Here is a 144,179-nt window from a genome sequence, read left to right as displayed (position 1 = left end):
TATCACCTTAGATACAGGGGTTTTATATTTACACTTCGGTTACTCAAACATGTTAATTTTTATAAAAAAATAAATAAAAATATATGAATTTATTTATATTATTTTAGATTAAAATTTTCTACCATTTTATAAATTCAGATTTTTTAATCTATAATTTTATAGCATTGTATATATTCATTTGTTAATCTTAAATTTTCTAGCATTGTATAAATTCATTTTTTTAATCTAAAATTTTCTAGCATTGTGTAAGTTCATTTTTTTAATCTAAAATTTTCTAGCATTGTATAAATTCATATTTTTTGTTTGTTTTTTATATATTTTTTCACATCCTACAAGTATTTGTAAAATTAATACAGTGTTTATAAAGCCCAGGCTCTGAAGATGATCTCAATAAAGATCGAAACGTTGGCACGATAAAGAAAATGTTTTTCTACGTCACACCAGACCGCATCTGACGATGTCCGAATAAAATAATAAAAATAATATTGTGTGACAGTTCGAACCAAGTGTTTTTCATTTAAGCAAAATTGAATTTATTCGATTTCTCCAGAGAAAACTGAAGCAGAAGTTAATTTTTTACTTCATTGCTCTTTTAGCTCACAATAGCACACACAGAAGTACATAGGGGAAGAGAGTGAGAGAAACAAAGATAGACAGAACAATAGAAAGAGTGAGATTTACACTTATATATATATAGTCAGAGAGAAACAAAGATAAATGGAATGTGTGCATTGTAAATAATAGGAGCATATTGACATAGAAGGATTGATATCCAACTGCAGTGAGAGGCAAAAAGTGACCACCATTTTCAATCATCTGTTAGACAATCCTCCATTGATATCTTACAACAATATTTGATCCCTTTTAAAGTATTAGAGGTAAATAAAACACAAATATAATCTGTCTTGTGTTTGCAATTGGATTGTCTAAATAAATCTTTGAATGGTCAATCCCTTTTTCGTTGGTGTTTCTGTAAAGTTTCTTTCTAACGTTAATTTGTTTGCTTTAGAAAAAAAAGGAGTATTGCCTGGGCGCGTTCTTAGACGTAGGCACAGGCTTTCGACCTGGTCTGGCATCAAGGCATACTTTTTAAACAGCGCTTCCTACCCTCTCATTATTACCTTTTATTGAAATCCTACCTAACTGATCGCTGTTTCAGAGTGAGGTGCGGCAATGAATTCTCGGAAGTCAAACAGATACATGCCGGTGTACCGCAAGGTAATATCCTTGGTCCTATCCTATATATAATTTATACTGCAGACATACCAATACATCCTGACACTATTATCACCACCTACGAGGACGACACCACAATCCTATCCTCTAACTCGACCTGTCCAAGCTTCCTCCAACATCCAGGAACACTTTGAGCTTATCAACATAAATGCACTCTGTGTACTTTTACGCTGAAAAAGTAGCCATTGTACATCAACAACAAAGATGACCAGTTTCTCCTGAAGTCCAATAGCTGGGACTATATTTCGACAGCAGACTGACGTGGAGTCCCCATACAAGACTTAAAAAATAAGAACTTAACACAAGACTTGGACTACTACGAAGACTTCTAAGACCGATAAAGACTTAGAGAATTAAGACAAAGAATACATTGCACCCTGTACAAGACTTTACAAAGACCAATGTGGACATACGGAGTGGAGCTGTGGGTTACTGACAAGGCATCCAATATCCAGCGCATCAAGTCCTTCCAATCGAAAGTCCTTAGACTGTCAAATTACCTCATCATCAGTCACTAACCTCACTATCCACAAAGACCTCAACATTCTTTTTGTCAACGAACTAATCCGGTCCAGATTCCAAACCTTCCACACCAACCTTTCGAACCATTATAACCATACTGCTCGAGCCTTTTCCACTCATTACAATCCTGACAACCCACCAGGTCGCCTGAACCGACGGTGGCCTCGGGACCTCCTTAACCCCTAATCATACACACTGAATGCCAGCAATGGTTGGCTCCTTAAAGCATGTGTTCTACCGGTGCAGTGCTGGCATCAGTGCTGTGCTGTGTTATATATTAATATTTGTCTAATATACTATCATGTTTAGGTAACAACTAAATTTAAAAAAATTGTTTGAATGATGGCTTTAAGTGATAAAGATTTGGCTAGAATCATAGAATTTTTGGAAGATGGAAGAAGTCAATCGTTACCCTCGATGAATGCTAATGACCGGAATCTTGAGCTAAACAGGAAGCTTTTGTAGGACATTCTTAAATTATTTAAGTTGCGTAAGTGTTCGCGTGATGACGCAATTGCCCACACTGACCGGTGCTTTTATAAAACATTCCAACGCGACACACTTTCATTAAGTTATATTTTAAAAAAATACAATGTATTTGAAATGCAATGTATATAATACAGGCAGGTACAGTAGACAATATTTTATGTGCAGTTTCACTGTGTAGGTTTTAAAATGTTCTAGATCTGCTTCAATGTCCAAAAACAGTTGGGATAAAAGTATGTAGGGGAAAAGGTTTTTTGAGAAAGAATCTTGTAAACTTACCCAATATTTCATCAACCTGGAAACCACAAATGTGTGACCCGTAACAAGTGAATAACTGAAAGCATTTAATGGTACTTTTATTAATGACGAAATCAGAGCAGATTCTATTAAGGCCAAACTTCGCTAATGGGATTTTTTTAAAGATATGCGGAAGGAAGGAGTGCTGTGAGAGTACACCGAGGTATTTATAACGGTTAGTATTTCAACAATAGTTTCTTTATAAAACTGTTTTTCAGAAGTCGCAAGTCTTTTCTTAAATTTTTATTTCGAAAGATTTAGTGTTTCATAGATTACAATAGGACGCTATGATGTTGATTTATCTGAAAGAAGGGATTGTATGCAACGAGCACAAGATCGTGTAAGGATACTACGCTCAAGGAAGGCCCTCGGCAGCAGGAAGGTTATCTACAAACAAGGAAATAAGGACTGGTCTAAATGATCATCCCTAGTGCACCCTGGCCTTTATTTAAAAAAATTCAGACATGAAATTCACTCGAACAACAATTAAGAGAATATGCAACTTAAAATCGAGCTGGAATCCCCTCGAGGCAATGAACAGTAAAGCCGAGTCTCATATTGATGATTTCCAGGCGTAATAACTTGATCTTCAATGGTCTGAAGATACACGGTCGCTGGATTTTGCAAAATCGGGACAAAAATATAAATCTATTCGTCCCTTGCTTGCTTTCTTTTATGGACTTAAGAATAAAAACTTTATACTAACCTCGTAAAAGAATGTTGGAAGGCACTGGGTTTATTTTTTTCAGCATCTACCAGAGGTCATGCTGAATTGGCTCGTGACACTTATTGGGTCCGTCTTCACTCGCGGGTTTGTTGAATTATTCAAACTCGTTTCGGCATTGTGTCATCTTCAGTGAGGAACTTATTTCAACCCGGGAGTAAATGACCCTAAGCCGGTTCAGTATGAGTTCACTGACTCGGAGACCAACACCCATCATCAACTCAGAAGTATCAAGAAACCGAAGAACAAAGTTTCTCTTAGTAAGGAGAGAAATATTAAGTTTAATTAAAAATTAAACATTAAGGTTAAACAAACATGTAAAAGTGTTACTAAACGCAAATAGTATCCAGATAGACGGTTTCAAGTCCACTTGGTCCAATCAGGAAGGGTTGCTGCACGCAGGTAAAGTCTGAATCACAAAACCCAACTCCCTAACTAAATATGGCATCACAATTTTCATTACGTCACTAAAAAGAGGTTCTTCCTCAGAGATTATTTTTCTACTTCTGCAATTTTAAAAATTAGGTAGTTTCCTTCAGGTCGCAAGAGAATCTTGAATATGAAGAATAAAGCCGTCTGCTAGATATACTTATACTGTAGAAAGCGATATACATGACCATGCAATATCATAGATAACATAACTGACCTAAAATCCAAAGTTAATGATTCTTCTTTTCTCGAGTCGGTATCTTTATTTTGATAGATATATTTGTAATTAAAGATTTAATTGTTTTCTTTCCTATGCATAATGTAATCTGAATTCCTGCAAAAAAGCCGTTTAATCGTGGCCGAGCAAATGACAGCAAAACTATGGTTTAAACGTATTTGTGAAAAGCTGCACGTTTCCTCAATAGCTGGACATCTGTTAAATTGCCTTAATCGCAATAATTTATTTATTTATTGTAGTAAACAATGGGACGGTTTAATTTCTTATATTTCTCAGTTATAATGGATTTGAAGGGCTCTGTGACAGGAAGCGCGGTTTTTCAGCCTTCTGTAATCCTGCCCGCATCGGCCGAGCATTGCGTTATTTTGACAGGGAGGAGAGGGCGAAGTTTTATCAAAAGACACGTGTGACAACTGATACTTCCTCCTAAAGACAGATGTTAAGGCATGAAGGGGCGAAGGGAAGAACAGGTACTTCCTTGCAGGTACCATACGAAATCCAACACTCACGAAATCGTACGGTTTATTATTTCATGTCTTCCGGGCAGTTTTAAAAAATCGTATTTAGGCGTTATTCCAACTCCACTGACATCAAAATTACCGGTGTGTCAAAAAGGACACAAAGAAACAACTGGTTTACGGAGTCTCGGAATGGTAGCCCAATCGACCGGGCGCATAATCACCGGTTCTGACGATCGTTTAACGACCTGGCTGGATGTAAACAACCTGCATCCGTCGTTATTCCCCTTCCGATTTTTCAAATGGAAGATTCAAACACTCATGTAACTTCATTAAACCACCTCTTCATATGAAGAAAGGAAAACGAAAGATAATGCCGTGCCGGCAATAATAGCCTTAGAATAAAAGACTACCTTTAACATAAAAACATCTTTTTGTATTATAACAATCGATTCGTCCAGGTCTATTAGAAACTGGAGAAAGTCCTTCCATACATATTAAACTTGGGAGAGCAGTTTAATTCGATTTTAAGCTTTGTTAATTATAAGTGTTAACAGTATTATAAGAAATGCTGATTATGTGCATAAAGTAAACAAAGAAATGTACCGATACGTTTCGAGATATTTTTTCTGATAAAGGTAGAATCTTTCAACTAGGGAGAGTCGGCTAGAATCATAGCATTATTGGAAGATAGAAGACAAGCGTATGTGGCCAGGGTACATTCCTAGAACAACTGACCGAAGGATCTTCCATCGCTACTAAGATACTGAAGGTTACTCAAGAAGGCGTGGATCAGGTTGCCATCGTGTCACATCTCACATCTCTGAAAGAGAGAAAGATGTAATGTTCCCTTTGTTTCGAATATAATCCGACATTCTACCGCTTTTGACATCAAGCAACGACTTCAACAAGGTATAAATAATGTCCGCTTACGCACTGAGAGACGAAGACTTTCAGAAGCTTGACTACGTGCAAGAAGGCCAGCCATTGGTCGGTTAAGTTTCACAAGAAATCACATCAATTTGTCTAAGCAAGATTAAACTAAAATCTTATTTTTGGATGAATCAAGGTTTTGTTTGAAGTCTACTGTCGGCCGAGAGGGCTTGGAGAAGAACAGGATAGCGATGTTTTCAACATTTTCGCTCCGCTGACGCTATGGATTGTTGGTATGATAGTTTGGGCAGGCATGTCTATGGATGGTCGAACAAACTTGATCTTCATTTAGGGTTCCCTAACAACTTCGCGATACATGAAGACGTGTTGTCAGAAGAAGTTGTTCCCTATATGCCAATAATTGGCGGCGGATTTCCAGACCCCAAACAGCTAGGATCGGTGGTGACTACTTAGAATGGCTAGCATAGTCCGACTTAAACCCTGTCGAACACCTTTGGGACGAATTGTCAAAGAGGGTAAAAAGTCACCCAGTCATGGCGCTGTTGGAGGAGTATGAAAATATTCAACAGCACTAAATTCAAAACCTCATAAAAATTCATGCCCGTACAATGCAAGCTTTGATCAATGCTAGAAGAGAAAATACTCTTGAAATGAATATTTTCTTCATTGTTTCCATAGCAACATTTTTTGTAAAATTGTTTTATTCAGTTTAATGTTTTATTTGGCTACATCTTATATTTTCCTTTAAAAATATCTATTATACAAAATAAAATAAAATGATGACGATTCCAATTTGCAAGTATTAACTTTTTAAAAGCCAGAGTGGCCACCCCACTTTTTTTTACCTATTTATTCTAGTTGGTCTGCGAACTACATACTAATGGATAAACGGACGAGAAAGAACACAGGCCAAGCGCATCAGAAAGGCAAACTGGTATAGAGACGATTAAACTAGATACATTACACAATTGAATTACACCGATTCTATTCCATATTATAAAATATGTTTAAAAATTAACCCAAAACTCTGTGCCTTCACTTTTGAGCTATTTTCCCATCTTGGTTTTGTTGTGTGAGTGAGACACTTCAAAGTTCAAAGTTCACTGTCGTTAATGAATCGTCACCGGATAATGCTGTTAACCTTTCGTTTGCATATTTTATTTAAACGTTCTTGAATTGTATACATTTGCACGATTTTGGGCGCTGAAGGACAAGAAATGGAATTATTTCTTGAACACGATCAGTTAAAGTTACGGTTACGGTATGTGTCACGTCCGGTTGTTAACTCCCAGTAGTTTTCAATCAGAAAACAAAATTCATTGGAAGAATTTTTATTCTCATCCATAGCGAATATATCTAAGACAAAGGTATACAATTTTTCAACGTTGCTACCTATGTGCTATTTATTTAGATAATTATTGCATTTAAAAAAATCTAAATCACAAGTCGTTAGCAAGTTCGTACCGTGGCTGACGAAAGCTAATTGGTTAAAAAAAAAAGGTATATAGAGAATACTGGAGAATACGAAGAGAGGATGGCTGGAAAGTGGAGGCGGCCCGTGATGATATGTTGCATCACTCTGGTGAGAGCGAGTTCGTGTAAGAATCATGACCGTATGACCCGGTGCATCTGTTACTACACTAAATTTGAACACTGCGGAACTTAGATTAGATTCCTTGAAAGCTTCACAAAAATAAATTTATTAACTGTATGGAAAAACTTCTTCAGCTCCTTCATGATCTCTATGGCGCTTTGATTGTTTTACCAAATTAAACATTATACGACAGACACTTGTGTTTGTTGAATGTCTGTTGAAATTTGACGTGTCAAGCCGATCAAATAGTCGCTCTCTCTACCCATGACCGATCCAATTTCGTAAAATCACATGTTCTGGCGATAAGGGCTTGGTGCAGTTCGCCGTTTTGACAAATGGGCACCGATATGTACTGGACCGAAGGTGCAAACGTAATACGTGTCAAGGGCGGTGAGAACGCAGCCAGGATCCCGCCAGGATTGTGCAAGAAAAATCGCCTTATTTGTCCACGTTCACCATATTAAAAGCCCGGTCGTCGGATTGCCTAGTTTAATTTTAAAAGCGACTACGGTAAAGACGACTGCCATAATAGAAAATTAAAATGAAAGATCCTTTCGAAATTTCATAGGTTTCATGACGAAATTGTTTTTATACTGGATTCTTTAGAAAACAATCTTTACATGATCTTTTTTGAAAGTTAATAAATAATTTCTGCCTATTATAGTAATAAGGAAGAAAGGTAGTGACATAAAGTTTAACCAATTCAGGAGCTCAAAAAAATAAATAATTAACTTTAATTGAAGTGTACCATTGGTCTATCAGCGTCATGACTAATACCTGTTCAACAATTGTTGATGACAAAAATGTCGGACCTTTTCCGTTTATGTGCCACTCGACCGCGCTCGGTGACAGAGAGCGAGACTAAAGGTCAGGTCACTGGGTTTCCGCTCTTATCATATCTTATCTTATGTTTTGAGTATACAGTACTGTAACTGTATGTATTGGTGTACTGTGTTGTATAAAATCCATAAAATTTCCAGTTGTCAAAGAATTCGGTGTTAAATAAAAATGGACTTTCTCGCAGGTACGACAAGCGTGGGTGCAAGGCGGAAATGGCGTTAAGAAGTAACTCATATCTAACTGGCTCAAGACTGCCAATTCGACCATCGTGCTGTTCGTATACGCTTGGGTATATGAAATTGTAAGCGTTAAAATCTGTGAAATAGGGTTAAGTATAAACCATAGCAAGTTCGTTGATTGGTGCAACTACATGTACAAAGTCTATTTTGCGCAGACATTCGCAGAAATTGAGAGAAAGTTTTCTAGTCGCCGGACAGATCAGCCGCCACTCTCATCCCTATAATTCGTGATCGGATCGCTACTGGGACTGACATCATCTCCGATCAGTGGAAGGCATATGAAGCATTATCCCAGGACCCTAGTTTCTGCTATATGACATTGAACCACTCTCTCGATTTTTGTGTGGTCTAGGTGGTCTTTGGTGTCTACACGAGAAGAACGAAGAACATGAGATTATATGAACAAATTGCAACTACATATGGACACGAAGCTAAAAGTATACTGAAGGACATCGCCAACAATGAGAAGAAACTCGCATCGGCTCTCAATCAGAGAACTTTTTTTCTGAAATGCAGACAACACAAGGCCCTGAAGATGATCTCAATAAAGATCGAAATGTTGGCACGATAAAGAAAATGTTTTTCTGAAACCTACATCACACCAGACCGCATCTCACGATTTCTAAATAAATCTCTCGATTTTGTCTACCCGACTACCCGTGCACACACGCAGTCCATTGAAGGAGTATGGGGAAAAGCAAAGGCGAGGAACAAATGGCAGTGGGGTAAACGCCGAAGTTTATTGGACTCCATGTATGCGAATTTATGTGGTGGCAGCTATGGACGGCAAGGAATGCGGATCTTTTCGAAGACATTCTTAGTGAAATAGTTAAATTTTGGCCCCCAGGGACTCAAATATGATTTTCTTTACTACCAATTTATACTCTTAATTATTACGGATTACCTAAAATAAAATGTTTCAGTATTTATGATTTCCTTTAAAGGAGCATTTCCTTATGTAACCGGAGAGAGAAATTAGCGGTCGAGTGGGGCGGAGGTACATTAGCGGAAAAGGTCCAAAATGAATCAGCTCTCAAAGCAACACAACAGTTTAGTTTTTGGCAGATTGGTGACAAGTGGATCAAAAGTGCGTTCTGAAAAATAATCCGGTTCGGCCGCGATCATGGGGAAAGCTTAACGAATGTGATTAAACACTTCTTTGAGCTGGGTTCATCCAAATATGACCATGAAATGGATTTGGAGAATTTGTAGGTTAATCCTTTTGAATGAACTGAGTCCAGTTAAAGCAATCAAGATTCATTTTTCAAATTGATCAATATGCTACCAGAGTAGATAGGGAGGTAAATTATTGATATTTCATACAATATACAATACGAATCAAAAACATAACTTAGACATACGTTCGATGACATGATCATGAGTTGTTGCATAGTTATAAACTTATAATTTACATAAAATGTAAACAGTTGAATTTCATGAACATAATAATTTAGCGAGAGATCAATCAAACAAATAATCAGTCATTTTTTATTTAGAAAATTTCTGGCCAATTAATTATTCTTTTATTCCAGTTGAGATGAAACTTTCTTTCGGGATCTTACATAAAAAGAATAATTTATTGGAATAAAAATAACTATTGGCCACAAATTTTCTAAAGATTGTTAACCTTCCTGAATGAATGGTTGGTACATTTGATTGGTGAAGCCGCTTCAACATTGCTTTAACTGGAAAAAAGTATGTGTGTTTTATGAGAAAAGGTTAAAAGTAGACGATAGAAAGAATGCTTACTGCTGGCAAATGTGAACCAGTCCGGAGTTCCGGCAGGTGCAGAAGTGTTTCTATCCTTTTTTTTAATCACTTTTTATTCATGAATAACGTGAATAAAATAAGGATAGAATCGATTATCCTTACTAATACTAAAACGTCAATGTGTGCATTACACATTAATACCTTCCTCTATGTACATTATATATATTTTTTGTCGATGGTTGACAACTATACGAAAAGAAGATTATGTTTTTGTTGCTGCATTATTTTTTCTATCGGAGGGTTCCTTCATCGAGGTCGACGATATACCAAACAGCGATGACCGTTTTACCACAAGGTTTTATTGTCCCGACCGCAACAATGATATTAAAATGACGGCTCGGTTCAGAAGCATTTTTTTCTGAATCAATTATAATAGAAGTATACCCATTAGTACAATCAATCATAATAGATATACACAATAGTACAGAGATATAACGCACAATTTATTTACAAACAGGTTTTTATAATTCATACTAAGAACCTGGGGCGTCGCAACGGTTTAGGCGTTGACATGGCGCTCATCACAGTGAGGTTGTTGTTCCGTTGTTGCGAACCTCCGAAAAGAAGAAGTTGAATGTAGTAAGTTGATTAAATAAAATAAGAATCCATCCCTATCCTCTAACTAATGTTCACGACGGGAATTGTCCCGAAACTCGAAAGCCCTGCTTCATGGTCTGGCAATGCCCGGTGAGTCAAAGAATATTCCCGGCAATCCCGACATCTGTGATACTAAACAGTGTAAGTACAACCAGGATTGTCTGCAAGTTTTTATAGGCAGTGAAGGATAAAAAGCAGATGATGAATGATGAAAGGAACATTAAACATAATCGCTCTGTCCAGTTCAATAATCGATTATATTTCGTGGTCCGATTGACCAAATAACTTCTTTCAATTAATTAATTATTTTTATGTAAGGTGTTGGTTGAAATGAAAAAGTTCTTGTCACCAGCGGGATTCGAACCATTGCAAAATGACAAAAAGGAGGGACAATTCGAAATGTAGGTTGAGATGGGGAGTTGGTGTCCGATTGGATCGAAATCACGATAGGTCAAGTGGTAGAGCAGCGGCGTATTCAGCGGAAGGTCGTGGGTTCGAATCCCACTCGCGACCAAAAAGTTACGTAAAAAGATTAATAACAATAGTAATGACAAGGAAAATAATGACCTTTACCTTAACCCGTACGTTATTTTGTTAATAATAATATAATATAAATGTTTTTATTAAAAGAAACATTTCAAAATTAAACATTCGATTCTTCATTTTCGTATGACAGACCTACTTCGTAGCAATTTAGGTCGTCTGATGAGATGTTGTGAAAAACAACTGAGTCAAAAACAACTTGAACACAACAATTAATTAAGTTAAAAATAAAACGAAATCAACGAACAAACTTAAATCAGAAACAAGTTGTTTCTATCAAGCTTTTGTCTCTTCGACTGCAGAACATAAATATAGTTACATATATGATTGTAAACAAAATAATCTTACATTAAAACTTAAGTATATCGATGAAGGGCAAAAATTTTCACCAAAACAAAAAATAAAGTGTATCTACCTATTTTTTATGTGCTTATCTATGTATTCATAAATTTGTTTTAATTGATTTGATTTAAAAAGATAACTTCTTTTTAGAGATATTGTAGGTTTCTTTTATTGTTAAGAACAGCTACACCCAGTTGTTTTTTTATAAGTAGTTATTTCGAAGTAAACCCGCTTCCTCTTCAGCTCCTCCTCATTCTCCATAATACGTAATTCTATATAGCTAATGAATATACAGATATGTTTGGTGTTTAGTGACCGTTAGTTAATGATTATTTGGAGATCGTGAGATGCGGTCTGGTGTGACGTAGGTTTTAGAAAAACATTTTCTTTACCGTGCCAACGTCTTTACTGAGATTATCTTCAGGGCTCAGTTTTTGTTTTCCGTGTATATGTGTCATTCTTGTCCGTCGTGTTGAGAGTGCCCATGATAGCCGGACATGAAAAACAAACACTTTGAGCCCTGAAGATGATCTTAATAAAGATCGAAACGTTGGCACGATAAAGAAAATGTTTTTCTCAAACCTACGTCACACCAGACCGCATCTCATGATCTCCAAATAATCATTAACTAACGGTCACTAAACACCAAACATATCTGTATATTCATTAGCTATATAGAATTACGTATTTTGGAGAATATTTAATGACAGTAATATCAATTTTATATTCCTCAATCTTAAATAATTAATAAAATGTTGTCTTCCTTATTAGGCAGACTATTCTGTCTTTTTCCTTTTTTTCATTTGTAATCTAATTGTTAAACACATCGCTTTTGGAACAAATTGTAATCAAATTTAACTGTAACATGACATAGAAATTTGGCCCTTTAATGAATATTTTTTGTGTGAAATTTTATGTAGAAACGCCTTGACCGGTAATTGTACCAGGTCGTTGGCCTCTGTGAACGCTTATCCAGGTAAACATTTTTATCCAGGGAAATCTAAATCCGGTAAAAGTTGCAATTTATTAACGGATAAATCAATCCATTCATCAATTTACCTCTGAATACTTCGAAACGCACTTGCAAAAGGGTGTCATAATGAAACCTCTATGATTATTCAGAAATCGTGAGATGCGGTCTGGTGTGATGAAGGTTTCAGAAATTTTCTTTATCGTGCCAACGTTTCGATCTTTATTGAGATCATCTTCAGGGCCTGGGATTTACAAACATTGTTTACATTTAACAAATACATTTAGGATGTGGAAAAGTGAATGATCTCTATGATAGAGTTAAAAATTGATAACTGTAAACATAACACACAGACTTTCTAAATTTTGTTATTAATGAACGTAGAATGCCGAAAAATCGTATACTGAACGAACCGTCGGGATCAAACAATAAAATATTTTGTAGACTTTCTCTCTCTCTCTCATCTTTCATAGAACCTACCAAAAGGATAAACGAAGGGTAAAATGGACAGACTCCACCACTGACTACACCCTCTATATGATTGTCAGGGGTAATGTTAAAAATAAATAAATAAATATAAAATATATATATAAAGATAAAAACCGGCAGAGAAGGATGATCAGTGATGATTGACAAGGATTTTTGTTTCTAGCGCGTTTCTTGAATGCATTTTAAAATAGCTATAACAAGACACGCGCGAATTAATCTCCAATAGAATTGTCTTATGTAAATAAGAGTATTTTTAAATTAATTTAATTTAATCATTAATTGCTCGGGTTTGGTAAAGGGAAGCCAGTGATAAATCACTAGGTGGAATGTCGATTCTAACGCGCCGTTTGAAAATTGAAATTTTTCTTCTCAATCACATCACTTTTTGTCACGGCAGGGCCATTTGAGAATCTAATTTTGTCTTGCTCTCCCACACGTGAAAATCCCCAATACTTAATTAAAAATAACTGTTCAATAAAATATGTTTTTAAAAGAAGAGGAGATCAAGGTGTAAATGAGGCTATTTTTTCAATACGATATCAATCCTTGCCAAAGCCCTTCTCCTATCTAGATTTATCTTGATATGAACACCAATGAGACCAAACAGTCAATATAAGTAGATATTACTTGAACATCCATCGTAAAACATGTTCATACCGGTATCCGGAACAAAAAGGCAACAAAAGAAAACAAAGAAAACAAAAAGAACAAAAGAAAACAAAAAGAAAGAAAGTAAGAGAGAGAGAGAGAGAGAGAGAGAGAGAGAGAGAGAGAGAGAGAGAGAGAGAGAGAATAAATGATAATAAAGCATACTAAGAAGAAAAAAAATAATACAGCTCTACTGATGAATTAAAAAGGCTTAATTTACCAGGTGCGTACCCGTTCGGTACACCTGCTGACATCAGAACGGATTTCTGAACTGCGATTTAATTAAAGAGCAGCTGGTGAGAGGTGAGCAATGCCCTGGAAGATTCTCGAAGCGCTGAAAATGTTCAAAAGAACGTATGGTGTTTAGTGGCCGTTGATTAATGATTATTTAGAGATCGTGAGATGTGGTCTGGTGTGATATTGGTTAAGAAAAACATTTTCTTTACAGTGCAAACGTTTCGTTCTTTAATTATTATTTAGAGTTCGTGAGATGCGGTGTGGTGTGATGAAGGTTTATAAAAACCTTCATTGGTTACGTTGGTGTCCGAGTGGAAATCAAGATACCTCAAGTGGTAGAGCAGCGGCGTATTTAGCGGAAGGTCGTGGGTTCGAATCCAGCTCGTGGCACTAGCTTTTTCATTTCGACCAAAACCTTACATAAAAGGATTAATTAATTGAAAGAAGTAATTTGATCAATAGACCACTAAATATAATGGGTTTATAAAAACATTTTCTTTATCGTGTCAACGTTTCGATGTTTGATTATCTTCAGGGTCTGGGGTTTATAAACATTGTTTAAATTATACAAATACATGTAAGATGTGAAAATGAATTTATACAATGTTGTACACAATATAGCTACATATAGATTACATGTAGAAATTTGAGGTTTAATCTAAGTATTTGCGTTCACTCAACGTGTTTTCTGAGTAGATGTGCCATTGTTGTGTGTCGTGTTAAGAGTGTTAGTGAGATATTAATGAATTTTGTTTGTATACGTTGGATTTTGAAGATGTGGGATAGGAAGTAGGGACAGAAATCCATTTTTCTATGAAGAGTCGGCTTCTTTGAGGTGAAAGGGGCCGACAGTTGGAAAAAAGGGTAATGCTATATTTCGGGCCTGGTTTGCCTTTCAGGATTATATAGATGGGGATTATTATGGAAAGGAGAGGTAAATTGTTGAAGAATTAAACTGTCGAATTGTTTGATGTGTGGAGTGTAATGATTGTTTTATATGTTTTGTGTGATGTGATGATGATATTTTGATATGATGATATCAAAATATGTTACAATTAATTAAGGTTTTCAGTTGAGATAAAAAAATTCAATGGCACGAGCGGGATTCGAACCCACGGTCTTCGGCTTGATGTGTCATGTAGTAGATGTGTCATTGTTGTGTGTCGTGTTAAGAGTGTTAGTGAGATATTAATGATTTTGTGTGATGGAAAATTCAAAAGGTGTGGTTGAGATGGGAGGTTGGTGTCCGAGTGAATCGAGGTCACGATAGCTCAAGTGGTAGAGCAGCGGCGTATCAAGCCGAAGATCGTGGGTTCAAATCCCGCTCGTGCCATTGACTTTTTTATCTAACTGAAAACCTTAATTAATTGTAAGATATTAATTGGTCAAGCGGATCACGAAACTAGTGAATTTATATGTATGTTATTGATATTGAATTTAATTAACGATTACAATTAATTAAGGTTTTTAGTCGAGATGAAAAAAAGTTAATGGCACGAGCGGGATTCGAACCCACGATCTTCGGCTAGATACGCCGCTGCTCTACCACTTGAGCTATCGTGACCTCGATCCACTCGGACATCAACTTCCTATCTCAACCCCACCTTATGAGTTTTCCCTCCATTTTGCCATTTTTCGAATCCCGCTCGTGCCATTAACTTTTTTTTCATCTCAACTAAAAACTTTAATTAATTGTAATGTAATAATTGGTCAAGCGGACCACGAAATTAGTGAAATTAATGATTAAAATGAAGTGGCCATTTCATTTGCCGTCGAGAATCCAATCCGATTACACGACAATTGAAAAATGGCAAAAAGGAGGGAAAACTCAGTTGGTGTTCAAAATGGTGGGTAGCCAGTGCTGTAGGATTTTGTTTTGATGACTTCAGACTTATTTGTTACTGGTGTAGGTTCTTTAATTTTGGAAAAAAAGAGTATGAATAGTTTTATAGTTTTTGAAGGCAATTTTAAAGTTATCAGAAGAAAGAAAAGTGTTTAATTGTGTGATAGGTCGTGAACGAATGTCGTGGATGTGTACGTTGGTTTGTCTGTGTTCGATAGAATTGATGTAGTGTTATTAGTAATTAATTAATCTTTATGTAAGGTATTGGTTGAAATGAAAAAGCTAGTGTCACGAGCGGGATTCCAACCCACGACATTCGGCTCAATACGCCGCTGCTCTAACCACTTGAGTTATCGTGACTTCGATCCACTCGGACACCAACTCCCCATCTCAACCTACCTTTCGAAGGTCGTGGGTTCGAATCCCGCTCGTGACATTAACTTTTTCATTTCAACCAATACCTTACATTAAAGATTAATAAATTGAAAGAAGTTGTTTGGTCAATCGGACCACGAAATATAATTGAGTTACAAGTACAACTCATAGACTCTTCGTAGAAAAATGGATTTCTATCCCTACTTCCTTCCCCACTTCTTGAAAATCCAGCATATATAAACAAAAAGAGTTAATATCTCAATCTCACTAACATTTTCAACACGACACACAACAATGACACATCTACACAGAAAACACAAAACATCATCGCATATATTCATTTTCAGATCTTACATGTATTTGTACAATTGAAACAATGTTTATAAATCCCAGGCCATGAAGATGATGTCAATAAAGATCGAAACGTTGGTGCGATAAAAAAAATTGTTTTTCTAAAACCTACGTCACACCGGACCCCATCTCACGATCTCCAAGTAATCAATTCAAAAGAACGACTTACCATTGTGTTTTTAAAAGACCTGAACGAAAATCCCGTCTTCGTTTCGAAGCCCTTTCTTTATTATGAAACAAGGATGCATTTTAGTCCTTTTGCCTTCCAGGCGATTAAAAATCAAGGAAACACGATTTTGGCTTTCAGATACTTTATTCACCTTTTTTTAAGCACGCTCGATAGAAGACTTGCGCTTGGAGATTTTCCGGAAAAGTGCCGCCCGCTTGCTTTTTGCGAGGTCTTCCGCAAGCATGGTCACCATGCGGTGGAGGTTGGTTTTGTCCGGCCCTCTGGTCATCTTGACATAGAAGCGGAAAGGGTCGTCAGGAAATATCGTCTCTGCCATGATCTTCGTTGCTGCCATTAAGTCTCCAAACGTGTGCCCAGTGGGGGACTTGGTCCTCCCAAATCTACCTTTACTATTGAATCTCTTCGGCCGGGCTATATAAGACATTTCAAAAAACGGTTTGATCGGCCAACATATGGAATGTACGCATTTTTAATGATAAACACATGGTATTTCTATTCTAGCTTTATGTATGTTATTAAGTGCGCAGTCCACTGACTAACCTTTACCATTAAAAGTGGATAAAAAGTTAAATTATAATCTTTTTCAAGTATTTAAATTGTTAATTGAGTTATGTGGTAAGTTTCTTTTTAAACAGTCATTGAGTTGTAGTCGAACATCCTGTAATCGAGAGCTCTGAACGACTTCTCTATAATATTTGCAACTTATGTGATATAGGGTTATACCCACTTATCATAGACGTTGTTGGTGAAGAGAAGAACCCTATTCTGGGTTACCCTGGAAAAACTGAACCCCTGGTTCATTATATGAGGTTCCCAAACGAACCCATAGGAGTACATTGGAATCAGCCGATGTAATGAAATGTACAGTAGACGCTGGTTGTGTCGAGGTTGTAGATGACAGATGATAGAGCAGATAACATCTGTAGGGACCGTAGTCGGATTTGAGAAATTATACATGCTCAGCCCTCGTCATTGTCAGTCGAGATGGACAACAGGGCGTCAGAGAGCTGTTGAGAATGAGCTTGAAGTTTGGTCCGTTTCCTATTATTCTGTCTGCCCACCATCGCTGTTTTGGTCAATTAGACACCCCCATATTCACTTGAGGTTTCTACAGATCAAACCAACAAAGATGGGCAAATCCAAATCAATAATTTCGAATGTCGGTGTGCTAATAATAACATAGGTGCATCCTTATGCCTTGGCCGAGATTTCTGATGAGAAATTATGAGTACAAATTAGATGCCAGTATTGATTAACTTAATTATCTCTATGTTAGTAGCGAGATAAATCTATGGTTATCAATAAAAAATTAACCTTTCAAATAAAAAAAAATCGTAAATTGGGATGGGATAAGGCATGCATTTAAAATACCGGCCTTGAAGAGATTCCGTTGGATTCCACGGTCGACTGAACAGAAGGAATCCACCGGAAACGAGAGGGTGGCCCAGTTCCGGCCACCTTAACAACTAGACGGTTACCTGAGAAATTTTTATTATAATGCACTGACAATAATCACAACGGACCTAATTAAACAGGCTAGAAACTCGATGATCTGCAGTTTGGCACGTTGGTTTGATAGTACGTGGCAGGAATTTCGCTGGACCAGAGCTTAAAATGTTTATTTCGAGAAATCACATGTGAAGAACTTACACGTGTTACTTTACATAACTTTTATTGGTTTGAAAACAAAGAGGCAAATGATCCCGGCTAGTGTTAAAATTATGGCCAGGGTCGCTAACGCACACCATAGTTTGGCGCGTGAACGTTTTACTCTGCTCTCAAAAGTAGTTGAGGAAGTCGCAGGAGTGTTGCGAACCGAACAACTCCTGCAACTCGGTGCCCTTTCAGCGTAAATGTTGTCGCCTTGCTCTTCTTGTTCTTCTTGCTTTTTCTTCGGTCTCAGTACCTCGAAGCCGATGTGGGCTTTTGGCAGTCTCCTGGTGTTGGTCGGCTGCGGCTGCGGGATTTTATTCGCTATACACGACCCAGGACGGACGTAATTGGCTATGTACTGCTGGTCGAAGGTGAAATTCGGAGGCGGTATGAAACTATACCCATACGGGTACATGAACGCAGTGAACCCGTATCATTTTGAGACTTGTGACACGTCTTGTTATTTTTTGTGGATGATTTGAACACCACGCCAACAGAATAAAAACAATTCATATGTATTTTATTCAGCATTTGTTTTTTTTCTTTAAAACCGGTTTTATCTTTTAAACAACAATGCACTACATCAAAATAATTTTATTTTAGGAGCTATATAATTTAATATGGTCTCTACAATTGTGTGAATGTTTTTAAGGTTTACTCGTGCTGCTACATAAGATAATCTTGTTTTATGTTTACTTATTTTAAGGGATACTAATTTTATTTATATAGTGCTCATTAAACGTTACACGATCATTCTGGTTTGGATCGCTCGTTTTGACTATGTCACCACATTTTAGCATAACGTAATCTTCAACAGTCGTCAAGTTTTCAATCATGCTTCTTTTCTTTAAAGCGGATTTTTTACTTAAGTTGTCGCTTGTAGGTTTTTTTATCACAACTTTGTGAATCGGGTTCAATGTACGCTTCTAGGGTGAAAATTTTGTTTTTTCTTTTGTACAAGACCTTTGTTCGTTAGCTTTTGTAATCGTTATACTATGTTTTTTTTGCTGGCAGTTCTTGTTTGTATTTTTCAGTGATAAGTCTTATTGAATTTAATCTACCGATCTGCGATTTGCGTCGAACCTCACATTCACACGCACATTCGCACTCAGTCATACCACATTCGGATTGGACATGACGCTCGAGGAGGGCAGCCGGCTAACTCCTCCCTTGGTCCTACCGCCCGTACTCGTCCTGTTACATCATGTTAGCCAAGTAGACTATTTTGGCATACCTTTGCCGAACTAAGTTCTTGGAATTTAGATCGAGGCAGGCCGGTTTTCGCCTCTTCAATGTCGGGTCGAAGGTAGACTAGGTTGTCCAATTCCTGGTCGCGCTAGATTGTCACGGTGGAATTGTATGCGAATTGACAGGAGCTTGAGGTGATTTAAGATGATGGTAGCTCTGCTTACCTTGTCTGCACTGACTCCTTCAGTCAGGTTCATGTTGTCCTTGACAGGCCCTTCTTTGACCCTCTCTATGTGCTCTTGTTGGAAAGATCCATGAACTGTAGCACCTCGTCAAAACGCTGGTGGTTGTCTGCCTACCTGGGCAGAGAGGTCTGGAAGGTATCGAAAATGTGGATGAGCCGGCTAAGGCTAAGATTGGCAGAGAAGCTCTCACATATCAAGAGCACAGGTGGCCCTCAGGGATTCTGACTCGTAGAAGAGGGGCCATCCACACCTGATTAAGAATACGCCATGCGAGGTTGACACACGCATACTTACTTAAATCCCAAACCAAGGCCAAACCCTGCGTAACTGTCGGGCAAAAAAACGTTGCTCGGTGTATCCAACTTAATTGAACAGTGTAATTCCTTGCTTTCACATGGAGAGTATGTAGGAATGCCACCCGGTATAAGAATTGAGCTTGTTCCGAGTTTTAATATATCAGTACTTTATAGATATTTCGTCTTGTGTTACTTTTATATATTGAGGCAAGTTATTTATTAGCGTGAATGTGTAATGGATGGTTTAACTGAGTGAATGGTTTATGAATAGGAAAGAATGTATTTAAGAGTGAGAGTGCGATGGGGTTTAGATTTAAGAATGTATTGCGTTGGGTACTGAAATGACCTAGCAGTTGATAAGCCCTGGAATCCAACTTAGGCGTCTGGACAGATAAGACCTAGGTCTGACCCCTGACTTCCAACACCCGAGGTGAGTTATTCTCGAGGCCTGCAGGTAATTTGACGTAACAAACACAAAAGCTGGAATTGCCGACCGCTGCGAGAAGTGGTAAGTCCAACCCTGTACTCGTATGTAGTATGTACATCCATGCGCAGGGTTGAGCTTATATAAAATAGTAAACAGTCTAATTCAGTGTACTTCGGTTTTGAAAATATTGGCTTCGTAATGTTTGGGTGAACATTTTTCTCATGATTTCATTCGAAGGAAAGACGGAGGAGGTTTGGGGCTTTGCACCAATTCCCATCCAGTTTTCAACAATGTTCACGTATAAATAAAAGCCAAAGGACTTTTTTTGTTCCGTATTGACCATATGATAGAAATCAACTTTTGTGTAAAACATATGATTTATATTTTAAACGAGGAAACATTATTTTATTACGATTATTTTGAAATAGAAGCCGAGTATGAGGCCGACGGTGATGGCTACGACTAAAATGATGAGGCAGCTGCAGAACCAGCAGAATCCGTCGCAGAGGCGCGCCCGCGGCACCCGCTGACGACCTCGGGCCCCCGGAGGGTACGCGCTATAATCGGAAGAATCTGTCGTCGAAGTGTCCGTAACTTCCCCCCGAATCCGTCGGTGTTTTTGCCGTGGGGATGCCAAGCCCGGGGGTGTGGGCGGCTCCCCGGGGGAAGGTGGACGAACTGGCCCCGCTTGGTGCAAGGGCGGCGGCGGAGGAGATGCCGGTGGAGGTGGAGGTGGAGGGTAGTAGTACGGGTACGGATATGCCATTTTACAAGGCCAATGGTCAACTAACGAACATGATCAACACCGTTTTCACGACGGTCAAAATTCGAAGACTCACCTGCAAACGGTGAGCAGAAGACTCCTTCCTCTTCGCCGCTTCAGGAATAGCAGACCTCTTTACAGTTAGTACTCTAAAGACGAATAACAAGTATGTTGTACTGTTTCAGTATAGTTTTACTTATTAAATCGTATTTTTATATTTTAACACATGTACTCTTGTACATTACTTGGATTACTGACATACACATAAGTCGTCGACGATACAATGCCCTTAGAAATTATAAAATACAAATTATTAAGGCGAAACCTTTGTTTCCGAACTTTCTTTTTTTAATAGTCGTTTCTTTAAGACAGACGAAACACAGAAAGACAGAAATCGACACCCGATAGAAGGCTGGAAAGCAGCTGAAACAAACACAACACCCTGGTTGGTCGGACCGAATCGTGATCAACATCTGATAGAAACAAAAATCCATAATAAGATATTTTAACATAAGTACTTTACTAATTGCTCCTGCCGTAAAATATGTATTGTTTTATTAAGGATTTTATGTAGATCGAATTTTAATTCTTCCTGTTTGTTGAAAATAATTTATGTTATTGCAAGAACATTTGGACCATGTTAAGACGGAAAATCGACTTTATTATTAGTTGTTACTGTCAATACTATCATAATTACTTAAAGTACATAAATGTTTTTTTATCATGTCGTTACACCAGAAATATGTTCTCATAGAAAGAAAAAAATAAGATTCGGAAAAAGTAGTCGAGTACTATCACATTTCAGAAGTTGACTGGTTTTCGTAAGTACAATGCCAACAATTATATTACCCAATCACATATAAACAGAAGGGACTCTATATCAATTTTTATGAATTGCGTACTGTAATATGAACATAGTACTGTTATTTTTATTATTTACTTATTAAATGTTAAATAGAAAATTTAGATTGCTTTATGGAACTGTATATCATACTATAGCATGTAAACCGTAGACACATTACAGTACCTTGTACACAATACTATGATGGTGACATGTATTTATGATATCTCTGTAAATAGGATATTGTATCATTTATTACTATGATCAAAGTTTATGGCGATATGCTATGTATTTATACTTGTACATATTTATTTGGAGATCGTGAGATGCGGTCTGGTGTGACGTAGGTTTTAGAAAAACATTTCCTTTATCGTGTCAACGTTTCGATCTTTATTGAGATCATCTTCAGGGCGTGGGATTTATAAACTTGGTTTAAATTATACAAATACATGTGGGATGTGAAAAAAATGAATTAAACAATGATAGAAATTTTAGACTCTCTCAAAGTGTTAGATTTCCGAGCAGTTGTGTCATTGAGAGTGTCACAGAGACATTGATGTTTTATGTTTATATACTGATAACATTGATAATATAAACAATTGGTTTCTAAACCAGCAAAAACTAACATTCCACCAGAAATCCAAAACTTCCTATCACTTGGTTCCAAACATTCCATCCCTTACAGCAAAACAGATTTCCCAACAGATAATTACTGATGTAGACCATACAATTCAAAATTCAACAAAAACAGAACAAGAAAAAGGCACAACACGATGATCAAAATTCATTAATACAATGACAAATCACTTACAACACCTCACTACATATCACCACAACATATCTCAACAAACATGCATCAAAACAAAAAAAATTTCAAAAATAATCCTGACATACAATTTTTTTTTGGTGATAAAACAAAACAACTGGAGCAATCAGCAAAAAAGAGTACAATGAAAAAATTAACAAAATTATCAATGACACAAACACATACAGCACAATCAAATCAGACCCTACCCCTTCTCTCATCCAACAGACAATCAAAATCCTTCAAGAAACACTTAATCAAAAAGAAATTGACATATACACCTACAAATTACTTCAAAACAATTCTCCAGCACCCCCGAAACCATGTGGATCTTTCAAAACTCATAAACCTGAACAACCGCTAAGACCAACAATTTCAGTTGAAAATTCCCCTACATATAATATGACAAAATACGTAACCAATATACTCAACATCATCACAGATAACACAGTAAAAGATTCATTTCATTTCATTAACAAAATTAATAATATTCACATCCCCTCACACTACTCTCTCATATCCCTAGATGTTTCATCTTTGTTGACCAACATTCCAATAGACACAACACTGTACATTATTAAGAATAAATGACCCAATATAACAACACACACAAGACTTATCAAAAAATGAGACATCTCACAGAAAACAAACACTTTGAGCCTTGAAGATTATCTCAATAAAGATCGAAACGTTGGCATGATAAAGAAAAATATTTTTCTAAACCTATATCACACCAGACCTCATCTCATGATCTCCAAATAGTCATCAATTAACGATCACACCACTCACTTTTTCATATTGTACATAAAATTGTCGAGAAAGGCTTTTCATATCAATTTTGACGATAAGCGTTTTAAGTAGATCTTTCAAAGAAAGAAATGTCTCGGTGAAAAAATAAAAATGCGAAGGGTCAGCGTTTGTTCCGCGTTTCGTTTTCTTTGACCGTTTCCATTTTTGTATTTCTAACGTAAGATCTGTTGTCTTAAAATTAAAACAGGAAGCGGATTCCTAATTAGCAGTTGTAAAAAGAATGAATCAAAATCGGTTCATTCTTATGTTTGTAAAATTCTTAAGTTTCTCAAAAAATTACGATTTATTATTTAAAATATTAGTTTTGGTGTAAAGAAAAAACATTTTTAGAATAGATTTGCTCCTAGTCAAATAGCTAATTGGTTTATGCCAGCTGGGCTCTTTTTAATTTAAACTGGCAATGAGTTTAAAATGTATTCATTCATCATTAATTTGACACGAATAAACAGTTCATGATATTCCCTCTCAAAAGTTTGAAGAAAAACAAAATTTAGCAGTCGACTGCCTATTTGAAGGCATGCCTTTAGTACAGATTATATATACAGGGTGTCCTGGCGATAAGTGTCTAAAATTTCAGGAGGTGTTTCTACTCACAATATGCAACAAAAACTTCCTGTAAACCCCTGTCCAAATCTCAACGGTAAAGAAGTAATTTAAGGTTTTGGTTTTTTTTTAATTTTTCGACTTAGGTCTACTAAATTGTTTATAAACTTCAGAATTACTGACAGTAGAAAAATCTGGTTTGTGCCACTTAAAGAACGTAAAATTTGCTGTAAGGAAACCCATTTACATTGCAGAATTGATGAAAAAATTCTGCACGAAAAATTCAGAAAAAACAACAATGTCGAAATTTGGATTTTTTTAAAATGTTAAATTGGTAACTGTTAATAAATACAAACTTCTGGAGCTTTGTAAATTCCCTCAAAAGTTCTCCATTCAATTACCTTCCAGCGGTATACCTACCTTTTTGGATTGCGCTTCTGGAAGGCCCAAAAATTTTGAATTTTGTTGGGGAAAAAAGAGGGTGCAAAGTTTGGAACGAAATGACTACCATCAGTGAGTGGATTTTTTTTCTCATCTACATCAATCACCCTCGTAAAATGGCAAGGGTGGGTACAATCCTTCCGGACGGAAGGTATCCCAACCTCTCCATTGTGAAACACCAAGGTCTGTACATATACAACAGTATTGTTTTTGAAAGAATTGCCTGCTTTATTTTTCTAATAACCGCTTATCTTAACCAATGTAGGGATACGGATAGGGATAAAAGAGGCGGCCTCAAGGCTTTCTGCACCTCGACCTGAATAGATCTATTGTGCTCCCCTGTTGTTTATAACTCACTGGCCAGCTTCAGGTTATTAACCAGCCTCCACAGCTTTGCCAGCGGCTTCTTGGTGTAGGATCTTGATTGCGGTTTTTCTTATCCTAGTTGCAAGAACCTGCACCTACATAGACCTTCACAGAAACATAAAATGTGTTCTGCGGTGTTCTCCTCTTCCTGGCAGAATCTGCACAGTGTTTCTTCTATCTGCACTCCTATCCGGTGCATGTGCTTTCTTAAGTGGCAGTGCACTGTCAGGAGTCCAACCAGAATCCTGGTGTTGCGGTTGCCTTCCAGTAATTCTTTTGTAAGTTTTTAACCACTTGAGCTATCGTGACTTCGATTCACTTTTTTTCCATCCTTTTTGCCATTTTTAAATGTCGTGTAATCAAGATTCGATTCTCGGCTACAAATGAAATGGCCACGGAGAGCTCTTACTGAAGATATACTTCGTTTTGCTTATTAAATGGAGAGAAGGGGAGTTGGTGTCCGAGTGGATCGAAGTCACGATAGCTCAAGTGGTTAAAGCAGCGGCGTATTGAGCCGAAGGTCGTGAGTTCGAATCCCGCTCGTGACACTAACTTTTTCATTTCAACCAATATCTTGCATAAAGATTAATTAATTGAAAGAAGTTATTTGGTCAATCGGACCACGAAATATAATAGATTTAACAGTATGAATGTTAGTCAATGTCAAGTCTTCACCTGTATGTCTTTTCTTTTGAAAATATCTTTTATTTTTGTATCGTCTCATTAATATCTATGTATCTTATGTACATGTATGTTTACACATATCCTTTACGTTTTATTTTGTTTCGACTAGGTTGCATTATAACCAGGAAACATGTCGTATATGTCGTATTAAAATATTATACGAGATCGACCTGTATTCAAAGTAATGATGATGAGGATGAAGGTGAGGTCATCTACAGAAACAAAACACTAGTTATCCGCCAAGCTTTCGTTATTTTTTTTTTCCTGGGGCTTCCGACATCTAGGTCATTTCAGCCCCCCACTAAGTCTATATTCTATATTCTATACCCGTTCAAACACAACATTCATACAAATAAATACATTCATACACTTAAATACATCCATACAGTACACTCATTCCGTTTGGTCGGTGGAGTACTTGATATTCCTCCACCGACCTACACTTAAACTAAACTAGATTGGGGTCGATGGGGTACTTTTATAAATATTCCGCCATCGACCCCGAACACACACTCACTCGCTTTCATCGTTCGAGGGGCGATGATGACGTTATATTCACCCTCACCCCTCGCCATTCACGCTAATAAATACATGCACACAGACAAAACATATAGACACATAACACATAAGACATACTATATACAATAAAAAAACCCAATTTCCCCTAAAAAGCGGAACAGGAGACCCTGAAACCCGCTACCGTGCTCGAGGACTCTTCTTAAATCCGGCGGCCTTTCGTTATTATAACTAGTATTTTGTTCCTGTAAATCTCACCTTGATCCTGATAATCAATACGTTGTGACATGACGGCAAGTAGATTTTTTATTTACCTGCCTGGGTTACTTTCGATAATCTGAATACATACAAGTTTATCCTTAAGAGAAAAAAATCTAGCTCCTGTATAAAATATTAATCCACTTTCAAAGATAATCTATAACAAATATTGAAATTCATGCCATAGCAATTGAATACTTACTCAAATTAGGTAAGAAATATTCAACTGTTTCACACGGATTTATAACAAAATGGTTATAAAATAATAATATAGAAAGTTTTCTCCTTTTTTTCTAACAATCGGCAGTTTCGTATTTTCTAGATTATATTAAATTAGCATGGAAAGTTAAGGACTGAGGGAAAAAACGCCATAGTCACACCATCAACTCGAACAGTCTAATACTTATAATACCGAACGCCAAGAAGTTTCATTATCTAAGCTTTATCATTTTTATATTATTATAGTAAAATGGTAAATCAGAATGAGTTCAATGTACATGAATGTGTGATTGTATTTATTTGTGCGACTGTATTGTAGAATTTAGTTAGTTTCAAGCTAGATTTTAGTTTGCATGCGTTTGTAGGCTGAAATGACCTGTCGAAAGCCCCCGTTGGAGCTTAACCCGTTTGTTGGGAAGTAATGATCACCTGGTCGTCTAGTTATTTATTTATAACTCCAACAGAATGAGGAACAAGAGGAGTAGTCATAAAAGCACATAAAAACAAAAAGAAACAAATGAGTAATTAAGCAATAATAACAAAATCACGTGGCTTATGGATTCGTGTCAAGTAACTTAATTTAACTTTAAAGGAGTGCAAGGAATCGTGAAATACACCTTTCATTGGAATAATAATTCAGCAGTCTCATTATCCTCTGTAGGGGGGGGGGGAGTTTAGTCCATATTCGGTTTTGCAATGTGAGACAAAGAACAATTTATGGTTCCTTAGGCTGAGGTACACATAGTGATAAATATAAGTTCTGGATATCAAGGGGTCCCATACCACAATTTCCAACCCCAAATGAGATCAGCAGAAATACGGCGGGAGCTAAGCGACTCTAGACCAAGCTAGTTCCATCTTTCCAAGTAATTCAGATTTGCAAGACCAAATCTGAAGGCCATTATCCTGGTTGCTTTCCTTTGTACTTTTTCTAAGTCGCTAATCTCACCAACGTGAAAAGGGAACCACACAACACTTGCGTATTCCAGATGGCTAGAGGGATTGATATAATATTTTAACTGCCAAGACATTTTTAAAATATCTAGAAAACCTAGTAATAAAACCAAGATTGCGTAGAGCCTTACATCGAATTTGTTTTGATATGGTCACTGAAATCGCCCTTTCTGCTGAAAACGACACCGTCGGAGATGGTGTCAACTCTTCCTCTGCCCATCAACGAAATAAAACAAAGTCACGAGGTAGGATATTTTTAGTAAATTTAATCACCTTACATTTGTTAAAATTCAAAGGAAGACGATTCTGCTCACACCAATTAATGAAGCAGTCCAGTTCCCCCTGCAAACTAACACAATCCTGAGCAGAAGACACGGAGTTAAAAATTTTCAAATCATCCGCCAATAAAGAAAACGTAAAATCCTTGAATATTCAACAAACATCATTGAACTATACAAGAAATAATATGGGCCCGGAGTAAGAACCCTGAGGTACACAGAAAATGTTGAAATCCTACTGAAGGTAGGTGAACTTCCCGGGGGGTAAACTCGAGGGTCAGCACACCGGGGTGTAACAACCCTTCGGGGTGAAAGTCCGACAACAAGGTAAATTGTGTCGTAATTATAAATAAGATGTTAGAATAAAACTTTCTTAAATACAAACATATTTTAACTCTTCGAACCTTGGGATGTAAAATCGTTTCTAGAGAAATTGTGAAAATGTCAATAAGACAATGCGCTATGGGTCTGTGAGCATGTGTTTCTGCTTATCGCCCCAGCATGGAGAACAATTATTTTCAAAGAGAGTTTGACCCACGTGGCACTTGAACTTGGCATGTAAATGCTAGGGCAGATGTGGGTGGATGGCCTGGCGTTTGAAACATCTGCTCATTTTATTCTCCACTTTAGGCACGCCCAGGGCGTTTATGCTCTTTTAGAACTGTTACCCGATTTCTTAAGAGCACAGAAAAATACTCAAGACAGTTTCTTAAAATGACAAAACGTCCTGCTTTATCGGCCGATGGCGGATCGAGTTGTAGGGTTGATGAATTGTCATCCTTTCGGCATTTATTAATAATTAAACAAAAATCTTATGAGCATAATAAGCGGCAACGTAAACTAAGACGGGAACTGTTCACTCGGAAAAACAAGGGCCCATTCCTTGCATTTTTTTCATGTTGCATAATCATTAAGATTTTTTTCGTGAGAATATAAGATAAGGTGGCAGACAATGGAAAGAATGCGAGTTGGAGGACAGCGCGGGTCATTTAACGATAACAATAAAACAGTGCGGCTGTTGAGAATCGTTTTGTTATTAGTTTTCAAATGTTGCACTCGACTCTTCTATTAGTAGAATTACACTTGAAATACTGATTATTAAATCCATATGGTGGCGACGCAGTGTAGAACGCGGCCGAGAATACAATTATTAAAATATTAACTATTTAAAAAAATTAAGTAAAGAAATTTCTGTCTTACAAATACTTTTTACATATTATATTCAACTAAAAAAACCAAGGACTGCCGGGATTCGAACCCAGCTATTGTGACAACTTCGAGTCGGACGGCCTCACCACTCAGCGACCACCCCAATTATTAACAATATAGAATATCGTTATAACTTATTCTAAAACTTACATTTAAAATTTACACCACTGCACGCGATAACATGAGTTAGATGTATTGTTAACAAAGAGAATACAAAGAACAAACTACGGGGCGTCGGTGGCCGCAACGGTTTATGCGTTAACACGGCGCTCATCACTGTAAGGTAAAGGTCCTTGGTTCGAATCCAGCGGCCCTGCATTCGAACTCGCCATATTTAAAAATGGGCTTTTTTTCAAAAACACCGGCACCCCGAGGGTTGTATAACCTCTACTGTTGCGAACCCTCGTTAAAAAAAGAACAAACTATACTTTCCATAAAAACGAAATGAATCTGGTTTTTTTTCTGGATTTGGTCAAAACGTAATGTAAACTCTATAGTTTTGTAATTAATCTGTGTATATTTACAAATGAACTGGCTCGTGATAGCACGGATTTATGGTGTCTGATTGCAGCCAAATATTCTTCTCTTAATTAGTTTCTTGTTTGACCGTAATAGTGACATCACATGATAAGCAGTTCAGTTTTTATACTATATTACGTTTATGAACTTTAGTTATTTTCTACGTAGTCTTGAAAAAAATACTTAAAAGCTTCATTTATACCTAGATCTTGTAGTGTATTTCTAAATAGAAGGAAAAATTAGTCTGAGATGTCCACATACGGGTGTCCTTTTTAGATGGCCCGGGTGAATTTCTTTTGAACCAATGACGCTATCAAAAAAAAAAAAAAATAGGTGTTTAGTCTAGTTTCAAGTTTTTACCTTTGTTTTGACGAGAATTATTTAGAGTAGCTCAGGCCCAGTTCAACTTTAAAATTTCATCTACGGCTCTATTCATCTTACACATCATATCAAAGGATTTTTTTACGCTGAAAACAATGGTGCAATCGGATTTTAAATTGGTCAAAAAATGACAAAGTTATGGCAAAAAGAAACCGGCAGCGTAATTTCGAAGAGAAGCTGAATATTTTACTGTTAATGTTCACGAAAATTCGAATTCCTCTCTCCGAAATGTTGGAAGGGTTTTAGGTTTTACAAAAAGTAAAATGAGAGATGTACTCCGTACTTACAATTTTAAGCCGTATCGCTTTCATCTTGTCCAAGGACTTCGGGACTCTGATTATGACAGGTGTCTAACGTTCCTTGCACAAATGTCGAGTTGGGAGGCGGAAGAAAACGTTCTTCCATACATACTATGGACTGATGAATCCAAATTCAACTCTCATGGCATACTAAACCGTTGGAATTTTCGAACATGGAGAAAAATCCGTTAATTTCGTACTCTTGTCATCATCAGGTGGTTCACAGCATCGACGTTTGGCGTGGACTTCTCAGAAATAAATTAATTGGGCCTTATTTCTACGAAAATAATTTAAATGGTGGTCAAGTTCTCCAATTTTATGAGGGTGGTTTTACCAACACTATTAGATGATGTTCCTCTGCAAGAATTACAAAGAAGGTTCTCCAGCTTGATGGATGCCCCGCACACAATTCTTTTCAGGTGAGACGTTATTTGAATCGTCACTTCCAGGATAGGTGGATAAGACCTCCTCGGTCACCCGATTTAACTCCACTTGTTTATTTTCTGTGGGGCCATTTAAAAAACACTGTCTACGCCAATCTTGACACAGCAATCCCAGTTGAAGAACTGCGGCAAGGATAGAAAATGCATGTCAATCCATCTCCCCTCACTCAATCGCTCTGAGCACCGGTGAAGATTGGTTAAAAAGAGCAAATCTTTGCATCTTTACGCAAGGCAGGTAATTCAAACATGAAATGTCATTAATAAATAGCAATCCAAATGACCAAATGACTTTTGCCATAATTCTGTCATTTTTCGACTAATTTGAATACGATGGCACCATTGTTTTCAGCGTAAAAAATCCGTTAAAATGATGTGTCAGGATGCATAGGGCCCTATTTGAGATATTTAGGTTGAACTCGGCCTGTGGTACCCTGTATAATTTTTCTCCAAAAAAAGATAAACATTTGAAACCAGACTAAAAAATATTAAACACAACTTTTTTTTAAATAGCGTCATTGGCGCAAGAGAAATTCAGCCGGGCCGTCTAAAAACGAGACCTTTAAATACTTATATAACATTGTTAGCAGAAAAGTCAGTGTCACGAACGGGATTTGAACCCACGACCCTAGGCTAAATATGCCGCTGCTTTACCACTTGAGCTATCGTGCCAGTAGCAGAGCAGCGGCGTATTTAGCCGAGGGTCGTGAGTTCGAATCCCGCTCGTGCCACTGACTTTTTTAATCTCAACCAATACCTTCATAAAGATTAATTAATTGAAAAAATTTATTCGGCCATTCGGACCACGAACTCTAATGAATTGTTAGCAGGTACATTGTCAGATTCGTATATCGTTAACAGTTTCTTTATGTAAATTGTTATTATTATTGTACTGTATCCATCTCGCAATTTCTACGTTACTTATTAATTCCACGGTAAATGCATGGCAGAGAATATGTTCATTAGGACCTAAATTTAACATTCTGTCCCTTTCGGGATCGCCATCTTTAACTCCCAAGATAACCATAAAATTACGTTAAATCGACTTGTATCCAGCCTCCCTGGATCTTGGGAAGACATAATGATATGCAATGACAAAATCGCAGAAATACGTTTAGTTAAACAGTATGATATTCATTAAATAGAAACATATACATTTTGTTAAATAGTTTGAAATCCACTTAGATAGGAAGGTAAGCATCGCCACTGGCAGGTAGATGTATTTAGATAGTGTATTGTACGCCTAGTAAAATAGTCTGATTTATATATTTATAATTTATCTGTTAAAGAAAGAAGCTTTTAAATGCACAGACAAATTCACATTCACATCGCTAGAAACAAAAGGTTAGGTAGAGTTATGGTGAAAGACTGGTTAGGTTAGGTTCAGTAGGGTAGGGACTGGTTAGGTTAGATTTAATAGGGTTACGGTAAGGGATATGTTAAGTCAGATTTAGTAGCGTTACGGTTAGGGACATGTTATATTACGTTCGTTACGGTTATGGTTAGGAACGTGTTAGATTATATTGGGTTAAGGTTATGGGTAGGGGCGATAAGGTTATACATCCATATATTTTTTTTTAATATGTAATTTTTGAATGTCCAGAATACGAAAATGAAAGAGACAAACTGCTAAAAAATCTGAGCAAAGTCCCAAACATTTCCAAACTAATAAATTTAGAATCTGTCCTAATAAGCAACAATCCATCAGCTTTCAACATACTCTATGGATTTCTAAAGTCGACAAACGTTTCTTTTGATTATCTTCAACCATGAAAATTTAGAAGATGAGAAGATGATGGAGCTGAATGAGTGGGTGCGGTCACGCGGCGGGGACCTGGTCGTGGTCAGCCGATCCCGCTCGACAGTAAAATGAAAATAGAAAACTTCATGGGTAATATGCCAGCGTAAACGAAAAAAAAAAATATATATATATAAGTATGAGTGTGTGTGTTTATGAGAGATCTTATTGATAGCAGGTAGTAATTATGTTGTTTCCTGGAGAAAATCCGTTCCGTACTCTATCTGAAACTGTTTAATAAAAGCTGCTGGAACGCTTCCTAACTCCTCGTAAAGACAATTAAAAAATTTCATATGCGTTTCTCAGCCTTGGAACGCTTGTAAAATAATCGCGGAGCGGAATCCATAAATGTTTTATTTATCGTAGTGTTTTTTGTCTGGCCCTCTAACCCGAAAGATGGCATTGAAGTTTATTTTTTGCTTAATAATTACAAGTCTGGAACATTCATTGTCTTTTAAGATGCAAAGATTTTTTAGTTGCCGAAAGGACCTTTTTTTGGTTACCACTTATACACAACTTATATTTCGTATAATTTTCAAGGAAGATCTTTAAAAACTTAAGTTGCTTGAAAGGGCGAAGAAGCGTGACTTTAAATTACGGCGCCTGAGTTATACTTCACCAACATTTCACATACGTCAACGTGGGTGGTCCAAGCCCGACTCTGAACGCCATCATCAAACTACAACAAAATCAAACAGGATTGATCACGGTGATGATCCTCATTGTTTCTTTATCGACCAATCGAATATACAAGGGAAACTGAGGTCGAAATGTAATTCTTTTCGTTTACATATTTCCTTGGAACCCGAACAACGGAAAGTGGAGGAATATCTAATTTCCCAATTTTAACGCTGATTTGTCTGATCTGCACATTTATTCCACGATCTGCAATTTTTATCATTTAAAAGCAAAAAAAAAAAAGACTTTTGATGACGAGAACAATATTCGGTTAACTATAAATCTCAGAATTTAATTTTGGAAAACTGGAACACTCCGACTAAAGTAGGAAACTAAGGGAAAAACCTTTGGGTCATAGTATTTTATTGCAAACATTGCGTACTTTATGCTAAAGATTGCAGTTCCAATTATATATTAAAGGCTTATATTAATTATTTGTGAATCACAACTGCTCTGTTTAAGAAATGGATTACCACACGGGTATTAGACGAACTGATTGGTACTGACCTTACTAGGACCGTCTATTTTCACTCATACTACATAAAAACAAGCGAGAATAGACGGATCCAGACAAACGATAAGTGTTGATCCGTTCGACATGTGTTCAGCCACTCGCAGACCGACAAACACCATCACCTTCATCGTTAAGCTGGATGAAGTATACGATAGAGCCGTTTGGTCGTTTCAGATAATTTTGGTCTGACTGTCCTCGCTGGTTTTGTATGCCAGACGTTTATCGTAATAGTTAGTGATTTTGCTTTGGCAAGATTCCGGAAAACATTGTTGCCTCTTTAGAAATAACTCGTGCGAAGGCTAACCGTTTGATGTCATTAGGTCATTTTTGATCGTTTTGATCAATGCTGAAACCCATCTGGTAGACGAACACAGGGGATAAGCAGACCAGGATGATCGGAAGCCTCAAAACTACAAATATCAAGAGGGTGGAATTTTTCAAAGGTTAGTATACTTCAACTATCCGTTAAAACTACCTTTATAGCCAAATTTCACCTAGGGTTGTGTTTTTAATTGGAAGGGACACTTAAGTGGCAAGCAATAAGATACGCCGGATCTCTCGAGTTTTGATAGGTTCTTTTAGATGAAAGACGTTAGATGTTGGCCTATCTTATATAAAGATGAGACTTTAATGTGAATTATATATAAATAACCAGAAACAAAAATGGACCTTGTAGAACTTAAGTTTTACTTTTAAACTTAGAGGGTTCGAACGGATAAATTCCATTTGGACGGAATTTCAGGTCGCCTTCTGCTCTGCCACCATCTGCTTCTCAGCATCTGCCTCGTGCCTATTCTCTCCTCTTTCTTTTTTGTATACATGAATCGGTGTAATAGCAGGCTGCAGGGCGAAGGTTTAAGTGGGTCATTTTTTGTCGTGTCGATTGGGTCTGATTTTGATATAACTCATTTTCAAAATTGTTCGACGTTTATTATTTAGGGAATAGAAAAATTAAACCAAATCCGATATTTTCTATTTCAGCATTAAATTGCAGGCAAGTGTGGTGAAGAAGGGGCCGGCGCAGGAAACAGGCCTGCTTTATCTTCTTCCTGTCATCCCGAATACCTCGTGTTTAAGGGCGCGTAACGAACAGATTTAAGCAATTAGTACCTCGCACTGGAACAATAGGCATAACTATTTGTTTTTGTTTTATTGTTTTACTCGCGTTCATCCTAAGAATTTTGTTAAATAAAAGAAAATGTACATCAACTGGGCAGGCGTTGCAATATTTCAGACTTCGTATAGAAAGAGACAAATGTAGTAATGATTTGAGGTGGGGTAGATCAATTCACTTTTTGGAAAAGATAGTTCTTAACTATAACTACTTCTGTGAGTAGAACTGTCTATTTAAAAAAAAAGTGAAGGACAAATATACACTGGCTAAATTTAACGAAAATAAATTCATTACCTTTCAACATTAGTTACTGGTGATTAGGAACCATCTTAGTCAAAATAAACATTGAATAACGCTTTGTTTACTTCCTTTACTTTTGCACTTCTATACTGTCAGTACTTTCGTACTGACAAATCCCATTTGCACAAAAAGTGCATAAAGATCGCTTCCAGTTAATCTTTTTCCTTCGTTGATTTCATTTGATATTACACTTATCCTTAATCCTTTTTCAATGGCTCCAGTCAAGCATTTAAGCGAGTATGACAGTCTCAGGGTCATAACATTATTAGAGGAAGATACAGTCAGTGCGAAATCTCTAAACACTACAATAAGAAGGGTTCTTCGGCGCCTCAGAGAAACAGGGCTTCACACTGGGACAGGGCAGACCTAGGTCTACAGTCGAGAAAGACGATAGATTCATCCGTCATCAGGTTCTACGAAACCGCAGCATTACAAGAAATCTGATGACAAGTTGTATCGAATATTTCGATTTCCTCCAGGGCTGTAAGAAGAAGCTCGATAAAAATAACTTCAGGGGGTCCGGCAACCTGCTCGTGGACGTGTTCTTAACATCAAAAAATGGCTAGGCTTCAATTCGCACGGGATGATGTGAATTGGACATTGGAAGATTGGTGAAGAATTATCTTTACAGATGATGTGAGAATTGGCCTCAAATCTCAGATGGGCTTAATTTCATTCGAAGGCGCTCAGGAGAAAGATACGCCCCATGCTGTATGGTTGGTTCCTCAGGTGGTATTCCACGGTGGGTCAATGATGTTTTGGGGTGACATTTACTCGGGCAGCCGCACCGAATTAGTTGTTGTGTTGTGCTGTTAACTTCACAGAGGTACAGGACATAATCGAAGAATATGTACTGCCATTTGCCCCCATATCGGTGAGAGATTCTTGCTAATACAGGATAGTGCCAGGTCCCATAGATCACTATTGTGCATGACTACCTTAATAAAATTGGAATTGCGTAGTTGGTGTGGCCAGCTCGAAATACAGATTTGAACCCAATCGAACACATTTTGGACCAACTTAAGCCACGAGAACGACGGCGAAACCCAAGTCCTAACACCCTAGAAGAGTCGGAAACAGCTGTTCTTGATGAATGAGAAACAATTCCTCAGGAGTTTATTAGAAATCTCTTCCAAGGAATGCAATGGCTTTTAGCAGACGAGATTCATGCCAGAAGTGGAATACTCGATATTAACAGTGGAGAAAAGTTTTATTTTACATTTTTATTTATTTATTTTTCTTCGCTGAATTTTTTTTTTTACAATTAGGTAATAAATATTTTATTTTTAAATGTCTTATTATTACAACCAAACCTATTTTTGGTATGCAAAATATGAATAAACCTAAATAATTTAAGGGTTGTCCATTTATTTTGTCCATCAGTGTATTTAGTAGAATGCTTTCTGAATCCAGTTCTTATTTGAACCTTGGCATTTTTTATGACTTGGTAGTGCAAAATGCCACATACACGGAGACGGTAGTGGCCTTTCTATCAGGCAGAACAATTATGCTTGTCGCCCTACTTAACACACCGTTGAAAATCGTTTTGCCCAGTGAGGACAGTTAGGATAATGTTTTCCGTTTTGAGGGAGGGCTTGTTCGTAAAATAAATCACCAACTTCCAACTTCAACACCGCCTGTGTCAAAGGACTAGGTAGTAGGTAGCTTTTAAATAAAGGCAGAAAGGGGGTTTGAGTCGGGTTTTTCGAATATGACCTGTCGACCACTCGGTCAAAGACATGTGACCGTACGAAATTACGACTTTGAGGATTCGGAACCGAGTTTTTCGAGACCACACACGCACTCTGAGTGCACCTATTTAACTGTTATGGGCCTTTAACGTCCTATCGTTAAAAAATAAAATTTTCAGTCGGGTTTATATCAGGCGACTGTAAAGTTGAGTAAATGAACTGTTATTTTGACTGTACGTTTGGTGTCTCGTTGCCTCTTTGACCATAAACAGTTTTGGATCCCCAACTTCTGTATGCTTTGTAAATTATGTAGGGCTATTTTTTAACCCTTAATACTCGGTGTAGTTTCCTCTAAACTTACACGCACCATCAGATCGAAAAATGTTAAACTTTCAACTGATAAATTTTTTCTGTAGTTTTTTACTAGTTTTATCTCTTTAATTGAGGTTTTTATTACTCGTGAAAGATTTTTTTTCTGCCCGTTCTGCCTTTCTATCCATATTTCATGGAGGTGATTACAGATAGTTCGCGGCGTGACTTGTTTCCCAAAAGATGAACTGCGACTTCATGTGCGCACATTCTTGGATTTGTTTCATTTGTTGAAGCTTGTCGGACCAGTCCATGCGCTTTTCTCGTGAAACTTGCCTCGTTCTCCCAGATCGTCTTGCATTATATGTAAAAACCAGTCTTTTTATCACATAACGGCTGAACGGGAATGTTTAAGCCGCTTCTTTATTTAGCGAAAGCAATCCTTGCTGAAACAATGAGTCAGCTTTATCTTTTTGCGAAGAATTCGCCTTATTTTCGACCCATCTTTTAGATTTTAAATTGAATTGACAACTGATAGATAATCCTTATTATTCGTATGTTTGAATGTGTAACTCTATGTCTGATGTAATTACAGATCTAGGCAGCTTACTTTCGATTTATTTATATAGATTTTCCATCCTATCCAAAAATGTAATCATTGGATTTAATGAGATTCGATTTTTAACTAACTTAAAATTTCATAAATAATTATTTGGAGGTCGTGAAGTGCGGTCTGATGTGACCTAGGTTTTATAAAAACATTTTCTTCATCATGCCAACGTTTCGATCTTAAATTCACTAATTTCGTGGTCCGCTTGACCAATTAATACATGACAATTTACATTACAATTTTCATCTTAACTAAAAACCTTAATTAATTGTTTCGATCTTTATTGAGATCATCTTCAGGGCTCAAAGTGTTTATTTTCCGTTTAGATGTGTCATTCTTGTGAGTCGTGTTGAAAGTGCCCAGGTTTTAGAAAAACATTTTCTTTCCTTTTTAAAACGATAGTTCGTACTCACGGTAAGTTGTTTTGCAACGATCCGGATTTCGAGCTCTTAGCTCATCAGGTTGAAGGAGTTCGACAACCTGATGATGAGCTAAAAGCTCGAAATCCGGATCGTTGCAAAACAACTTACTGTGCGTACGAACTATCGTTTTAAAAAGAATTGAACACCTCACTCACTCCATCATTCATCATTTGTATAAATATTTTCTTTATCAGGCCAACGTTTCGATCTATATTGAGATCATCTTCAGTGCTCAATGTGTTTGTTTTCCGTATAAATGTGTCATTCTTTGAGCCCTGAAGATGATCTCAATAAAGATCGAAACGTTGGCATGATAAAGAAAATGTTTTTCTAAACCTATGTCACACCAGATCGCATCTCACGATCTCCAAATAATCATTGGCTAACGGTCACTAAACACCACACATTTCATAAATAATTGAAATAATTATTATGCTCAATTATGATCTCTAAACATATATGGATTAAAATGTTTATCCTGTTGTGGATGTTAATTATATTTATCTTTGTGTATCTATTTAACTTTATATTACGTAATTAAACATATATGTTTCAAATGATTTTAGGTAAGCGTCAATTCAACATACGTTATTTTATTACATTGAATCAGATTTTTTTTTGAGAACTGTCTTAATAATCTCGAAATTTGATCAATTTTCTTTTATTACAAAGGCAGAATTGTTTTATGAATCTAAGTCATTAAAACTGGATCAATCTGCGAGCTCAAAATGTGTGTTCTAGGCACGCACGGGCCATAAAACTTCCAATATCACTCATACAATGTATGTAGGATCATAAAGCCCGCGGGACTGGAGTCTTAAGAAAAAATTCTACCTGACTGGCAGCTGGCACACGACAGGAATTTATCTCCTGATCCTTTTGGCTCTTCCATCTGCCCGGATGTTGACCACATAATAAGATTAACAAATAACGAGCCTTACGCTAAATCACATATTTGAGCATGAACTTATGCTATTGGTTCATTTTTATTGGGTCAAATCAGATTGTCAGTTTGGTTTTGCAAGGGTCGCGTAAACTATATAATCAATTATGCTCTACTGGCAAAATAAATTACAAAACTATCTATTTCTTTAAATAAGCCTTCTTCTTACATTTTATCAAGAAATTCAATATTTATATTATGAGAATACACATAATAGTTATATATTGTAGGTTTATTATATAGAAATTCTAAAAGCATGTCTACTCTAATATTCAAAGATCTCAACAATTCATAAAATGCTCATAAAACAATCTTATCCCTCCATCTTGGAACAGACCAATCAGACAAAATATTCTGGCGATGGATTCTTCTTACCTGCTACTAATCTTTGTCCCTGCAATGAACGAGAATTGATGTAATTTTTACAAAATACATTTTCTAAACTGTACGTACAGAAGGAGCGGCATCAAATATTGTGAATGATTCATGGCCCTGCTCCATTTCTAATAGAGAAGCTACGTTCCCGCACCTAAGAAAGTTCTCTTAGTTTGGATACATATGTGAATTATTTTAAGATTGGCTTACCTGTAACAGTAGTTCGGAGCTGACCAGACTGTCACAACTGTATTCCTAAAATGCCACTTGTAGCCTTCAAGAACCAACTGATGAGCCCTTGCAATGTAGTCAACAGAATTGACCATCCTGAACTTGTCTACGACATCGGATCCGTACAAATATCCTGCACCTCTTGGTGAAACTCCCCAACCGTTGAGTTCTAAATGTTTAAAAAAATTATATATTTGCAGGTTAAAATATTTAACCTACTGACCTTCTGGGTCAGACCAGAGGAGATCGCACATTGCACCATGATGTGGTACTTCCTGAAATCTATCTATCATCTTAATATCATCCAAAAGATCAATATTGGGAGATAAACCACCGTGGATGCAAAACACCTGCAAGCCACTGCTTGGTAAAGAATTATTAAATTACTTGTAATCGTTACAAACTAATTTGTCTGATTGGGTCGAGATTTACCTTTCCGTCCACTATTGCGGCAAGAGAAAGCATGTTGAATGTTTCAACGCAGTACCTCCAAACTGTTATGCTTCCATATTTTCTGAGACATTCATCATAAAATCCATAGACTTGTGTGATCTCTCTCGATTCATGATTCCCTCGAAGAAGATAGATTCTAGTAGGATATCTGACCTAAAATTTCAAAATTCAAATCACATATTAATGAAATATGTAATCATGTTAGCCTGAAAATTTGTACAAAATGTTGAGATCCTGAGAGTGCTTTTATTAGCCTCTTCTACAAAACCAGTCGGGCAAATTTAAAATACTTCTAACACACCTAACATTTAACTGTAATACAAACATTGTTTAAAAACAATTACCTTCAATGCCATCATGAGTAGATAAGTCTCAATGCTGTTGTAGCCCCTGTCGACATAATCACCAAGAAATAGGTATGTGGTATATGGTATCAATCCTCCTACCGTGAACAGCTCAACCAAATCAGGGAGCTGACCATGGATATCCCCACATACCTTAGAAAAAATTAATTGCAGCCATCCAAAATCACAAGTTATGCTTACCACTCCAAACTTTCGCCCCGAGTGAAGAACTTACTGTTATTGGTGTAGACAGAACAACCAAGTTGCTATCCTTAATCGTCAGCTCTTTGAATTTGTTGCACAACTCTTTCACTTGATTTTCAGGCAATTTTTCACATTTGAACAATTTTTCAATCTGTTCGTCAAGATTTGCAGCCACCATTTTCCTACTGTATGCTTCTTGTTGTTTTTAAACAATAGAACTACTGCATTAACAAAATTCTACTAATGGGTACACTTTCATAATATTTAAACACCTGTTTTATTGTATAGTGGTTACAATTAAATATATGTGTGATTATATATGTTTTATTTTATAATTCTAGTATTAAATTCCATTTCAGCAAAACTAATTAAAATATTGATTGATTTAAGATCAATTAAAAGATCAACTCTGTACACACATGCCTATATACTGATTGTGATTTCTTGCAGCAAGCTGAGGATTTTTCACCATCAATTAAGCAAATGACCTTGGCCATTAAACAACAAGTAAAACCACACTAAGGCCCCTTACAAAAGGAAATAAGATAGGCTAAAATGTGTCAACTCTAACAAATAAATATACAGGCTTTTACAAGCTGATTTGTATGGTGGCCGTAATAAACACTGTAAAATGGGACATAAAGATAGTAAGACAAACACTGCAAAGATTGAACTGTCTTAATGGCGAGTTTAATAGCAGTGATTAAACAGGCAGAGCCACCTGTGGAAATGCGTTTAAAAGATGTAACAGAAAATTGCAGACATTTGGGTAATCGTGAAATACAGTCATAGCTGACAGAAAATTGCATGATATTAGACAAAAGACATTTAATTAACTGAGATATTTGCAAAGGTTTTTAGGGAAAACTAAAGAATTTTGACAGATTCTTCAACACTATTCAACAACTATGAGATTTTTGGAAGAATAAAATTTCAAAATTTAAAATGGGTGCTTTAGTGTTGTACCCAGATTGTTAAAAAAAAAATAGAATAAAGTGTGGAGATGTAAAACTGTAATCAGAACAACTTTCTGACTGGCAAAAGCATAAAGCGTTTCCAAGCTGAGGTCTATGCAAGTGAACTCTGGGCAGTGGAATTACTAAAAAATATTAAAAAAGAATTAAAAAAATATTAAGAATAAAATATTTAAAAAATATTACATTATTAAAAGATGACCAGATATACTCTCAGACAGCCAGATCTTAATAATGTACAATACTTTTTGTTTATGTACCTTCAGCTCCAAACTGTCTGATATGATCTAACCAATCTACAATACTTGTGTATAAGGTGAAATTAATGTGTGTACCAGGACATGAGTGGATTGAAGGAAATGAACTACATAAAGTTGCGAAAAAAAGCTGAATGATTCACACCCATTGGACCTGAACCACAATTAAGCACACCACACTGCGTGTTGAAAGTGAAACTGATCAAATGGCCGGATTCATTCTATAACCTTTATTTTATGTTTTTTATTCACCTATAAACTTGTTTACATTACTACTTGTTTTATGTTTACTTGTTAGTTGAAAATATTGCAATTTTTGAAATTGTTCTTCTTGTGTTTTTAGAAATCTCTTTAGAAATCTTTCACTTTTTTATAGTTTCATTACTATTTACTAGATTATTCATTAGTAAATAATGTTAGTATAAATATAGTTTGAGATTTCAATTGATAGTTTGGTTGGGTCACTAGTGGCTCAAGTTCAAAAATTTGAAAATAAACTTAACTATTCAATTCTAAGCATTACAGACAATTTCTGACTAGAATTTGGGAAGAAGATTTTATTATGTTTTACTATTATTATTTATAAAACTTAATTTATTTCTAACATAAATACATGTAAGGAGGCATAAAGTCCTATTTGTATCTTTAATATAAATAAATAATAAATATTTTCTTTTTAACTTCTTTTTAATATTTTTACAACCAAACCTATTTTTGGTATGCAAAATATGAATAAACCTAGATACATTGAAATTTAAGGGTAGTGTCTTAAATTTAGACTGAAGGAAAGAAATCTTGCACGCGGAACTCTCATTCGAATATTAGCAGACAGACTTTCAAAAGTATAAGAATTTGGGAAGTATATTTTATTTGGTTGTGCACCCAAGAACGAGCCAAAGCGTCGATGTCAATTTTGTTGTAAGGTATCAATTGACAATTCTCTCTTTGGTGGCGGATACCGGGATCGTTCTTTGAGATGATATTCTTGAGTGGTGAGCGGCGACATTTTTGAAGGAGGGCGGTGAGATTGTTTCCTGGGGTTTCTCCCGCCAATCCTAGGTAAACGGTCTCCAGGTCAAAATTGAGGGCGCCACTTGTTGATCGGCTTGGGTTTCGACAGATCCAAATTCGAAATTTCCTAATCCTCCGCCCCTTTCACCGAGTGCGGCCGCTCGACGTTTATCGCCACTCGCCAGGAGGCCGCCGGAGCGTTTGAAGCGGAGGGCCGACGACCCGGGAGACGAGGACCGATCAAGGCGGAGGTTGGTATTCACGTCCATTGTTCAGTCTCCAAGATGGAGTAAATCGAGAGTCGGCCTCCCGAAAATTGACTCCGTCTTCTTTTCTGCCCCGTTTGAATGGTAAGTCGAGATTCGATACCGGAATCGGTCCGGCGTCTCCGCGGAGGCGAGTCTACAACGCCCGGCGGACCCAAACTCTTCCTGTCATTGTCAAGGATCGGTAACTCATTCCTTCGCGCCGTTTGTGTGTTTGTTTGTTTGGCCCGACAATTGTTTATCTCGCTTCTCTTTATAACATCGGTTCTCGTCGGAAACTCAACCGGTTTACACTCAGTTTTTTGTTTATTCGGTTTACACTCATCTTCCACTGAAAACATCTTGGCCGGATTGACTTCCACCCATGAAGATCAAAATAATGTAATTCCCCCAATAACGTATTTTTCGTTCTAAAACCGCTTCCCTTTTCAAGTGTATCGCATGTCACATGACTTAAATAATCTTCCTAATTTGTACATTTTGTATAGTATACAGAAAAAATATAAATCTTTATTTAGTCAACTCTTAAGCGAAAATGTTAAAACCAGGACACTTAATTCTCCATTTACATGAACAATTGAACAACAACAACAGTAAGAACATGACAAATTTAAATGTAATAAAGAATCCATTTTGTTTAATGACTATTAATTATTTCAATTAATTATTCTTTTTATATAAGGTCTTGGTTGAGATGAAAAAGTTAGTGACACGAGCGAGATTCGAACCCATGATCTTTGGCTCAATATGCCGCTGCTCGAACCACTTGAGATATCGTGACTTCGATCCACTCGGACACCGAGAATCGAATTCTGATTACACAGCATTTGAAAAATGGCAAAAAGTGGTAAAATGCGAAAGGTAGGTTGAGATGAGGAGTTGGTGTGAGTGGATCAAAGTCATTGTAGCTCAAATAGAGCAGCATCGTAGTTAGCCGAAGATCATGGATTCAAATTCGCTCGTGACACTGACTTTTTCATCTCAACCAAGACCTTACATAAAGTGAATAATTAATTGAGTAATAAACAATAGTTTTTAATTATTTCATCATTCAAATGTAGCTTCTAACAGTCCTGAAAGATCCAATTTCTTTTATTAATTTTATCATTTAACCATGTTGCAAAAGTTCCACTGTAGGAGTGTGTAATACAGCTATTGGTTCAGACTCGGCAATTTTGTAGCTATTAAAAGCAACTCGAGTCTGTCAGGAGCACGAGCTACAAAACTGAAGTTTCCGACTTGTGCCAAATTGCAAACGTTAAGGGATTTTATGTCTATTTGTTAAATGTTCATGTTGAAGAACTGTAGTCAGAAGTATGACTATTGCTTATTATTTAACTTTGTATCTACTCTATCTTCCCTCTGCATCGAGCCTTATTAATCTATCTTCCCTCAAGCTTAAAATATATTAATGTGTCATTAAAATTGAAATAAATGTGTAAAGTACGTTGTGTTTGATGACAGTAAAGACGAACCTAGTAGTGTCATTTTAGTACATTCCGGTTCACTTATCCAGTCCTCTGGTCTGTCGATGGTGGGTTTGATAAGGATGTACTTATAAATAAGAAGACCAAATGACCCTTCTAACGGACCAAAATGAAAGATAGATGAGAATGATTTGAAATAATCAAGCTAGAAATTAAATAGAAAATTCAGCTCTAGTAAATGTAATGTTCAAGGTGTACTCTGCACCATTTGAGAGCTATTGTATCCCCATTCTGTACTTACAGCACATTGGTGAGTCCTAGTTCATCAAGAAATTAGATCCAGTTTCAGTGGTTGAATTCATTCTACAGTTGTACTGCCGAAAACACTTCCTGCAAATATGGCACTTCGGTTTGTTAGTTGGTGTGTTTAATCTGCACATGTCGTGTTATACCAATCTTCTTCAGATTATCGCCCATTCAGTCTGCAGTGTCCTGTTAAGAATCTTTTTAGGATTCAAAGTTTTTCCTGATACCTTTGAAGCATTTTGTTTTTCCTTCCTTCCAAAATTTCTTGGATTATTTATGTACAATGAGTGAATTCCACCGTTTCCTCATTTTCATGTTGTCTTTTTGTCTAATGTGTACTCATTGATAGTGTGAATCCCAAAGGGCTAAGGACCTATCATTGGTATGGCAGCAAAAGAAAGCTCCTCATTTTGCATCAATCTATCCTTGCAAGGGTTGTTGTTTTCTACATATCCTGAGTACCAACAGAAAGTGGCCCACATTTGGGGTATAATTTTATGAGATTTCTGTGGAGAAAGATTTAACTCATGCATTTCCGATCAATTTTGTCTTTGTAACCTAGCTGTTTCGGTCTGTCAGATGCATTTCACCTTTTTGCCATAATACAAGCCCACCACTAAACTGGCAAAAAATTGTTACAGAAAATTTGAAACTTGATCATCTTTGATTTCCAGGTCAGGATCGGTTGGTCTGTTAAATACTTACAGTATAAACACACAAACCAACCAACCACTGTCACATATTTCTACCATGCCTGTAAGTTTAAATGATTTGAGATGAGCGAGCTGTAAGTTCAGTTGTTTTGGCTTGTCCAAAGTGTTTAGCATGTCACCATATTCGGTGATGGATTTGAACAAAAATAAAACAGACCGAAATAGACATTCGTCACACTGCAGACTTCAACCAGTCTCACAGTATGGTAAAGATATCAAACACATCATTTTAAAGTATAACTCAGCAGTAAGAGAGTATTTGTTAGAGTCTCTTTTGCTTTATAGAATTGATCTCAATAGTCATCTTGTTGTTGTTGTTCTTCTTCTTCTTGGATTGCCTCTTCACTACTTACAATCCATATTTTCTACAAAATCTGATAGGCTACATTTCTATTCTGCCAAAAAAATTGAGGGTTTCTTTTGAATTCACAGTGTCTTCAGTTAGCCCTTGCTTCTCTCTATAAAAATAAATCAATCCAAAACCGTCTTTGAACTGGTGTTCGAAATCAGTTCCTTGACGACTGTTGGACAAACTGACTTTATTTTTGAAGCCTCTCTTCAAATTCAATTGATCGCATTAAATGTTTCTCCATTGTGTGTACTTTTATGGGAAAGAACTTTGTACTATTGAGTTATTTGATTTTGGGACCCTGTTATCTTGAGTTCAAACAGATCCTTCCTTTAATGACGGGACTTCATATTTGAGCAATATTTCTTTATATTTTTTAAAGCAAATCTTATAGGAATATGGCCTTCCAGGTGCAAATGTGTGGTACTTGACTTAGTATAGGTGTTTTTTCTACCAAATCACCAAGATCTAACAAAGGTTCACAAGTCTGATTATTTTTATACAGTTGAAGAAAGTGTTATTTTCCAATTTTAACTTAAGATAAAATTTCTACATGATAAAATCATCAAAGCTCGGCATACCTGCTTTTGTAACAACAACATTGCAAGGTTAATTTAATTTTGACTTCTCCCTTTAGAATTTATAGTTTTTCCTTTGTCAATACATTGTTACAAAAATAGAGTTTGCGGGTTTCTCCAGACATTTGGAAGTTCAATAAAGTAATCCCTACCTTTCACTTTTATGGGTTGGACAACAAAGCAAGTTAATCTTTTTTTTGGAGGGTGAAAGGAGGCTTTTTATAAACCAATAATACTTTAGAACTGCTTATTGAAAGTACAATTCCCTTTTTCTGTTCAATTTTTATAGTTTTGAGAGGTATTGCAATTAAACTAGTTCTGAGGGGGATAAAGTTTGAAAAACATCAATGGAACAGCAGTACAGTTGTTTTATATTTGGTAAAGTAATTCTTATGCACAATATATTACAAATTGTACAATTAAATGGGTACATTTTATTGGGCTAAATGTATAAATTGTTCTTACCTTATAAAAAAAGAACATCAATTTAAAAATTACAGAACACTCATTTTAATTCATCACTAATATAATTTTGTTTTTTGCTTGAATTTCAGACGTGTTGCAGACAGTACAAGCAACAAAATCATCCAAACTGGGTGCGATGGCGAGGGGTAGAAGGACCAAAGCGGCCCCTTGTACTAGGAATGGGGAGAATCGACTCAAAAGGAGAAATTTGAAGACGGAGTTTCAAGGGAAACTTTCTCACACGAGCCCAAACGGTAAAATAACATCTTATTTTGAAGGTGGTGAGAAAGAGGCCGAATTGAGTTTGTTACGACTGTCACCGAGGAAGCATGCATCGACCGCTTCCATCTTACAGCAGACCAACGGGTTCATAACGACGAGCCCCCATAGAATAGAGATTAAGACAGAAGCCCTACCTGAAGAGAAATTAGAGAGAGCCCAAACTAATGTCGACAAACCTCCGTTGGTGGAGTGCAAGACCGGGAAGCTAACAGACTATTTCCCGGTTAGACGGAGCGAAAGAAAAACTAAAAAGACTGTGCTAGAGGAAAGACAGAAAAACATTGAGGAGGCTGTGCTATCGAAAAGAGAGGATGGTCTCGAGGTTCACATGTTTCCTGGAAAGGGGAGGGGAATCGTAGCCAAAAGGAACTTCCTCAGAGGTGATTTTGTAGTCGAATACGCCGGAGAGCTTATTTCGCTTGAAGAGGCCAAAATTAGGGAAGCCATTTATTCACAAGACCAAAACACAGGATGTTACATGTATTACTTTATGTACAAAAACACCCAATTCTGCGTTGATGCAACTATAGAATCGAGTAGGCTTGGGCGCCTGGTGAACCATTCTAGAAATGGTAATCTTGTAACTAAAACTATTTACGTTGGAGGCAAGCCAAGGCTTGTACTCATAGCAAAAGAAGACATAAAAGTTGGTGACGAACTTACTTACGACTATGGAGATAGGAGTAAAGAATCGTTAAAATACCATCCTTGGTTAGCCCTTTAAGTATTAATTTGATCTGACAACTGTTTTTAACTTTTACGGCTCTTCCCAGAGGTTAAAACTGAATTTTTAAAATGAATGTACAAACTCAACTTATGGTCTCTTTAGGTAAAATATAAGAAATCTGATGTACAGTAATAATTGTTAACTTTCATTCGACAGAGCAGTTGTTACTAGTGTTGATTTATTAAGACTGTTAAAACAATTATTCAAATCATCTTGTAAATTACTGATGTAATATATTTAAATCTAGTTGAAATTTTAGAATTAAAACTATTTTATTATCACAAAGATTGTTCCTGATTAAAAACTTCTTATGTGAATATTAAGTAAATTGTTTTAGTTGTGTTAGCCTTAACCTTTATTTTTAAAATTGCACAAATCAACCTCTATGAATTATGTACACTTGACTATTCCTAGATGTAATTTGTTTAATGATAACAGCCATATTTATTATATTTATATTAAATAAAGTGTCCTAAATATCAATTTTGTTTTTATACTATCTCAGGTTTCACACTTTATGGAGTTTATGATTATTTGGAGATCACGAGATGCGGTCTGGTGTGACGTAGGTTTTAGAAAAACATTTTCTTTATCGTACCAACGTTTCGATCTTTATTGAGACCATCTTCAGGGTCTGGGATTTATAAACATTGTTTAAATTTTACAAATACATGTAGGATGTGAAAAAAATGAATTTATACAATGCTAGAAATTTTAGGTGAAAGAAGCAGACTCATAGAAAAATGGATTTCTATCCCTACTTCCTTCCTCACTCCTTCAAAAATACAAAAAAAAAATAATATGTCTGTCGACAAGTCTCAACATGACACACAAGAATGACACATCTACACAGAAAACAAACACTGTGAGTGAGTACAAATACTTTGATTGAATCCTAAAATTTATAGTATTGTATAAATTCATTTTTTCACATCCTACATGTATTTGTAAAATTTAAACATTGTTTACAAAAACCAGGCCCTGAAGATGATCTCAATAAAGATCGAAACATCAGCACGATAAAGAAAATGTTGTCACACCAGACCGCAGCTAACGATTCCAAATAATCGGTAACTAATGGTCACTAAACACCACACACAACTTTATGGAGTTTTTTTCCAGCCAAAAATGTGAAAATATAAATGAGGTGACTTACATTTGATACAGCGTTTATTATTATTTAATGTTTGTTGCATGTTTTGGGAAGTAACTATTCCTCTCTTATTACAATCTTTTTGGAAAAGATTATTTTCCAAAGAGCGAATTGCCATACTCACCCTACCTCAAATAATTTCTATCTGTATCATATAGTTTTAGTTATATAATCCAAATTTTCACCCTTGGGCTATGTTCAGGGTTGGGGATTGTCTTGTTGCGTATCAATCCAACATTTGTCATTATTGATCCTGACTGTGATTCTGATCTTTAGAACTTATCACAACATTTATTAATTAATGTTCCTTGGCACCCAACAGATTATAGTCAAATTGAATTTTTGTACTAGTTTGTCTTGATTGTAAATCTGTAGATGGAAAGCGTGATTTGCTTCTAGACTTCTAGATAGATGTACCTTCAAAAAGAAGAGACGAAAAAATTCAGACCAATTACTGAAGTTGGTGAAATACTGAAAAGCGTCTGACTGTAAAACCAGTGAAAATAGGTACAATAATACACTACAGGTGTATTAATATTTTTATACATTTTGTATTAGATGTTCTATATTTTTTTGTATAAATATCTTATACATCTTAAACTGACGTTGAGGTTTACTTAGTTGCAATTTCATTTCAATTAATTTTCTTAAACCATTGGACTTTTTTTTATAGTTTTTGTTATTAAATTTTAGTGACAATAAAACAATTCTTTTCCACTCTTTCCTGTATTGAGGTCGCTCCACACAGGTTCTTAATTTATCCCAGTTGTGTAGGCACCCTCTGCTTCTTTGCAGTCTTTGTTTCAGACATTTTTTAGACCAGTTCTCAGCAGTCAGCATCTTGTGGCAATGATATTCTTGAACCGTCTACTTCATTACACGTTCTTTTACCCACAGGCTTTCCTGGTTAAGCATTTATCCATACCATACAACTAACAGTGACCTGCAATTTCTATACTGTTTTCAGCCTATGTCTCGCAGCCATATGTTTATATTGGTAATACTGTAATGACCCATAGTCTGGTCTTCAGCAGAACATCAGCTTCCAAAATAAAGGAGTTTTTGTTCCAATTAAATTGGTAGTGTTATTTCTGGCAATTATGAATGCTTATTTTGTGTCTGAGATAGATCAATTCTTCCTAAATTCATTACTCAGCTGCAGCCCATTCCCTCGAGAAATAACTTTTCCTGCCAGTCGTTAAACAATTCAGTCTGAAACATATGAGTTTTTCTACCGGCTCTAGTATTTTATTACTAATAAAAATCATTACCTTATAAAGCTTGTATAGATGGATGGACAATAGACAAGAACTACTAGATTAGTGAATTAAAATCAAATAAAAATGATGAGAACTTTTGAAATGATTTTTTTTTTAGTTTCTTCACAAAAACAAAATTTTAAAATGTTATAAAAGTTTATTCATTGCCTTAAATTATTAAAATGTACAAAAATTAACATTATGAACATTAATGGTGTTTCCTTTGTACAAAGTCCTTTCTCTGTTGATCTAGGATATTTTCTAGTTGGTTGCACTGCTCAAGAGCCGCATCCCGCTGTTTCTGTACCAACCGAATTGTCTCTTCTTTTTTCGATATCGCCTCTTTGACTCTACAAGTTGCAAAACATAATGTTGGGGGTTTTAATGTTGGGATAAAAGTTAAGCTGACCTCTTGTAAACTTGCTGAAGCTCCTTTTCTTTCTCGGCTTGCAAAGACGCTAGCATTTCCTCTTTTCGAAACCTCTCGTCGGCGAGCTCTTTTTGAAGGGCTGTGATTTGTGAAGAGACCTCACTCCTTGCTATTGCACTCTTTTCACTCGCTTCCCTCTCTACCATTTCCAGTTTCTGCATTGAAATTAATTGTTATGCCATAAAAATAAAATTAAAGTTAAACATTACAGTGCAGAATGACTTTCTAAGAAACTGACCTGCCTCGCTGTTGTTAGCTGAAATTCCAAATGGTTTATTTGGCTTTTAAGTTTTCCAAACATTTCTTCATTTTGTTGATTTTCGTTTCTAGTCTCTTTAAGCTTCTTTCGCAAATCGGCTTGGATCGCCTCTGCATCTTTTAGATCCGCTTCGTACTGTTCCTTAACTTTCCTGGTTCAAAAAATACATTTTATTATATCGTACGAATATATAATTAATTTATACCAACATAAGTTTTGATTCGACTATTTTTTCTTTTTCTTGGGCCTCTTGATCCAACTTTCGTATGACTGCGTCGATATGTCTGTCTCGTTCTTTCTTGCACTGTTCCCTTATCTGCTGTTCTTTTTCAGCAAGCGTGCTCGTCTGGTGGTTCAGCCAAGATTGCCTCTCTGCTTCAATCATATCTCTCATACTTTTCAGCTCAGCCTACGAGAAAATCAATTAACATTATAAGACTGAATATTAGTTTAAAGATGGCAGAGTATAAACAAAATCACTTCATGCTTTTCCTGTTGTATTGCTAACTTCTCGTCCAATTCTTGCTTAGCTTGTTGCCATTTTTCTTCAAGCTGCTTGGATTTTGCCAAGAGGCTCGCTTCGGATTCCCTGCCGACTCTTTCTTTTTCATCTCTTACTTCTGCCATGAGCCTTCGCCTTTGGTCTTGATAACTTCTTTCAACTTCACTTAGTTCATGTTCCAGCCTATAATAATATATAATATAGAAATAAAAAATATCTAGTATAAAAAGTAGGCAAACTTGAAAGAAAAAAAAAGCATGAACAATGCTAATTCCTTGAAATACTTTCCAACTTTCTATTAAAATGTGTGGTGATTAGTGACCGCTAATCGATATTTATTTAGAAATCGTGAGATGCGTTTCTAGTAAAAACTAATATTGAATTTAATTTAACATAAATATAAAGTGTTTTAATTATAAATTTTGTTGTTATACTACATAATCCAAAATTTAACACAAGGGGTGAGAATGGCTCGGATTGCTCTTATATACTTGCAGAAATGAAAATTATCCTTACTTTTTCCTAGCAGCTTCCCTTTCTTCAGTCACGGCCTGCTCTCTGTCTCGAAGAGACTGTTCTCTCGCTGCGTTCACTCTACGTGAGCAGCTCGCTTCCATTTCAGCGAGTTCTTTTTCATGGGCTCTTCTAATTTCAGCTAGTTCTTCTTGATGGGTCCTAGTCATCCGTTCCAGTTCTGGCTCCAAGCCTTTCACCGTCTGTTCCTATTTAATAAAGAATATTCAACATTTGCCACATGTTAGTGTTAAGTCGTGTTACTTTGATTTTTTTTGTTTTCTCCTCGAGCCACTTCTCCCTTCTAATTTTTTCTGCAGCGAGCATTTTTTCTTGTAGCTTTTTTAGCTCTATGTTGTGCCTTTCATCAATGGCTTGAAGGGCTTTTGAATGCTTGCCTTCCATCTCTTTTACCAAACTGGCGCATTGATCAGCTAAAAGTCTTTTCTCTGTAAGAAGCTGCAGTGCCCAAAATGTTTTATTTTTAACATTTATATTTTTTAATTAGTTACTCTGAAATATTACCTGATCTATGAACTTCTGGTGTCTCTTCACAGTTGCATCAGAGTCCAGTTTGTTTTTAGCCTGTTTTTCCTCTATTTCTTTCAGTCTCTCAGTCGTGCTGTGCAAAATTGACTCCCTTTCTTCAAGCTCTAGGGTCATAGCCATCACTCTTTTTGCCAGTTCAGCAGAATCGAGAGCCATCAATTGCGCCATCCTTCCTGTTCCGATCGGGATCGCTGGTTTGGGCGGTTCACTACAATTCCTAAATTGACAAGTCTGTTTTTGCAATTTGTAAATTTGTATTACTTACTAGGGAGGTGAATCATTTTTAGCCTCTTGAACCGGTGGTGCAGTATGGTGAAACTCATTTCTAGAATCACTTCTGTCAAGTTCATCGAGGAATGTCAAAATATCTCTGAAATTTTATAGAAAAAATAATTTTATTTTAGCCGTGGAAAGTCAGGATACGTACTTTGCGCCGACAGCAGGTGCCATGCTGCAAGCAGAGTTGTTTCCACTCCGACTGGAAGAAACTGCATCAAGTTTTACTGGAACAATTTTATTGATTATACCAAGTTAGATTAAACAGAAATACATTATACCTACATATAAAAATTATATTTTGTTTGCTTTGTGAATATTGATGATCCTGTAACTTGATTTTCTCTGATCATTTTTGTTTACCTAACAAACTCACTGGTTTAGCTTGTCAGATAAGCACTTTACCATCGTCGGTCTATAAAGTATTTACAAAAAGGACAAACAAATGGGAAAAAAAGATTTAATTTTTATGACATTTGTGATACTCCATTAAGTGCTGTGATATTACTATAATTTTTGGTCTGTGAATGTACATAATCTTCTTTATTTATTTATTAACTTACTTGGGCCCTCAAAATATATTTTGTGTTTTGTGGATGATCAGAGATGATCAAGCTACAAGCTATATTTTATTTTTAATTACACAATAAATTATTTGTGCTTAAAAATATTTTAAAAGCTTGTTTTTATAATTTAATTAACTTACTAGATTCAACTTCTTCTTTTTCTAATACTTTCAGCATATTCAAAATATCATTGTACGTTGATCCGACTGCATTGTTGACACCTTGCTGAAATAAATATATATATGTTTTGCAACCATTTTTTATTTATTTATTTACTTTTAAAAAAAAGAAAAGAAAATGAATTTATACGTTTTTTCCCATCCATGTTAAAATGTCTTCGGTGTTCAACCCGTTTTCTCCATTTTTAGGCAGTTCATGATTGTTCAAATGTTGATCATTGCATTTGTTCAAGCCCACTTCGCTAGTATCACCCAAATAGTTCAAAACGCAAGCTGCATTCTCATCTTCGAGAACTTTCTCAAGGCCGACGGCGTGTTCAGGTCCGATGCTTCGGTTTTCTGTCATTAAATGGGCGATCACTTTAGATGGCATTTTGCAATTTTCAATCATCGATATCATTTCTTTCTCATAGTTTTCATTTCCGTTATTGACAGAGAAGTCTACCCTAGCAGCGTTGTTTTGACAGTCTTCTGTGTTGTAGTATTTGTTCAATGTCTGACCCACTTTTGACATGAGAATCTCTGATGTCCCGTTGCATTTGTTCGTTACTGATTTCCTCGAAGAGTGTTCGGGTGAAACTGGCACATCATCGCTTTCAACAATCGTCTCCATCGTTTGACTTCTTGAAATTTTTTTAGAAGGCATATCTATTCTCGGCCCTTCGTAAGCGTCAAACTTAAAATTATCAAATTCTAGAATTTTCGTTTCTTCATTTGGATTATTTTGGGGCAACCTTGTAAGATTCTCAGTTGAATGTGAGGGAGCGTGTCTCGGTTGTTGTAGGTTCTCTTCTGTCGGAAATATTTCGTTATCCAAGTTTTCTTTTACCTTTGTAGGGCTGTTTAATTCAGTATAATTCAAACCGTTGCAATTTGCATAGGGAGATTTTTGAATCACAGACTCTGGAAACCACCTCTGAAATTTTATATTTATAATATCATCCATTGACTTATGAGGCTTTTTCGGATTTCCTCCGACTGGAGGTATTGGTGGCTTCGCCACAAGCCCTGGCTCGAGCTTGCCAGATCTAAGCACTTCAGTGAGACTAGGAACAGGACTCGGAGTCACTGATGTTTCCGAATCTAAATTATCTTCAAACGAACTACTCGCCAGAAGATTACCCATTGAACCACCATTTTTCCCTGGAAAAAAAAAAATTAAGTTAATTATTATACTTAATAAATAGCTTTATTGTATGTTTACTAGGGTTTTTGTGAAGTTTTCTATCAGTCCTTTCAAATTTGGCTGCCAATTTACTTCTGTGAGTGCCCCGGGACAAATGATCTGCAGATTGTGGCCTTGTCCACGGTGGTGTTTTTCTGTGCTTCTCCTGCTGAAATTATAGCCAAATTTAATTTGCATTAATAATTTTAAGACAAGCAACACTTTCTATATAATAAAATAACTCTTAATGATAAATAAAGTATAAATAATTAAACAAAGACTGGATGTGAATTGCTATTTTTGGCAAATAATTTTGATCGTTACTATTCTACCATTTACATTTGACATGTTTTCTTTGTCATAAAAATCCATCATCACATCTTAAAGAAATTGACCAATAGTGCATAGTTAATAAGGCAGGTATTAAATCTCAATTAATAAAAAAGAAGTTATAATAAAAGCAGTTCAGACAACCAATTGGATGAATGATAACGTTTGGTTTGCAAGAGTGATTGAAGAAGTGCAGACTGCTTAAAACAACTCAATATAAAAACAGGCAATTATGGATTCAAGAGAAAAATGAAATAAATTTTCAATATACCATTTGTAAACCTTCGGCATCGTTTTATTCACTCATAACCCCAAAAAAATGTATCATAAAATCAATTCACAATATATGCCCAAAATGGCATGTAGATATATCTTGCTGTAACAAATCCCATTTAAAAAATGTCATTGCATGATTTGAAATCGTTTTTAAATACTTTTGAAAACACACAGTTATTACAATTGCACTTTCAAAGAAATATATGTATATCTGTTAGTCTTAAGGAAAGCCGGCCACCTGATAGGCAGAATATACTTTCTAAATATTTACTCAAGAATAATAAATGATATATATTTTAAAAACATGCCAATTTTATTTGTTGTTTTAATACTACAAGAAAAATGTTCGAACAATACAAAAATTAAAAAATGTAATAATTGCATAAAAATATTTTTACACTGTATTTAGGAACATATAAGCAACACATGAAAGTTAAACAATATAAAATATTTTTAATCATATGGTTTAGAATGAAACAAGTAAATATAAAAAAAATTACCTGATGGAAAAGAGTCGGTGTAGCAGACATCGGTCTTAATGCAGTGTCAATTCTCGAAGAGGACCGCGAACAAGGTGGACTTGGCCTAGACTTCAAAGTGATCTGTGATTAAAAAGTAAACAAATAAAGCTTAATGATGCTTTGTCGTTTTCAAACTAGATTCTCAAACCTCACCTGCTTCCCTAAAACGCTAAAATCTAAAATACTGTTTTTCTCGTTCTGCTTACTTTCTTTATTAGAGGCTAATGGCATTTTACAGACATTTACATCTCTGCGAACCGCTCCATCTGTGCTTTTTTGGTCAGTACCAGGACGATGATCGCCTTTTTACCAGTACCTCGTATTGTTGATGTATTCTGTGTTGTGTCAACAAAACGGTTGCTAAGGGTGCTAGTTCCTGTCACAAAAACAAAAAAGCATTTGCCACTCTTGTCAGAAATTTTCTGCAGTTCAAAACAAACAATCTTAATAACAATTGTAATTTTTTAATAAAAAATTGTACATATTTTAACAATTATTAACTGATTCTGAACCAATTATATGGTTTGATTTTCAAAATGTGTCAGAAACCAAGTCGATGCAAAATAAAGTTCAACATTATTTTCAGAACCTTTTATTTCTACATTATTTATTGTTTTTCTCCATCCACAGTGGCAAAAAAAGAAATACTTTTGTTTCAAATAAAATAATTCATTCTTTTGATTTGGTGATCTAAAGATTGACAATACAGAGGAGCAATTATACTTTATTTGTATTATTAATTTTTCTTTTAACAAATTCTTCAAACAATAAGATAAATTTTCATGACATTTAAAATTTAATTCTTCAATTCATTATAACAGGCATCCAACAATATTTGAGTTACAAAAACAACTGTTACATCGATTATTACTTTCTGTTAAAACATCCTTACTCGCTTTAAATTGTTTTTATTAATTTTAAACTAACAATTTAATTTGCCAAATTGACATGTAAATTTCAAAATGTTCAATTTTTACATCAATCAGTTTTGATTAAAATTGTAGACAAATTAACAAGATATGTATTTTTCTGATTTGTCATCATCCTGGTCTGCCTATCCTTGTGGCATATAATAATCTGATTACAGTTTACTGATTTATTTAAGCTCAAATCTGCAAATGCTTGTACATACAAACACATACATAGTTGAGCCAGAATTGATGCCGAAGTACTGGCAATTCTTGTAAGGGATAAAAGGGATAAACTATTTATTTTATTTATTTATTTACGGATCGAAATCCACTATAAAAAAGACATTTTACAATAACAAAAAATATAAATAATGTATGTAAAAATACAAATAATATATATAAAAAGAATAAGGACGTATATACATGGTAATAATATAAATGGTAAATATAAATGATAAATATAAAAATACAATTAAAGAGTAAAAACTGAACAACAAAAATGAAAGACATAATTACTAACCAAATAAGGCAGAGGAAACAAAATAAAGCTGAAAGACAATTGAAACTACAATAATTAGGTACATATTTAATGAAAATAATGCTCTTTGTAAATATATAATAAGACTAGAGTGCGAGAATTAGTTGAACCAGTAAATGAAATAAATTGTAATAATTTTGTACAGTATGAAATATAAAAGCATTCAACTAAGGTTGTAGGATAAGGTTTTTCACAGATTGCACAGAACTATTGAAGAAGTCAATGCTATTGCAGATGTTGTTACTCTTGATCATCATTCTGTGTAGAGGAGAAGAGAGCATGTAGTTAGAGCTTTGGAATTCAATATAAAATAATTTATAGGTTTTAAGAGAGTACGAAGGGACATGTAGCTGTAGTTGAGAGAGGAGATAAGGACTATCAATGAGATTGTTTAATAATTTAAATACAAAAACAATATCAAAGTAATCCCTTCTTAGTGCCAGTTCGAAAAGTTTAAATTCAGAGCGGATTCCAGGGTAGGCAGAATTCGGAGGAAGATTGAGTTTGTAGGAAAGTTTTTTTAAAAATTTGTTTTGTACAGATTGAAGAATTTTTTGATAATTTAGATAGAATGGGTTCCAAACAGGTGTAGCATATTCTAGTATGGGTTGTACAAAAGCTTTATAAAGATAGACAAAACATAAAGGATTTTTAAATTCATAGGTGTTCCGGATGATGAAACCTAGCATCTTCATGGATCTATTTTTTATTGAAGAAATATGTTCTTTAAACTTGAGCTTTTGATCAAAAAGTACACCAAGATCTATACCCTAGCAAAACCCCTTGGACTAACCTCAACAATTTTCCAAGCTGAGATCCATGCAAGTTAACTCTGTACATGGTTATTAATAAAGAAAACATGAATGGTGTACAGATTTACATACTCCTAAACAGACAGGCAGCTGTGAAGGCGTTAAATGTGTTGCTTTCAACTCCAAACTTGCCTGGGACTGCTTAAACTGCTTAATAACCCAGGGAAAAAGAACAAGATACCTTAAAGTGGGTTCCAGGACATGAAGATATAGAAGGAAATGAACTGGCTGACCAACAAGCCAAAAAAGAGGAGCAGAACCACAACTAGGTGCGCTAATGTATGTGCTTAAGTTGGAACTGGAAAAATGGCTTGAGAAAGAAAAACTCAAGCACTTGACAAAAGCATCAGGTATGAGGCAAGTTAAGAGATTTATAAATTTCTCAGAAAGAACGTCAAAGAAACTCCTCTCTCCTAGCAGGCAGGATTGGAGGAAAATTATAGGCCTCTGTATCAGCCACTTCCCTCTAAACTACCCCCTAGAGAAGAGGGCAAAGCAGAGACAGAAACTTGCCAACTCACAAGGAACTAGAAACATTGGCACATATCCATTTTGAATGTGTGGCATTAGCCCAGTTATGGTACAGCCACTTTTATAAGGAAATTCTTACACCAAAAGTGGTGTGCAAAGAGATATCAGGTTGATGTGTTTCCCAGATTTTGGATGCATTCACTTACTCGTTTTGATGTGATTTTTTTACACACTAATGTTTAATAGCTGCTTGGCTATCCGATCCTATGAGGAATTTTTTGCCAGTGTAACCTCTTTTAAGACTTTCTAGGGCACAAGCATTGATGGTATGTATTTCTGCTTGAAAGACCGAAGTGGTACTTCCCTAATGAGTTTGACTGCTCAGTTTTGGAATTGTACAAAAACACCTGATTCCTTAGTTTGTATACCATCTGTATACCATATCATTGTATCTGGTGCTCTCCTGAGTTCTTCTTCTCCTTTATAGTCTTTTGAGACTTTATAGGATGTTGTAAAGAATTTTTACAGGATCATATAGTCAGTTATACAATACAGTTGGATGATGGATCTGGTCAATATGCTATATAGCCATACGTTGGAAAGGGTACTTTTGTCTATAAGACTAAGAACTTTCCTCGGTGCCTCTTTGCACACCACTTTTGGTGTAAGAATTTCCTTATCAAAGTGGCTGTACCATAACTGGGCGAATGCCACACATTCAAAATGGATATGTGCCAATGTTTCTAGTTCCTTGTGAGTCGGCATTAGTGTGAAAAAAAATCACATCAAAACGAGTAAGTGAATGCATCCAAAATCTGGGAAACACATCAACCTGATAATATCTTGGGTGCCAGGACACAAAGGAATTTTGGGAAAATAGGACACACTAGTCAGAGTAGGATCTACAAGACCATACATAGGCTCCGAACCTATACTTGGGATAACAAAAACAAATGCAGAATCCTCAATTGCAGAATGGATCCAAATGAAACAAAAGGAGAACTGGATAAACTCTATCAGCTCTAGACACAGTAAACTATGGTAAAACAACCCTCTCCAAGACTGAAAACTCACTACTATAATTAGAGAGGGCTAGACTCAGAGGAGTTATAGACCATTAACCGATCACTGGCATCTGAGAAAACATCTATATAACGATGATCCCATCTGCAGATTTTGTAATGAGGAAGAGGAAAATGCCACCTATATCATCTTTGCAAAGCAACATCAATAGAGACTTTACCTAGCATACAGAAAAAACCTAGGAAATGAAATTGTAGCAGCAACAGTCAATGGCCTAATACTTCTGTGAACTAGGGAAATAGGAAGGTACAATAAGCCAGAAAGCTGCAGTGCCTAGGGAGCACAAACCCCCGCTTCCTAGAATCCTCATCCTCATCACCATCATCAACTTGTTAATTAATTGGTCTTGGGGAAGGGAACGAAAGGATTTCAATAAAGATTGTATATTGTGCAATGAATTGGAACACATCCTCTCTGACTTTAGAGTTATGTAAAATAAATAAATTTCTCAAACATTCAACTTATTTATACTTTTTTTTACTAATCAAATCCCACATATTATTTTTATTGATACCTAAATTATACTGTATGTTATTATAGCCAATGTTTAATATTTCAATGTTTTTCATCTTTTAAATGTTTCTTTGTCTTTCTTGTAATTATTATAATAAAACATTGAATAGTCAGATAGCCAAGGAGCCATCAATGCACTAAGCTCAAATACCATTAGTTCAAAGATGGTGTTGAACTGCAAAACCAAACTAACCAAAAGTCAGCCTCTGCTGGGTCCCAAGACGGGGAGTACAAGGCAATGAGAAAAGGGAAGAAAGCAGACACCCTTGCAAGAAAAGGAGCTGATATACCGCTGATAGGACCAGAACCCTTTTGTGGCATAGGAACCCACACTATCAATGAGTACCTCAGATAGAAGGATAAAAAGAAAACGAGGGAACAATTCACTCATTGGACACCAATAATCCAAGAAGGAAAGAAGGGACAGAATGTATCAAAGGAAGCAGGAAAAACTGTGAATCCTAACAGGTTTCTTAACAGGTAAACTGCATTTAAAGAAGATTGATATAATCCAAGACGGAATATGCAGATTATGCAAAGAAGCAGAGGAGACACCAACTGTGGTGTTACTTTTGCCCACAGGAGGAGGTGTTTTGTTCTAAAGAAATTCAACCACTGAAACCAGACTACAAATCAAGTTACTCGATGAAATAGAATTCACCAGTGTGCTATAAGCACAGAATGGGGAATACAATTGCTCTTAAAGGGCGCAGTGTATTACACCCCAACTTATACTTTATACAACCACATCTACATATTGCATAAAATTAAAAAAAAAAAAAATTCCACTCCTCGAGTTTTAGTAACCCATTAGACTGTTATTTTAACAGGTCATGGATTGCCTGAAGAGAGCGCCTTGCCCTCTTCAGTGAGACTTCAGTCTCAAACTTCAGTGGACAGGTGGTAGGGCGAGTGGCTTTCCAGTCTGGTTACCTCGATACGGCATCGGGCATCTCCACACCACTAACGAGCAAGTTCTGGCGGGAACTTCTCCACAGATTCCTAGTTTTTCTCCTCCTGACGGCGTAGTTTCGGATCGACTGCCTCGAAATGACCGACGTCTTGGAATTCAACGATATCACGGCAGAAATAAAAGGAGCCATGGTATGTCGGAGTCGTGCCACGCCGGTCTCGGCTCGGTTTTATGATATTTTCCTCTCTTTAGTGTCCCGGCAGGCTGAAACTGTCCGAGAACAACATCAGCTTCAAGAACCAAAGGACGGGGAAGGTGGAACAGCTCTCCTCGGCGGACCTCGAACTGTGTAACTGGCAGAAGCTGGTCGGCAACTGGGGCATCAGGCTCTTCCTGAAGAACGGCTCCCTCCACAGGTTCTGCGGCTTCAAAGAATCCGTAAGCACACTTAAGCATACTCCTCTCGTTTCATAATATCAACAAGTGTTCACGCCAATTAATACAAAATGTTTCTGACTGAAAAACACAACAGTTTTTTTGGTTGTTACTATTTTTGAAAAACGTTCTTCACGCTTTGAACTGTAAGGGCTTTGACACATGTATCAGTTTTGACTGAAGCATTTACCGAGAGGAAAACCAAGTCGATGGATCGTTTCTTTCTTGAGAGTGGGACATGACAAATGGTACGGTGCTTATCGCCTGGCGGTCGGTGAGTCGACGAGACGATCCCCAGAGTCGGTTATGTATGTGTATTTACTGGAATGGTTGTGCTCTAACCACTTGAACTGTCGTGACTTCGATCCTCCCAAACTCCTCATCTCAACGTACAACCTCCCAAATGTTCCCTCTTTTTGCCATATTTTCAAGGAGTTGGAGTCCGAGTGGATCAAAGTCATGATAGCTCAAGTGGTTAGAGGAGCGGCGTATTGAGCCTAAGGTTGTGAGTTCGAAAACCGCTCGTGACACTAACTTTTTCATCTCTACCAAGACCTTTGATTAAAAAAAAGAATAACTAATTCTTTTTTTTATTATTTACAACTAGAATTAACTCAAACAAGCTAATGCAATGATAATAAGAATACTTAAATTTTATCGTCCTAAGTGGATGTAATTCAGTAGTAATATTCCGATAGAGGTAAACCTAAGCATTCGCTTGACACTCAATATCTCTCGTGTTGAGATCGCGTGGCCATCAACATTGGGTAATATCGGGACGTATAGTGTATATCGCCTGGCAGTTTTGAAATGGAGTCGTTGGGTCAATGAGACAAACCCCAGAGTCGGTTTTGAAAGCATATTTACTGGAATGGTTGTGCTCTAACCGTATGGTTGTGCTCTAACCGTGACTTCGATCCACCAGATACCAACCTCTCAGATTTTCCCTCTTTTTGCCATATTTTCAAGGAGTTGGTATCCGTGTGGATTGAAATCATGATAGCTCAAGTGGTTAGAGAAGCGGCGTATTAAGCTGAAGGTCATGAATTCGAAACCTGCTTATGACACTAGCTTTTTCATCTCAACCAAGACCTTAGATAAAAAAATAAATAATAATATTTTTTTTCTTAAATTTACTATTGTAGAATTAACTACAACAAGCAAATGCACTGATGATAAGAATACTTAACTTTTATTGTCCTAAGTGGATGTAATTCAGTAGTGATATTCCGATATAGGTATACCTAAGCATTTGCTTTTCACTCACAATCTCTTGAGTTGAGATCGCGAGGCCACAGCATTGGGTAGTATCGGAAAGAGTGTTGAGGAAAGTTGCGTTACTAAGGGATTTAGGATGAGTGGAATTTGATGATGTTGGAAACAAGGGACGTTGCATTTGCTATACAGTGGAGCATTTTGGACTGGAAAGATTGTATTTGATAGGAGTCATATATATCCATACTGTAAGTCCATGACGGTTTGAGAAATTTGTTGTACTAGGTTGTCCAGAAATTAATGCAGTTTTATGGTTATAAAATAAAAACAAATAAATTATTTTAAACATTTTTTATTAATTAAAATACCCTCCATCACTCTCAATTCACTTCTCCAAACGGGGCATTTTCTTCTATACACTTTGAATAGAATTTTGACTTTTTCACACCTTCTGTAAATGCATTTTGATCATTAATTTTTTTATGTTGTAAAATGTTGTCCAGGTGTATGAAAAAATGGTAGTTGGTAGGCAAGGGGTCTCTAGATTAGAGAGGTGAGGCAGAACATCATAACCAAGATATAACAGTTTTTATTTTGTCAAAAGTGAGACATGGGTCCAAGTGTTGTCCTGTAACAGAATGATCTTTTTGGATTTACCAAAGATGGCTTCAATAGTGCCTTTTTCTGGAACATTGCTGCAATTGCTGTAGTAAATCAGCCCTAATGAAACCCATCAAAGTCACCATCACCATTTTTTGATGAGTTGGAGGCTTTGGAAAATGTGATACTGCTTCTCCTTTGTCAAGCCATTGTCCAGAATGTATGCTGTTATCATAGAGAATCCACTTTTTATCACAAGTAACAATTTTATCCAGAAATGCTTGAAATGTTTCAGCAAATAAGTGTTGTGCAAACTTCATAAAGATTTTTTTTTCTGCGGTCATTTAAATGCATGAGGAACCTAATTTTTGAGCTCTATCACCTGTCCAACTCCTTAAGGTGGTGAGCGAGCGGGACCAGCACCTCTCCATTTGGGCAGTATGAGTGATCATGAGTGGTTGGCTTAAGTGTTTCTTATAATGGTACATTTCATGATTGACTTGGTCTGAATTTGATTCATGTAGATGTTCACATCCCATCCCCCAAATCCACATGTATTCCATGGGCCAATGAGCGAAATGTATATTGATTAATTGTCTCAAATATTTAGTAATTATATAAAATAGTTCTGTTATAAAATTTCACTATTTGTTAACTGTGTTTCTCCAGTTCGTCCTAAAAAGAACTGATTGATTAGAAAATGATAAGTAATGATGTGAAGTAAAATCTTATAATCTAGTCAAATATTAGACCTTTTTATATTTGTGTCTCTTCTTAATACACATTGTACATTTTTTAGGAGTTAGATAAGATTGCAAAGTTCTTCAAAAACAAATACCAGCAAGATCTACTTGAGAAAGAGCTAAGTGTCCGAGGGTGGAACTGGGGCACTGCCAAATTCTCCGGCTCGGTGCTCAGCTTCGACGTTCACAACCTGACCGCATTTGAAATCCCTCTGAGCAACGTCAGCCAATGTACGACCGGAAAGAACGAGGTGACGGTCGAATTTCACCAGAACGACGAAGCGCCCGTGAGTCTTATGGAGATCCGGTTTCACATACCGTCCAATGAGATCGCCGGCGACGATCCCGTCGACGCTTTTCACAGTCAGGTCATGCAGAAAGCCAGCGTCATATCTGTATCTGGAGACGCTGTTGCTATTTTCAGAGAGATCCACTGCCTTACACCGAGGTACGAATACGAGTTCATTTAAGGAAATCTTTTACAATACAATTAATCCACTTTTTCTTCTTTTAGAGGTCGTTATGATATTAAAATATTTTCTTCATTCTTTCAACTTCACGGAAAGACTTTTGATTATAAAATCCCAATGGCTACTGTACTGAGACTTTTCGTACTTCCACATAAAGATGGGAGACAACATTTCTTTGTAGTAAGTGTTTCTTAAGTACTAAGTGAATAATAATATAAAGTAAGTAAAGCTGTAAGCTTGTCATTTTCTAGAAAAATGGTTATGTTATTACCTAATTAACCAAATTATGTTTTTAGGTCAGTTTAGATCCTCCGATTAAACAAGGTCAAACCAGATATCATTACTTAGTTTTTCTTTTTGGACAAGATGATGATATGTCGTTAGAACTACCATTTTCAGAGTAAGTGGCCAAAAAAGAGTGAAAAAAATGTTGATTTGACCTTATACACTTTTAGGGAAGAGCTTTCTGAAAAATACGAGGGAAAACTTACTAAAGAACTCTCTGGTCCTACTTATGATGTCCTTAGTAGAATCATGAAGGTGTTGGTTAATCGTAAAATTACTTTTCCTAGCGGTTTTATTGGGTGAGATTCTCGAGAAATTTTTTTTTTTTTCATGATTGTTAGAATAAAATTTTACTTTTTATTTTTTTAAAGACACTCAGGTACAGCAGCAGTGGGCTGTTCTTACAAAGCAGCTGCTGGTTATATGTATCCTCTCGAAAGAGGCTTTATTTATATCCACAAGCCTCCACTCCACATTAGGTTTGAGGAGATCAGCAGTGTTAATTTTGCCAGAAGCGGTGGTAGCACCAGGTGAACATTTGTTAATAGAATTTTGTTTAATCCAAGCAGTAATAATTTATCTGTAATTATAGGTCGTTTGACTTTGAAATAGAGCTGAAAAGTGGTGTCATACACACATTCAGCAGCATCGAAAAAGAAGAGTATGGCAAGCTTTTTGATTTCATCACATCGAAGAAGCTCCATGTGAAGAACAAGAAGTCGGACAAGCCCACCTACGCTATGGACGACTTCCGCGACTCAGACGAAGAGAAAGAACCGGATGCGTACCTCGCCCGTGTCAAGCGTGAAGGCCAGGAAAGGGACGATGAAGACGGCGGCAGCTCTGATGAGAGCACTGATGAAGACTTCAAACCTCAAGCTGAAGAATCTGATGTTGCTGAAGAGTAAGAAAATTAAACCTACAGCAAATTGCGTTAAAAATTACTTTCATGAATATATTCAGGTACGACACCAATCCTACTCCTACGGATTCTGATGACGATTCCGATGCCTCTGGAGGTGGAAATGAAGATGGAGAGAAGAAGGAAAAGAAAGAGAAAAAAGAAAAGAGAGAAAAGAAAAAAAAGAAAACAACTACAATCGTAAGTTTTTTTTAACAATTAAAAAATTTAATTGAACAAAAAAAAATGTTTATTTTAGTCTGAAAAGCCGAGGAAAAAGAGAGAGAAGAAGCACAGAGATGCAGACAAGCCGAAAAGGGCTCCTTCCGCTTACATGCTCTGGTTTAACGATAGCCGGGAAAAGATCAAAGCCGACAATCCCGGCATCTCTTTCACCGATATCGCCAAGAAGGGAGGGGAACTTTGGAAGAACTTGTCCGATAAGTCTGAATGGGAGAAAAAGGCGGCCAAGCTCAAAGAGGAGTACACCCAGGCAATGTCGGAGTACAAAGCGAGCGGAAAGGCGAACAAGTCGAAGGAGGAGAAGGAAAAATCGTCTAAGAAAAAGTCTTCAACAAAGTCCAAACCTTCTCTGCCATCATCACCTGACAAAAAGGGTTTCATCAGTAAAGAATTTATTGAGGATTCTGATTCTAGTTCTGACTCAGATGCTGATAAAAAGGTACATCACAATTAATCATTTTTTGCCCAAAACAAATATTTTATTAATTATTTTTTTCAAGCTGGGTTTTCCTTCAAATTTCCTTATTAAATTCATGGTAAATACGAGATGAATTAATTATATGTGCTATGATGTATTTTCAGTTCTATGAGATTTGAACATGAGTATTGGGTTTTTCATTTTACATGAATAAAATGAGCATTGCAATTTCTTCCTTGCAGATAGCAAATATAGGGATACTCACTACGACGCATAACAAGCCGGCATGAAATTTATGAATTTAAAATCAAAGCTTGACGGGCTGAACATTGTGAAATACCACAAGTTTTTCAAGGGCGAACGCATATTACCGGAGATGTAGAAAATTACAACATGTGTCTAACCTCCAATTTGTGACCCAAAGTCAAGAGTTTTTATAATATATGTAAAGTAATTAAATGTAATGTACATTGCCAGATTATGTTATGTCATAACAGTTGAATAAGTTAGAATAATTTTTAAAATATTTTTTATTTCTTTTTTTAAAGCCCATTTGTATGTTGGGTTTGAATGCCGGATTCGAATCGGGGACCATGATGAGCACTGTGCCAACACTTAAACCTTTACGGCCACCACACCACCCCATACTAGAATATTTAATTAGGCCATTCCAATCATTTGAGCTTATGTTTAAGAGGAAATTACACAATGGAATATTTAAGACATTTTTTATTTTTAGTTTAGAGAAATGCTATACCCAAAAAATAGCTAATAAAGCTTAATTACTTATTGTTATATTACATACGTAAAATCCATATGCCCAGTTTTGGAAATTTTCGTTCTCGTTAGGACAACTAAATAGCAAGATGTCCTGACAAAATTTTCAATAATTTTGAAAATTAACATTGCTTTTTAAACTACTGACTAGACTGACACTCTCAACACAACACACAACCGTGACACTTCTACATAGAAAAAACACACTTTGAACCGAGGAGATGATCTAAATAAAGATCAAAATGCCGGAACATTAAAGAAAATGTTCTTCTAAACCTACATCACACAAGACCGCATCTCACGATCTCCGAATAATAATTGCTTTTAAAACTAATATTTCAGAAGGAGGTAAAGAAAGAAATAAAAGCTGAAAGTAGTGACAGTGAAAAGGAATCGAAGGCAAGCTCTAAAAAGAAAGGAAGCTCGGACGATGATAGCGATAAAGAGTCGCGAAAGAAGAAAAAGAAGGCCAGCTCTGATGAAGACAGCGAGGACAGCGTAAAGAAAAATAAATCCAAGTCGAAAGATAGTGATGATGAACTTTCTGAAGAAATCCTCTCGACTCCTACTGCATCTTCTGATAGTGATTAACTTCTTCAAAAGCTACTGATACAGGTGTAAAATAAATACATAAAATCCCCCCCCCATCCAAAAAAGGTGATTATCACTTCCTGTTTCATATTTTAATTTTACATTAATTTTTGTTTATTTAACATTTTTTTACAAAATTGTTATATTTAGGCATTACTGTAAATAAATACAATTCTTTACATGCATTATCATCATCATTTATGAAATCCTCAAGTACTAGTTTCATCTCATTGGGCAGAAAGAACTTGTTAAAAAAAAGAATATCAGTTAATTTGATTTTTATGTTTATTAAACATTATGATCCATTGCTAAAGGATCCCACATAATTTACTACTGTAATGATTTTTTCTTCTCTTCTTCAGATTGTTTCTGTAGATGACATTTTTGATGCTTGGGGAAGGTTAAATGAATATGACTAATGGACTTATTTCTGCAGAAGTCTGAGACTGGAAAAAAGCATTCCATCATAGTTAAGAAACAATTAAGAATAGTCACTGTTTGGGCATGCGCAGTCATAAATCACGGATTAGTTGTTAATTGGTTTGTGATTGTGTACCTAATAATAAATGCCTACTTATTTTTGCTTGTAGATGGTGGCTTACTAGAGACCGGATTTTTATGCAGTAAATATTGCCAAAATATGCAGTTGAAAGCCCTTAAATATGCAATATTAATAAGTTAAAATATGCAGTAAACCAGTTTGTTTACTATCATAGTAACTTTACACAGAAATACAGATGATTAAACGAAATAGATATTAATTTTTTTAAATGAGGGTTCGCAACAGCAGAGGTCATATCAACCCTCAGAGTGCCAGTGTTTTTGAAAAAAAGCTCATTTGTAAGTATGCTCGGTTTGAATGCAGGGCCACTGGATTTGGACGGTGACCTTACAGTGATGAGTGCCGTTTAAACGTTTAACTGTTGCGGCCACCGATGCCCCCTAGGTTTATTTACATTTAACAAAAAATATTTTTCTCACTTACATAATTAAATTATATATTTTATACTAATTGAGTATAATTATTAGAAGTAACTAAAGCACTTCTCTAAATTGTCTTCTGTGAAATTGTGCCTAAAATTTGTGATTATATTGAAATAAGACCTAAGAAGGCATTTTATACTCTTTTGTCCATGTTGCTAGAATCTTTTCTTCCCGTCGTTGCAGCCTGTTTCAGTTATCTTCAAAATAAACTAACTTTTCGTCAATTTATAATTTTTTTATGCTTCCCCAAAAACCACTATAATATTTTAAATATTATATAAATATAAATTAATAAATATAAATGCGATTTTACATAAAAATCCTTCAAATATGCAATTTTACGCGATATTCGTCAAATATGCAAAAATATGCTCTGTAAAATTTACCTATGGCTTCGTAGATACATGATTCAGATAGATAATTGATTTCCTCGGACGTATGTAGTGGTAAACAAAGTATGCAACTGCATAAAAATCCCGTCTCTACTAATATCATTAGGACCTTGAGATCATAGGAATCATTGACGATACTCCTTTCTATATGCAGATATTTCTAAGAAATTATTCTAATAGAAATTCTAATGAAACGTAATTCTGAGGGATGTTGAAGCTATTGCTTAATCATTTACAAACATCTCAATGTAGGACCAGGAGACCAACCTAGTCAATAAAGTTATGTAGCTTGATTATATCACTGACCATCTTGGTCTAAAAAAACTCACTACTGAATGAGAGAAAATATTGAAGATTAAGAATAGATTATGCAACTTTTGGGCCAAAACTTGTGTGCGTTTGTGCTAGAAAGGTTGCTTGATGTGACCCACCTAATTGAAGGTGCAATTCCTTGGCTCCATATATTAAGCGTGTAGGAATGCCACCCAATATGAGAATCGTACTTGAGCAGTATCTGGGTTTTATTATGTAAAAATGATAGTTTTGTGTACCTAACATGTGTTGAGAGTGAATGTATTTATTAGTGTGAGAAGGTCAATGGCAGAATATTGAGTACTCCATCGATCCTCAATTAAGGTATTTATATAATGTGAGTAGAGGGTGATACAGGAATGTTGAGTACCTCACATCACCTTAATTAAGTGAAAGGTATGTAAATAGGAAAGAATATATTTTACGAATGAGTTTGGATCTAAGAACTGCACATGTTGGGTGTTGAATTGACACCACCTGGAGCCCACCCTTGCATGCTGGACGAATAAGACCGAGGTCTGTTCCTGGACCGCCAACAACCAGGATGAGTGATTCTCGAGATTTGGCAGTAATTTATTGTTAATTACAAAGCTGGAATTGCCGGTGGATGTGAGAAGTGATGAAAGGCTCAACTCTGTACATGTGTATACAACTGTACATACATGTGCAGATTTGAACTTATATAAATCCAAAATCCCAAAGTCGTGTCTGACAGACAAAACAAGCAGTCAGACAAGGAGAAATAATCATTAACGATCACTAAATACTACACATAATTTGTTAGTAAAATTGTTCATTTAGCTCTGCAGGAAGAACTGGAGACAGTCATGATAAGCAAAGACCAATTTTTGAAACTGACTTTCTTTTTCAGCTCAGTATATCAAGGGTTAATAAAAACACAATTTTAGTTATAAAATTATTTATTATAAATTGTTAAAATATAAATTTTAAACTTTCTTTTTTTTACATTTAAAGCTTGAAGGTTATTAAAATCTAGGACATAAGCGATTTTCCTTCTGAAACATTTCAATATACATATTTTAATAAATAAATTTCTCACTTACAACAACCTTTTAGGCTATAAAGTTCTAAAAAGAAAACAACCGTAACTGACACTGTTAAATAGTCCAACAGTGTTTAATTCTACTCTTGGTAAAAAATACAACATAAAAGTTTAATTAATCTGTGTTAAATTTCATCACGACCGAAAATATATTTCATGGGAAAAATTGTATTTTAAAATATAGGATTTTGTTTTTCACAATCTGTTCAAACTGGCAAGATAATAGGAACGATTATAAATATCAGTCATTTCATGGAATGTTCATTTTTAATGTTGCGCACACATGGCAAGAATTCAGCTAACTTAAAATAAACAGGAACACGTAAAACTGTTACAATACCAAAATGACTTAAATTATAATATTTGTAAAATGGTAGTTTTCTCTTATATAAATAGAAGAATGAATGCACCGTTTTTTAACTTATTCACTAGACATCATCAGTGAGTTGGTTCACTAAGAAGATGACATCATCAACCTCAAAAAATATCTGCTAGATAAACTTGTCAAATGAAACAAGTCCTCCAGTGAACGCGTTAAACATAAAAACAGGAAAACTAAAATCCTGTAAACCATTTTTCTGCAATTCAATCAGTCTTTAATTTAATAAAGCATGCTTATGTGAAAATTTAAAATATAAATGTTAAATGTATTAGCAAAAATATTGTCAACTAAATATATTAATTATTAGTATAGTATACACTCTTAGTAATAATCATGGAAATTTACATGAATTCAGTAGAACCCGCATTATCCGGGGTGCACTTAGGACTTTCTTAAAAAATTTACTGTTTCTATTTTTCTTTAATGACAACAGTTATTCTATGAAAATCTCATACTTTTTTTTTAACAAGGGAATTTTAACTAAGAGATTATATGAACCCTCGTGGTGCTGGTGTTAAAAAACAGGGGGTTACTGAAGAAAATTTACAGCCAAAGTGTCACATAAAAAGAAAAATGTTGTGTTAACAATGCAAAAAGAAAAAGATTATTAAAATAAACTCTTGTTATTAACGCTTTCACTCATCTGCAGTTGCCCCCATAGTTTTAGAGGAGAGTGGAAACATGGAGAATCAGTATGTATGTTACCATAAATTGTATTTTTCTTATTGAAAAAACCCCTGAAATATGTGTACATAAGTACCATACATTAAAATAACAATAGGCAGCAAACGATACGGAAATGTCTGATTGGTATGCAAATAGAAGAAAATGCTTCAAAGCGTGAAATTTGTGGTGATTCCTATCATCCGCAGTTATCATTATCCACGATTATGCTTGGCGGGTAATGAGAGTCTACTGTAATAATAAATCGCGTGAAAAGGGTGAAAAACTTAAAATAAAAAAAATGTTCGCTGAGTTTAAAATTAGTAAACAAACTGTTCGAGATATTATGAAAAAAAGATATTTCGAGTTTGTATCTAATTTCGATATTCATACTTATGTACTTTTTTTTGGCCTAATGCATAGTATATAAGCCATATCCATAACTTATATATTATAAATTTATAATTAATTATTTCTTATATTTATAATTATATTTTTAACAACTTTTATCTAATTCAAATTATTTTAAAAAAAATTATAAATCAATTATATGTGGTTTTCGCAGATAATTTAAGTTCTACTGTCTTCATCATACTGTAATGGTGTTCACTCACCATATATCATTAATGAGGCAAACAAAAATTGACATAGATTTTCAATCATGCAATTAAATATAAATAAATACAGCTGTTAAAAATATTGTCTTTTCAGTTTCCTCAAATCCGGTGAGTGAGTCAACACAATTAATTAATATCCTAGAAACAGTTTTATACTGTCACCATTCACTGTCGTTAGTTAAAAACATAGAACAGATGTCAGATTTCTTTTTATGAAAAATGAATTAATTTAAAAAGAATTTGAAGAATAATAATGGTCCAATAATATTAACTAAATATTTTGTAAAAGATATTAATAAATAGATTTCTTAATATTGTATACAAATTTGTCATATATTTTGGACCACTTTCCCTCCGTAAAAATATTATTTGCTCAGGCTGTGAATGATGTTTTTCAGATCTCACATTTTCCTAATAATAAACATAAGAAATTTAGTTTAAAACAGAAACTGCTATATTAATCTGCATCTATTAATCTCCAAAATTAATAAATATCTTTTAATACACAAAAAAACCGACACCTATAAAACGTAGACAAGTCTAAAGTCTTACGTAACCCCCAATGCAGCCAGTTCTTTAATGCAGTTGTCTAGAAAGTTTGGCGCCAAGGCTGCAACCGGCTCCGTCTTCTGGTGTATTCCATTCCACGTGATCACATCCTCTTTGCCTGTCGTTAGCGACCTACCGACGGTGAACACCAACCTACGCCTCCAAGCGATCTGAAAGATTGAAATTATATCAATTTCGGTTCGGATTGAATATGAACGTTTGTGCAAATACCTGGAGAAGTTTGAGGACGTGCCTTCCTTTTTTTGTATCGGGGAGATAGCAGACTCGAGGGAAACCGACGGCATAATAAGGCCTCCCAGGATTAGGATGCTCTCGTCCTTGTATCCCAGATACAATACTTTAAAAAAAAGAAGAATTAGTTTCATTTAATGATCATAATTAAAATAGATTAATAGTGTTAGTCCACTCTGAATATTGGTTTGCAATGTAAAAAAAGATGATGAATAACACTTGACTGCGGCCTATGCTCGGTCATTTTGGTTGCCCACAGCAGAACCTAATTTATAATTTTTATAAGTTTGGTTAAAATTTTTAGTTTATAATGTTATATATAAAAAGTTCATAATGTTTTATATGTTTATCTCAGTGATATACATTATATGGTGCAAGAGTTGCATCCTCCGCCTTTCTACAATTATGTTTCTACAAACATAGTCACATAACATGGGTAAATAATTAATTAAAATTAAACCACAATGTAATATACAATATAAATAAACCATGTACTTACATAGAAAAACAAATTACATGGTTTTTATAGCAAAAAAATATCAGTTCCTGTTGAAAAAAAAATTAAAAGATGGTAGCCAGTGACACTTTTGGCCTTTCTTAGATGGATCTAGGCATTTCGAATGAAATGTTGTAGCAGGAGAATTTAAAAAGCATAAACAGGAGGGTGAAGACCATGTGTCTATCGCACCCAGAAGGACAGCTGGCGTGATGCACATGCTGCGTTTTCTAAAATCAAACTAATTTTTTTTTCCTTTGTTCAACTTCACAAACCAACCTACTAACAGCGAGTAATAAATTTAAAGAGAGTAAAATTAAACTTTTTTTATTTTCAACTAATTATTTATAAACATGAAATATGGCTAATATTGTACTTGATGATTAATTACATGTACAATTACCACTTAAAATAAACTAATACAGTAATCCCTTAACAATCGTAGGTGTTTGGTTACAGAAAACTGCTGTAAATGTTAAATCCATTTACAGGGTTATGTTCCATGACGCCAAAAAGGATTTTCCACATAAGGATTTGAAGCGGGCGACCTCAACATCCCTTTTAAACTTAAAACTTCAATTTAAAGATGAGTCGAAATCCATTGCTTTTTTTAATAAGTTGGCCCCTCAAGGTTAAGTTTACCTGAGCTGTTTTGAAGAAAAGCTTTGGCCTGCATAAAAAAATTTAACATGTAAAACAATTTTATTCTTTCAACAAGAGTCAGGACGGTTTTTTCCATTTTGGAGGAGGAGGCATTTTACGACACGAGTTCAACAAGAGAATAAAACAAACTGAGAAGACAGCAGGAACATTTTGTTGAAAGCAGGCAAAAGTTTTCTGAGAATCAATTTGATCCTCAAATCCATTTTTTAAAGAATTATTTTCGAAACAAAAATAAAATTGTTTAGGCAACTGTTTTTCTTTCCATGAATAAAGAAATCATACTTCTGCAAAAACTTTCCTAATTTTTTCATATGTGAATAGTGAAAACCACAAATGTCAAAACCAGTGTTAAGGGATTACTGTATTATAGTTTTTATGTCTTCCAATTTTTGAAACACTTTTCTATTAAGGGAGGGGTTCATTGATCAAGGGAGAGGTTGTACAAGTCGCAAGGCCTTGACTACGTGTTGGAATCTTGAATTATCTTGAATCAATACATGTCCTTTTCATTTTCCCCACAATAGCAATTCAAGTTTATTTGGCAGGCAAAAAAAGACGTTTAAGTTAAAAATGCAGAAATAAGGAATTATTTTTCTTTTTGTAAATTTTTTTATTCCATCATGGATCTAATTATCTGCCTTCTAAAAAATGGCCTAAAAATAATATAAATTGTACATTAATTCTATTAATCTAAAATACTTACTGATAAGTGATCTGTATTAATGTCACATTGGGATGGCCAGGGATGATAGGATTGACCAAGACCCAGTCCATTGTACCTCTGGGCTGGTTGCCCCTTTTTTCGCCATAAATTTCATGACAGAGGGGACATTCTATGTACAACCACTAAGCAAAAAAAAAAAAAAAGGTAAAAACATCACCTCAAGTTTCATTAAACACCGCACAAAACAGAATAAAATGATAGAAAATTACCTGGGGGAAATTCGGCTGGCTGGTGAGCATGGAGTTCAAGCAGTCTAAGTGCAGCATGTGCGAACACCTTGACAGTGCCACGGTCATTCCCTGGTTGTAAGGACAGAGGCAAATAGGGCAATCGCCGTCGATGGACTCATTAAGGGCAATCACATATTTAGATATTCCAGCGCTGGCAGGGTCCACACCTAAATTTATAGAAATCATTAAAATGGGCCAATTAAACTATTGTAGTCAATACGCACCGACAATGGCACCATGAGAAGGGGAAGATTTCTTTTCAAAAATAAAAACATCATCACTTCCTGCACTGCAATCCAACAGGTCAACCTAGAATATAAATATGTGTTTCTTAGTGACCTGTTGTTTCATAATTTGTCAAAGTCGTGAGGAACAGTCAAGAACAAACTCTTGATCGCTCCTCACTTTAAATTTTTCGAATTGAACTGAGTGTAATCAAGTGATTAATAATTTTTTTACACGACTTCGACAAACAAGAATATAAATTTATTGTTCAGTTAAACCATATTGTGTAAGCCTGCCTGTCAATTTTTTTATATAAAAAAAATAATATGGCAAAATAATAAAATGGTAAAGCTGCTATGGGAAATTGCTAAAAAATTATAGGGACAATGGTGGAAACTGAACCCACAACAGTCTATGATCTGAAAGTCTGAGACACTAACCTCTCAACTACTATGGTCCCCAAAAACTTTTCTAAGTTTTTATGTTTATACTAAGAATTGTGATTAATTACATAGACTTGTGAATTTTAGATGTGTTATGAATACAGGTCCTGAGATGAATGAATAAATACAGTTGAAAACTTGGCGAATGGCACCCCCTCAGAATCTTTCTGTTTGTGTTTCACTGTTTGAAAACAATGGTTCTACTCATAAACTGTGTTCTACACAATAACTATTTCTATCTAACTACTCCTTATTCCTTTATCCTGAAATCCTATCTAATCCGGCCGCTGCTTCAGAGTGAGGAGCAGCAACAAGTTCTTGAAAGTCAGGCGGATACAAGCCGGTATCCATAAGGGAGCATTCTTGGTCCCATCCTTTAAATTATTTATACTGATGACCTACTTTACACCCACCATCTACCATAATGGAATTTTGTCCTCTAACTCAAACCCTACCCAAGCTACCTATGACATTCAAGCACAATATGAGATTACCGGTAAACAATGGAAGACAAGACTGAATGAAGAAAATGTACTAATGGTATGTTCGCATTGAAATTCTTGTCCTGCACTGTACAAAAAAATNAAAAAAAAAAAAAAAAAAAAAAAAAAAAAAAAAAAAAAAAAAAAAAAAAAAAAAAAAAAAACCTGATTTCCTTTCAAGTCAAACACTTAGGACTATACGTAAACAGCAGACTGACACGGAATCCCCACACAAGACTTAAAACGTTTGTTATGGCACTGATTTATAAAGACTCTCCTGAGATACAGTAAAATTTTAATTGTAAAAAAATTAATAACACCGCCAAAGCGATACTAAAGACCTGTGACATCAATTTGATTCTAAAAATACCCTCAACACCCTACAAGCTTCAAAACAAGGTTTTCTAAACAATTGCATTGGTGGTTGTTCCAATGGCTGTAACAAATGTGTTAAGAGACAATTTAACAGAAGACTTGGACAACTATAAAAGACTAGAATCCATCCTGACTGCCAATATTAAAATAACCTTATACCAAATTTTACTGTGCACTGGACAGTGGAACTGTGTGTTCTGCTGCTAAGCCATTAGCACCCAGCACATCCTATTGTCAACAAACTGATTCTGAAAGTTTCACACCAAACTCTCAATCCATTCTCTATTGCTCACCTTTTTACATTCCTATCCTAAGAACTTGCCAATTTACTTTAATGGACAATGGACTCGAGACGTTGCCCCTTAGTCTATCACACTGAGTGCCAGCATTGGATGGTTTCTCAAGGCATTGTCTTTTGGGTACAATGCTATACAAAGTGCTGTGGCCAGGTGGGGGAAAAAATTGTAATTACAGCCAACAAATTCAATGTAATTTATAAAATTAATTGTATGAACTGTCCAGCTATATACGTTGGAATTACTTCACAATATTTAGAAAAACAGAAAAACTAACACAACTATGACTGTAAAACACTAAAAACCAATCCCATAGCATTGGCCACACACCATTTTGAAAAACTACACAACTTTGATTTCAACAAAATACAAATACTAAACACGGAAAAAAAATACAAACACAACTTTCTAGAAATGGTTTATATTAATTAAGACACAAAGAGCATTAATTTTAGAACAGATATATGCAAACTCAGCCATAGCTACGCCAACATCATAAAACAAATAAACTATTAAACCTTAATTTTATTTTCCCTTTCCTTCATTATCGTCCTTAATTTAACCTCCTTTCTAATATTGAATGCTGAATCACAAATCCAACCCAGAAAATCCCCATTCACGACTTCCTTTGGGTTAAATAAAACTGCCTATGATCAAAGAAATTTTCTCAGATTTACCATATCCCTCACACTGCCACAATCATATAAAAACAGCAGAATACAAATTCACATTTCACAACACTTTCACACAAACCAATATGACACCACAAGAATAGGACTGACAGCAAATATTCTGAGTATGAAATATTTGCTTCAAAATTTATATTTACATCTTAAATTGTATTTTTTCCGATCAAAATATGTTTTGTAATTTACCCAGGCTCTGAAGATGACCTGAATAAAAGTTGAACGTTGGGAAAAAAAAGGTGTTTTTCTAAACTACTTCTTGACCGCTACTCACGAGTTCAACAAATTTTGTAATATGCTTGTAATATATACTATGTATAAGGTACAAATAAAATAATTATTCAGATATCGTGAGATGCGGTCGGGTGTGATGTAGGTTTCAGAAAAACATTTTCTTTATCGTGCCAACGTTTCGATCTTTTATTGAGATCATCTTCAGGGCTCAAAGTGTTTGTCTTCTGTGTAATTGTGCCATCCTTGTGTGTCGTGTTGAGAGTGCACTCTCAACACGACACACAAGGATGGCACAATTACACAGAAGACAAACACTTTGAGCCCTGAAGATGATCTCAATAAAAGATCGAAACGTTGGCACGATAAAGAAAATGTTTTTCTGAAACCTACATCACACCCGACCGCATCTCACGATATCTGAATAACTATCGATTAACGGTCACTAATCTCTACACAAATAAAATAATTTTAAAAACTTGTGTTTTATTATCATTATTATATTCATTAATTTCATATTTGAAATCTAATGCTTCAAATCGCTTCAACATTCACTAGACCTCTGACTAATGGGGTAATTTGATGAGCGGCAATCCAAGAGGTTTTACTCGCTTGAGTCACAAAATTTAAAATTTCAGCATTCATAATGAAACAAGATATTGGCTAAGTGCTTTATTATAAATTTACCTTTGAATTTTTATGCTCGCTGTCATGGCTAAGATATGTCGAGACTGTGTCTACACTTGGCCTCCTCCCACTTTTTGTACTGCTTGAGTCTGCGTCCAGAAGAGAGCTGTTGCTCCTCCTCTGGACTGGAACTGGCTCTGCAGTTGAAACTATTGGAGGTGGGGTGGCATTCAGTTTCTGCCCATTCGTCTTATTACTGTTATGACCTGATAAGCCAAATACGTTTATATTAAAATGTTTATTTAATAAATAAATAATTATAAAATAATGCATACTGAATATGTTGAGATTATGAAGTATCGTTCGTGCGATGTTGCCATGGCCTTCGCCAGAGTGTTTGGACTTTTTAAGCGACTTCTTGTTTGAATTTTGGTTGGCACATTTCTTTAAATTTACAGATTGTTTCATTGTTTCTTGGTTGACATGTACTCGTCTACCTACAATTGATTTCAATGTTAATTGTAATTTTTTTTAATGACAACCTTTAATTATTATATATTATGTTTTAATAATATATCAAAAATGGCTACTTGCTGAACATAAACTGACAAAAGTTCAGTACTATTATATATATAAAACAATTTGTATACATCTGTTTGAATTTTAAATTTAATTGGCATATTATTAAAGATGACTGGAGATGATGATCCTTACATGCTCATCATCTCACAGAACCACCGTGTTTAACAATTTAGTCCTTAGAGTGTGCCTGATACTTCAAAGAAGAAGGATTGAGTCTATTGCACTGAACTAAGGAACTAGGAAGGTACAATAAGCCAGAAGGCTGCAGTGCCTGGGGAGTGCAAACCCTGCTTCCTAGTATCCTTTTTCATCATATCCCAGAAATTTAAACTTCTAAAAATTGATATTAATTCATTAACTGACCGGTCATAGAAGCCATTTCTTGTGGGTTTATTTTTGTAAGTGGGTATGGCGCCTGCTGAATCCGTCTCACATTTCGTACAAATCCTGTGTTATTTCTGACCTGTGTCAAATTGCAGAAATTGATTATGTATGGGAAACCAAGATACGTCTTACTGACATCAATAGTCTGGTCACCCTAAAATATAAAAATTTTACGAATTGAAAAAAATATATACATTATCATTAATATGCTTTTGCTAATAGAAAATGTCAATTTACCTTGGCCCAGGAGGTTTCGATAAGGGCCTGGACTTCCATGTCATAAGCGTGCCACTCAGCGTGCCCATCACCGGCCCATTCCCACCTGGCACCTTTCCCAGCTGGCGAGTCCGGTGGGTAGAACATCCTACGGACCTGGTGAGGTACACCAGTACCTGCCTCTTCAGAGCATTGCTGCTTGGTACGAAGGTTGATGTAGTATTTATCTAGTAGAGGGTCTGCATCGCTGAGCATCACCCTTGTCAGCCTTTTAGAATGAGCCCGTTCCAGCAACTGTGACACTTCTGGGCTGTAAGGCCGCCACCGGCCTTGTCTGTTCTCCCACTCCCAGACAACCACTGCATGACCTGCAGTCATCCTTCAAAATAATCAAAATAAAATAAGTAACATAAAATGTGCAAATATAATGACTAGACTGAAAATGTTATGGTGCAAAATGTTTTGTAATATTGCCAAGGATTCAGGAACAAATGTTTGTGCAAGCAAATGTCATTTTTTTATGTCTATAATAGAATGTCATGTTTTTCTACTTCAGAAAGATTTCAATACAACTTTTTTACAGGAATGAATGTCTAAATATTTATAATAGGGACACCAACCGAACTAGGAGTACAGGAGTACAGGGACCTCTTTCATTAGTAAAACCCTAAAACCCATCACCCACATTACCATAATCCTCCAAGCTTAATTCAAACTATAACTTTCAACACAGGAAACACTAAAAGAGATCACTTCGGTAATGAAAACTTTAGATCCACACCTGTCTGGGTATGCAAATTTGCAAGGAATAGTTGACCATAATTAGGTGCCAGCTAAGACAAACTAGCTGAAAGCTTGCATAAAAGCAAGTACCACACACATCAGCTATTAAGTACACCACAACATATATCAAAATTGGAACTGAACATGACAATAACAAGTAATGTCAAATGCCATGTAAAATAATCTCAAAGCCATCGCCATTTCAATTGTCGTCGAGAATCCAAACCGATTACACGACATTTGAAAAATGGCAAAAGGAGGGAAAACTCATAAGGTGGGGTTGAGATGGGGAGTTGATGTCCGAGTGGATCGAGGTCACGATAGCTCAGGTGGTAGAGCAGCGGCGTATCTAGCCAAAGGTCATCTCAACTAAAAACCTTAATTAATTGTAAAGTATTAATTGGTCAAGCGGACCTCCAAATTAGTGAAAATAATCTCAAAGGTTGATAACTCAAACAGGAAGAAAAAAAGTCTATTCCTTGATCAGCAAAGAACAGATGCAGATAGTCTTAAGTTTTTAATGGTAACACCAATTGGAATACCACATCAAACTAGCTGTAAACATGGGACTTATATTTTATGTGATGGTAAAGCTTAAGCCCAGAGTATAACTACTTTGTAATTGTAATTATAACTAAAGAAATTAGCAAAGTGATGCCTGGATAAGTTGAAAACTATTGTGTTTAAGTCTGTAAGGCGATAAACCCATGAGTTCAATCTCTATTTTCGCTGGCTTTGTCTCTGATGACTTTCACCATCTTCGTAGGTTGGTTGAAGACCAGCGAGACTGCAGACCAGGATGATTAGAGATGATCAAGCTATCTAGTTCATCACAGCAATAATTCAATTAAATATATAGATACATCATTGTATCAAATATAAATGGGATTCATTAAAAAAAAGATCAATTTTCTTAAGCTTAAGCTTACAAAAATGTATTATTTTTCTTCTCCTGTCCTGTCCTAGAAACACATTTTTCCATTGGATTGGGAGTTTTTTTTTAATTTTTTTATTGCATCATCATAAAAACTTTGAATGTTCTTGTAGTCATTGGAGCATAAATGCTTCCACCACTTCGTTGTCACGTTGAAATAATGTCCTCCAAGTACTTCAAAAAAAGATAAAAGTCTGGACTATTGGGTGGGAGTTATAATGTTTCATCCGATTGCATCCAATATTTGCCTTTTAAGTGTATGAGGTCTGGCGTAATGCAGAAGAATGACACTTCCGGCCGATTGTTTCTTTCTATTCCTTCGAAATTACAATTTTGCAGCACAATAACATTGAGCATTAATTATGCGTCAATCATGGAGAATTCAATATGAAAAGCGGCCCCAATGTTGTCCTCTGTCACGCTTAAGAGGCGAACGTGGCTCTCTTTTCAACTTTTCCACACCCTCCAGAAAATTCTCTGTGCCAAGAAAACACGGGTTCTTTATAGCATGTTGTCCCTGTACTGTGCCCTTAACTGCCCCAAAATTTCGGATGTCCCTTAATACTCGTGGTTTTGACATTTATGGTTTTCATTATTCATGTATAAAAAAAATGAAAGTTTTGACATTTGCAGACGTCTGATTTCTTTCCTTTTTAAAAAGATAGTTCTTACAGAAAGTTGTTTTCCAACGATCTGGATTTTGAGCTTTTAGCTCATCAGGTTGAAGGAGTTCTACAACCTGATGAGCTAAAAGCTCGAAATCAGGATCGTTGCAGAACAACTTACTATGAGTAGGAACTACCTTTTTAAAAGGATTGAACACCACTCTCACTCCACCATTCATCATTTCTATGTCTGATTTCTTTATTTGCACTAAAAAAAGAAAAAAATTGTTTAAATAATTTTATTTTCGTATCGAAAATAATTCTTTAAAACATGGAGTAATTGCTGTAATTTTTTGTCAGAAAACTTTTGCCTGCTTTCAACATTGTTCCTTCTTTCTTCTCAGTTTGTTTTATTCTCTCATTGAAGTTGTGTCACAAAATGCACACGGAGGTTTTTTCCGAAACGGAAAAAAACCGTCCTAATCCTTGGTGAAAGAATAAAATTGTTATATGTGTTACATTTTTTTTATGCAGGCCAAAGCTTTTCTTCAAATCAGGTCATGGAAATTTTAACCTTCCGAAGTTTCAAGTTTAAAAGGGATGTCGAGGCCACTTCAAATCCTTATGTGGAAATTCTTAAATTAGTTAATTATTCAGTGAAACAGTGATCAATTAAGTTATTCCCTTGCACAGCAAAAAATACAAACAATTAACATGTTCAAACACTGTTATGACTTCTACTATGTTTATTTCGAATAAACTTTTTTTTAGGTCTAAATTGTACCTCAATTTTTGGCATCATTCACAGCAGCTTTCTTGAGCCGAACACCCACGAATGTTACGTTACATTAGAGATTACTGTATTCATCACCTCCTTGGTCTAAAACTTAATAATAATACATGCTCCATGGAGATGCGCACTTCTTTCTCACTCATGGTTTGTATGATATTAAAGGGACCTGGGAGAGTTGCGATCTGGTACAATCAACCTGCGCATCGACCACTTTCAGGTCTTCAACTTCTATGGCACTTTTACGAAAATCAGTCCCTTTTATATTTGCTACATCCCCATAAAGAAAAAATTCAGTTATTTTTAACATTTTGTGGTGTAGTGTGTGCTTTTGTGTTAGTATTGTACTAAAAACAAAATCTGCAAAAATGATCAAATTATTGATGCTAGTAGACGCATTTTGTAAGAAGTCTTGTACTTACTTTGAAGACATAGTGGGCAGAGGCCTGAGAATTATTAATAAATAAATACAGTTCAAAAGGGGAAAAAAGAATGTAATAAGAGCAAGTGATGATAAGCATCAAAGTCCAAGGAATTTCAGATATTCAAAACCGGTACTGCACCATCGCAAAAGTAAATTTCATTTATAAATAAATTGGTTTAAAGTCTATCCCCACAGATATTAAATTGTTAGAGATTTATTGTTTATTTATAATAAAATATTAATTAATTTACCTTTAAAGTGATTGGAAATTGGTAAGAGTGATTCCCGCCTCACCTAACGCTCCCCATCGCCTGTTTTTGGGCCGGAGTTCGCAGATTTATCTCCGGCTGGAAGGAAGGAAGCGTCCTGGAAGGAATAAATGTTTACGATTCTGCGAGGAAGAGGATGCGTCGAAGTTTGCAGTCTGTCGATTTCAAGGAACGCTGAGCATTTCCCATAGAGAGCTCTACTCAGAGCCGACTGCCAATGAACTGAGGATGGGGTCACGTGACCGAGGCGAGCATATGGAACATCACGATGAGATTTTTCCCAGGCTCTGAGCCTCCCTCCTCTCTTTGCTCTCCTCTCACTTTCACTTTGTCGGAAGAAGAAAAAAAAATCAAGATCAATCCCGTCTCGAGTCCCATGTCACTTGAAATATTTTGAAAAAATATACCTTCGATGAAGTAACAGAACCGATGAGTGTATATGACGATGGGAAGAAAATACATTTATACAAAATTTATGCAAAAGTGAAGGAGAAAAATATATGTACAATACAATGATTATAAATAACTACACACTAATAAAGAATAAAAAACTATACTATACACCAAAATGATATATATAAATGAAAAATAAAAAAGATCCTTTTAAATAAAACAATATAATGATTTAACTAAACACCCTGTCTGCTTATAATGAATAGGAATCAAATAGAAAGAAAAAAAAAATATATAAAAGTAATAATAATAATAAATGTAACTTAAAAAAAAGCCTGTAAACAAGGCCTAGGGACTGTATGGAATTTCTTCATAAACCAAGATGATATGCCTCTTATAGCAAAATATAAGGTGTTTGATTCTATATTGCGAGCAATTTTATTCTTCACAGCACAGATCTGGGGTTATCAAGAATATGAAGAAGTCGAAAGTGACCAGAGACACTTTATTAAAAAATTGTTCTGCATGCTCAAGAGTTGTTCGGATTATGTACTTTATCTCAAAATTAACATGCCTTGGTTTATTTTTACTTTTTCCCTGCATATTAACTATATTCAAAGAGCCCTTCATTGTTCAAGTCAAAGTCTTAGGAAGAAATTAATAGAAGAGATAATGACAAAAACAAACTTTTTTTTGGTACGATTTGTTAGTTAACAAATATGTAAAAATGGGATGATATCAACAAAAAAATATCATATATGGAAATAACTTCTTAGAAGATTTAAAACTGAAGACAGAGCCTTATTTGGAGGAGGGAGTGCACGTGTTTTCATTCATTGTACAGAGCTATCAACACCGATTTAGGGGAAAACACATATTTAAACAACAGTTCACAAAGCTTTTTTATGTCTATAATAATGAAAACTAGGTGTGAAAGGCTAAATTTAAATTTTTCATCCACTAGAAGCAAAGAGTGTTCTCTCTGCAATATATTAGCAGATGAAACATCTTTCATTTTGTATGTATTTGCTCAATTCTGAGGAACTACAGAAAAACTTTTTTACTTCCATTTAAACTAAATTGGAAAACATTTCTCAAATATTTAAACGGATGAAATTGGCAGGAAATGCACAATTATGAAATATATGCATTAAAATATAGAAATCAATTGACACAAGAATTTAATTATTAAATTAATGTAGTTAACTATCAATATTTAGAACTAGAGGTCAAAAATAGAAAAAAATTACAAATAAGTAAGTCATCCTGAAAGCATTGGAAAAGTTACATGCAAACAAATAGAATGGATTCATGAATACATATGCCTCTTCGTATATATTCACTAATTGTTAATAGGGGAAGGAAAAAAAAAGTAAGGAGAAAAATGTATATATACAATACAATGCTTATAATAACTCAACATTAATAAAGAAAAAAAACACTAGACTGTTCATCAATAAAAAGACAATAAAATCCTTATCAATAAAACAAGATAAAGATTTAATTAAACAACCTGTCTGCATAATTACAACTACTAGGAATTATACAAAAATAATACAATAAAGCATTATAACTACATGCATAGTACGTTTTTAGCTTTATTTTAATAAATAAAATTATTACGCTTTAAGTAACTGACATTTTAATGAGGAAACAAAAGTATTAAATTAATCAACAGTTTTGCATATGTTGTTACATTCTATCATCATGCGATGCATCAGGGAGTGTATTGAAGAATTTGGTTCTTTTTATTTTGATATATTAGTAAATTAATAACTGTTGAACTATCAGTTAGGAAATAATAAACTTTTTGAGATAATTTTTTAACTTTTTGATTCAAACATTTTTTAAAAAACAGGTTGGATGGACATGGGTCTATAATTACGTACGTTGGATTTATTGATTTGAAAAGTGGAATTACAAAGGACGATTTCCAGAACTGAGGAAAATACCGTTACTGAGAGAGTTATTGAAGGCATAGTACAATGGAGTTATGAGGTGAGATACATAATTAGAGACAAGAATAGGAGGAATATTGTCAGGACCTGCTGATTTCCTAGTACCTAAAGTTAAAATCACCCCTTCTTTCTGTTTTTCTTTCATAATGTAGTTTCATCATTCAAATATAAATAATTAATATTTAAAAATATGTTATTGTCATTATTGTTTTGTATTGTTTATTATGTTTTTATTATTATTTTTTTTTTAAGGGGCATCTGACAGCTTGATCATTTCAGCCCCGAACGCATTTGAAATACAACACAAACTCAATATGCACTCACACAAATAAATACATTCACACCTCTATACATTGCATTCATTCTATTTAATAGATAGAGTACTTAAAGTTCCTCCATCAACCTGCATACAATAACAAACTTATCTAATTGGGGTCGATGGGGTACTTTTCTATAAATATTCCGCCCTTGACCCAAGTCGTGTAGACAGCTCAAGGAACAATCGCGATGCTACCGGCATGACAATTTCTACATCAAAAGGGAAGCTGATGAGGACTCCATCATGGAACTATGGCAAGGCCCATCTCTAAAGTAAGTTTGGCAACCATTATTTCTTCTAGATCTTCAGCCATCTTGAACATTTTGTCGGGACATAATGAATATTGTAACCTGTCTTAAAATATTTCATTAAGCACCTCCTTGCTATATTTCGAGCATTTGAATGTATAAGAATAACATTTTCTTCTTTTTATTTTATGTTTTTTGGGAATTTTTTATAACAATATTTTCAACAACAAGGATTATCCTTTGAGTTAGGTTAAGCTAATCCCCAACCGCAGGCTCGGCAGTGTGAGCTGAGACAGAAAAGGACGACGAAGGACCGCTTTTCAAGTTGTTGAAGGCACCTCTTGTTTTTGTAAATGTCAAAGAGTTATGAATGTCATGAATCACTTTATTTTATTCTATTTTCTTAATCTTAATACATTTATTTTAAGAAGGTAAATAAATAACAAACATATAACAAATATATGGGGGGTCAATGGAAGTACTTTTATAAATATTCTGCCATCGACCCAAGTCACTTACACAGCTCGAGGGGCGATGCTATTCCACCATCTGCCCCTCCCCATTCACTCTAATAAATACACTCCCTCATACAAAACACATATTTTGACAACTGTGTACAATAAAAAATTCCCAATTCCACTAAAAAGCAAAACAGGGGACTCTGAAACTCACTACTGTGTCCGAGAACTTCTTAAATCCAGCAGCATGCCTACACACTCTCTGTATGGAGCCAAGGAATGACACACCTCTATTATGTGGCACACATCAAGCAACCTTGCTCTGCATAAGGGGCACCTGCACGGGTGTTTATTATTATTTTATATATTTGTAAAACTTAATTTATTTCTAATATAAGTACATGTAAGGGGGCATAAAGCTCTATTTGTACCTTTAAAATAAATAAATAATAGGTCGTTATTTATTTAATTTTAGTTTCTGGACCGTTCTTGCATATTAATTTAGAATATTAAGGAAAGACGAAGAGGAAAAATAATGTAGATCAAAGCTGAGGAAATTGTAGCAAAGCTAACGTTTTATTGTTATATTTTTGAAATTCCCACTCGAATGTTTCACACGGTTTTTAAACTCTAGTAGTCCAGTGAAATTGTCAAACCTAACGAGCAGAACACAATAACTTATTATTTTATTTTTAAAATCATCTTCGAGCAACGGTGCCGTCTTCAAATCTTAGCGTACAACATCATCATCAGGAGGAGAATGGGACTGGATCCTTGATTCTGGAATAGGATCGAGTTTCGAGTTTGGAGGGATTTTGGGCCGTCACATTCGCAGTTCGCAGTTCGCAGTTCGTAGCAGCATCGTTGCTGCGTAGGTTTCAACTTTCGACGCGATGATGTTCGAGTGTGAAAGCGAGTCGGACTCAGCTGTTACGCCTGCCCATTTCTTCGATTCTCTAAAATGATGTAAAACCCAAAATTCCAATTGTGCTAGACCGTTTAGAGCTCAGCCGAGCTGTCCTTCGAATGACTGATGTCACTATGGTGGTATGAGTTTACCGGACGATATTCAGATGGATAAAGACAACATTCTGTTGTTCGGTCTCACTGCCTGTGCCCTCGGTCTCAGCCTTTTCATCCTCCTCGGCCCAAAACTCGGACGGAGAAACGCAAGTAATTGTAAGCAAAGCTTATTCATCCTTTATTCACCTTTACCGACCCTGTAAAATTATTTAACAAAAAAAAAAAAGAAAAGATATATATTTTAAAAAAACATCCGAAATTTTTTAATACAGTTGTATAACAGATCTTCAAAAATAAATCAAAATGAGTAAATTTTTAACAAAGGGCTATTTTACTCGGCTCCAGTGTTTTTTTAAGTATTTTATTTCACAACCAGGTGCTTTGGTCGGGCTGCAGAACCTTGGCTTGACTTGTTTTCTCAATTCGCTGCTCCAAGCGCTCGCCTCCTGCCCTTCGTTCATCTACTGGCTCCAGAGCGAGGAGGGGAATGGGAGCGTGTCCAAGTCGCTCTCCTCCATCCTGAGACGTACGCTGCCTTTATCTTTGCCTTTGACCGTCTGTCTCACCGCTTATTCCTTCTATATTCCAGTGTTGTGCTACGAACGGCAACCGGACATAGAAGAAGTCTTTTCACCGAATGATCTCATCTATAATCTTAGAGACAAGGTCTGGCCTGTCTTCCCCCAGGAACAAGACCCGCATGAGCTGTTCCTCCACATCCTCACGGCGATCGAAGAGGAAGAACAAAAAGCGAAACCCGAGGTCTGTACAGCCGATTATTTGTTGAACATTTCAAATGTTTCATTATGAGTTTTATCAAAGAGAAATGAAACAAATGCCCTACTGAAGGGGTAGTAATTTTTTTAGTATGCCTTCACATCAAACTGATAATTTTCTTTTATCAAACTGTTATACCAGGTAGTTTTTTTAAAATCATTAAGAGCCACGTAAAAAAATACAAAGAACTATGCCATAGTTTCATAGCAATTTTTTAAAATTTTTATTTAGCATCAAACAATTACACAACAACAATGTTATAAAGAATACTTTTTAAACAGTTCAAATTATATTTTCACTGACACATCATTTAAAAATTTTATTATTAAATTCATTGGATTTCATGGTGTGCTTGACCAGATAACATATTTCAATTAATTAATCTTTATGTAAGGTATTGGTTGATATACAAAAGTCAGTGTTACAAGCGGGATTCGAACCCACGACCTTCCGCTAAATACACCGCTGCTCTACCACCTGAGCTATCATGACCTCGATCCACTCGGACACCAACTTCCCATCTCAACCCCACCTTATGAGTTTTCCCTCCTTTTGCCATTTTTCAAATGTCGTGTAATTTATTCTTGGAGACAATTGAAATGGCCATGGAGAGCTTTAGCGAAGAAATACTTCATTTAACTTATTAAATTCATTGGATTTCGTGGTCCGATTGACCAGATAACATCTTTCAATTAATTAATCTTTATGTGAGGTCTTAATTGAGATAAAAAAATCAGTGTCATAGTTATAAACACGGATTCTTGAATAGAGCTCTACTTTTCGTAATTTTGTGTTCTTTCCAGATCCTGGTAGAATTTATTTCTGGCCGACGAATGTTGGCTGCAGTGAAACATTTTGTGTGTAGGTTCTCCTTTACTCCGCATGTGTCACAATTAGGGTGTTGTTTTATGCCAATCTTGTGAAGATATGCTGCGCAGATGCCATGGTTTGTTCTTAACCGATGTATGGTGGTTGTCTTTTTTTGCCATGTGTAGTTTGTTAAATCATGGTTTTATTTTCACAGGCGGAAATAATGTTTTATAAACCATTCCCTTCCCCAAGGCAGAATATTCAATTTGCCATTATATTTGAATTCTTGTTTTCAATATTTGGAAATCTTTATAATTCGAGGGATGGGTAACTGTGTGGCATTTTTTGCAAGTTTGTCGGCTTTTTCGTTGACGTATACGCCCATGTGTCCTTTAATCCATATGAAAGAGACCTTTTTTTTTTAACTGGAAAAATTGTTAACAGTCTTTTTTATGTCAGCTGCCATATAATTTTTGATGTTAGTAGATGTGTTTTGCAAGCACTGGATTGCATTTTGGCTGTCTGTGCAAATTATAATGTGATTCGTTGTAGGGAGGTTGAGTGTGAAGAAAGTTAACACTGCCTTAATTGCAAATAATTCATTGAATAAATTTTACATCATTAAATAACACAAATTAATATTTAATTGATAATAATGTAATTTGCACAAGTCTGAAGTGAAGCATAAGCGTAAAAGAAATTGTGAGATTCCCTCTTGAGAATTGTAGTATCAAGAACTGTAGTATGATATTTTCTGTTCATTTTGGTCTGCCCATCCATGCTAGTGTGGTCTGTTGACACATGCCATATTTATAAAAATTTAAAAATGTACGTCAGGATGGGTGTCTGTGGCCGCAATGGTTTAGGCGTTGACATGGTGATTATCACTGTGCGGTAAAGGTCCCTGGTTTCAATCCAGTGGCCTTGAATTTGAACCCAATGTACCAACAAATGGGCTTTTTTTCAAAAACACTGGCACCCCAAGTACTCACCTCATCGTTGAAATACCCTTGTAAAATGTAAAAAAAAGTGTGCATGTAAAAGTATGTAAAAAGTACTTATTTTTCCTTTTTACACATTTATTTAGAAATCGTGAGATGTGGTCTGGTGTGATGCAGGTTTCAGAAAAACATTTTCTTTATCGTGCCAATGTTTTGATCTTTATTGAGATCATCTTCAGGGCCTGGGATTTACAAACATTGTTTACATATAACAATTACATTTTGGATGTGGAAAAGTGAATTTATACAATGCAAAATATATTTTTTATGTATTCAATCAAAGTACACAGAAGACAAACGCTTTGAGTGAGTAGAAATACTTTGATTGAATAAATAAAAAATATATTTTGCATTGTATAAATTCACTTTTCCACATCCAAAATGTAATTGTTATATGTAAACAATGTTTGTAAATCCCAGGCCCTGAAGATGATCTCAATAAAGATTGAAACGTTGGCACGATAAAGAAAATGTTTTTCTGAAACCTACATCACACCAGACCGCATCTCACAATTTCTAAATAAATATCGATTAACAGTCACTAATCACCACACATTTTTACACATTTTTCAACTATTGTGTGTAAATAAATTCTTAAAAAAAAAAAAATCTGGTCCCTTGTTGAGTTAAGAGCTGGAAACTTCTGCGCATGTCTGTGATGGCCAGACCCTAGTAAAATACTTGAACTGTTTAGTCACAAGCCTGGTTCAAAAATGTAATGGAATGGTCAACTGAAAGTTTGGATTTGGGATTGAAGTGTAATGGAACACCAAAATTCAACTGTGCATGCCACTTTGCTGATAGTTTGGTCGCATGTTGGGACCTATTTTCTCTTATTTACTACTGGGCGATGGAGTACAATATTCCTCCCTTATAATGTATATGGACAATTTTACTTACAATATAACTAGTCTGATTGAGGGTCGCACGTTCTGGGTACTCGATATTCTACCATTTTCACTCTTGTACTACATACACACTCACATATAAATACATTCCCACAAAACAGTTAAAATATCTACATATTACAAAATTTAGTTTACCCTATACAACGGTACGATCGCTTGTTGCTCATTTCGGGGGTGTTTCACTGAATGTCAAGTATTAGGTATTTGACACATTTTCGCGCTCTGTCCTTTGATATGCCGCACAGATTTTGGAGCTACGATGAAGAGGAGAAAGTTAATTTTTTCTGGTCTTTCACACATATTTTGTTTTGAACTGCAGCCTTTCGAGCCTCCTGATCAAGTCACTGACTCTACTTTTATATGTATACTACTATGTATAAAATGCAAGCTTCTTGTTTACCTCAGATTGTCAATTACAGAATAGAAACAAAACATACAATATATATATACATANTTATAAATTATTTATAATATAATATGTATATAATATTATATTATTATAATATGTATAATATAATATATACATCACCACAAACACAGAAGTCTGGTAATATTCATTCCCCGGAGTATTGATATTCTTCAGGCGGTTTTGAACCCATTCTATTTTCGCTAATAACTTTTTTTACTCTCCAGATATCACTCACTCCAGAGTACTTGATAGTTCTGGGGGGGGGGGCTTTCCTTTCACGATAATAAATTACATTCATTCCAATCAATTACCGGATCTGTACCCTCTGCCGTGCCCCAAGACTATGCACAGGTCTGATGATTTGCTAAAATATTATCTATATGTCAAGCCTTCTACAATTGAAAAGGTGCTTGACTGTTATTCTCTCCTTGCTAATGTGACATTAATGTCTAATAAAAATGTTTTTTTCTTTTCCGTATAGTACATAAATTATACAAAGTTATGAATTATCAGCAGTGAAGTGTTTTTCTCATTTCAGCGGGTGGATTCACTCCTTGATGCTCTTGGGTCGCCAGAGACTGAAGAAGACACTTTCAGCCAAGTGTCCAGCCACGGTGATGTGCCAAGGTTTAAAAGGCTAAGGTATTGTATTTATTTAAATTAAAAAAAAATTAAAAATAACTATTTCTGTAGTTTGAAAACCTTGCAAAATAATGTGTGTGGAGTGAAATGTTTCAATCAATAAATATAATACTAATACTTGTGACTTTTTTTCATGGGGGGGGAGGTAAATAAATGGAAACTTTTTTAAATTTTATTATTATTATTATTATTAAGGTGATAAACCAATATGTGGGTTATTTTCCACTTTGTTAGAATGCAGGATAAGATGATCGTGGGTGAGGGGACACGGATGCAAGGAAACCCATCAACTGGACAAAAACAGGGCCCGACGTAGTGCACGGTCACCTTTTCTTTTCAATTATTGTATTCTTACCTATACAGAATGTATAGAGTGATGTGCATGCAGGAAACTTGTTTAAAAGGCTTGTTTATTAATAACTTAGCACCAATAAAAAGTTTTATATTTTTTAATGAATATTTTAATAATTGTAAAATAAAGTTTTTGTTTATTTTACTAAGGTCCATGCAAACAGACAAACCTAAAGTGACCCCTAGTCCTTTTCGTGGGTATCTTGCGAGTCAGCTGTCATGCACAACGTGTACGAACAAGGTAATAAAGCGTATTTTAATTAATCGGGAACAATTTTTTGATTAAAAAATGAATTTTCAATTTCAGTCGGCTGTTGTTTACGACAAATTTGACACCCTCTCACTTGCCCTGCCGGCGAGAAATGAGGTGTTTAAGTTGCAACATCTACTAGACAATTTTGTATCGGCCGAGATTGTCGAAGGCTTCGCCTGTGACCACTGCAACAAAGGCAGGTCTGCGGAACATAGCCCAATTCTCTCTTTAGCCTCAAAAGCAATTAAAATTGGAAAGGTAAGTTTTTCTTATTCTTCCTTTAGTTATTTCTTAAAATTATGTCTGTATCTTTTCTGAAATTTAAGAAACAAATAGTCAAATATATTAACTTGCTGTGGAGGCACAATTTGACATGGATTATTAAGATTTGTCTGGGCCTGGTAATCAATGGCAATCACAGTCAGTCAAGATCAAACTGGAGAGACTGTAAACTGCTTTTCACCTTTTTAAAATTAGTATAATTATTAGAGCAAAGAGGGCTCGAGTGTGATAACATTTTCAGTATCAGAAGTAAGGAAAATGACTGGCAGTGACATCAGCGAAACAGCTTATTTTTAGTTTATTTCTTTGTAACTTTAATTCATTAGAGTTTGTGTAATTTGTTTTGTTTTTAAGACCTGTAAAATTATGAACATGTAATTTGGTCATCTATGATCATCCTATCTACTCTTGCCAATTTTGTCTGTAAAATGCATTTCAATTTATAAAACTGGAAAAATAAAGATAGGCGGACTGGGATGATCATAGGCGGCTAGACTAAAGGTACATCACCTAGAACAAAAAAAAAAAAAAAAAAAAAAAAAATTGCACTTACTGCATCAACCTGGATAATGTGTGGTGTTTAGTGACAGTTAATTAATATTGTTTAGAGATCATGAGATGCAGTCTGGTGTGATGTGGGTTTAGTAAAACATTTTCTTTATCGTGCCAATGTTTCGATCTTTATTTAGATACATCTTCAGGGCTCAAAGTGTGTGTGTTTCTGTGTAGATTTGTCATGGTTGTGTATCCTCTCACACTCTCAACACAACACACAACTGTGACATGTGCACAGAAAACACATACCCTGAAGATGATCTAAATAAAGATTGAAACGTTGGCACGATAAGGAAAATGTTTTTCTAAATCTACTTCACACCAGACCACATCTCATGATCTCTAATTAACCTGGATAATCTTAACACATTCAGCTCGGAGAACGTACTGGTGCATCCTAAGTTAAAACCCAATGGGCCAATGGCGCGGTCTTGTGTTTCAAGAACCTTCATTTTCTATGGATGATTTGTGGGTGTTTGGTAACATTCTACCTGCTCCTATCTGGGCTCGTTTTGACCAAGCTATCCCATATTTCACCCAGTCGTTCCGATTCCTAGTAAAAAAAAAAAAAAAAAAAAAAAAATTATTTTTTTGTTACAAAATTTAGCAAAATCTTTATTAAACATGTAATTATATGTTATTATTGACATTTCCATGCATGTTTTAAAATTAAAATTTATTTATCAAAACTTATTTCTTACAGTTAAATTATTGATTTCATGTCCATATTGGAGCGGGGAACGCTGCCCGACGCAAATCCAAAGTCCAATTTTCCATAAGATTGTATTACCCCTGTGCACATCTGCCCGATGCCACGCAATGCTACCCTACTCTACGCCCTGCGATCCCCACTGTCCAGATTTTCGTCGGGTAGCATCGAGTACAGTCGAAGACAAAAGAACCGGGCACTCATATTTTTATTCAAAATACACACGTATTATTGTCGTTACATAAATTACAACACACTTATTTTAATATAAACCAAATTAACCAAGATCAAAATTCATTAGTTTTTACTAAAAAAATTAATTTTAATGGTTTAGTAGAAAATTGATCAAAACACCGGAATACTATTTTTTGATGTAATGAATTTAACAATTTATTTCATGGTTTTGCTCATAAAATTACACCATTTTTGTTGAGCAGCGTCCGAACAGGACACTATGGTTTCAATTTATTTTAAACTAAGTATATGTAATTTTGTTGTTATATTAATTACAACATTCTTATTTTAATTAAACTATTAACTATTATTATTTTACTAACTAAGTACTAATAAGTACTATTATTTTAATTAACCAAATTAAATGAGATCAAAACTTCATGAGTTTTTATAAAAATTATTTAATTATGATGGTTAGGCAGAAAATTTATCGAAACACCGGAATAAATTTATTTAAATTGTATAAACTATTGACTTTATTGGCTTAGAGAATAAGTTTTATTTTATTAAATGAGTGTTTTGATTGTTTCAGTTACCAAAATGTCTGTGTTTTCATATATCGAGGACATATATGGATTCAAATGGTTACATGTACAAGAGGGAGAATTACGTCGACTTTCCTGAATACCTTTCCATGGGCCATTATACCCATACGAGTAGTATGCTTAAAGAGAAAAAGGTGTCAAATATAATGTTAGCTTTACTTTTCTTTGTTCATTCCGATATTAATAATTTGTTTTGATTATTTTAGTTTAGGAAAGTAAGAACACCGTCGAGTGTCAATAGTCCTTTGTTTTATAAAGGAGGCCAGTCTTCGAGTGTGTCAGCGAACCTGGATTCTGAGCCGACACTCACTAAATACAAAGCCCTCGCTTCACCTGACCAGTCTAACAATTCAATATCAGAGGAAGAAGAATACGGAACGCCTGTGTCCTCACAGGGTTCAGGGTTGAACATCTCATTGCCAAATAACAACAATACTCTTTTTTCTCATAGTTCCTTATTTTTGGACAAAAGGTCTGGATTAAAAGTCCTCGGACCACTGCCGGTGAAAAAATTATTGACAAATGTTGTTTAGGTTGTTCGGTGGCCCTTATTACCGGCTGAAAGCTGTGGTCGAACACCGGGGAAACGTTGACACAGGGCATTTTGTGACCTACCGAAGAGGACCCCTTCAAACAGAAATTAGGCACAGGTCCAGTGAGTTACTCAACCAGTCAGAGTCAAGGTAGACCCGCATGGCAATCCTATCCCTAAGCTTTTCATACCTTTACAAATTAAATTTTAATTTTGTACACATTTGAATGACAAATTAAAAAATAATTATTGATAGTGGTTTAATTAAAAATAAACCACTAGTGATTTTTTACATTTGAGTTTTTAAAAAGTTCCATAATTTCCACGTTATATTAATTTCTTCGAGTAATATTCAGAATATAGTACGGCAGTTTATATTTTTTATAATTAAGATATATAACAAAATCAAATCTAAAATGTTATAGTAATTTATTATTGATTGTTATTATTATTAATTTTTAAGGGTGTTTTAACAGTCATTTCACGTCCTAACATTTAAACCTTCTATCTTAGGTTAGCTATATCCCTTCTGAGTGCTATAAAGCTCTGACTCCGGACATTCACTCATAAACTAATAGGTGTTGTTTTTATTTTCTTTGGACATCACTTATTATTGTGATCACATGGCATTTTGAACACCTACCTACTCTGTACCATTCACCTGCATATTAAGACACACATTTATGTGATTTGTAATGCAGCAGTAGCTTAGCCGCCTAATAAAATTATTCTACTCTTTAGTATTTTAATTTATTTATTTTTGTTATGGCCTTATGAACTTTGTATATTAGCCAAGGAGACATGTGCGTTATATGTGTATGCTATTATTTTTTTGGATGGGGAAGGGTAGCGTAAAATAAAGGGCCAGGGATGATGGTGGGAATCGAACCCACGGCCTCGGGTTCTAAGTGCCAAGAATCTACGCTAACTACTCTGCTACGAATTAAAATGGTAAATGACATTATATTTATTATTTCGAAAGGCAAGACTCCCAGCAACACCTTGCCCTTTAAAAATCCATATTTTGGAAGGGTTATTACAAATCATTGCCATAACAAAAATATGTTAATTATTATTATTTACCTGCATTAGTGTAATTAACTTCAATAACTAAAAAAGGAAGAACTAATATGCAGGCTGGTTTGCTGAGGTGTAAAAAAATAATTAGATGTTAGTAGACTGTAAATGGAGCAGAATGATGCAAAAAGGGTTTTCAAACTCACTACGATTAGAAGATATGATTTATTGATTTTTCCTCAAAAGATTGTCTAGACACACACACACACACACACACACACACACACACACACACACACACACACACACACACACACACATGTGCACGTGCGCATGCACACACACGTTCAACTTCTATTCAACCAAGTTGCTTGTTTTCAGTGAATTTATTAAGAAAAATCTTGAATTGGCTACAGAGTTCATGCTATTTACACAAACATATAAAGGCTTTTGTCAGGGTTAACTTTCGGATTCTTCTCCTGAAACTTAAGCTGTTATGATATAGGTGACCCTCTTCTTTCTTGAGTCGATTTCTTTCTTACTTGAAGATCTTGCAGGGTTGTGTGTAACGGTTCCATCTCATTTTCATCTCAAATTCTGCCCTGGGTCCCTCAGGGCTCTCACCTTGGGCTGATACTTTTTTAATTATTTTACAACGATGTTTCATTAATTTTTTGTTTTTCTTTGTACTCTTCTTTTTTTGCTTACAACCTAAATTTATATTATGTTTTAATCGGTCATATTAACCAAAATAATCGTTTTAAAAATTTATTATTTTTTATGTAAAGTATGGTTGAGTTAAAAAAAAGATATCTGAGCAGGACTTGGACCTATTACATCTGCACACCGGGGTTTGACACTAATTTTGAACTCAACCTCTCTTAGCATAAAAAATAATCAATTGTTTTCCAATATTTCTTCCATTGTGCGGACACTTACTTTTTTGGGGGGGAGGGGGTCCCACATTGCAGAGAAAGGCTGATGTGACCTCACCTAATTAAAGGGTGCAATTCCTTGGCTCCATACAGAACACAAGAATTAAACCCGATTTGAGAATTGTACTTGAACACGGCAGCGATTATTTCAGTCCCCTATTCCGAATCTTGGAGAAAATGGGGTTGTTCTATTGAGTTTAGTAGCTGTATGTTAGAGTGAATGTATTTATTAGTGTGAATGTGTGATGTGAGAGGGTTGACGGTGGAGTATCGAGAACCCTTTACTCAATTAGGTAAGTTGTATAATATATGTAAAGTGTTATGGAAGATTATCGAGTACTCCGTCACCCTCATAGAATGAATGGTATGTAAATAGCAATGAATGTATTTAAGAATGAACATGAGTATGAATGGGTTTGGAACTGCATGCGTTGGGTGCTGAATTGATCTAGATGTCGGCAGCAAACCGCCCCCCCCCCAGCTCAATCTCTGGCTGGGTGGATAAGTTCGAAGTCTGCCCCTGGAATGCCAATACCCAGGGTGGATAATTCCCAAGCCTGCCGGCAATTTATTGTAAATAGCAAAAGCCAAGTGCCAGTGGACCACGAGAAGGGAAGAGGGTCTCGGCATATGTTTGTATATGTGCGAATTTGAGCCTATATAAATCCAAATCCCAATCTTCCATTGGGGGTTGTGAATTATTTCAATTAGATTTAAATGTTTTCTCTACCTGGTGTTATAATGATTTGTGTTTCAATCAATCAAAACCAAAATTTATTAAATTTAATGTGTCTTTTAATCCGAAGGATTGAGATTCTCCTGGATGAAGTAGATGAAATAAATGACAGATATCTTAATAGTAAATGCAATTTTTGTCATCTCATTTCCAAGTTTAGAAGTAAGTCTTTAAAGATTCTATTTTGTCAAATATTTACTTCAGACTTCAGTAAGGGCTAGACTCAGAGGACTATATAACATATTCAGCAATGATCTCATTTGCAGATTATGTTATGACGAAGAAAGAGCCACTCATATCATCTGTGAATGTGAAGCAGCGGCGTAACGAAAACATAACCTAGTGAATGAAATTGTAGCAACGACAGACAATGACCTAATACTTTTGAGAAGAAGAATTGAGTCAAATTCACTGAACTAGGGAACTAGGAAGGTACAATAAGCTAGAAGGCTGCAATGCTTGGGAGCACAAACCTTGCTTTCTCGTATCCATCATCATCGTCATCAACTCCTTTGTTTTTCAAATGTTGTATCAATCATTGGTCCGCAGTCATCTTGAGTATGATTGTATTGTCTGGGTTCCATATCTTAAAACTGAGATCATTCTGGTTGAAACATACAACTACAAACTTGTCTTATAAATTTGGCAAACCTAATTAATTACCTTGCCTATGTCGATAGGCTTCTTTTTACCGGGCTTTAATCATTACGGCGTCTTGCCTGTTATACCTTCATATAGAAATTCTCGGATCTCCTTTTCGGAGATTCTCACAAGTCTTAGCGTGCAAGTTCCTCGACATTTTTTAAGAGGGGTTGAAACTTTTTTTTGTGGAGCACCATTGCACCGGTTATGTGAGGCCTTAAACGCTTAGCCATTTCGCCTCCCTGCAAAACTCAATTCCTGTAGACAATTCTCAAACTCTTTATATACTTTAAAAAAGAAGATATTTAATGCTTAACACTGTTACATGTTGTTTATATAAATTAATTCTTAACATTATTTTAACTTATTCTTTTGATTATGTTTTGTATGCGTATGTATGCTCTTTTTTTGGCTTTGCCTGTAGAGATTATATTATATATAAATAAATTTATATTATAAATAANTAAATAAATATAAACATCCTTCTATATTCCACATAATAAGAAAGCTAGGTTGTCTCTGTTTGTTCTGCATATCCTGGCTCGTTTTGTCAGTCATTTCGTGCATTTGTCATTTTTGTAAGTACTTGTTTTGCTAAAATGCAGTCAGACCCAAATGATGAGGATGGGCAGAGCAGGACAATCAGAGAAAACTAACTGTAATACATATTACTTATTTTACCAGCAGATTGAATGAGAGCAGTTTTCTTGTATATTACATGGTAGTACCTTCCTCACTATTTCTTCAAACTTATGTTGGCTAAACAAGAATTATTTATTTTATTCAACAGATAAGGAAATAAGACAAAAACTTCGATAATTTCAATGGTACTGACATCAAAATATTCACAAAGACAGGTCGTTGTTTCATTGCCTGCTAGTTAAGACATTGCATGGCTATAATGTTTAATTATTTAAGATTAAATGTTGAAATAGCAAAGACACTTGAATTAAATTTAATGTTCTATTTTCCATTATCCTCCTCAATGTTATATAAATTGTTGCAATATAATTTACCATTAATAATTCCTTATAATAATACCTTGACTTATTTGAACACTAATCTAGCAAAACTGATAGTGATTTTTATTTATAACGTTATTTTTGCTCAGAATAGTGTTTATTAATGTAAGACAATATTAATTTCACGTTGTAAATTTTATTTTTATTTTTGATTTCCCCAGGTGGTACTTTACTTCTGATGAAATCGTGAAAAACTCCTCCTTGGCTGATGCTCTCTCTGCCCATGCTTACTTGCTATTCTATGAAAAATGTGAGAAGATCAACTGAATCAAAATAGATTGTCTATTTACAACAATACCAAACATTACAATAATACCAACATCAGTTTTTTAATTTAGCATTTTTGTTTAGAGTAATTCGCTTTAAGGATTCTCTTTGTTAGGATAATTTATACGTCTGAATCGCATGTTGGAAATGCGACGAACCTAGAAGACTGTTGATTACAAAATGTAGTTTGTATACTGTATGATCGTTAAAAATTGTGCGCACTATGTGACTTTTGGAATATAAATCCAAAACATAAGTGTCTGTATAATTATGTATATGTAATATGTATATATAATATGATGTTCATTTTAATATAATAATTTTTCGTGCAGTATCTGTTTTTTATTTTGATTTTAATAATTGGTTTTTGAACTTTCCATTTTTATCTTAATTTGTAAAGAAATTTTTTTTTTTTCCTGATCACTAGAAATTAAACTTCTTTTCAGTTTTGCCTGTTTCCCTTGGGGACTCCTACTGCTCAACTTTGCCTGCAATCATGTACCATTATGACATTATGATTTACCAGGGTCAGTTACTGTTGGTTGGTATGCTCAACACCTGGAATCATTGGACGAGTGGTTGAAAATCTTCAATCTATGTTCTCTATGAACGGTAAGGAACTTAAAGCTGTATGGGAAAAGGAGAGGAGCAGTCACAGGGGCTCTTTAATCCCAAGATCCCGTGAGGATCTTTTTAATATGCTCAGGTATGTACCACTGTGCCTTCACTACTATACCAGCTGCTTGGGAGAAATGTCTCTGGTGTAATTTCCTTGAGGACTTCCCTTAACAGCCCATATTTACATGCCTTTAGGTACACTACTCAATCCAATGCGCTCACCATTTCATATGCCACCGTGAGACAGGACAAATCTACCTCATCTCGTGTCAATATCTGGCTGGAGTCTAGCCTGATTAATTGTTTAAAGGGGAGCTTGACAGTGACCTGGTATCCTGAGCCACAAAGACTGGTGATTAGGTTGTGGATGCACTAGCAGTGCCTTAATTTTCTGAGTGATTATTACAGGCGCGAGGACAGCACATTGGAGTGCTGCTGGCAGACTGGAGTCTGCCTTTCTCATTACATCCTTTGGATAACCTATAGGGGTTCCACAATAGACCTGTCTTAAGTCGCAGCAGAGGAAATAATTTTATTCTGCGTCAACCCACCAAAAATCCTTTCGTCTTTTGTGGATTTTATGATTTATCATATGTCCTATTAAACTGGAAATAAGCATACTAAGCCCAAATGGTTCCAAGGCAGGCCAGTCCTTGCTAAAAAATATTAATTATTTATTTAATTATGTACTCAATAAATAAATATCTTATATTATAAATATATGTGTGGTGTTTAGTGACCGTTAGTTAATTACTTGGAGATCGTGAGATGCGGTCTGGTGTGATGTAGGTTTTAGAAAAACATTTTCTTCAATGTGCCAATGTTTTGATCTTTACTGAAAACAGCCCTGAAGATGATCTCAATAAAGATTGAAATGTTGGCATGATAAAGAAAATGTTTTCTAAAACCTACGTCACACCAGATCACATCTCACAATCTCCAAATAATTAATAAGTAGATATAAATTTAATAGCTGTTAACTGATAACCGTCATTTTGCTTAAATATATGTGAAGATAAATTTTTAAAACAATATTCAGAATGACCACTTGTCGATTGCATGTATGATGAAGTTTTGTTTATAAGAAGAAAACACATGTTCCCAGAACAATAGAATGTTGCACGAATTTACTTAGCAGTTGACAATTTCAGCTGACCATTGTTTAAAATTAATTTTTTGTTTTTAATTCACAAATATTTTGTAAAATATAGATTATGAGTGGTGAAAAATATAGAAAGTCTAGTTTACACTCGCTTAAGGAAAGATCTGTTGTAGCGAAGGTGTTCAAGTTGACAAAGTCGGTACAGACGGGGGAGTTCCAACAGGTCAAGCAACTGGCAGATAATGGTGTTCAGGTGTACATTCCTAAAAAGCATCATCTGAAACCGGCAACGCTGTCGAAAGAGACCCAAGTCCCTTATAAATACCGCCTGCAGCCTTTATTCCTACTGACGATAATTTACAGCATTTTTCTGTCTGCGACTGTCGCCCTACTTTCCTATGAACAGTTATACAACATTTTTGAACATTATACGAACTACTGCAACAAACACTCAACGATTGACATGGTCTTTTATTTCTTCAAGTATATAAGTGCTCGGTTTTTTGGTATATTTTCAATTTTTTGAAGAATGGGATGCTTACCCTTAAGAGGTAGGAATAAATGATATTTTCAGTTTTAAAAATACCAAATTTTTTTTAAAAACAGATTTCTAATTGTCACTCAAACTGAAATGGCAACAAAATCCCCCCACCCCAAATAAAAAGAAGTGAATAATTGTTATGATCTCGAATAATTATTGACTCATAAGGCTGGAATTAATTGTATTTGGGTATTATTGTCGGTTTAGTCTGTCAGACATATGCATTTCATCTTTAGCGTTTGTGTGCTTTTTTTGTTTGTTTGTCCTACTTGTAATTTGCAAACCGATCAATAAAAATAGTGAAATCAATCAGACAGACAAACTATCAATAATAGGCAGACAAGGAAGATCAGAGATGATTAAATCAGAAAACTGTTGTTTTAACAAGTTTAAACTTTTTCATCATATTTGTTGTAGCTGTTTAAAAATTTAACTCCAAGTGATTGTAACCATGTTGTTTTAGGAGTGAGACGATAAAGGAATTTGTTTCTAAAAGCAAGTTCAAAAATCAATTCCATCTAGAAAAACCGGGCTAGCACAAACGATCCAAAAAGTGAGGTTAACAAATGTGTGAAATACAATAAAGTAACAAACAATTTTGCAGGTGGACGTCATGACTAAACACTGAAAGAAAGATTGGATTTTGTGTTTATGTTAATCACCGTGCCTGAAAAACTCATAAGGATCAATACAATCGAATACAGATGAATAAGATTAAATTGTAATTTTTTAACTTTCTTTGAATAAGCGAATCCAATTCTTAACCTAGAAGGGTTGAAATGTTGAAATATGCTGATCTCAACTAGGGATTATGCATTAGTAGGTTTTATTCAAGTTTTAAACATTTATAGTCTAACAAACGTTGAAATTTGTTTCTCAATTATTTTATTTTTTAATGTTTATGATTATTTTATTATTATGATTATTATTTAATTATTTTATTACTGCATTGTACCCAATTTAAGTTAACAGATGTCAATGTAATGTTGAAGATGACGTCCACCAAGGAGTATGTATTATGATTTATGCAGGCTTCAAACATTATTTATTTCCTTCAAACATTCAATTGATGTTATTTTTACATTATTGAACATATACTGCATATGGGCATATATGTTGGAACATACACGGGCTCTTTCTATTTTAAAATTAATCCAAACGTAAATAAAAAACCTTGGTTCTACCTGAGCACGACCAATAAAGGAAATTGTACGATAATAACCAGAATGAGACTTAATGATGGAATATGTGGCGCTTATTTACAGAAGATTGGTCAGAGGAACAGTAAAGCGTGTCCGAGCTGTGGGATAACAGAAGACCTAGAGCACATATTTATGGTTTGTTCACAGTATTAAAAAGAAAGGATAGAAATGTTTGATGAACTGTATAAACTAAAAACGTTGGACAAACCATTTGATTATAGATGTCTACTGTTTCCTAAAGATCTTTGTATTTATACAAATATCGTTAAATTTGTCCATGAGTGCCACATAACTATTTGAGATGATAACTGTCTCTGGCCTAATGCCTGTGGGCGGAGGGGTCCTTGTCTGGTTGCTGGGGGTGTGTGGCGCTGGGGTGGCTCTGGTACATGGACATCGATAGCCGTCCCCGATCGGTTTGGAATGTGGGTGGCCAGGCACACACGCACATCCCACCAGGAGATCGGACGTACTTGAGTCAAATTGGAATTTGAGGTGGAGTCCCCTGGTGCCGCATTTTTCCCCGGTGGGCGGGCTGGGGCTCTCTTTTTCCCGGGTGTAGGTGTGGACTTTGTGCTAATGGTGAAAACCAAGGGCAAAAAAAAAACACAAAAAAACAACAAACATATACTGCAGCATGTAATTTTATTTTTTAACAAACGTTTTCGACCTCATGGCATGATTCCTCCTCAGTGTTAATTTACAATTGTCTATGCAATGGACATCCCAACTATATATACTTTAATATATTGAACATTGTTGGTTGTTGGTATTGTTGGGAAGTGCACTGGATAAACAATTGTAAATTAGCACTGAAAAGGACTCAAGTTATCAGGTTGAAAATGTTTTATTAAAAAATAAAATTGTGTGGTGCCTTGAGACCCCTGGTATCGGTCGGCTGATAGTTTCTGGTCAAGTCCTCGACATGGCCAATGTTTAAGTACAAGGCCAGAAGGGGGAGAAAAAAAATCCATGTGCAGTTAAGTTCAATAAACTATAAAACAATTTTTTTATTATAATGGTATACTGGTATACCTTGAGGTATGAGTATGAGAATATTTCAAATTCTTCCCTATGATAAGATAGAGAATATATTCATCGATTGAAATCGAAAATTGCATCTTTTTTTTTTTTTACTTCATTTATTTGTATCTATAACTGTATATGTATTATATACAACCAGCAGATTGGATAATTTATGTTTGTGGCATTACAGGCTTTATAGAGAAAGCTATCCACTGGCAGCCACTCTGGATTAATAAAATGATATTAATCATTTAAGAGGTCTCATCCATATTCTTTGCAGATGTTTACGTGGTAATTATGGGGAATAGAATCGTATTTGTGTGTTAGTATGATTTTTAATTTACTATGAAAATGACTAATATGTTTTGATGGAAGTGTGTTATTATTTACGTGAAAAGAGGCAGAAACAATTAGTCTTAAAATTTTGGATTGAAAACTTTGTAATCTTTGAATATTGGAATATTTGGCCGATCCATAAACTTGGCACCCATACATCTGAATGGGTTTGAGTAGATGTATGCTTCTCAAAAGTTTTTATTTTAATGGCAATTTTGATTGCCAGTTTAGTAGTAGGTTATAAAGCATTTTAAATCGTTGGTTGAGTGTTCGTTTTTTTAATCGTGTGTGTAGATTCCAAGTTAATCTTCTATGAAATGTATGTCCTAAATAGTTAACTTTGTCAGATATAGGTACAGGTTCATTTTATACGTATGTGCTAGGACAAGTCTCACGACGGAGTGTAAAGGTGATATGTTGTGACTTTGAGGGATTAAACTTTATTTTCCAAAGATTGCTCCATTTTTTATATCTTGCTTTTAAAAAGTTTTAATCAAATTGTTTGAGTTTTAATTTTGATTTTAAAATTATTACAAGTAAACCAGCAGTATATTTTCAATAACCTACAATATAAATAACAAATCCATTATGTTTCGTGGTCCGATTGACCAAATAACTTCTTTCAATTAATTAATCTTTATGTAAGGCATTGGTTGAAATGAAAAAGTTAGTGTCATGAGCGGGATTCGAACCCACGACCTTCGGCTCAATACGCTGCTGCTCTAAGCACTTGAGCTATCGTGACTTTGATGCACTCGGACACAATTTTCATTTCAACCAAGACCTTACCTAAAAAGAATAATTAATTGAAAGAAGTTATTTGGTCAATCAGACCACTAAACACAGAATCGAATCTTGATTGAAAAATGGCAAAAAGGAGGGAAAATTCGAAAGGTTGTAGGATGGGGTGTTGGTGTCCGAGTGGCGTATTGAGCCGAACGTCGTGGGTTCGAATCCTGCTCGAGACTCTGTTTTCATTTCAACCTATACCCTACATAAAGATTAATTAATTGAAATAAATAATAAAGTTTTAAAAATAAACAGCAAAAAATTTAATTATCATAAAATTGTGGGTATTTAGTTCGTGGATTATTATTTATTAAAATGATTAAGGACTCCATAATTTAAGTGAAACACGGTGTAAAAACCTGGATAGCACAGCATGGGTCAAGCAAGACAGTCTTCAGTGGGTGTTCCGAAAGTATAGATGTGTAAACATGTATGCAGTACATTTAATATTCAATTTTATTGAATAATTTACTGAAAATACATATTCTATTTTGTAAGAATGGTATTTCAGTTAAATTTGCGATTAGTGTCCTGTTTGCGACAAGGTCGGTTAATCGCGAGATAAGGTGGTGTTTATAATTGATTGTTTATTTATGTTCGACAACGACGTTCGGTGAGTTGTTGTTCTTTTGTCTGTGCCTCTTTATTTTACGTGTCGCGATACAGGACAGAGGACAGAATTAAAAAGTCAGAATCTTCAGACCAGGTTGAATAATTCATCGATCGGGGGGTCGAAGTGGCAGGATCATTCGTTTCTTGGTCGCCGGTCTCTGATGTTCTCCTCGTCCACGATGCGGAGGTGTCGCGAGTTCATAGCGAAAATGTGCGACGCCACGACGGGCATCCCGACGAAGAACGGTCTTCCGATTTTGGGCACGTCCCTCTCGATCATCGCGTCGGGATCCGCCCCCAAATTGCACAAATACATCCACCGAAGGCATGAGGAGTCGGGCCCCGTCTTCAGGGAGAACATGGGCACCCACTCGGCCGTCTTCGTTTCCGACCCGGAAATTATGCGACTTATCTTCTCCGTAGACGGCAAACATCCTAGACATTTTGTCCCCAGACCCTGGAGTTTATTCAACGAAATACACCACTCCAAAAGGGGCCTATTTTTTATGTAAGTTATAAAGCAAAATTGTTAATGCTTATGTTTTTGTATTAATTATACGCTTATTGCATAATTGTAAATGTCAAAATTAACCAACCAGGGAGAATACAAAGAGAAACACCTTTTCCCATCCATTTTAAAGAAACATTAAAAAGGTGATTGGACCACCTTAAAACTCATAAAATCGACTGTACTTTACAGGCATTCCAAAAGAAATTTTTTATTTTATGAGGCTAAATAGCTTCGGAAAATGTATAATTTCGAAGCCGAATGTGTGCTTACTTCAGATGCCAGAACCTGTTTGTGCCTAAAGCTTCGCATTTTTAGAACAGGTTTTCTCTGTTACTTCACAAAAAAGTCCCATTTTCGTCGGTTGCCATGGACAAACAGCACTTTATTATTATTATTTTTATAGAGCTAGTTTTATTTATCAATAAAATTAAAATTTTTTTTTTCCATCTTGCTAACTCTGATTCCAGTAGTTTATGAATTTCATTCTTTTATGCTGCCTGTCATTGGATCAAAGGAAGGAGGGGGCTCATATTTCATTCAGGCGACTGATATTTAATCCTTTCATCTCCCGATATAGATTTAAGTTTTTTATTACCGTGGCGCTTACATCAAAGACACTTCCAGAGCTGTCTGAGGGCGTATATTTTTTCTTCTTTGATGATGAATATAGAATTAAGGGGGCGATTCACTTTTGAACGTGCTCTGTTAGCTCTAATCCTTCTATGAATTTGATTGCAACGTTGTTGTATTACAAGTCAAAAACATCGTAAAATAAATGTGCCAAGGTCTGTCCAGCTTTCTTGTAGAATCAGCATATCTCCTTCCTTTCCTTTTCTTTGTTTATTTTACAACTTCATAAAACATATTGTCTGATTTGATTGATTTGAACGGCCACACCCAGTGAAAATGGCCGTAATTGGTCATTATGTCATGAAGTTAACGGGAGACCCTAGAGTTTCCGAAGTTATATTTTATCTCTAAGGTGTATCAGCATATCCAGTGAGCTGTTTATGTTTCCCAACATTTGACATTTGAATTTGCTCTTCAGAGCATGTCCTATAGCCGCTTGACTATCAGACTCGATAGCTATTCCTTATTTTTAAATCGTCCGTTCAGATTGAATTGAGCCTATCTACATCAAAACACATGACATACCGACTCTAGTACAAACCGACGGGTTTTGAGCATTTTATTTTATGAATCTCAACTTCTTGCATTCTCGGAAGTAAGCCGTTTTGCTTAAACTCGCACATGCAATATAATATAAATTCTCTCATCGGGTTGGTGCTGCTAACACTGCTTCAAAACCGGGTTTACCCTATATTTTTAAGGATCCCTGATAAGTAGAAATGTTTCGAAACCTCACAGACAATGAGACTCAACATTAAACAGATGGATAAGGGGTAAGTCGAGAAAAGTGAATAATAAATAGTAAACGCTCTAAATTCTTCCATTCAGAGATTCTCCTGTGCTCAGATTGAGCATGGCTTCTTTTGCAGTTCTTATTATCATGCTAATCTTGTAGAATTGTCGCATGTCTTGGCTAAGTATTTTTTATTCATCAGCTGAAGGACATCGATGCCCCCGTGTCGCATACATACACGAGCATCTGTATTTTAACGAGTTTTTATATTTGGTGTTTGGCTAGTTTTGTTTGCTTGTTGATTTACATACTTCTATAGGACGGTCATCCCCATGAAGGCATCCAGAGAAGAATTGCCGGTTTGTATCCTGAGATCCTTCTGAATATCGCCTAGATGTAGATGTAGATGTGTTGGTCGCTATTGTATCCCCGTTCTGTGCCTACAGCACACCGGTGAATTCTATTTTGATCAAGGAACTTGATTAGTAGGCCCGGTCTCAGAGGTTGAATCTCTTCTTTGGTCACATTGTACATCCCAAAGCACTTCCTCCTGCGGGCAGGTGTAGCACCGCAGTTTGTTAGTAGGTTTATTAGTGTCTCCTCTGCCTCTTTGCAGAAATTGCATGTTCCGTCTTGGATTATTCAATCTTCTTTAATTGTCCATTTAGCTTGCAGTGTCCTGTTAACAATCCTGTTAGGATTCGAAGTTTTTTCCTGCTTCCTTTGATACATTCGGTCACTTCTTTCCTTCCGAAATTTGTTAGGAGATTCTTGGATTGTTTGTGTCCAATGAGTGAATTCCATTCTTCCTTCATTTTCGTTTTGTCCTTCTGTCTGACGTACTCATTGATAGTGTGGGTTCCTATGCTACAGAAGAGCTCGGGTCATATCAGCGGTATAGCAGCTCTTTTCCTGGCAAGGGTGTCCGCTTTCTCGTTGCCTTCTACTCCCATGTGCTCTGGGACCCAGCAGAGGCTGACTTTGTTCTGCGTACCTAATAAGTTTAATTTGGTTTTGCAGTTCAACACCATCTTTGAACTAAGGATGTTGGAGCTTAGTGCTTTGACTATCTGACATGATAGCTATGTTCTTGTTTTTCTACTCTTTAGTCAAGTTGAATTTAGGACATCTCTCGATCACTTTAGCTTGGAAGATACTGGTGTGTTTTCCCATGAGTTCTGAATATTTGGTTCCAGGACCGAATATTCCTACCCCTGTACATTCTTATGTTCTAGATCCATCTGTGTACCAAAAGATGGGGCCATTCTTAAAGGAGATTTTTTCTTCTCATTATATCACCTATGAAGTTATAATTATTATAGAACCAAGGTCGTTATCTTCATTTTTCAGTTCGATGGTCAAAAAGTCATGCAAACTGAAGTGAAGTTAATACTGTGGTTGGTTGCGCAACAGATCATTTGTCTGGTCAACAGTCCTTGGATTGCCACAAAAGGTTTCTTTACAATTTTCTCTATCTATATCGTCTTCATAGTCTTGATTATTTCTTTGACTTATGGCGTCTCAAGCACTTCACACAGGATGGCACAACCTCCCACCTTCATCTCAGCTTTCATTGTATTATTTTAATATTGGTGCTGGGATATTCATAAATTTATTTGTTTTGTTCTGATACAGGGATGGCGAAGAATGGCTGGCTCATAGGAAACCGCTGAACAAACATTTTTTAAAGAAAGACGTCATAAATAGATTGAACGATGTGCACACCGTTGTAGTCGATGATCTGATCGGCCGTTTGAAAAAATACGAGGGAGGTGAAATCGAAAATCTCAACTTCGAGTTGTATCGGCATTCCCTGTCTTGTGAGCCTGCGATTAAATCTCAGCTAAATATGACCTAAAAACACTTTATTTTTTACAGTCGTAATCGGCAGCTTACTCGGCTCCTCCTACATCGAGACAAGGAAAGAGTATTTCGACAAATTGTCAGAACTGACGGAAATTTTCATTTCTATTTTTGAAACCACTTCAAAATTGATGGTGACACCCGTCGACCTTGTTCAGAAACTTGGGCTACCGCCATGGAAGAAATTTGAAAAGGCAGTTATGGATTCGCTGGAGTCCAGTAAGTTCAATTTTTATTCCATACATATATTTTTAACCGCCTTATGGGTAGTGTTCAATTTTCTTGTCGCTCCCGAGTAAACGATTTGTTATTCCACACAAATGACAGCGAAAGTTATTGAAAAACAGAGAAGCTTCTATGTACAGAAAATTACGACCATCACTGTTATCAACTGAACGAAGACAAATTCTACCGGATAAAAGAGGACTCCACCAAGGAAGAACTTAAAAAAAAAGTAAATCCAAGTGATTAGGGTACATCAAGTATTACACCCTAGTTCAAAAACCTTTCCCTATATTTTGAAGACCTTAAAAAAATGACGATACATTCAAGCTACTACAGTACTTTCTACTGCATCACCACCTACGCGGACGATACTGCAATTTTGTCCTCTAACGCGAATACTATCCAAGGTACTTCCAACATCCAAGAACACCTTGAGCTTATTGAAGACTAATGCAAAAAGTGGAGGCCAAAGACTGAATGGAGAAAAATGTACCCAGTGAACGTTCACATTGAAAAAACAGTCTTGCCTTCCATTGTACATCATCAACAAAGAGATACCGCTTTCCATTCAAGTTAAATACTTAGGACAGTACCTAGGGAGCTGACTGATGTGGAATCCCCACACAAAACGTAAAAGACAACTTAACAGAAGACTCGGACAACTACGTAGACTTCTAGGACCAAAATCCGTCTTGACACTAAACTAACCTTAACAAGATTTTACTGTGACCGCTTTGGACAAAATAACGACACATTCAAGCTACTACAGTATTTTCTACTGAATCACCACCTACGCTGACGATACCGCAATCGTCGGGTTCTTCCGATACCGGAAGTATTGGGTTCTTCCAAACCATCCAACGCATCCAATTCTCAGAGCTCATTTATACGTCACTAACCTCACTACCCACAATGACCTCAACATTCCTTTTATCAATGAACTGATTTATTCCCGATTCGAGAAGTTTCACACCAACCTCTCGATCCTCACCCTAATCTTATTGCTCGAGCCCTCTTTACACATTTCCATCCCGAGAACCCGCCACGTCGCCTTAATCGACGATGGCTTCGAGACCTCCTTGCCCTTATCGGCAATCACTGAGTGTATTGGCTGGTTTCTCATGGCGTGTATCTACTGGGTAAGACTGGCATTATGGATAGTGAAAAATAATAAAAATAAATAGTTTTTGCCCATCTTTTGTCATCGAAGAGTTTGTCAGTTAATTATAGTAGTTAGATCGTCTCTGATACTGGTCTGTCTATCTGTAGATCTATGAATTTGAAATAAATTTCATCTGGTCGGTCTGTTCACTTTTAAATTACTCGTGATCCTAGTTAAACTTTAAATTCCAAAAGTTTCTCAGCTTATAGGTTATATATTACTTTCCGGATGTAAAATGTCAAATTGATGAGATTCAAGACTATGAAGTTCATCATGTTAAGCGGTAAGGTTTGCCGATGCATGCGCTCGTTGAACTGATATGATTGTTAATTAAATCCAGCGCCTTTTTTTTGATGTAATAATAAAGTGGGAAGTTTGTGGGCCGACAAACAGCTGGGGTCATCGCCGGCCCTCTGCGTGTTTTCCTTCTTTTTCTCTTCTTTCGCGCATATTTTGTTTTGAACTGCAGCCATTTGAGCGTCTCGATCTGGTTACTGTCTCTCTGATTTCAAATTTATACTACGTTGATATCCTAGAATGCTAGTCTCTCGTTTGTACCTCAGGTTGTCAAATACCTAGAATAGAAACAAAACATACAATATAAATACATCACCTCAAACAGATGTCTGGTCACATTCACTCCCCCAGAGATATTCCTCGGGGCGGGGTTATAAGAAACCCCTTCTTTTGATGAAGTTCTTTGATTGATCATTTTATGTATGGAACCTGTTCTTATATAGTGTATATTTTAAATATTGTTTTAGGTCGCGGAATCGTGAAAAGAATGATTGTCCAGCAATCACCCAACGGACTGCTGGATAAAATCATGGAAGAAATCAGCAATTTTGATCAAATAGTCGCAATCGTGGTCGATCTATTGATCGCTGCCGGCGATACGGTACACGATAGTGAAAACTAGCTCAAGAACTATTTTAACGAGACGATTTTTCTTTCGCAGACAGCTATTGCAAATCAATGGGCCATTTATCTTATGGCCAAAAACAGGATTTATCAGAAAAAGTTGCTTGAAAACCCGGAATTGATAAGGGGCGTTTTCAGGGAAACGCTTCGCCTCTACCCATCGGCGATCTTCGTCACAAGATACATGCCCGAAGATGTTACGTTAAAAGATTATACGCTCAAAAAAAATGTAATCAAAAGCCTGTTTCGAGATCAGTCGAGGGTTAAAAATTGTACACATATTCGATTAAGTGTTTTAATTGTTCAAGGATCTCGTTACACTGTCGCTTTACACATCAGGCAGGAATGGGGAAGTTTTTCCAGACCCAGAAACGTTTTTACCCGAGAGGTGGTTGCGCAGCAACGAGAAGCAGAATATCAATCAGGCCAACAGTTTTTTACCTTTCGCCATGGGTGTACGATCTTGCATCGGTGCCAAACTCGCGCAAGCTCATATCACGATGACCATCCAAGAGGTCAGGCAATATCCGACAAAAAAGTCGACAAAAAATAATACGGAAATTTGTTCTTGCAGGTGACCAAAGCTTTTGACTTGACCCTGAAAGAAGAGGTCGAAATGATTCTCAAGTTAGTTCCTGTGCCGCATAAACCAGTCAGAATTCAAATAAGTTCTAGGAAAAACAGTTAATTGCAATTATTTGTTGCGATGAATGATGAATTCTCATATTTTTCATTTATATTGTACTGAACAATAAGATTACTCTTTTTATAGTATTAACATTTAACATTTTTTATTATTTAGATTATTTTGTTTTTAGTTTGCGGATTTTGTAGTGTTTTTAACTAAATATGATTGTCTTGTGATAAATAAACTGGTTCGAATTAATTAAATTTAGAATGAACATAATAAATAGTAATACATTTATGTTTTAGTGGTCAATTGACCAAATTACATCTTTCAATTAATTATTCATTTTATGTAAGGTCTTGGTTGAGATAAAAAAAGTCATTGTCACGAGCGGGATTCGAACCCTCGACCTTCGGCTAAATACACCGCTGCTGTACCACTTAAGCTGTCGTGACTTCGATCCTCTGAGGTGATCCTCCTGTTGTGACCAACTCTCCATCTCAATATCTCTTCACTAACAGCTCCCCGTGGCCACTTCATATGTCGCTGAGAATCGAATGCTGATTACACGACATTTGAAAAATTTTTACGCTTGGCTTGAAAAATGTTTCAAATAGAGTGAAATTTGAAAAATGGCAAAAAGAGGGAAAATTCGAACGGTCGGTTGAGATGGAGAGTTGGTGTCCGAGAGGATCGAAGTCACGATAGCTCAAGTGGTAGAGTAGCGGCGTATCAAGCCGAAGGTCGTGGGTTCGAATCCCTCTCGTGACACTGACATTTTATCTCAACCAAGACCTTACTTAAAAAGAATAATTAATTGAAAGATAATAAATAGTTTCTTAATAAAAGTCTGACAATATCCCTCAATATCTCACTTTCCATGTTTCAGTACGCAAATAATACATATAATACTGAATGATGGATGGTCATATAACTATGATTTTTTTATTATTATTTGGAGATCGTGAGATGCGGTCTGGTGTGACGTAGGTTTAGAAAAACATTTTCTTTATCATCAGGGCGTGAGTGAGTACAAATACTTCGATTGAGTCTAAAATTTCTGTCATTGTATAAATTCATTTTTTCACTCTTACATGTATGTGTATAATTTAAACAATGTTTGTAAATCCCAGGCCCTGAAGATGATCTCAATAAAGATCGAAACGTTGGCACGACAAAGAAAATGTTTTTCTAAACCTACGTCACACCAGACCGCACCTCACGATCTCTGAATAATAAAAAAAAAATCATAGTTGTATGACCATCTATCATTCTGTGTTATTTATAAGTTATAGTTTCGATAGGAGAAAGTAAGTTTTAAAAAAAAACATTCATTTAATATAAACTTACAAACTTTTACACATTCAATACAAGAGTTCTATTGAAGTACGTATCTAGTTCGGAGTCCAGAGTGGATCTGAAGTAGAAGAGGGGTCTTGATGCTTAGCTCGATAGTTTACATCAGCATTTATTAAGTTGACTCCAGGCATTCTCAATGTGTACTACCAGTCCCAAGATCGTGTTATAGGAAATGTACAATTGATTAAATATGGTTTGTTTAAGACTAAGTTCTCTGTAGATATTTAAATCTTGGTTTAATTTAATTAAATTTGATTTGATTTCTTTGTTACTTTGGTTATTACCTCGAAAGTATTATTGAATTCTTCAATAATTTCTTTGTTAATGGTGTGTTGTGATGAAATTTGAGCTTGTAAGTCATCTTGCTTCTTTTCTAAATGTAATAACATTTCTTTATAATTCACTACTTTCGTGGTCCGCTTGACCAATTAATACATGACAATTAATTAAGGTTTTTAGTTGAGATGAAAAAAAGGTAGTGGCACGAGAGGGATTCGAACCCACGACCTTCGGCTAGATACGCCGCTGCTCTACCACCTGAGCTATCGTGACCTCGATCCACTCGGACATCATTTTTCATCTCAACTAAAAACCTTAATTAATTGTCATGTATTAATTGGTCAAGCGGACCACGAAAGGAGTGAATTAATGATTTAAAAATGAAGTACACTTCACTAAAACTCTCCGTCGCCATTTCAATTGTCGTTGAGAATCCAAACCGATTACACGACATTTGAAAAATGGCAAAAGGAGGGAAAACTCATAAGGTGGGGTTGAGATGGGGAGTTGATGTCCGAGTGGATCGAGGCCACGATCGCTCAGGTGGTAGAGCAGCGGCGTATCTAGCCGGAGGTCGTGGGTTCGAATCCCTCTCGTCCCACTAACTTTTTTTCATCTCAACTAAAAACCTTAATTAATTTTCTTTATAATATTTACCATCGTTAGCATCTAAATTGCCAATGACAAATTTGAAAATATTACCAAGACCATTGATTAAACCTCTTTTGTATCTTCTATCATTATGGTTAGATTTCAAATTTTTCATAAATCCTATCTCTAGTATAATTGATTAACTTACAATAGTTATTAAGAGTATCTTAACCTGTATATCATTATTAGATTCCTTATCAAGTAGGTTTTTATCGCTATATAGATTATTTACCATACTAAGATGCATATCATCAATCTAATTTAACTAAAGTAATATAATTTATCAATCTCAAAATAATGTATAAATGTGTGTTCTGGCTTTTGCATTCTATCTTCCCCTAGTTGGATTGGTATTATTCCAGGATTGGTTGTTATATTTTTAATATCAATCCCATTCAAGAGACCAAAGAGAGTGATTAAATGAAGATGATGAAGAAAATATTTTTCTAAACCTACGTAACTCCAGACCGCATCTCACGATCTCCAAATAATCATGAATTAACTGTCACTAAATACCACACATGATTTTTTTCATCAAAATTATTATATATAATATTATTAATTTTAATGAAACCCATTTCCTGACTAATCCTACTTGTTGAAGTTGAATTGAGTTCCTCCGTTAGATTTCACCTTCGCCTAATGTGGGTCAACTGATGTTGTTATTAAGGGTAAATTTAACAAGAGGGAATCCATTTGAAATTCCTATCAGCCGACGGGTATTGGGTGTTAACGCCGAGACAAAACCGATTGGTAACTAACGGAAGACTCGAGGTAATTGCCTGAGGCGGATTATTGGAGAATCGTTTTCGTTTAAGCTAAATAAAATTAGAGACTTTCCTTCCAAAACGAATGCCGTCGGGGGTTGGGGGTTGGACGTGGAGACTTCTATTAAACAGTCGTCGAATGAATATGGACGACACATGCACCTGATTGAAATGACTTAACCACTCGGCTCAACAGTAAAAACGATCATGTGAACATAAAAGACTTAAATATGAAAAAGAAGATTCAAACTCGTATCAAGTTCATATTACACCCGTCTTATGCAATCACAGACACGTATTTAATAATTTTAAAAAGCTTATAGCTCGTATTCAGGTGGAAGGAGTTCTACAACCTGATGATGAGCTATAAGCTTGAAATCCGGATCATTAAAAAAAATTACTGTGTGTATGATCTATCTTTTTCAAAAGATTAAACAACACACTCATTCCACCATTTATCATTTATACATGTATCCTTATTCTTCAAGGATTTTTTTTCAATCCTCCAATTTTTCCAAGCGCTGAATTTGCTTTTCTCTACTATTTTGCCTTTTTATATGTTTCTTCTATGGTCATCGACTCACAAACACTACACCTCTACACATTGAGGTCAAGGCTAAAGCACTAACCAGCTGCTATAGATTAATTAGTGAAGGTAGCTGGTATCATAAGTGAAATAATATAGGACACTCGAAAATTTTACATTTATTGAGTAAGGTCAACAACCAACTACTGGGTGTAAGCGATAAAAAGGTGAAAACACCTTTAGGGAAAAAGTACTTTCAGGTATTTACTCCCTGTGACTATAACTATAGGTCTGATGACCACCGCAGCCTAGATTGCTTCACCGATGGCTCACTCATTAAGGATAAGGGAAGTGGTGCTGGAATACACATACCTAAATTAGGGATCAGCATCTCCTATCCTCTTGGTAATAACACCTCGGTCTTTCAGGCAGAGGTCTGGGCCATTAATGTCTGCTGTAGAACACTGATGGATAACAAGATTAAGGGAAAAGATATTAAAATTTTTTCCGACAGTCAGGCCAGTCTAAAATCATTACAAAAAGAACTATCAACATCTAGACTGGTAGAGGAAACCGTTGAACTCATTAATAGGACTATCACCAGGTATGAGAATAGGGTAACCCTCGTATGGATACCTGCTCATAAGGGGCACTATGGCAATGAGGAGGCGGACAGCCTGGCCAAGGAAGGTTCAAATACTGAGTTCGTCGGACCACAACCGGTATTACCCCACTCTTTAAGCACAGCAAAAGAGAGTATAGGTAGCTGGGGCATGAAACAATTCCTAAAGGAATGGAATATGTCCCCAGGATGCAGACAATCGAAGGAGTTTCTGAAGGAAATCAAACCTAAAGAATCGAAATGGCTATTCTCTAACTCTAGGAGGGGAATAAGGAGGCTGATAGGTATCCTAACGGGCCATTGCCCCTTGAGAAGACACCTCTTCATAATGGGTACTCTACCAGACCCCTTCTGCCGCTTCTGCGAAACAAAAGAAGAAACGGCCCGACACTACCTCGCAGAATGCGATAGGTATGCTAGGGAAAGATTTAATACTTTCGAAGGAGAGGACATAACCAAAACACTCCCCAGGATAAAATGGTCCACAATCCTGGGGTTTGTGAATAGGTCCAAAAGGTTTATGCAGGACTCGTGAGCCGACCAGGTCCCGGACCTTTTAGGGATGGGGTACGGGCCTACTCAGGCTTTTAACCCCTCGGGTCCTGGTCGCCCGCCCTGTGTAATATATATATGGTCATCGACTCCGGTTTTGTTTGTATGTACACCAGGTTTGCGTTGCCCTGCCAAGAAACCTATTACTTGCAACTGTTGATGAGTTATTTCCCTATAGAATGTTTTTATTTTCAAAAAATACTACGAAATCCTCTAATCCCATTTGTCCAATGTCATTCCTTGTTTCACGTTCTGATCTAAAATGACCTTTGTACACCTTATGCAGAACGGACTTATCGGGTGGCAGTTCTCTTCTTTTACATTGCATGTCCATTTCCATAAATTCCTGTTTTTCTTGTAATTTGCTTAGACGGGCACGACCTCGTACAATCGAAATAAAAGCTTGAAAGTTCAAAACATGATTTTTTTACGAGCGTTCGTAACAACAGAGGTCATACCAACCCTCGATGTGTAGGTGTTACGTATGATTTAGTATATCTGGTCTGAAAGCGGCCCTGCATTCGAACCTGACATACTTACAATTTTTTTAAATTTTTAATTTTTTAATATTGTTATCGCCTTAACAGTTACAGCCACCGACGCCTCCCACAAAATGAATTGGAACGGAATTTATACACAACCCTTAGAACCCGAATATGATGGTCCAAACCACTACTAAAATAGATGAAAAGTCGAAATAATAGCAAAAAAGCACTTGAGAACATATGCTTGATTGTCACCGATCCTAAAAAGCGTACAGATCTCTGTCGCACAAGTTGTAATTTAGCAAATAGCAAAACATATGACAATCCACGGAAACGTTATAATGGAAAGCATCGAGGGTAAATATGATCGACCAGTGCATTACAGCTTATGAGTTCATCATGCTGAAACGGTTGAAATTAGAAACCTTTCATCCATTGATTCATGGTTAGAAGGTGAAAATGTAATTAACGTTTAAACCGACGGAAGCAAATAAGAGAAACGTGGGATGTTCTTTGTTGTCTACCACAGAAACGAAAAAATTCACTTGGGAAAATACAGACGGGAAAAATTTCGCTCAAATAACCAAGCGGAAGAACTTGCGATTTCTAAGGCTTTGATGTGTATTAACGCTGGTGAGATGCATAGAAGCGGAGATCCTAAGAAAATTATTATTCATACAGACAGCATGGTGGCAATCAGATCAATAATCTGAAAAACCATGGACAGTTATGCGAAGATATCATGGTTCAAGCCAAGCAATTGACGGAAGCTGGAAAACAATTGGCTTTGCTTTGGGTGAAAGCACTTGCCGGAAGGCAATGAAGAAGCGGACCGACTGGTCAAAGAAGCTCCTGATGACATTCAAATACCAAGAGAGTATAATAAATTTCGTTCATCCCTGTTAAAAAAATGCCTCTTCGAAAATGCTCTTACAAAATGGGATCTTGCATGGCGAAAGTCAACCAGAGGGGAAGTGACGAGAAAGTTTTTTCAAAAGATACAAGACAGGAAAGGATTGACACTCAATATAACGGCAAAGCGGAGACTCTCACTGGACATGGGCCCAACATGAAATATTTGCATAGAATTGGTGTAACAACATCACCGGCGTGCGTTTGCGGCAGTCAGGTTCAGGACGTGGATCATCTCTTGTTCCACTGCCCAGTGCTGGATGCAAAGAGATCAAATTTGATACGACACCTCTTGCTGAATGGATCGAACTGACCGTGTACTCGAAGAAACCTCCTCAGTGAACACAATGTACCAGTGTTTGAACAATTCGTTAAAAATTGTAAAAATTGTGGGAAATGAACAATATATAATCATAATTAATATTAAATTACATTTCATAAAAAATATATCTAATATAATGTAAATATTTCTAAATTATATGTAACAGTAGTGGTTCATGTAGAAAATGAAGGAATAAATAAATTTAAAACAAAAGTTGTAATTTATTCCGCTTTGCGAAAGCTCCTGGAACTAAATGCTTATCTAAACTCAACAGTAATTGAAAAGAAAACCGATCAACTACGTCAAATTCAATTCAAAACGTTGATGAATCTAAAAAGGTACCGAAAAAAATATCACCTGTATGTAAAGAATAAATAATCACTCCTGGGGCCTATTTTATAATAAAATACAAACTAATACTATTAGTATTTTAGTTAGAAGGAGTATCTTGTAATTTGTACAATTTTCTTTCATAATAAAAAATAAAACAAGTACAATGTTATAAAGTCAAAAGGACAAGACAAATTGTTTAAAATAAACAAATTGCGTTTCATAAACAGCAAATAATAATACAAATATTTATAAAACACGAATCTTTATTTGTACTGTTAATACAGGTCTCAGGATTGCCTGCATTATCAAAATATTAGTGCGAATTTCCAATTTTTTTGTGTGAAAAAAGGTACTTTTTCCCCTTCTGTTCAAAACAGTTCTAATATTTTTTTGACCAAAGTATTTGATTGTACATTAACTACACGAGAACTATACACAAAATATATATACACAAAATTCCATAAATTTAACTTTTCTTCCTTATATTTGAGTTTGATAATGTAGTTGTAAAGATTTTTTCTTTTTAATTTTTTTTTCTTGCAGTTTGATTTAAAAATCCCTCGAGCTATCGATGTAGAAACCTATCGAGAAAACTCGTGCAAAGTTCGATTAGTTTTGGTAGGAAAGTTTTTAGAAAAGTTACCTTGAACGGTAAAAATAGTTTATTTTTGTGAAAAAAACAACAACGAACATTTCATAGCTTCATAAATTAAATTCTTCTAAATATAATTCCATTTAAAGTATATTACCATTTTTTAAAAATTATTTTATCAGCTTATGTTTAATTATATAAATACTCAATTAATTATACACAATTTTTTCGAAATGAAAAATTTGTGTCACAGGCGGGATTCGAACCCACGACTTTCGGCTAAATACGCCGCTGCTGTACCACTTGAGCTACCGTGATTTCGATCGCCAATGTCACTTGAACTTTAAATGATGATCGCTAAACTTGAAATGAGATGTTTGTGGCATGGGCGATCCAAGTCACGCAAGCTCAAGTGGTAGAGCATCGGCGTATTTAGCCTAAAGTCGTGGGTTCGAATCCCTCTTGTGTCACTCACTTTTTTATCTCAACCAAAACCTTAATTAACTGAAAAATTAAAATTAATATTGAAAAGAGTCATTTTGCCGGAGGCGACCATTCAAGCTGGTATCCTCCCCTTCATCTTCATGTATGGATGGGTGAAAGCACTTGTAAGTAGAAAAGATAATACATTGAGGTGATAAAAGGAGAAGAATCATACAATAAAGTAAGATATTAAATATTTTGTATGAAAAAAAGGATAATGAGTTTTTATCAATATTTTATATTAAACTAAATAATTATCATGTTAATTAAATTATAGTAAAAAATAAACGATCAACCGTTGTATTTGCGAGGAAAACATTATTTCTTGAGTAGAAATGTGTGGTGATTAGTGACCGTTAATCGATATTTATTTAGAAATCGTGAGATGCGGTCTGGTGTGATGTAGGTTTCAGAAAAACATTTTCTTTATCGTGCCAACGTTTCGATCTTTATTGAGATCATCTTCAGGGCCTGGGATTTACAAACATTGTTTACATATTACAATTGCATTTTGGATGTGGAAAAGTGAATTTATACCCAATATCATTAATCAAATTCAATACAGATAACATACCTACATCATCACATTACATTCCACACATCAAATATTTTTCACATAGTCTAATTTCCCAACAATTCAGTTTTTCTTTTCCTATTTATCCCTTTCTATATAATCCTGAAAGGATAATCTGGCCAAACCATTACCAATACATTTTTTCCCTTCTTCGGCTCTTTTCACCTCAAAGAAGCCGACGCCTTATACAAAAATGTATTTTCTATACCGACATCCTTCCCCACCCCTTCAAAATCCGATATATAAACACAAAATAGCAAAATCTCACTGGCACTCTCGACACGACAAGCAAGAATGGCACAATTACACAGAAGACAAACACTTTGAGTGAGTAGAAATACTTAGATTGCATATATAAAATATATTTTGCATTGTATAAATTCACTTTTCCATATCCAAAATGTAATTGTAATATGTAAACAATGTTTGTAAATCCCAGGCCCTGAAGATGATCTCAATAAAGATCGAAACGTTGGCACGATAAAGAAAATGTTTTTCTGAAACCTACATCAAACCAGACCGCATCTCACGATTTCTAAATAAATAATTATTTCTTGATGCTGTCAGCCACCAAGTGAAAAGAAATTCTGTTCTCTAAACAATCGAATTCCAAAGGAAGTTTATATTTCATGTTGTGTTTCTTTTCAGCACTTTAATCGACCTTGTTTATCTTGTGCAAAACAGTACAAATCGGTCGAGTTTAGAAATCAAAACAACAGTTTTGCAATAATCGCTTACATTTCCGTTTTCAAAAAGCGGAGATATCACTTGACATTTAATTGTTAATATCTTTGTAAATTTGGAGAATCCGATGTGAAAAATGTCGTTTTTTCATTAATGTAATTTTTTGCGGGGTGCTAGAAGCCCGTTGAAGGTTAAAGCGTTCACGCGGCGACTCATCATTGGAAAGATTACGGGTTTGACTATCTGGAGGATCCGCAGGGCCATACATAGGCCCCGAACCTATACTTGGGATAACAAAAACAAATCCTTCATCGTAGAATAGATCCAAACAAAACAAAAGGAGAAGTGGATAAACTCTAGCAGCACTAGAAGCAGTAAACTTATGCTAAAACAACCCTCTCCAAGACTGGCAAAATCATTGCTGCAATTGGAGATGGCCAAACTCAGAGGAGTGGTATAATATATTATGCAGGGTGGGCAACCACAGGAGTGGTAGGACTAATATCCTGTTACTGGCATCTGAGAAAACATCTACACAACACGATGATCCCATGTGCAGATTATATAATGAGGAGGAGGAAACAGTCACCCTTATCATCTTCGAATGCGAAGCAACAGCTCAATGATTTAACCTAACGTACGGGAAGAAAACTTAGGGAATCAAATTGTACAGCGACTGTCAATGGCCTGATACTTCTAAGGAGAAGGATTGGGTCTACTGCACTGAACTAAGGAACTAGGAAGGCACAGTAAGCTGCAGCGTCTGGGGAGCACAAACCCCGCGTGCTAGTATCCTTTTTTACCATACCATATCATCGGCTGCCCTGAATCTGAACCTAAAGTTCTATCAAATAGAAATTTTGTTAATTAACCCAGGGGGTTGATAGGCCTCTGCTGTTGCGAACACCCGTTTAAAAACCAAATTAAACACGAGAACTTGGGGGGCGTCGGTGCCGAAACGGTTTAGGAAAGTCACGACGTTTATCATTGTAAGTTGAACGACCCGTGTTTGAATCCTTGCATTCCAAGCGCTTAAAAAAAGAAATAGTTCGTTGGCATTGTAAAAATGAATTTTCATAAAAGATATTAGTCTAAAAAGGGATTTAAAATTGATTTTCATGTTATCCCGTGCTATATTCATTGTTACAATTACTCCATTATATTTAGTGGTCTATTGAACAAAAAGGAGAGAAAATTCGACAGGTTGTGGGTTGAGATGAAGAGTTGGTGTCCGAGTGGATCGAAGTCACGATAGGTCAAGTTCAAATGGTTAGAGCAGCGGCGTATTCAGCCGAAGATCGTGGGTTCGAATCCTGCTCGCTACAACAGCTTTTTCAGTTCGACCAAAACCTTTCATAAAAAGTTATGATTACTTTTATAATCTAGACAGTTCAAATTCAGCGTTTTATCTTTTGTATTTGTATTCAAATTTAAAAAACCTGTACTGTATTATTTTAAAAATGGGATTATGCGGATTAATATTTATTTGGGTGCAGAAATCAAACAATATTTATGGCTAATAAATATTTTATTTGTAATTATATATATATATATATATAAATTCTCGCAAAACAGTTAACACAAAATACATTTATTTTCGTAAGCAAAAACAAGAACCTTCTAAAAAAAGAAAGAAAAAAAAGACGAACACAATTTTCATTTGTGGCATTCCTTATTGCACTCGATATAGAGCCATAGAATAACATCCTTCAATTAATACCACATTTCTTAAAACAAGTTTGAACAATTTTCAGTCTTTATTCAAACAAGAACTTGAATTTTTGAACGGAACCTCGAAGTAAATTGTATAATCCTGTCGCGTTACAATTTTGATAAACTAAACTCGCATGACTTCCAGGTCATTCGGTCAAATACCTCGCCCTAACTAGTTGTACTTAATGTTTGTTTTTCATTTGGTCAAATTTATGTCCTGCCCTGGTAGTATATAAAGGAAAATTCAATACCGAAATGGAAGAAGTGAGGCTCTCTAGAATTGTGGACTCGACCATTTTATTGGTGTAGGACTCGTTGACGTTATCGAAACCGTCTATGGCCCTGGGTCAAAGGGCCAGTTGGAAAAATGGCCTCGGATAATTTGACAGCACCATTTTCTCTCCCCCCAAGGGAAAAGTAGCAAGAATATTTGAAACAATCGAAATTATAAAAATAACACTGAATAGGACGACAAAAAAAACCTCTTACGAATATGCGTCACAACCATCATAGTCTAAATTTTTACCTTAATCACTCTAAAGAACGTTTAAATATGATATAACGTAAAGATTGTATTAGTAGTAACAAGACTAATTGGATTGGTTTTATCGCACGGACTTGAGTACATTTTGAAGAGCATAGATTTGATAGTTAAATCGAGTTTTTATGCTAATTGAACTCAAGGTGGAAAGTAAAATTTTAATCAAAGGAGGGGGCTCTTTAGCACTTCAGTTCAGGCTCTTTTAAGAAGTTACAAACAAGTCCTTAACCCAATTACGAAGGTTGTATCGCCACCATCATAACGATTACTCCGTAAAATAAGAAATCTTTGTGAAATGAAGTATTCATTTGATTTTAACGCGTAAGATGGTGTTCTTTACTAAAAATATACGAAAAAACTACAATTCAGGATTATGAAGCTAGCTGACAATCAATTAATGTAAGACCGAGGGCAAATTCTACAATAATTTATTAATAAATTAAACTCTTTATGGAAGGTATTGGTCGAGATAAAAAGTCAGTGCGACGAGCGGGATTCGAACCCACGACCTTCGGCTAAATACGCCACTGCTCTACCACTTGACCTATCGTGATTTCGATCCACTCGGACACTTACTTCCCATCTCAACACAACCTTTCGAATTTTCCCTCCTTTTTACCATTTTTCAAATGTCGTGTAATCTATTAGATTCTCGGCGACAAATGAAATGGCCAGGAGAGCTTAAGTGAAGATATACTTCATTTATCTTATTAAATCCATTAGCTTTTGAGGTCCGATTGACCAAATAACACTGGATAATTCAAGCATGCTTGAGGGCGACACTCAATCATCTTTGGCAGATGGTTGTCAGTAAAAGCGCTGAAGACTCACTTTGGCAGATGAAAACACGATCATTTGCTGACAGACTGTGGTCCTACACTTTTTCACTTTGGACAATGTTTAGTGACCGACGAACGAAGAAATGCAACCATTGCAAAACGTCAACTAATCCAATTAGCGTAGTAGGACTCACTACTACAGTACAATTCTTCATCAATCAACACAAAGACAGCTGTAAAGATGTTTCAAGGATATTTGTAAGATTTCGTCTTGCCTTCAAGTTCATGAACGTTTCGAATACACCCGTACTATCAAGAAAAGTGCTTAAATTTTGAAAGAATAGTCAACTGACATTAAATCTAGTTACTCAGTAGAGATGAGGGACGTTTCAAATCAAAATGGACCCCAGAATTAAAACTAAATAAGAATAATAAATACTACCAAAGCGGTTTTTCCAACAACAGGGGAAATATTTATAAACTTTGCAAACATTTATCAAATATGGGCCAGTCGGACCATGCAATGAAGATAACTGTTTTCATTGTTGAAGTATCGACCACCTTTTCACTCTCGAACACTCTCGATGGTACGGTCTTGAAGAAAAAAGCAAATTCGGTTGTTATTGCCAAGCTTCCGACTTATTTTATGGTCATCATTAGGGGAAAACAATCTTAAATATCATTATATTTAGTGGTCTATTGACCAAATCACTTCTTTCAATTAATTAATCTTTTTACGTAAGGTTTTGGTTGAAAATAAAAAGTTAGTGTTACGAGAGGGATTCGACCTCACGACCTTTGGCTCAATACGCCGCTGCTCTAACCGCTATCGTGGCTCCAGTGGTTAGAGCAGCGGCGTATTGAGCCAAAAGTCGTGGGTTCGAATCCCGCTCGTGACACTAACTTTTTCATTTCAACCAAAATCTTACGTAAAATGATTAATCTTTAATAGTTATAAATTAATATTTTTGTAGATTGAAATATTTAATTTTTTTACATGCCATCTCAAATTTCCTTGATGATCGTCCTAACATTTCCAAGGACTGTAAACGTTATACCATAATTGATCTAGAGTTTTCGTGAATGAGGATAGCGCGAGACGGAAATATGTCCCATTTCCAAACAGTTTTCCTTTTGAGAAAAAAAAGGGCGACGTTGTTTATTGTCTTCAAGATGCCTGTTGTTGAAGCAGCCGAAACAAAGACAAAGTTCGTGTTAACAAACTTAAACTATGGGTTTCGCGGATGCGAAAATAATGATATCGAGTGGCGGCAAACAGCCGCCTTATTGTTAGAGAAAGTGCGTCGGGAGGTAGTCTTGTTATTCGATATAGTTGAGCGTTGACCTTTTGAAATAAGGTGAAAAAGGCGGGTCATCGTCCAAAGCAGAAGCAGTAGTGATTTCTTGGATTAATCACGATTATATTTTACCGCCTAGTAAGCCAGCAACAAGAAATACATTCCAAAGATTACGTCGACAAAGCAAGCAATTACGTCGACCAATTTCAAATCAGCATTTTCGAGACGATTAGATAGGCATTCAAGAAGATGTAGCAAAATGGTCAGGGATAGCATGATGAACATGCCAACTTTCTTTAATAAATAGATTAGATTACTTGGATAAGATATATAAAAAGGTTTTCATATAAGAACCTTAATGTTAATTAAATTTGTTAGCTACGAAAATATACATATTTTAAATAATCTTTTTATGTAAGGTCTTGGTTGAAATGAAAAAGTAAGTGTCACGAGCGGGATTCGAACCCACGATAGCTCAAGTGGCAGAGCAGCGGCGTATTAAGCCGAAGATCGTAGGCTCGAATCCAGCTCGTGCCACTAACTTTTTCATACTTACATAAAAAGAATAATTAATTGCATTTAGTATTAAATTGTTTTCAACGGACACGAGATGAAGTGAATTTAAGTCAGATTGAAGCAGTCAGTCTACCGGCAATTTTATTGTTCTTAATATTTTTACGTCTTCGGCAAAAAGGAGAGGCCTGCAATGACATAACAGAAGGAAAATCGTTACTATTTAAAAAAAATTGAAAATAAGATAAATAGTATATATATTGAAAAATTACTCACTGAAACTTGTTGTAGATGAATGCTCAAAAGAACAAAAGGTCTGACAATAAACGATAATGAAATTTAAATAATATTTAAAATATTTTGCTGTTTACTCTACAATTCTATCACTTGTACTGTAGGTTGTTGAACAATGTACTGTAGCATGTAATTTTCTTTATTACCAGAAAGTTTTCGACATTATGACATGAGTCCTCTTAAGTATTATTTACTTTGTATATCCAGTGGACTTTCCAATAAACCTTTTCAAAAGGATGTTGGGAAGTCCACTGGATATACAAATGTAATTAACACTGAAGAGGACTCATATCATGACGTCGAAAACGTTTTGGTAATAAAGAAAAATCCATGCTGCAGTACCTTGTTTAACAACATACAGTACAAGTGATAAATTTATTATAATTTATGGCTTGTTTGGAAAGTATTAAGAAGAGTTCAATCATAATATAACCTTTAATTTTTGTGGCAACATGAGTGGTTAGGCTATTATGAGCTTATAAACTAATGATGTTTTAATTTAGGTATAGTAAATGTTTGAGCTCGTGCATTTTGCCCAATATTTGAGAATACTAGACCTTCGGGAAAATGTTTCCTTTATGATTTCCTTTTATTTTCCTTTTCCCTTTTCCGACTGTTTTGAACCTTTTAGAAGTGTAAAATGAGTTTCGTTAATAAATTTAAATTTATCGTTGGGCGTAGAGAAATAGATAACGCAGGCCAGTTGTTGACCGAGGTAATCCGCCTTCGAACAACAATAACACTCCGCTGCGGTGGGTTCATTCGGTTCTCAGGCCTTGACCAGTGCAACTCCATTTTTTTGTTTGTTTTTTCGGCTTCACCCTTCTTTTTCGTCATCGTTTCGTTCGTTTGTCTTCGAAGAAAAAAAGGGAGAACTTTATCGACACTCGGGGAAATCGTCGTCCCGAGTAATTGGTATCGCCTGTGCTCGACCAGCCAAAATCGTGGGAATCACGGCCAGAAAATTTCGCTGCGCGACCAGCAGAAGCAGGACTTCGTCGATCTTCGCTCACCGGACATCCGAAAATCCACCGCAGGGACTTCGAACCTCCTTCGTTCATCGATCCATCAACGTGAACATCGACATCGGACTTCAAAATTTGTATTTATACTTTCGTTACAATTTGCATGCAAGCTTGCTTAATCATTTTTTTTCTCTCACCTCAAATGTGCATTTAAGGAACAATTATTCATTTCATATTATTCACCCCCTTATTTTCGATTATTTTGTTTAGTTTTGTTACCAAATTTTAAGAGTTAACCCTTATTTTGTTAATTTCTATTCACCTTCGATAAAATCGACTAAAGTCAAATCTGATTTAAGATTTTCCGGATCCGGTATTTTCGTGACCAACTTTGTTATTCAATCGATAGCAATATTTTGATTTTCAAGTTAGAATTTAATTTATTACAATTTACTTATTATTTTGTTTGATTGTATCAATTTGTTATTTTAATTTGAGTGTTTTATTCAGCAGAAGATATTGCATGTTATTTTTATTTAATTTAATTTGTACTCTCACGTCTAACGATAATATTACGTTGCGTCAGATAATTTTCAAAGGATTAATAAATTGTTTGTCCTTTTCAATATTAATTTCATTAACACTTATTTATTAATTTTCATTTTAATTTGTCATATCTTTTCTCCACTACCTCTCAGATCATCCTCATCCTCCCACCGATTACAAAAGTGGAAACCCTATCAGATCGGCTATAAACCGGCATCTATCGTACCGGATAAGGAGATTTGTCTCTTCAATTAGAAAGACCCCTCCTCCCAACAGTAAATGAAAAATAACACAAAAACTTGCGTAATATTCAAAAATATTTATAGTTTTATAATAAATTTTATATAAGGCATAAAAACGTTATAAAGCTAATTTTAACGACAAATTAAATGTGTTAAGTTTCTAGGACAAAACGCAATTTGCTACGGTTACACGAATTAGGGTGTGTACATAAGTGGATTTATATGTAGAAACACATAAGAACTCGTGACAACTATTAGCTGTGGTTGTGGTCATTGGGTCGCCTTTACACACAGGCAAGAAGAAGCTCGACTAGGACGGTTAAAAGCAATAAGGGACAATTCGACCTCAGATTAGACGGGGCTTGATTTTTCATGTGGAGTGAGATGAAACTCTTGAGTAAGTTCTTTATTTTGTATTATCCGGAGGTCAAAGGATCCCTTCGCAAACCTGCTAAATTTTTTTTATATTAAAACTATTTTATTGTTTCGTTTATCTTTGAAATCCAGAAGTAAGTTTTGTGATTTAAACTGAACAATTAAGGCAATTCAAAGTCCGGAAGGAATATTGTAGCGTTTTCAGCTGCACGAAAAATTTTTTTTTCTATTTTTTAAATTTAAAGAATCAAAGACTTTTTCAAACTTTTTCAATTTACATCAGTTCGTCCTCCCTGTAAAGCGGAAACTGAAATGAATGAAAGGTCGTGGATTTCATTCCAACCGATTGACCGATTTACTTCTTCTTTGCATTTTACCGTTAAGTTTGCCTATACATCCATTATATTTAGTGGTCTGATTGACCAATTACTTCTTTCAATTAATTAACATTTTTATGTAAGGTTTTGGTTGAATTGAAAAATTGAAAAACCTAGTGTCACGAGCAGGATTCGAACCCACGACCTTTGTCTATACAATTGGAAAAAAAATTTTTTTTAGATGAAAGTTTTACAGACTTCAATAATAAATCGAAAATAGATATTTTTAATCGCGTCGAAAATAGACGTCGTTACTAGCCTTACTCAACATCATCAACATTACTAGCCAACGCAAATAAATTGTAGGCGATAGTGATAGTATCGTCTTTCTTTAAACAAGGAAATGATTTTTTATAGAAGGAAATGAATTTTTATTCTATGTATTTCTTAGACCCTATTTACTTACCTGTGGCATTTTTTTTGGAATGAGGTTATTTCAATTACGAGGTTGTCCGAACCCTCAGGGTGCCGGTGTTAATAATGCAGGGCCCCCAGGACGTACTTTTATATCTATCAGTATTAATCATTGTCAAATATTTATAATTAATTAATTACAACTTGCATAAATTATCATGTACTGGTTATATGCTCTTGGCCAGATCTAATAATAAAAAATCCAATTGATGATAACTGATACCTGCTTGAATCATTTTCAGGAGGATTGGGAAATTTTTGTCAAAATTGATAATATACAACATGATAAATCTAGATTTATTACAATAATCAATCACATACATTTTTGTAATGGTTTATTCTATAGACGGTGGTGGCTACCATGGGCTCAAATGGTATACACCACGGCCTTTGTCCTATCATTAAATACACTACTTATAAAAATATGCTACTATTAATACAACCGATAAATATAGCACGTATAGAAGACACCTAGAGCGATATTTACAGCGTGGCTATTTAATACTATCGTAATGCGACAAAGTGTTATTATTTACAACTGATACATTACTCGACATCGATTAACATGAAAACCACAGCCTCGCATTAGGTAACGATTGACGACACTATGGTAACAAAGTAGGCAGAAATTAAACAATGTTCGAAGGCTATTCGTTTCAAATATATTCCAGAATTCGAATCGGACATTTGTAGATTTGCGTTGTCGTTTAGAGTCGGGTTTGAGATGTGTTTTAGGCCGAGTGGACTTCACGAGAGACCTAATCACGGGCCGCCTGGTGGATTCGGCTCATTGTCAGTCCGGCCCGATATCACTCGGTGGATTCTATTAAGATGGATTTAGCGGATAATCCGGACCCCTTGCTGAACGGGAGGCTATATTTAGATATGGGTAATGGGCCTCCTCGACCCCTTTCGCTAGACTTGGGTGACCATTGTTGTCGTGTGATTGTGATTGTTGCCGTTGTCGACCTGTGGTACCGGAAGCCACCTCGGACGGAAAAGCAGGCTGAAAGTGGTCCTGAACTGTCGGCTCATGGCGCAGTAGATCATGAAGTTGATGGCCGAGTTGATGAGGGCGAGGATGTCCATCATGTCGCCGAGCTTGTTGTAGCACTCTTCGAAAAACCGCTTTCCCAGAAGGATGCTCATTAGGCCGAGGATCCCCTGGGGAAGTTCCGTTATGAGAAAAAGTAGTAAGACAGCAAGGAGCATTCTCGTCGTTCGGTCGGTTTGCCTTTCGTTCTCGATGTTTCTAGGTGTTTTGCGCGAACCGGAGGTCAAGGCGTCTCTTCGTCTTTTCGCTTCCATTAGAGCGCATATGAGACCCCCGCTTAACGTTGTCAATGCTATGCACGGTATTATTTTTATGACTACGCTGTACACCCAAAAATTTATGTCTGCAAGTAAGTTATCGTTCGCAGCACCGAGCTCGCTCACGTTTACCACGTATATCGTTTGGTTGTGGACGTTCGAACTGTTTTTCGTCTGCGTCATACCGTATTCGTTGACTCTGATCACCCTTGGCTGAATGTCGAAAGCCAAGAACAAGGGTATGTTTAGAATCGGGCTGATGATGTATCCGAAAGCGATGGCCATCACGGTCCTCTGCATCCCGCACCAGTCGCGGTTCCTCTGGGGATAAGCTACGGCTATGTACCTCCACACGGCCAGGGTAACAGTCAGCCAGATGGATATCGTGTGGCACACTTGAGCGAAATGGGAGTGCGCCAGAACGAAAACGCCCCACCCGTACGTGTAATGCGTGTGTCTGCTTTTCCTCAAGTACATGTGCCACGTGAACGGTATGTACTCCAGCATGACTAGAAGGTCGGCGACGGCGAGGCCGGTTAAAATCGCGTTAGTCGGAGACGACATCTCTCTTCTCGTAAGAACCACGATGTTGAGCAGGTTGGCCACACATCCAAATATACAGACGATGAGGCTCACGTAACCATGCACAGGGCGGTAAAACGCGTTGATCTCAGCGAACGCCGAGCCGCAGTACGGCTCGTTAAGCCCCGAGACGTTCATCACCGCATAAATCTCCTTCTGAAACCAATAAAAAATATCATTAGAATAAACAATCGTACGAACACACAAAAGGACATGTTTTAAGTGTTAAGCGTTTATTTGATGGTTGAGGTAAGAAGGCCGAACCAATATACCGATTTTAACCTTTTCAACTAAATTGACCCCCAAGGTTAAGCTTACTACTTGATGTCGATTCCTTTTCATTAGGGCGGTTTAATTAAGTTTTGCTGTTTTGTACGACTCTTCTACAATATGTTCTATTGGTTCAAATACCCGACAAGGCTTTACCATCTTTATTTTCTGGAAAAACGCTTCGACGAGAGGAAACGACTGTCCAAGCATGACAAAGCAATCCCCGTAACAAAAATGTTCAAGCAACATGAGTTATTTAACGAAAAATAAATCACTTCACGTTCACACATGTTTATCCTACTTCCGTTCACCCTTTATCATAACAGCAGGGTTAACGTTTTCCTCTACCATTCTGTTGAATGTTGTTTAACAGTTTAAACAAGTTTACAATTACCAGTTTAAAATTGAACAATTAACATTTTAAATTATTCCTTGTTTTACAAATTTAATTATTTGTTTTCTGTAGAATATTTAACGTTTTTTCAAATTAATAACAATGGTTAAAAACCAGAAAATATGAGATTTGCTGGTTCCTTTTACGCTGCAAGGGCTCGGAATATTTTTTAATTAAAGTTCGTCGCTAACCCGCTTTACAACCTAAAGACAAAGTCAATAAACAAGTTGTGGACTGTTTACGTGGGGAAAGGTGAGATTTTTAAAAAGTTCACCTCAAATAGTGATGCTTTGCTCAAATGTTCTGAACCATCAAAGACGGACGGATATTTCATCTGATCGGATACCACTAAAATATTGCAGTCGCGCAGCCTCCATCAGCATTTCCCATTTATCTCTATGTAGGGTAGTTGATTACCAAGTAGGATCAGAGGTTTCCTTGATGTCATCATTCCATTTCTCTGCCCGTCGAAATGCCGAATCCCATCACCCTTTTTGCAAGTAGGGCTTCGACAGAGTAATATATTTTTTTTTTCATTTTTAGTCAGTCAATCTCGCCAAACGGCAGGTCCATTTCCATCTCAAGGAACGGCGTTGGATGGGCCAAATGGAGAAGGGAAAGGATGCATTTTAATGCAAAAGACTGATTCAAACTAGAAACTTTATGGCATTTATAATTTTGTGTAAAATAAAGGGACGACCTTTTTCAAGGCAAGCTTTGAAAATCAAACTATTCGATGTATGAAATGCCATGAAGGATTGTTTCAATTCTTTTAGTAGAATCTGAGCATATTGCTTTTACATTTAAAATTTTTAACGACGGTTAGCGAGTTAAAATTAAATTTATTTCGTTTTGAAACGACTGATTTCTCTTCGAAGAATATAGCACGTCGTGTTCAATGGTTAATTGTCATTTAGAGAGCCCGGGCAGTAACACTTGTTGAATTTTTATTTAATCTTCTCCAAAAGTTTTTACGTTTAATGGAGAAATGAACGATCGTTTCTTGATGACCTAGTGGAGGGCAGTCAGAAAAAGGATTACACACTGGGCAATTTTCCTGGACATTAGGCAAAGGACTCGGATGAGCCAAGGTTGTCCTAGATACTAAGCGGTCATGGGAGGATGATACATAGGTTTAAAATATTACCAAGTGCATCGTGCACGTGTGAAATGGAAGGAATCAAACAGTGGAACACATCTTATACCACTGCCCCAACTGAATCTAATAAAGCACCCCTTATTCGCCATGTAGCTGTCCTTGGGAAACATTGGCCACCTGGACACCAACCCACCTGCTGAATGACAAGTTTCAGCACTTCTAAAGATTTGTCAACGATATCGATTTCAAGCAACTTGTTATGAGTTATTGGTGTTGTCTTACAAACTAACAATATTAGACTTTTCATTTCATTAATAAAAAAAACTTAATTTATATACATTTTCTTGAGAACTATTTTACTTTATTGGTTAGGGATGGTTTATACTTTATTGTATAAAAAGACATATTATTTTGAAAACATGTAATACGTTTTGTGGAATATACAAAAAAACCTTCAAATTTATGAGAAAAATTAGTGCAAATGGAGAAAATTCGCCTTCCAAAACTGTTTAAATGGGGCCAGTTAAAAAATACGAAATATAACTGGATTCATCAACTGAAAAATCTTTTGTCAAAATTAAAATATGCTTATTTGGAGATCGTGAGATGCGGTCTGGTGTGATGTTTAGAAAAACCTTTTCTTTATTGTGCCAACGTTTTGATCTTTATTGAGATCATCTTCAGTATAATTCAGTATAATAGTATAAATGTAATTTAAACCATGTTTGTAAATACCAGGCCCTGAAGATGATCTCAATAAAGATCGAAACGTTGGCACGATAATGAAAATGTTTTTCTAAACTTACGTCACACCAGACCGCATCTCACGATCTCCAAATAATCATCAACTAATGGTTACTAAACACCACACATTAAAATATGCTTTCATGTGGAATAAGTAATGCTCTTACCATTTAAGGAAAAAAGGGTGTTTACTGTGCTTATGAGAGGAGGAAGACAACTTACAAATTCTTCTTAGAACCAATTTTTCCTTACATTTGCAGGCAGGACTATCACAAAGATTTATGTGAATTTATGTGATTCTGACTACCTATTCAAAAAGAGATTCATCCGTGAGATAAGATTAGCCGAATTGAAAAACCGCTCAGCATATCAAAAGCCTTAAATCGTTTTTAAGTCCTGAGGAAATTTGTAGAATAAGTGACCTAACACCAAACCACGTCTTCATTTCGTTTGTGACTACCTCTGCTTGTCTGTGGATTGGGGAAAGAGAAACATGTTCCGGATCGAGGGATAAGCATCGATAAAAAAACATCGAAGGTCACCATCGATTAAACATCGGGCCCTCCCCATCGCCTCTACAGTCTATACATCGATATTTTTTGAATACTCAAACCACAAATTATTTTCGTATGCATACATTATTTTTATGTGCCACTTTAGAAACATAAGCTAATTTTTCGAACTTCCTATTTCTGAACCTTTGTTAGGAATGCGTGGTGATTAGTGACCGTTAATCGATAATTATTCAGAACTCGTGAGATGCGGTCTGGTGTGATGTAGGTTTCAGAAAAACATTTTCTTTATCGTGCCAACGTTTCGATCTTTATTGAGATCATCTTCAGGGCTCAAAGTGTCTCAACACGACACGCAAGAATGGCACAATTACACAGAAGACAAACACTTTGAGCCTTGAAGATGATCTCAATAAAGATCGAAACGTTGGCACGATAAAGAAAATGTTTTTCTCAAACCTACATCACACCAGACCGCATCTCACGAGTTCTGAATAACTTTGTTAAGAACTTGATTAATCAAAATTATGTTTATTTTTTTAATAACATTTATTAGGATTTGTGTTTGCATTTGGTTTCATTTATAGTTATATATCGATCTCTCGGTCCCTTTTAAATAAAAGACGTCTATTGTTAAAGTATTATTAAGTATTATTTAAGTATTTATTCAAAATACTTCCTTGTTTTTCTTCGATAATTTGGAAAACGTCCATAATCCACCCAAGCCCAATTCCTGTCTCTTGCTCGAAAAAAGGTAAAAGTTTAACATCTACGTAACTAAAATCAACCATATCCTTAATTTATTAGAATTAATGTATTCAAATTTTACAATGAAACACTACCACATCTTCTCCGGAACGCAATTAAAAAAACAAAAAAACAACAAACAAACTTGAAAGCCAATTTATCCTCTAAGCGATTTCTGGTTTTCGAAATAATCTGTCCAGCTTTTTGGAAAATAATCATTCAGACGGAACAGATGTGCCACTAAGGCAACAAATTGAACAACTCCTGACAGGTTCTGATAGCTCACTTTCATGTCAGAAGAATATGGGCCAGTCCCTATTCACAAAAGTGGAAATTAGGAAAAACTAAACAGTTTATAAAACATCGACAGCCCACCATCGTTGGTCAAAAACATCGACACAGTAACATCGATGTTGAAAACAACGAACATGGGTCGCCTACCATTTATGTTTTCTAAACATCGAACATCGATGCTCATCCCTATCCGGATCTCCAACTTAGGAAGTTTTCTTTAAACTCCTTTCAATATCGGTTGCTCAGAGATCCTTATTTTTCTTTTAATATATTTATTCTGCAAAACCGATAATAAAATTAGAACTAACAATGAATCAGTCAACTTTCAATTCTACAGCATCTCTCAGCTGGGAAAATATCTTAAGTATTTATTGATATTTTACTGTTATCTATATTTTGCCTACATACTTTTGTTTTCGTTTTTCTTTTGTATAATATCTATTGAGTTGTATTAACTGTAAAGTTTAACGTAAAGTTTTAATAAACAATAATAGATTAGTAAGTCTATATTTATCCTTATGGGAAGGGCGTATCAATATTGTTACTGATACTTACCGGATGCTTCACGATTAATTGACCAAACATGCTTTCTTAAGCTTAAATTAGATACCCGTTATAAATTGACCAGAAAGGACCATTAGCGAAGTTCAAACATTGATCAATTTGACACAGAGTTATTATACAATGAAAAACAAACCAAAACAAACAGAAACCAGTCTATCAATGTAAAAAAAAGTGGACTATTTATGAAAATACAAAATGTGACATGAAAACTTGATGAACGAGTTGAGGGAAAAATTTCAATAAAACAAAAAAGGGCCATGATGACATTGTGAAGAATGGGATCGTGGGTAAAAGAATTTAATATTCAAAAACAAAATACTTTTGTACAACAACCTTCACATATATGGAATCGAAATATTTAATAAAAAGAAGTAATATACGTGGCTCATAAATAAATCGTTTCACTCTGTCTTATAAACGTTTATTTGATTGCAAACCTACCGATCTAAACACATATTTACATATATAAGTTAAAACATGCTTTTAAAAGATTAAATTATTCTAAAATGCTTACTCACTGTTTTAAATGTTTAATTATATTTTAATCATATTAACGATGAAATTGCTTAGAAAAGCATTCTTCACTTTGGCAACGTTTAGAAAACAATGAGCTCGATTTTTCCATCCCACCAGCCAATTATAAAGCAAATTATAAAAAGTTTACTGGCTTTTGAATTGTAACGTAGGGCTGTTTTTTTATATATTTTGAATATGTTAATATTTTTATCTAACGCTTTCGAAAGATAGAAATCGAGTAACCATATTTTTATGGTACTGATTACTTTCTTTCTAAAGAATCTCAGTTAAGGTTAATCAATTAAACACAAACTGGTATGTAAGGTATTGGTTGAGTTAAAAAAGTCAGTATTACGAGCGGGATTCGAACCCACGACCTTCGGCTAAATACGCCGCTGCTCTACCACTTGAGATATCGTGACTTCGATCCACTCGGACAGGTAAGAGCAGCGCCGTATTGAGCCGAAGGTCGTGTGTTCGAATCCCGCTCGTGGCACTGACTTTTTATCTCAACCAATGCATTACATAAAGATTAATTAATTGAAAGAAGTTATCTGGTCAATCGAACTACAAAATATAATTTTAACGATTTAATGATTTAACAAACTGATACGTTGATAAATATTAATAAAATACAATTGTAAGGTTCAAGGAAGAGAGCATATATGTCTACCTTTACAGTTTTAAGTATTTATGGCAATAAATAAGCTCGTCTATGGTGAGATTGGTGATAGTTTATAAAATAGGTTAAACAAAGTAGAATAACAAATTTAAACAATTTAAATGGATTGTCTTCGATTTTCCTGGTCCGCCTATTCTCGCTGGTTTAGCTTGTCAGGTGCGCATGGTTGGGCAGGTTTCCCCATAACCAAAATCATCACACTAACTGGCCATTTTTGCAAGCCACGTAAAACGCAGTTTCATAAGCTCTTGGTTTCTTAATTTTTAATGCAAAAACCAGTTCCTGTGATAAAATAAAAAAAAATGCTTAACAGGTACCATGACACCATGTTGTTTTCATCTGTGATGTTACCAGCAGATACGCCCTAAATTGGATGATTATTTGTGTCGTCAGACAGACCTCCTCCAAGGGAGGACGAGTATGACTGGAGACGAACTGGTAATTGAACAGGGGCGGTATTGACGAGTACTTCGCCTCACAGCATTTTCCAATACATTTTTATCGTATTTGGTATCACTAATGTTATTGCTTATTACAGAAGACATTTTAAGTGACCTCTTTCAGCTATTTTTTTAGTCCAAAAGTCTTCCAATTTTGACCATTAATTTAAAAAGAAAGTACCCAAGTTACTTTATTCCGGTCCTCATCAATAGTGGTGTAAGGACATAAGCATATTATTGACCCATTTTGTTGTTTTTATTTGATTAAATAGGTTTAAATTATCTCTGAATCCATAGTGTAAGTAAAATCGGCGTTTAAGGGAAAATTCCTCAGTGAACAAGCAGTAAAACATTTATTTGTCAACAACATAGAGGAACAAGCGTAAACACTTATTTAACCCTATAACTATAACGGATTATTTCAATTAATTATTCTTTCTATGCAAGGTCTTGGTTGAGATAAAACAGTCAGTTCACGAGGGGGATTCGAACCCACGATCTTCGACTCAATACGCCGCTGCTTTAAGCACTTGAGCTATCGTGACTTCGATCCATTCGAACACCCCAACTACCAATGAATGTTGAAGTTTCGTTTGATAACAAAACATTTTTATGTGCCAACAGCTAAATAAAAATGTCTAATTCAATCCCTTTTTGAAATTACAACAGTAAAACATATATCTCAAACAATGTATGTTCACTGCTCAAAATCATCCAACTTTAAGGATACTCGCAATTAAACTTCTCGTTCCGGGTCGTGCGCTCTCAACTGACCGCGGGAGCATGACGCGTCAGCAGTTCCCCAGACTAATGGGATCACGTGACAAAATGTTAAAAATTTTTGAGAGGAAAAGTATTGTAAATTAACGGGATATTAAAAAAATCTATTTGCCCAAGAACAAAGTTACTCGCATATATTTGTATCTATAAATATAATTAAATGTAAAGGTTTACTTACTCTATTTACAGAAGCATTTTTTTATTATTCTCTCAGCGTGAACGTCCTCCTGAAATAAAAAAATGATACACATATTAAAGCCAATCGTAGAATTTTATTGAAGCACTCCACAAAAAAATCCGCCTTTTTCAAATGGCGAATGAAAATATTTTTCTAAATAAACGAGAGTGTTTTCGACGCGGCATCGGGTTGTGTATAATCTTCACGCCGTTTTCCCTCTCGAGAAAGGATAAAAAATGAAGAGCCGGTCGGGATTGGCTGTTTGTTTCTGCCCGTCTCTTTATTAAGGCCCAGTTCTGACTTCTAGTTCCCGTAGTGGTTATCAAGGGGGGAGTTAAATTTTTATTTTCAAAAAATGTAATTCAAATTCATTCAAAATTAGAGGTTAGATAATTGTTTATAGCATCGGATTGATCCGAAGATCGTAGGTTCGAATCCCGCCTGTGACGTAAATTTTTCATTGGAGTACTGATAACTAATCGAATAAGGGAATTTTGCGTAACGGATCTGCAAGACCATAATAGGCCTTGAACTCTTGGGATAGCAAAAACAAACATTGAATCTTTCATCATAAAATGGGTCCAAAAAAGGCAACAGGAGAAGTGTATAAACTCTAGAAGTGTTAGATACACTAAGCTTATGCTAAAATAGACTGAAACAGACAAGCAAACTCACTGCTACAGGAGTGATAGGACTTCTTCCCGGTCACTGGCATTTGAGAAAACATCTACACAACATGAGTATATTCAATGATACCTCATTTGTAGGTTATGCACTAAGATGAAGAAACAGACACCATATTGTATACGCCGGCGGGATAATGTGTTGTATTACTACGCTCCAAATCCGGGCGTTGCATAAAAGGTTTAAACTTCTTTTTAAAAAGATAGTTCCTACTCACAGTAAGTTTTTTTTCAACGATCCGGATTTCGAGCCTACAACTCATCATCAAGTTGAAGGAGCTTTGAATTTCTGAGCTGACCTCCTTCAACGTGATGATGAGCTTTGGGGGTCGAAATCCGCATCATTGAAAACAACTTTCTGTGAGTAGGAACTATCTTTTTAAAAATATTGAACAACACACTCACTCCACCATTTATCATTTCTACTTATCGTTTTTAATAAGCCATTTATATTTTAATGGTCAATTGACCATGTTACTTCTTTCAATTAATTATTCTTTTTAAGCAGGTTTTGGTTGAGATAAAAAAGTCATGTCACGAGCGGGATTCGAACCCATGACCTTTGGCTAATACGCCGCTGCTGTACCACTTGAGCTATCGTGACTTTGATCCTCCAGGAAACCAACACTCCATCGAATCCCGCTCGTGACACTGGATTTTTTTATCTCAACCAAGACCTTACATAAAAAGTATAGTTAATTAAAAGAAGTAACATTAGACCACTAAAACATAAATGGATTAATATTTAATAAATAAAAGAAGCATCACTTCACTAACAACTCCCCGTGGCCACTTCATAAGTCGCTGAGAATCGAATCCCGATTACACGACAATTGGAAATGACAAAAAGAGGGAAAATTCGAAAGGTTGTAGGTTGAGATGGGAAGTTGGTGTCCGAGAGGATCGAAGTCACGATAGCTGTGGTAAATCAGCGGCGTATTTGGCCGCAGTTCGTGGGTTCGAATCCCGCTCGCGACACTGGCTTTTTTATCTCAACCAATACCTTACATAAAAAGTATAGTTAATTGAAAGTGAATAAAAAACTTTACTCTTCAATATAAATTGAGATTTGTAAAACACCAAATAAAATACTCTCTTGAACCAGAAATTAAATTTTAATATTATAAACAATAGGTTTTAGAGAGTATCGCTATCTACCGCATGTCATTTGAAGAAGTGAAGAAAGTAAAAACGGCAGGAAAATTCCGCATCTCATTTTCATCCGAGGTTTCTGTTTAAATATGCAAATATATGTATTTAATTAAATTAATTCATATTTTTTCGTGTACAAAGCATTCGTCTTGTTTCCTATCATGAACAACTACTGTGACAATGTCTACATTGTCTGTTTGCATACATTGTGATCTATTAGACCCGGACAAGGGCAGCAATTATAATTAAGTTGCCAAGTTTGCCTTAGCGTACAGGGAGTTGAATCAATAGTATGATAATCTCTGGGTCCGCTTATTTTCGCTGTTGGTGTCGTTCTTATGAATATAAACAAGCCCAAAAAACAGCCTCGCCTTTTTTTCACATTTGATCTATTTTGAAAAATAATATTCATTTATGATTAATAATTAGGTAATTAATGCTAGAATGCATTTTCTTAGAAATTAATAAAAACATTTTTCACAGGGTATTTTCAATTGTTAAGGAACAATAATAAAAACTTTTCTTAGACAGGTCAGATGGTATTGTAGTCATCTCAGGCCTAAATATTCTCGCTGTTCGTATTGTAAAACTTGTTAAGCTATCAAAAAGACAAAAATAAAAGCTTTTTGAACAAAACATAGAAGAGCATAGGCTGATAACATGTCTCATTGATCTACGCCTTGATTACCTAAATCTACCTTGATCAAGCATTTCGAGCAGGAGGAAATTAAACGTCACGTGCACAGAATTGTCGGTTCTATCCTTAGGTTGAATGTTTCTGCGATGGGGTGTTTTTGTGTTGAAATTTCTTAATTGGAACGGTTCAAAAGGAAATCTGATACATCACATTGCCCTACATAACTAAGAAATCAACTTAAACAAAGAATAAATTGTCTCCCAGGAATCGATTTTCCCCAGTGGGAATGAAAAGATAAATTAATCTCTGTTTACATTCTCTTATCTCGTTGGATCTTTCATATGTTAATTAAATACATCACCCTATTCACTCACTCATGTGTTCATTAATTTATTAAATGTACCCCCCTCACACAGACATGAATTTATGTAAAAGAACCATCTGGTTTATATTCAGTTGCATAAACAACCCTCTCAAAATAATGAATGATTTATATTAATAAATATTGTAATATATGAATATAACATATAAATATTATAATAATATTTAATATTATATCAGAAAATAAACTTTGGTTTTTTCTTCTATCACGATTTAAATAGAATCTGAGTATGCAAATACAAAACATATAAATTTATTTATTGCATTCATTCAATTCACTAATTTCGTGGTCCGATTGACCAATTAATATATTACAATTTATTAAGGTTTTTAGTTGAGATAATAAAGTCAATGGCACGAGCGGGATTCGAACCCACGATCTTAGGCTAGATACGCCGCTGCTCTACCACTTGAGCTATCGTGACCTCGATCCACTCGGACCCTAACTTCTCATCTCAACCCCACCTTTTGAATTTTCCCTCCTTTTTGCCATTTTTCAAAAGGTGAGGTTGAGATGGGAAGTTAGGGTCCGAGTGGATCGAGGTCACGATAGCTCAAGGCCTCAAGTGGTAGAGCAGCGGCGTATCTAGCCAAAGATCGTGGGTTCGAATCCAGCTCGTGCCATTGACTTTTTTATCTCAACTAAAAACCTTAATTAATTATAATATATTTATTGCATTCATGTCAGTTTTGTACGTATTTATAATAATTGCGATTTAAATTGTAAAATCATTAGTTAAATATGCTATGCATAAGAAGAGTTAAAATAAAATATTTAAATAAATAACACATAATTAATTGCAACGGTATGTATCTTGTATTGTTAAGTTATGCACAATTTTAAACTTAAACTTACTACTATTTTCAACGGTGTCAAGGGGGTTGAGATCAATGTAACCGAATTGTTTTTGGGCTAGGTCAGTGACCCTAAGATGTTAACATTAGTTAAAAAGCACATTTGTAAGTATGTCGGGTTCGAATGGAGGGCCTCTGGATTTGAACCACGGACCTTTACCTTACTGTGACAAGTACTTTACCCTACGAGTTTTACGCATTAGTTGTTGTACATAAAATTTAGTCGTATGTGTTTTAGTTTTGGTTTCCGGCATGTTTTCGGCCGAGTTATCGCTTTTCACAAAACGTAGTCCATTAATGTTGTTGAATGTTTAAGCTACACTATAATCAATCGACAAATCGTATAATGTCAAAGTATGTGTAATAAATCAATTGTCCGAGGGTTATTTTTTAATTTTTGTTAATGTTTGTACGTATATAATATAAGATACTCTATATAATAATAAAATAAAATTGTCCTTTATGTTTCATTTGGATCTGATTAGGATATCATACGATAGATTACACAGATGACGTGGTAACAATCTTAAACGAGGAATTTCTGATGACACTCTGTCAAATCAGAAATAAAACGCCCTAAGTATTGTAGTACGATGGTGTGAGAAAATGGGTTTAAACATAAACTCTAGAAAACATATCTCATACCTTTTACAAGAAGAAGGAAGCTCAATCTAAAAGCACTTACTATAAAAGATGAAGACTTAACTCTTTTCAAAGAAACAAAGTATCTAGGCAAAACTCTTGTCCAAAGGCTCAAATTGAGGAAATCCGTAGGCAACATTATGCATAAAGCCAAGGCTCTACTAAGCTTTGGCCAGACTTTATGCAGTAAAAACTGGGAAACCACCCCAGGATGGCGAACCGTTTATAC

At 35.6% G+C, this 144,179-nt stretch overlaps 8 protein-coding genes and 1 long non-coding RNA gene across 15 annotated transcripts in view; 4 read left to right on the top strand and 5 right to left on the bottom strand.

Annotated features, from left to right (window-relative positions):
* Window positions 1-16,416: 16,416 nt before the first annotated feature.
* On the bottom strand, window positions 16,417-21,199 carry LOC106663762. Its single transcript, XR_001340085.2, has 2 exons — window positions 20,961-21,199; window positions 16,417-16,723 (listed from the first exon to the last, which is right to left on the bottom strand). It is a non-coding gene; the product is annotated as an uncharacterized LOC106663762 (long non-coding RNA).
* Window positions 21,200-39,052: 17,853 nt separating this feature from the next.
* Window positions 39,053-40,730, bottom strand: LOC106663768 (serine/threonine-protein phosphatase 4 catalytic subunit-like). The gene is made up of 7 exons (XM_014388858.2): window positions 40,465-40,730; window positions 40,230-40,382; window positions 39,865-40,038; window positions 39,656-39,782; window positions 39,412-39,601; window positions 39,280-39,355; window positions 39,053-39,220 (listed from the first exon to the last, which is right to left on the bottom strand). Exons 1-7 carry the CDS (start codon window positions 40,609-40,611, stop codon window positions 39,167-39,169), a joined length of 921 nt encoding a protein of 306 aa, XP_014244344.1. The 5' UTR covers window positions 40,612-40,730; the 3' UTR covers window positions 39,053-39,166.
* A 1,993-nt stretch (window positions 40,731-42,723) lies between these two features.
* On the top strand, window positions 42,724-48,271 carry LOC106663755 (N-lysine methyltransferase KMT5A-A). Of its 3 annotated transcripts, none has more exons than XM_014388841.2 (2): window positions 42,724-42,926; window positions 46,869-48,271. In XM_014388841.2, the coding sequence occupies exon 2, from the start codon at window positions 46,916-46,918 to the stop codon at window positions 47,783-47,785; it is 870 nt and encodes a 289-aa protein (XP_014244327.1). In that variant the 5' UTR covers window positions 42,724-42,926; window positions 46,869-46,915; the 3' UTR covers window positions 47,786-48,271. The 3 variants fall into 3 exon arrangements, with proteins under 3 accessions (XP_014244327.1, XP_014244326.1, XP_014244328.1); XM_014388840.2 differs by having other exon boundaries at window positions 42,725-43,025; XM_014388842.2 differs by lacking the exon at window positions 42,724-42,926 and adding an exon at window positions 43,043-43,322.
* A 2,099-nt stretch (window positions 48,272-50,370) lies between these two features.
* LOC106663750 (centrosomal protein of 131 kDa) lies at window positions 50,371-56,329 on the bottom strand. Its single transcript, XM_014388828.2, has 15 exons — window positions 55,920-56,329; window positions 55,746-55,847; window positions 54,679-54,808; window positions 53,605-54,617; window positions 53,436-53,520; window positions 52,881-52,956; window positions 52,719-52,823; window positions 52,430-52,661; window positions 52,169-52,363; window positions 51,908-52,113; window positions 51,370-51,574; window positions 51,099-51,298; window positions 50,869-51,040; window positions 50,610-50,785; window positions 50,371-50,550 (listed from the first exon to the last, which is right to left on the bottom strand). The coding sequence occupies exons 1-15, from the start codon at window positions 55,995-55,997 to the stop codon at window positions 50,409-50,411; spliced, it is 3,117 nt and encodes a 1,038-aa protein (XP_014244314.1). The 5' UTR covers window positions 55,998-56,329; the 3' UTR covers window positions 50,371-50,408.
* Window positions 56,330-60,961: 4,632 nt separating this feature from the next.
* Window positions 60,962-67,859, top strand: LOC106663730 (FACT complex subunit Ssrp1). Of its 2 annotated transcripts, none has more exons than XM_014388807.2 (11): window positions 60,962-61,198; window positions 61,260-61,445; window positions 64,057-64,448; window positions 64,515-64,650; window positions 64,767-64,870; window positions 64,926-65,054; window positions 65,127-65,285; window positions 65,348-65,659; window positions 65,719-65,857; window positions 65,916-66,338; window positions 66,560-66,753. In XM_014388807.2, exons 1-11 carry the CDS (start codon window positions 61,145-61,147, stop codon window positions 66,605-66,607), a joined length of 2,082 nt encoding a protein of 693 aa, XP_014244293.1. In that variant the 5' UTR covers window positions 60,962-61,144; the 3' UTR covers window positions 66,608-66,753. The 2 variants fall into 2 exon arrangements, with proteins under 2 accessions (XP_014244293.1, XP_014244292.1); XM_014388806.2 differs by lacking the exon at window positions 66,560-66,753 and adding an exon at window positions 67,437-67,859 and having other exon boundaries at window positions 60,964-61,198.
* Window positions 67,860-71,974: 4,115 nt separating this feature from the next.
* LOC106663718 (protein deltex) lies at window positions 71,975-83,636 on the bottom strand. Of its 2 annotated transcripts, XM_014388777.2 has the most exons (10): window positions 83,347-83,634; window positions 79,581-79,938; window positions 79,323-79,497; window positions 78,713-78,874; window positions 78,438-78,643; window positions 75,237-75,321; window positions 74,992-75,179; window positions 74,762-74,904; window positions 72,879-73,005; window positions 71,976-72,817 (listed from the first exon to the last, which is right to left on the bottom strand). In XM_014388777.2, the coding sequence occupies exons 2-10, from the start codon at window positions 79,935-79,937 to the stop codon at window positions 72,647-72,649; spliced, it is 1,614 nt and encodes a 537-aa protein (XP_014244263.1). In that variant the 5' UTR covers window position 79,938; window positions 83,347-83,634; the 3' UTR covers window positions 71,976-72,646. The 2 variants fall into 2 exon arrangements, with proteins under 2 accessions (XP_014244264.1, XP_014244263.1); XM_014388778.2 differs by lacking the exon at window positions 78,713-78,874 and having other exon boundaries at window positions 71,975-72,817; window positions 83,347-83,636.
* Window positions 83,637-87,369: 3,733 nt separating this feature from the next.
* Window positions 87,370-100,456, top strand: LOC106663712 (ubiquitin carboxyl-terminal hydrolase 30 homolog). 3 transcript variants are annotated; one of them, XM_024227904.1, is made up of 10 exons: window positions 87,370-87,919; window positions 88,140-88,289; window positions 88,353-88,525; window positions 92,207-92,310; window positions 92,812-92,902; window positions 92,969-93,172; window positions 95,227-95,373; window positions 95,446-95,711; window positions 95,773-95,889; window positions 100,285-100,456. In XM_024227904.1, exons 1-10 carry the CDS (start codon window positions 87,790-87,792, stop codon window positions 100,388-100,390), a joined length of 1,488 nt encoding a protein of 495 aa, XP_024083672.1. In that variant the 5' UTR covers window positions 87,370-87,789; the 3' UTR covers window positions 100,391-100,456. The 3 variants fall into 3 exon arrangements, with proteins under 3 accessions (XP_024083672.1, XP_014244255.1, XP_014244253.1); XM_014388769.2 differs by having other exon boundaries at window positions 95,773-95,894; window positions 100,285-100,410; XM_014388767.2 differs by having other exon boundaries at window positions 87,371-87,919; window positions 95,773-95,922.
* A 5,900-nt stretch (window positions 100,457-106,356) lies between these two features.
* LOC106663742 (cytochrome P450 315a1, mitochondrial) lies at window positions 106,357-113,552 on the top strand. Its single transcript, XM_014388818.2, has 7 exons — window positions 106,357-107,124; window positions 110,126-110,310; window positions 110,369-110,572; window positions 112,505-112,638; window positions 112,699-112,890; window positions 112,970-113,176; window positions 113,236-113,552. Exons 1-7 carry the CDS (start codon window positions 106,778-106,780, stop codon window positions 113,347-113,349), a joined length of 1,383 nt encoding a protein of 460 aa, XP_014244304.1. The 5' UTR covers window positions 106,357-106,777; the 3' UTR covers window positions 113,350-113,552.
* Window positions 113,553-130,763: 17,211 nt separating this feature from the next.
* The window catches only part of LOC106663784 (sex peptide receptor-like), a 15,425-nt gene continuing 2,009 nt past the window's right edge, over window positions 130,764-144,179 (bottom strand). Inside the window, exons 2-3 of the mRNA XM_014388875.2 lie at window positions 139,601-139,649; window positions 130,764-132,536 (exon numbers count right to left, since the gene is read on the bottom strand). Of these exons, the coding sequence (XP_014244361.1) occupies window positions 131,403-132,518 (1,116 nt within the window). The 5' untranslated portion in view covers window positions 132,519-132,536; window positions 139,601-139,649 and the 3' untranslated portion in view covers window positions 130,764-131,402. The remainder of the gene's footprint in view (window positions 132,537-139,600; window positions 139,650-144,179) is intronic.

This window comes from Cimex lectularius, unplaced genomic scaffold (genome assembly GCF_000648675.2).
Source record: "Cimex lectularius strain Harlan isolate CLEC.00 unplaced genomic scaffold, Clec_2.1 scaffold135, whole genome shotgun sequence".
In the NCBI taxonomy this organism is placed as follows: Eukaryota; Metazoa; Arthropoda; class Insecta; order Hemiptera; family Cimicidae; genus Cimex; species Cimex lectularius.
The sequence above is the reverse complement of the archived record's forward strand: the minus strand, read 5'-3'. Positions and strand labels throughout refer to the sequence as shown.

What these genes read in the sequence shown, in the direction of transcription:
- LOC106663768 (XM_014388858.2), bottom strand. Translation starts at nt 40,611, where the DNA reads ATGGTGGCTGCAAATCTTGACGAACAGATTGAAAAATTGTTCAAATGT. An exon ending in CCGCAATAGTGGACGGAAAG is followed by an intron (nt 39,783 to 39,864) that starts GTAAATCTCGAC and finishes AGTGGCTTGCAG; the next exon opens with GTGTTTTGCATCCACGGTGG. An exon ending in GCTCCGAACTACTGTTACAG is followed by an intron (nt 39,356 to 39,411) that starts GTAAGCCAATCT and finishes GAACTTTCTTAG; the next exon opens with GTGCGGGAACGTAGCTTCTC.
- LOC106663750 (XM_014388828.2), bottom strand. Translation starts at nt 55,997, where the DNA reads ATGCCATTAGCCTCTAATAAAGAAAGTAAGCAGAACGAGAAAAACAGT. An exon ending in ATAGTCGAATCAAAACTTAT is followed by an intron (nt 51,041 to 51,098) that starts GTTGGTATAAAT and finishes TTTTTGAACCAG; the next exon opens with GAAAGTTAAGGAACAGTACG. An exon ending in AGCTAACAACAGCGAGGCAG is followed by an intron (nt 50,786 to 50,868) that starts GTCAGTTTCTTA and finishes ATTTCAATGCAG; the next exon opens with AAACTGGAAATGGTAGAGAG.
- LOC106663730 (XM_014388806.2), top strand. Translation starts at nt 61,145, where the DNA reads ATGACCGACGTCTTGGAATTCAACGATATCACGGCAGAAATAAAAGGA. An exon ending in TTAGAACTACCATTTTCAGA is followed by an intron (nt 64,871 to 64,925) that starts GTAAGTGGCCAA and finishes ATACACTTTTAG; the next exon opens with GGAAGAGCTTTCTGAAAAAT. An exon ending in GAATCTGATGTTGCTGAAGA is followed by an intron (nt 65,660 to 65,718) that starts GTAAGAAAATTA and finishes GAATATATTCAG; the next exon opens with GTACGACACCAATCCTACTC.
- LOC106663718 (XM_014388777.2), bottom strand. Translation starts at nt 79,937, where the DNA reads ATGACTGCAGGTCATGCAGTGGTTGTCTGGGAGTGGGAGAACAGACAA. An exon ending in AGAAATGGCTTCTATGACCG is followed by an intron (nt 78,875 to 79,322) that starts GTCAGTTAATGA and finishes AATCAATTGTAG; the next exon opens with GTAGACGAGTACATGTCAAC. An exon ending in TTAATACAGATCACTTATCA is followed by an intron (nt 73,006 to 74,761) that starts GTAAGTATTTTA and finishes TTTTTTTTAAAG; the next exon opens with TATTGTATCTGGGATACAAG.
- LOC106663755 (XM_014388841.2), top strand. Translation starts at nt 46,916, where the DNA reads ATGGCGAGGGGTAGAAGGACCAAAGCGGCCCCTTGTACTAGGAATGGG.
- LOC106663742 (XM_014388818.2), top strand. Translation starts at nt 106,778, where the DNA reads ATGTTCTCCTCGTCCACGATGCGGAGGTGTCGCGAGTTCATAGCGAAA. An exon ending in AAAAGGGGCCTATTTTTTAT is followed by an intron (nt 107,125 to 110,125) that starts GTAAGTTATAAA and finishes GTTCTGATACAG; the next exon opens with GGATGGCGAAGAATGGCTGG. An exon ending in TCACGATGACCATCCAAGAG is followed by an intron (nt 113,177 to 113,235) that starts GTCAGGCAATAT and finishes TTGTTCTTGCAG; the next exon opens with GTGACCAAAGCTTTTGACTT.
- LOC106663712 (XM_014388767.2), top strand. Translation starts at nt 87,790, where the DNA reads ATGAGTTTACCGGACGATATTCAGATGGATAAAGACAACATTCTGTTG. An exon ending in GCTCTCCTCCATCCTGAGAC is followed by an intron (nt 88,290 to 88,352) that starts GTACGCTGCCTT and finishes TCTATATTCCAG; the next exon opens with TGTTGTGCTACGAACGGCAA. An exon ending in CCAAGGTTTAAAAGGCTAAG is followed by an intron (nt 92,311 to 92,811) that starts GTATTGTATTTA and finishes TATTTTACTAAG; the next exon opens with GTCCATGCAAACAGACAAAC.